We start from the raw sequence: 139,987 nt of genomic DNA, 5'->3' as shown, positions 1-139,987 counted from the left end.
AGGGAAGATACGTCTACCGGTCCTTAGAGTGGCCGGACTCGACGTATATAGGAGAAGTACAGAGTCAGGAACAATCCGAGGTCAAGGGCACTAAGAGACTAGGACTAGCCGGGGTCTGGTATGACAGGGACCAATGGGAGACCTTTTCTAATTAGGCTCCCACTGTCCCTTTAAGAGCGCGCCCGAGACTCTTCTCGGTCACTGCCCGCCCTCCATTTCTAGCGGTCGGATGAGCCGCGCGCGGCTCGTGCAGCAGCTGAGCCACGCGCGGCTTGAATAGAGGACCCCGGCCAGCACCCGGAAGGGAAGATACGTCTACCGGTCCTTAGAGTGGCTGGACTCGACGTATATAGGAGAAGTACAGAGTCAGGAACGATCCGAGGTCAAGGGCACTAAGAGACTAGGACTAGCCGGGGTCTGGTACACAGTAAACAGCAAGCCGGCAAACAGAACAGATAAGGATAAAGAGTAAACAAAGTCAGAATACAAAGCCAAGGTAAAAACGGAGAAACACAACTGAACACCACAAGCGCTAAAGGGAACTGTAGCAGGGTAAGGAACAAAGGGAAAGAGGTAAGTATAAATAGCCAAACATCTATTATGATTGGTCCCTGTCATATCCACACCCCCAAAAGGTAATTGTATGGGGAGTGTGGCATGACAGGGACCAATGGGAGACCTTTTCTAATTAGGCTCCCACTGTTCCTTTAAGAGCGCGCCCGAGACTCGTGGCGCGCTCTTAGTGTCAGGCGGGACACGTGACCGCTTCTCGCGGTCACTGCCCGCTCTCCATTTCTAGCCGTCAGCTGAGCCGCGCGCGGCTTGAATAGAGGACCCCGGCCGGCACCCGGAAGGGTAAGTACCGCTACAGTACCCCCCCCTGAGGACACGCCCTCAGGGCGGGGAGGGCCAGGCCTGGCAGGAAAACGAGAATGGAAGGAACGCACCAGGCGAGGAGCGTGAACAGCATCAGCGGAAATCCAACTTTGCTCCTCAGGCCCATAGCCCTTCCAATGTACAAGGTATTGAAGTCGACCCCTAAGGAAACGAGAGTCAAGAACGGCGGATACTTCAAATTCCTCATGACCCTCCACAGAGACAGGAGGGGGAGGAGGAGTATGCCGTGTATAGCGGTTGCGTATGTAAGGCTTCAACAGGGAAGTATGAAAGACATTAGGAATACGCAGATTCTTAGGAAGACTCAAGGCATACGAGACAGGATTAACCTTATGCAAAATATGATAAGGGCCAATAAAGCGGGGAGACAATTTCATTGTAGGCACCCGGAGACGAATATTTCGCGTGGAAAGCAAAACCCTGTCCCCCACGACATAAGAAGGAGCCGCCCTGCGATGCTTGTCAGCCTGCAACTTCTGGCGAGCAGCGGAATCCACCAAAGAACACTGAACCTGCTCCCAAGTATTACGTAAACCAGCTAAATGCTCATCCAGAACTGGCATCCCCTGTGAGGAGAAAGCAGCCGGAAGAACAACGGGATGCTGGCCATAAACAACGTAAAAAGGACTTTTGCCGGAAGAATCATGAGTAGCGTTACTACGAGCAAATTCAGCCCAAGGAAGGAGGTCAGACCAATTATTCTGATGGTGGGACACGAAACAACGAAGGTATTGCTCCAGAGATTGATTGGCACGTTCAGCAGCTCCATTAGATTGGGGGTGGTATGCGGAAGAAAATGAGAGTGTAATACCCATTTCTGAACAAAAGGCTTTCCAAAACCTGGAAATAAACTGGCTACCCCTATCAGACACAATAGATATGGGAATGACATGCAACCGAAATACCTCTCTAGCAAAGATAAGTGCCAGTTCCCTAGACGTGGGCAGTTTGCGAAGAGACACAAAGTGGGCCATCTTGGAAAACCGATCAACAATCATTAGGATAACAGTGTTACCATTCGAAGGAGGTAATTCCACAATAAAATCCATGGACAGGTTAGACCAAGGCCTCTCGGGAACAGGTAACGGATGCAACAGCCCACAAGAAACCCTACGAGAAGATTTCATACAGGCACAAGTGGTACAGGCACCTATATAGTCGGTGACATCCTTGCGCAAGGAATCCCACCAGAAATACCGAGAAATAGCCAACACCGTTTTGGAAATACCAGGATGTCCAGCAGTCTTAGAATCATGATATAACGACAGAATATCCCGTCTCTCGGGAACATCCATGAATAGTTTATCAGTAAGCCTCTCGCTAGGAGCCATGCTTTGTTTCGCTTGTATGGCCTGCAAGAGGGACGAGGAAATAGACAAAATAGTACTAGCTATTGTCCTTTCTGGGGGAATGACGGGAGTAACATCAATCTCCTGTTTGTCAGTAGTTTCGAACTGTCTGGACAGAGCGTCCGCTTTAGTGTTGCGATCACCCGGCCTATAGGTGATAATATAATTGAAGTGGGACAAAAACAGTGACCACCTAGCCTGCCTAGAAGACAATCTTTTAGCCTCACTAAGGTAGGATAGGTTCTTGTGATCCATAAATATGAGAATAGGATCCTTGGTTCCTTCTAGCAAATGCCTCCATTCTTTAAGTGCTAAAATCATAGCAAGGAGTTCGCGATTACCCACATCATAATTCTTTTCCGCTTTGGACATTTGTTTGGAAAAGAAGCCACAAGGATGCAATGGCTTTTCAGGCGACTCTCTTTGGGATAAGACAGCACCTACCCCGATATCGGAAGCATCAACCTCAAGAATATAGGGCAGTGAGGGGACAGGATGCTGTAAGATAGGTGCAGAGGCAAACGTAGTTTTCAGAAATTCAAAAGCCTGAAGTGCCTTGGAAGACCAGACACGAGTATTGCCTTCCTTTTTTGTCATACGGGTAATATGTGCTACAATAGACGAAAAACTTTTGATAAAACGTCTATAATAATTAGAGAAACCAAGAAAACGCTGAATGGCTTTCAGACCTTGTGGTAGAGGCCATTCTATGACAGCAGCAAGCTTCTGGGGATCCATACGAAAACCTTTAGCAGAAATCAAATACCCCCAAAACTGGACTTCGGATTGGTCAAATAGACATTTTTCCAGTTTACAATAAAGACCATTAGCAAGAAGGGTCTTCAGAACTGTCGTAACATGTCTGTGATGTGTGTGTAAGTCTGTAGAATATATTAATATGTAATCCAAGTACACAATTACAAATGTGTGAATAAAGTCTCTTAAGACGTCATTAATAAATTCTTGAAATACTGCTGGGGCATTGCAAAGCCCAAATGGCATAACAGTATACTCATAATGGCCTGATCTAGTGTTGAATGTTGTCTTCCATTCGTGTTCTTTCTTGATACGTATTAAATTATATGCACCTCTAAGATCCAGTTTGGTGAATACCGTAGCATGTTTGAGCCTGTCAAACAATTCCGTGATTAATGGTATAGGGTATGCATTTTTGATGGTGATTTTATTTAGACCTCTATAATCGATACACGGTCTTAAATCACCTTCTTTCTTCGATACAAAGAAGAACCCCGCTCCAGACGGAGAAGAGGATCTCCTAATAAATCCCTTGTCTAGTGATTCCTTAATATATTCCTCCATGACACGGTTTTCTTGAACCGATAAAGGGTACACCCTGCCCTTTGGAGGTATAGTGCCAGGCAATAAGTCAATAGCACAATCATAGGGTCTGTGAGGCGGTAATTTGTCAACCTCCCTTTTATCGAAGACAGTCTTTAGAAATAAGTACTGAGAGGGTATAGCCGTAGACAAAGGAGGAGTGGTAGGAACCTTAATGGAATCCAAAGGTGTGACTTTAATAGTACAAGAATCGTGGCAGGCTTCACTCCATGATTTTATTTGCCCTGTTTCCCAGTCAAAAATGGGATTGTGAGCACGTAACCATGGGTACCCTAACACTAAGTGTGAAGAGGGAGAGGTGATGACCTGGAACCGAATGGTTTCATAGTGTAAAACCCCTGTGTACATGTGTAACGGTACAGTCTCATGAGTAACAACTGGAGAACTTAATGGTCTACCATCTATGGCCTCAACGGCCAAGGGTATCTCCTTCTCTCTGATGGGAATGTTGTTTTTCTTCACAAAACCAGTCTATAAAGTCTGAAAAGAGTCTATAGAGTCTATAAAATTTTCAGCTGCCCCGGAGTCATCCAGAGCGTATATGTGTTCAGCTATACAAATCTCTCCCATATGTAAAGAAACAGGGAGAAGCAAATGGTTAGGAGGCAATTTAGGATACTTAGATATCACACCCAAGGCCAGTCCCCTATAAGGTCTTAGGTGCGAGAGTTTCCGGAAGCAAAGGACATTCCTTTACCATATGGTCTCTCCTACCACAGTATAGGCAGAGTCCGTCCCTTCTCCTATGTAATTTCTCAGTATCAGAGAGTTTGGCAACCCCTAATTGCATAGGTTCCTCATCAGATACTTTAACACTCTCCGGTATATTAACTCTGGGGTTAATAGGTGTAACAAAACATCTATTCCTGTTCTTAGTATAGAGCCTGTCACGAATCCTATTATCTATATCAATTAGGTAGTCAAAAAGGTCCTCTAATGCAATAGGAAGCTCCTTAGCTGCTACCTCATCCAATATAGTGTCTGATAAACCTTCCATGAAGGCAGTCGTTAACCCATTGTTGGTCCAATCTACCTGTGAAGCAAGGGTACGAAACTGAATAGCATAGTCAGCCACAGACCTAGAACCCTGTTTAATTCTCATTAATGCTCTTGCAGCATTTTTTTACCTTTTCGTTGTGTCAAAAGTTCTAAGAAAACTGTTGAAATCATCACTAAGAGACAGCGTAAACTAGGACTAGCCGGGGTCTGGTACACAGTAAACAGCAAGCCGGCCAACCACACATATCACAATATCTCTATGGGACACTTTCATGGATGCAATAGGCCACAAACACACAGTACATGCCGAATCACCAATCACAGTCCTTAAAGCAATTGTAACAGAAATTCCCCTCAAAGATTGGACTGAGGCAGGGATAACAACAATATCACAATTACTAGACACCAAAGGTATAATCCCATTCCCAGTCTTGCAATCGCAATGGCAAGTCTCAAACCGAGCAATTTTCTCCTACTTACAAATAAAAAGTGCTCTACAGGCACACGCGTCTCCACCACAAAAATCTAAAGACCCAGCTAGAACCGCCTCATACTTAATTTTAGATAGATGCTGGGCATCACTGTAACGAGATTATACCCCAACACGCAGGATCCAGCTAAAAGAAGACAACAGAAGACAACACAGAGGAAAGATACGTCTACCGGTCCTTAGAGTGCCCGGACTCGACGTATATAGGAGAAGTACAGAGTCAGGAACAATCCGAGGTCAAGGGCACTAAGAGACTAGGACTAGCCGGGGTCTGGTATGACAGGGACCAATGGGAGACCTTTTCTAATTAGGCTCCCAATGTCCCTTTAAGAGCGCGCCCGAGACCCGCGGCTTCTCGCGGTCACTGCCCGCCCTCCATTTCTAGCGGTCGGATGAGCCACGCGCGGCTCGTGCAGCAGCTGAGCCACGCGCGGCTTGAATAGAGGACCCCGGCCAGCACCCGGAAGGGTAAGTACCGCTACAATCACCCAACAAACCCAAATCACTCACATCATGCTATAAGGCATGGCAAGAACTCTCAGCATCTAAGACACACACATATAAAACTCAGTGGGAGACAGACTGCGAAGTGACACTAACAGACGACAACTGGTTACGGGCTCTCAACGGCCTGTCCAAATGGACGAAATGTTACATGCACATCGAAGCCCACAAAAAGCTCCTATACCGCTGGTACATGACCCCACAGAGACTCCACCGCATATATCCCAATACGCCCCAAACTTGCTGGAGGTGTAACACATCTACGGGTACGCTGGAACACCTGTGGTGGTCATGCAACAACATCCAACCCCTTTGGCCAGCGGTAACCGAAACACTGGAGCAATTGGGAATACCCACATTCCCACTAACAAAAACCACATGCCTCTTGTTGCTACTCCCAGATTGCCTAACCTTCGGGCAAAATAGCAGCAAATAGCAGCCCTTACTATATTAGCTGCGAGAAACATGATAGCTCTGCTTTGGAAATCTCAGACCTGCCCTTCCCTAGCTCAACTCCAAACCAAACTCACACAGTACAAAATATACGAAAGAATGGCGATTCTATCTCCACAAAAGAAACTCGAATTTGAAATGAGCTGGGGGGACTGGGAGGGAGAGGTGGACGAGATAACAGGTCAGACTTGATTAACTAATGTACTGATGACAAAAGGACAGGCATAAGAAACCACCCCGTTACGAATATACCGAAGACCCAGGTTCAGACACTAGCAAACCCCACAAGTAAAACTGGCACACTCCACCCCCCCTCTTGCCCTACTCCCCCCTTCCCCATTCCATACCAAGTTAAATCCGTATATGGGGAACCACCCAACAACTCGCCCACTTGGTCCCCGAGACTGAGACAAACCAATGTACACCACTAACTCACATACTCAGGGGTAAACTACTCTGAGAATAATAACAAGGTGATGCACTACATTAATAAGTGGCGGCCAATAACGCACTACCACCACGCCAGAAAACCACTTATGGTAAACAAGAGTACATCTCACTTCAGCATTTACCTAGCCGTTCATAGCACGAGACAAAAAGCAATCGCACAACCGTGCTCAAAAGAATATATGCTGTACAGACGTGTAAATATTGCTATACCAAGCGAATACATGTAACAAAATGTCCTTTGTTCTACCAACTGTTAACCATTGTGAACAATACAGACTGATGTGTACCCCCATTAACCTCCCCTTTTTCCTTCTGTATCCCCTTCTTACATTGGAAAACCATAAAATACGAATAAAAAAAAAAATAATAATAATATCAGGAAGTATTACTTTACTAAGCGGGCAGTGGATGCATGGAATAGTCTTCAAGCTGAAGTGGTTGAGGTTAACACAGTGAAGAAGTTTAAGTATGGGTGGGATAGGCATAGGGCTATCCTAACTATAAGATAAGGCCAGGGACTAATGAAAGTATTTAGAAAATTGGGCAGACTAGATGGGCCGAATGGTTCTTATCTGCCGTCACATTCTATGTTTCTATGTTCACCTGGCATAGCAAACCGTAAACCAAAATAGCTAAACATTACCTAACTATTTTGACCTTAGATATGCAACCCCCACGGTGAATTCTTGAAAAGTCAAGGTTTACAGTTGTATTTACTTTATGATTAAGTCTAATTTCAAACTTCATGCCAGAATAATCAAACTGAGAAAAAGAAAGCTGATTTGGATAAATTCCACATCAGCTATTTTGGTCCAAAGTTTGAATCGGGACCATAGAAAACTACATGTGGGCTTTTATAAATATATCGGTATTGACGTGTTTTTATATTTTAGAGTACTGCACAAATATGGTTTACTGTTATGTATTTCCAGTGTTTAGGGGTACGGATTAATTTTCAGCAAGAGGCATTTTTTACTTTACTGAAGTTGTCATATCAGACTCTGCACAAATTATAAACATCTGGATGCTTTTCTGGAAAACTAAAATATTCAAGGGTATAATAGTTGATATGTGTGGCAACAGCTGGTTGATGCAAGGAGAAATCTTTCTGCCATTTAGATTTTTCCCCATTTTGTGGCACAACTGGGATTACTTTATTTTACAGCTTTTTGGTCTTCTTTTGCACCAGCAACAGTGACAGAGATAAGTTGGGTTTTTCCCAACATATATTACTGTGTAATATATGTTCCTGTAGTGTCTGTGCTGCCCTCTTTTTACATGCCATTGGCTGCATAGTTTGCCAGTCACAAATAGAATTAAACAAAACATGGAAGTGATTTTGCCAACAGGTTTAATAAATGGAAATATGCTTTGAAGTCAGAAGAAGGGCTCTTTGAACATAGAAGACACCATTTGATTTCCCCCAGTTGATTGGCTATTTGTATAGCTGGCTAATGACAATGCAACCACCAGGAGGAGGCTGCAGAAGCATATGAATGTATCTGGCAAATGCCCAATTTATTTTCACGTCAGTCAAGGGTTTTGTACATTATTTTGTTTGTGGTTACTTTATTTGTTTTTAAGATGTGTGGCGTATATACATTTATTTTATAAGCTTTGGTGACTGTGCTGGATTTACTAAGGCTTTATTACTTTTAAAGAATAATGGAATAATTCCCAACCTTCCCTAATACATATTTCTTACGAATAAAGTGGTAAGCCAATTAGTACTTTTTTTTTTACATATTACAGGTGACAGACAAGACAGTAGCAGTGACAGTACTGTTAGTGGCCCAGGTCTTGTGGACATTGTTATTTGGTATTTGTATCAGTCTCCACAATACTCAACTATTTGAGCTAATATTTCTGGATGGAGAACCCACTTCTTTGGGTCAAACTACTGAGGAAGTACACTCTTGGAAAGTAAATCATAAAAAGGATCTTCGAAATCTTCTTCATAAAAGTAGAGGTGTCTCTTGAATGGATGTGAGCATGATAGACCTGTCGGAGAATTGGAGAAGCCTGGAAAATAGATCAGATAGATTGTTCTAAACTTTAGGACACCAAGTCACTTTAAACCTATAGAGAACCTTTCTGTACCCTGAAAAGCTGAAAAACACGCCTCGTGAGGGGGTCAGAAGTTTTGAATGTATTTGTTATTTTTCCTCCTGGTGGAATGGACGTGACTTCAAGCATCCATGGTTCTTGTGGACTTTCACAATCACATGAAAGAAAGTTATTCGCATCCTCATCGGGATAACACTGTCATTCGTAATGAACTTTGCTACTTGAGTTACTCTCATTGACTTCAAAGTACTTCAAAACCTCTTGGGCCTATTTTTTGTTTTTACTCATGAGCCCGCTGTTGTTTTTTTAAAAAAAAACCTTAGCACAGGCTATTTTGGATACACTTCATCGCTTTATGTGGAGTGGTGTGATCACTAGCTTTATTAAAATATTGCTTTTTCCCCTCTGCTTCATCTTTCATTTTTATATTATATTGTGTTTTGGATTAACTGTCACATGTGTAATAGGGTGATTGGCCATGGGTCTGGATGTCTGCTGAGAAACACCTGTTATGTCAACTTTATTACTAAAGAAGCAGTTTATTCATTCTCATTTTCTTTACTATCTCGCTATTCGTATTCTTCTTTAGAAATGCAGTTCTCAGTTTAAAAAAAAAAGAGGCTCTTCACTACTGTATCAAGCATATTGTCATAATCTTGAGCAGGTCAGATAGGAGACTTATGCCATGGTTGACTTCAGGTACTTTATTGGTGATTTTAGACATATTATGAAACTTGAGGGAAAACAGAATTTAGGTAATATGCTACAAAACAGGATACTTGCCACAGAACAGGTTACTTGCAAATAATAACGAATATCTGTAATTTCCAGGTAGGCTGGTAACAGTGGAAGGCTGGTATGAAGTATACGTAAGGGTGGAGCAGGTTATTGTTAGGAGCAAGTTTGAAGGTAAGTCTGGAGCAAGTTGGTATAGAGCAGGTTTAAAGGTAAGTCTGAAGCAGGTTCACGGGAGCCAGGATATGAAGTGATTCAGGTAAATCACCAACCTTAATGTAAAGGCCCTGAGGATAGTTGGGTGTAGCCTTTTGTAGCTGAAGTAATTAGTCCTAGGCAGGGGAGGACTGAGGTGACTAGTGGTTAGGGAGGCCACTAGTGGTGGAGAGCTGTAACTTCTTTAAAAGGAACATAAATAAATGAAGATAAAACATAGTTGTCAGGATACGATCCTGACACATATGTCAAAAGTTTAAATGTTGTAGGAAGGGTTAGTACATATAATTGTTTAAAAAAAATAAGTCAGCCTCCTAACATCCATCACTCATAATCCTGAAATAGCAGATGGACTTGCGTCTGGAAGATATGTTTGGGCTAGGCAGAACAAATTGGACTTATCTGAGTTACAGTCACAGGTAAGCACATCATTTGAGAGGCTATGTCCCTCTAGAGAACGTCTTCAAAGGGGGATAACGATTCTATACTCCCTGCTACTTACGTCTACGTAACGCACACAACTAAAATATATGGCTCGATGGGAACAGACCGTTGGCCGCACATTACCTGACCCACAATGGGAAAAAAATACACATTTTGGCGCACTAAAGCATGATCAGCACGGAAGTGCAAGAGCTCAACTATAAACTGATTGTTAGCTGGTATAGGACACCAGCCTGTCTTCACTGTATGACTAGTGATCTTCCTGATACTTGCTGGAGTTGCGAGACCGAGGTAGGGACGGACCTACACATCTGGTGGATATGCACCAAAATTGTGCCTTTCTGGCAACAAATACACGCCAAGATTATTGAAATAGATCAAAAAGTATAAAACCTATATCAATAAAAAGTGACCGTTGTGTATTAATAAGGCTCGATTGACAGATGAAGTCAGCACAATAGAGAAACATATAGGCCAAATATGTCTAAACCAATATATATATATATATATATATATATTGTGACAAACTTACTTCCCTGTGTGTGTTTGTGCAGGATCTTTTGGCAACTACACAGCCCTCTAGGGTAAGGAAGCCAGGCTAAGACAAAGTCTAGTTTCAAAGGCCTCTGGCCTGTTTATTTTCTGTTGGTAAGAAGTAACAGGATACAACAGGATACACCAAGCAGCAAAACCTTCTTTCTCCTCAAAACACTTTCCTCACTCCACCCTGCTTTAACTGCAGTTATATAACTGCTCACAGCCCCTACAGGTGAGGCTAATGACCTCATTAGGCAGTGAGCCAGAACGCCTTAGAAAACCTGGGCTGGACTCATGCACAGCCACTCTGACAGTGGGTGGAGAATCGGCCCACCCTGCTCTTCCAAATACTCCACCCCAGGGACCCAAATAACAACAGAGAAAAAAAAAACTACATTTAACCTTACCTTTCCATAGGGCTGCATGTGCTTAACCACATGTCAGGATAGTGGCTGCGCAAAAGTCTGGGTGCCAGATATACACCCTTGACCACCATCCCCAACACTCTGTCACAATATATATATATATATATATATATATAATGAAAAAATAATTTAAAATGTGTAAATGGGAACAAGTCATCATAAGAAAATCATCATATAAAACAATCTGTAAAAGCTAAAATATCTAAATCTGTGTTGAGACCAGAGGGCACAGAGGATTTCATATTTATATATCCATTCTGTCTCCTTCATGGCCAACATTTATTCCATATCACCACTTCTCCAGTGTAGGGTAATTATATCTATTCCAATGCACATGAAATTATTCAAATTAAAATCTTTACACAAAATGCAATGTCTAGGGACACTATGTTTCAAACTTTTTTATTGATACCATTAAAATGTTCAAGTATCCCCACGTGTAACTTTCTAATTGTCCGTCCCACGTACCGTATACCACATTTGCATTGTAATAAATAAACTACATATTTGCTTTGGCAAGTAATAAAATTCTTTATCTTAAAAACTTCTTCTGTGATAGAACTTTTAAATTCTGTAGTTTTATTAGCTTGGAACTTGCATGAGCTACATCTCCTACACTTAAAAACCCTTTTGGTTTCTCTGCTAATAAAATTAAGAGGTTCGCTAGGATTTTTTCTTTTCTCTGGTAAAACACTAGGGGCTAAAATACTTTTTCAATTTCTGGTTTTCTTGTAAATTACTTTTGGTTTAGGAGGTAAAACCTTCTATAAATATGTGTCCTGCATTAGGATGGGCCACTTCTTTTTGATTGTTTTTTCTATTAGATTAGCTTTGTTGTTAAAGTTTGTTAAAAATGCAAACTTTTAATCATTAGACACAACCCTTTTACTCTTCTTATTTAAAAGCTCTTGCCTTTTAAAACTTTCCACACTCCTTCGTGTGTTAGTTAAAAGTTCTTTAGGATAATGTCTAATGTCAATCAGTAAATGTGTTATTCAAAATCTGCAGTTGTTCTTTAAAACCTCTTTCATCTGTACAATTTTTCAAATCCTCATATGCTGCCCCTTTGGAATATTTCTCAACCAGTTATGATGGTGGCAGCTTGAGTACTCAATAAACAATTTCCATCTGTTGGCTTAAAACATGTTTCACTAGGAATTTTCTCTTGATTGATAAAAAGAGTAAGATCTAAAAAAATTAATATTCGCTTCTTGAATCTCTACCTTAAAATTAAGACTATATACTTCAAAAATTCTTCTAAGAGACTTCTTTGACCCTCCCAAATGATCAAGACGTCATCAACATATCTTTTCCATAGCACCAGGTTCGCACCAAAGGGGTTATTTTGCCAGCTGTTCTTGGCTTACAGCTATGAAAATATTGGCATAGCTTGGTGCGAACCTGGTGCCCATTGCAATTCCACATGTTTGAAGATAGTACGTTCCCTCAAACCAGAAGAAGTTGTGGAACAGGATAAATCTGATGACGTCCAGAATAAAATTCATTTGGTATGGATGCATCTCTTGATCGTTCATTAAAACTTCTTTGACAGCCTGTATACCCTTCTCATGGTCAATTACAGTATACAGAGATGTTACATCTACCTTTGCCCATAAAAACTCTTTCTTCCAATTTAAACCTTCAACTTCTCTGATTATCTGGGCAGAATCTTTTGTATAAGACTGAGTTTGTGTTACATATTTTTGAAGATAAAAAAGTCTATATATTGGGAAATGTTGCTAGTTAGAGAACCTATCCCACCGATGATAGGTCTTCCAGGCGGATTATCCAATCTCTTGTGGATTTTTGGTAAATAGTAAAATACCGGCATTTTGGGTGATTTGACAAGGTAATCAAATCAGCTTGTCTAATCACAATATCTCTATTGTCTTTAAGTTGTTTGAGTGCAAATTTCTCTTTTTTAGTCAAATTTTCTGTTCCCTCATTTTTAGACATTTTTTTAAATTCATTTAGAATCATTTTGCTGAAAACGAGGATGTAGTCTTCTTTTTCCCATGTAGGAAAAAACTTTAATCGATTCTTAAGATTGGAATGAATGAAACCTTTGAAAATAGGGATGAATTAGCAGGGAGGTGGAAAGCTGGGCAGGGTGGGTGAGGAGAATATGTGGGTAGAGGTCCGCCCCCAGATCTGCAAGATGCACCACGCGAATGGGTCAACCAGGCCCTCTGTGACACCTGCTCCGCGGGTCTGCGGGCCATGTATTCGATCCAGGGAGAGCATAGTCGCATGCAATTTTCTGCAGTGCCCCGCAGGTCCACCGTAAGGATCTCCATGCTGTAGATCTCTTCCACTTTCTCTATCCAGTTTGTTATGGTCGGGACGGTTTGTGACTTCCACCTGGCTGGGATCAGGCTTTTGGCGGCGTTTAGGAACGCGTGTGGGACCTCTCGTACACCCCAATCGGCATCTTAGTGAAATGGAGCTACATTGGGAGAGGTTGCAATGGTATGTCCAAATCCAAAATGTCTATCAGCTTTCTATGTATTTGTTGCCAAAAGACAGCTATTTGTGGGCACGACCACCAAATGTGTAGATTCGTACCCTCAGCCGCACCGCATCTCCCGCATAGGGCTGTCGGTTTTATGTCCATGCGGAACAGCTGTGCAGGTGTCCTGTACCAGCACGTCAGGAGTTTATAGTTAAGTTCCTTTATTTTGGAGCTGATTGTCCCCTGGTGTGTTTGGATGTGGATTTTCTCCCATTGTGGGTTCGATATAGTGGACCCCGTGGCTAGTTCCCGGCGGGCTCCCACCATTTTTTAACCTCCTTTTCTGCTAAACGTTCTAACCTTTGAAAGGCAAAATTTGTATTTAGAGTTTGAGTAGTTTCTTTCCTCTGAAATAAAATCTCAACTCTTTTATACCGTGCATCTCTCATGCTTGTTGTCATAAGCCTACAATAGGCCATCGTTTTTTTTTTCTTCTCTCTTCCTTCTCTCTCCTCTACCCTCCCCCTCCCCGCAATTTCCCGTTTCACTCCTTTCTCTCTCTTAGTCTTAAAACTTATGGGACTTCCTGGGACTTGGGAGGGGCCGCTAGTGTGCGAGGAGATCAAATGGAGGCAGAGGGCCATGATGTCTCTGCCTTATTTTCTAACGAGACCATCATAACAAGACCTAGTAATAACGGCAAACAGCATTTTCAAGCATGATAGCCATGTCACACTTCTGTTAGACCAAATGTACATTAATAGTTAAAAATATAATAGATATTATCAGCTCATCCACTGTGCAGAAAACATTTGGACTTTTTTTTTTTATCAAAAAGATAATCATTAATTAAGTAACCAGGTACATAAATAATTTTTATTAAACACCAACTCTGTATTATACTTTCTTGTTAATATACTTATATATTGCACTTACAATTATAAAAATGAATTCAACAAATAATGTGGATGTTATAACAATTGCAATATTGTTTTATAAATAAAATTGATTAAAAAAAACAACAACAAAAACATATACACATAGGACTTTGTCTACATCAATTTTATACAAATAACAGCATACGGGCAGCAGTGGCCCTCAGAATCATTCTCTAAAACAGGAAATTAGGAGAATTGACAATTACAAATTTTAGGCCAAAATAGTTCAACAAAGTGTAAACATACCCCAATGTATCTATTTGTAGGTAAAAGTTTTGTTGTTAATATTCCACAATTCCTGGGAATAGGTTTCTGGTGACCTGTTAGGAATTGTAGCCTTTACCTTGTATGTCTCTCTGCACCCCTCAATCCCCTAGTGTTAATGTTTTTATATTATTGGCTCACACATTTCACCATTAAAGATGAACTGGCACGTTTTCAGAATTTCTTCTTTATATTGTTTATGAAATACTGATCAAGATTTCATTAGAATTTCCATGAAATACTACTTTGCCTTATAGACAAGTCTTTGGTTGACAAAAGTGGAGCTTCCCCTTTCAACTTTGTTTCAATCCCAGCAGTAATCACAAGTGATCACTGTAGGATTGAGGCAGTCTATGGAGGCTTCCGTGGTCTTGCGGAAGTCTCCATACTGATTCGGCTCTGAGCAACGAAAGCACTAGGAGCTGAAAAGGACCTACAGAACGAAAATTGGGTGGCTGCGAGGAACTGTTTGAGGTAAGTAAAACTTCCTTTGCACCGTGAAGCCACCAGACCCACACTGGAACTGTCACTTTAGGGGGTCTTTGCAAAATATGTAAATTCCCCTGAAAGTGACAGATTTACTTTTAAAAAGGTTAAAAATCAATCAAACTCACCTTTATCTCAGTAGCATGAGAGTCTCCTCTCTGCAGCTTTGATCTTCCTTCCGTGTAGACAATACTGATCACCTGTGTCCAATCAAATGCTTATCAGATAAGCATTAGAACATGGTGCAGGCACAGCAGGGTCTGTACTTGAAACCAAACCTATATGAGAAGCATTCCCTTCTTCTCTAAACTATAGTTCAACGTGAGTGAGACAGGAAACAGTCCTGGCTGTTTGCTTGTGATTCGGGAGGTGTTTTATAAACGTGAGAGAAAAGTTTTAACATACACATGCAAAAGAGAAATAAGTTTGAATGTGGATATTCAGTGGATAAATAATAAACATTGTTTAAATATTCACTTGTCCAAAAATGAAGTACAAAGAAAGTTTTATTTATTAAATCTAAAGTTCTTAGCTTTTCTCTGACTTAAAGGGACTCTATAGTCACCATATAAAAGCAAGAAAGACAGGTCCCCCAGCCTTCCTTCTTGCTTTTATATGAACTTTCATTCATTAAAAAAAAAAAAATCGGTGTTTTTATATTAAAAACTTACCTCCGTTCCAGCGCCGAGCTCCCCGCTAGGCCGCGCCCCCTTTTTCGTCAAAATGACGAAATCGCGGGGCCCAATGGGACGGCTTCGCGCTGGACCAATCGCGTTCTTCATAGAGCGGCATTGAATGCCGCCCTATGAAGAACCTGAGCGCTTTACCGCGCATGTGCGCGGAATGCGCGTTCGCGAGCTGAGCTGTCTGACTGACAGCTCAGCTCGCTTTCTAAAATTATCAATAATAATTTAGGGCCCCCACCCGCCCTGTGCGGCGGGTGGGGGCCCTAAAATTATCAATGAGGGGGGGGACCTACTGTCCCCCCCCCGGCCCCCACCCCTGTGCGGCGGGTGGGGGCCCTAAAATTATCAATGAGGGGGGGACCTACTGTCCCCCCCCGGCCCCCACCCCTGTGCGGCGGGTGGGGGCCCTAAAATTATAAATGAGGGGTCCCCCCCCCCGGCCCCCACCCCTGTGCGGCGGGTGGGGGCCCTAAAATTATCAATGAGGGGGGGACCTACTGTCCCCCCCCGGCCCCCACCCCTGAGCGGCGGGTGGGGGCCCTACAATTATCAATAAGGGGGGGGACCTACTGTCCCCCCCCGGCCCCCACCCCTGTGCGGCGGGTGGGGGCCCTAAAATTATCAATGAGGGGGGGGACCTACTGCCCCCCCCCCGGCCCCCACCCCTGAGCGGCGGGTGGGGGCCCTAAAATGATCAGTAAGGGGGGGGACCTACTGTCCCCCCCGGCCCCCACCCCTGTGCGGTGGGTGGGGGCCCTAAAATGATCAATAAGGGGGGGGGACCTACTGTCCCCCCCCCCGGCCCCCACCCCTGTGCGGCGGGTGGGGGCCCTAAAATGATCAATAAGGGGGGGGACCTACTGTCCCCCCCCCCCCCGGCCCCCACCCCTGAGCGGCGGGTGGGGGCCCTAAAATTATCAATAAGGGGGGGGACCTATTGTCCCCCCCCGGCCCCCACCCCTGAGCGGTGGGTGGGGGCCCTAAATACAAAGGGGGGGGGACCCTAGTTAACCCTCCCCCCCCAAAAAAAAATATCTCCCTACCTACCCCCCTCACCCTAAAAATAATGAGGGGGGACCATTAACTAAAAACCTGTAAAAAAATGAGATAAAATCAACTTACCATTCGATGTTTTCTTCTAAAATCTTCTTTCTTCAGCCCCAAAAAAGGCCAAATAAAAATCCATAATAACCGACGCAATTAAAAAAAAAAAAAAAAAAAAACCGAGCGCAAAAAAAAATAATCCATCTTCACCCATGGAGGGCTCCGCGCAGACTGAGCTCCGCAGGGCGGGGGAGGCTTATAAAGCCTTGCCCCGCCCTGTAATTAGGCTAAGAACACTCTGATTGGTGGGTTTAAGCCAATCAGAGTGCTCTTTGTCATTTTACAAGCGTGGGAAAGTTCTTTGGAATTTTCCCACGCTTGTAAAATGACACAGAGCACTGTGATTGGATGGATTTCAAGCCATCCAATCACAGTGCTCTGTGTCATTTTACAAGCGTGGGAAAGTTCTTTGGAATTTTCCCACGCTTGTAAAATGACAAAGAGCACTGTGATTGGATGGATTTCAAGCCATCCAATCACAGTGCTCTGTGTCATTTTACAAGCGTGGGAAAGTTCTTTGGAATTTTCCCACGCTTGTAAAATGACAAAGAGCACTGTGATTGGATGGATTTCAAGCCATCCAATCACAGTGCTCTTTGTCATTTTACAAGCGTGGGAAAGTTCTTTGGAATTTTCCCACGCTTGTAAAATGACACAGAGCAATGTGATTGGATGGCTTGAAATCCATCCAATCACAGTGCTCTGTGTCATTTTACAAGCGTGGGAAAATTCCAAAGAACTTTCCCACGCTTGTAAAATGACAAAGAGCACTCTGATTGGCTTAAACCCACCAATCAGAGTGTTCTTAGCCTAATTGCAGGGCGGGGCAAGGCTTTATAAGCCTTCCCCCGCCCTGCGGAGCTCAGTCTGCGCGGAGCCCTCCATGGGTGAAGATGGATTATTTTTTTTGCGCTCGGGTTTTTTTTTTTTTTTTTATTGCGTCGGTTATTATGGATTTTTATTTGGCCTTTTTTGGGGCTGAAGAAAGAAGATTTTAGAAGAAAGAAAACATCGAATGGTAAGTTGTTTTTATCTTATTTTTTTTTTCTTTACAGGTTTTTAGTTAAAGGGTCCCCCCTCATTATTTTTAGGGTGAGGGGGGTAGGTAGGGAGATAAGTTTTTTTTTTGGGGGGGGGGGGGGGGAGAGGGTTAACTAGGGTCCCCACCCCCTTTGTATTTAGGGCCCCCACCCACCGCTCAGGGGTGGGGGCCGGGGGGGGGACAATAGGTCCCCCCCTATTGATAATTTTAGGGCCCCCACCCACCGCTCAGGGGTGGGGGCCGGGGGGGGGCAGTAGGTCCCCCCCCTTATTGTGAATTTTAGGGCCCCCACCCGCCGCACAGGGGTGGGGGCCGGGGGGGGACAGTAGGTCCCCCCCCTATTGTGAATTTTAGGGCCCCCACCCACCGCTCAGGGGTGGGGGCCGGGGGGGGGGGCAGTAGGCCCCCCCCCTTATTGTGAATTTTAGGGCCCCCACCCGCCGCACAGGGGTGGGGGCCGGCAGTATGTCCCCCCCTTATTTTTTATTTTAAGGCCCCCACCCACCGCACAGGGGTGGGGGCCGGGGGGGGACAATAGGTCCCCCCTTATTGATAATTTTAGTGCCCCCACCCGCCGCACAGGGGTGGGGGCCGGGGGGGCAGTATGTGCCACCCTTATTTTTAGGGCCCCCACTCACCGCTCAGGGGTGGGGGCCGGGGGGGGGGGGGGGGGGAGGAGAGTAGGTCCGTCCCCCCCCCCCCCCCTTCAACCACTATTGTGGCCAGACAGCATCCCTGTGGGTTCGGGCTTCAGCTGTCAGCTGAAGCCACGCCCACAGCAGTGCTGACAGGCTGTCAGCACACAAAGCGCGTTCACAGTGCTTTGTGTGCTGATAGCCCGTCTGATGCATTCACCCAGAATGCATCGGACGAGAGGCCTTTTTAGGGCCTCTGAACTCGGAAGTCCCTCTGGTGGCCGTCTGATTGACTGCAACAAGAGGTGTTCCAAGCTTCCAATGTAAACACTGCATTTTCTCAGAAAATACAGTGCTTACAAGAAAAAGGCTCCAGGTAGCTGTAGCACTCACCTAAACAACCTCATTAAGCTGAAGTTGTTCAGGTGACTATAGTGTCCCTTTAAAGATTCTGTCTCAAGAGTGCCCTTACTTAATAGGCATATTGTTGGTGGCCAAAAAGTGGGGGGATCCTAAAGAAAGTTTTTGTGTTAGTTGAGTACTGTACTATTTGAAGACACTTAGGGAGATTGGTTACAAGTAATTACTACTGTGAGTAGTCACTCCAATGTGTGGAGTCGGTAAAGACAGGAGATGTATCCTGTCTTGCCTAAATTCAAACACTGATGTTAGTAACTGCAACTTATGAGTAAACGTTTGAATATTCTACACTTTAATATAAGTAGGCATTTAAGAATACAATACTGCAGGAGATCTCTAGCGCTAAAATTATGTGTATTTCGTCCTGCCTTATTTCAAACATTGAGGCTAGTAATTGCGACTTATGAGTAAGAATTTGAATATTCTACACTTTACCATATAGTGGCACTTGAGAATCTAATATTGCAGAAGATTTCTAGCACTAAAATCATGTGTACTTTGTCCTGCCTTTTTCAAACATTGAGGTTAGTAACTGCAACTTATGAGTTAATGCTTGAATAAATTGGCTTAAAAGGTGACTTTTTACCGACTCCACACATTGGAGTGACTACTCACAGTAGTAATAACTTGTAACCAATCTCCCTAAGTTTCTTCAAATAGTACAGTACTCTGGACTATCAACTAACACAAAGACTTTCTTTAGGATCCCCCCACTTTTTGGCCACCACCAATAAAGCCTATTAGTTAGGGGGAACCCTTGAATCAGTATCTTTTAGTGAGTGAAAAGCCAAGCGCTTTAGATTTAATAAATATGAATATTGAATATTTAAACAATGTTTATTATTTATCCAGTGAATATCCACATTCAAAATTATTTCTCCTTTGCATGTGTATATTATAACTTTTCGCTTGCTTTATTTGTACACAGGGGTTAAGCCCTAGACACCACTGGAGTGTCCTTCTGGTGATCATATTCAGGGTAGGAGGTCCTGCACAAGCAGACCACCCTGGACTGAATATCTTCTCTTGAAATGGGCACTTTTGTAAAATAATACTGCTGGGACATGAAGCTAAAGTGCTTTAGATGTCTGTATCGAGTGTTACACGAATCTCAATGTTTTGTTTTTGAAGCTTGATTGATTTTCGAGGTCTTCTTTACCGGCTCTTTCTTTTGAACTGTTTTCTGCTTTGCTAAAGACTGTTGTCCTGCTCTGCAAAGACAGAAATTAAAAACATTATTTTACTACTTGGATAAAGATATTTATATATAATGTAATATAAAGGGCTTTACACAATTACTGTTACTGAACTTATCAGCATTTATTAGACCTGGTGCCCAATACGGACTGTCACATTGCTTTCATTGTAAGTGCTAAATATTTTTATATGAGTATATAGTATAACTCTTACCTATCAAATGAAAGTCCTACAGCTTGCAGCAGACCTGTACTGGGATTTAACTCCACAAGTAGCGGTAGAATTTGTTTTAAAAACTGCAGATGGCCATTAAAAATGTCTCCCATAAAAGAGGAAGGGAGAAGAAGAGGAATGTTGTCTTTAATAACTGTCTGTTAACCGCCAACTTAGAGGAAAACTATAGCATCAGTTATACAAATCTGTATTCCTAATATTATAGCGCCCTAGTTGTGGTTTAGTGGTAAATCCTACCTTCCTCATATGGAGTATATAACGAAAAGAAAGCTTTCTACTTACTTTATCTCTAGCGCCGAGACTACCTTGGTGCTGCAGGCCATGCATTGCCTTCCACTGGGACATCCAGCTCTTGATGTCCAATCAAATGCTCCTCACAGAGGACAGATGTGCATGCATGGCGAGTTCAGCACACATTCAAGTGCTTCTCATAGGACAGCATTGAATTAAATGCTTTTCTATGAGCTGCAGCATCACGTGACTAAGTTTTACTCAGTCAGTGCAGTGGAAATGCCTCTAGTAGCTGTCTGCAATGTTTCTCCAAAACCACGTTTTACATTGCTGGGTGAAATGACAGGACCACTGCATTGAGACTTTTGTGGTTCTTCTAACAATCAGTAAAACTAAAATAGATCTTAAAAAAAAACAACAAAAAACAAAACATATTTTAAGAAATTTAGACATCCCCTAAAAATTGGGTTGCAATCCTGTAATATGATTTTATTGTTTTTTTTGTGCTGTTTTTTTCTGATGGGGTAAACATATCTGTGCTAGGCTCACCAGGCTTTCTGTCAATCTCAAAATATCTTACTCAGCAATGCAGGTTTACGTGAACTTTAGTATCACTAGAATAATTCTAAAGAAGAACTCACAAGAACAAAGTTCATCCAGAGATTATTCCTAAATCAAGTTAATGGAATGTGTGTCACTCTTAATTTCTCACCCAACAGCATCCCCTTCCTTGCTAATTTCAGCAGTTCCTGTCTCTTTAATCTGTTTAGCAATATACCAGCTATCACTCTCAGTAGAAAGTGATATAAACAGCTAAATTAAAGAAAGGATGTCGTTTGTTCGGCATAGCAGAAAATTACATTTAAATGAAAAAAAATAGCAGATTTCACATCTAAAGCTTTAGAGTATAGAACAAAACATTTAATAAACAAGACGATCATAAAACGGTCCGGTCAACCACATAATCTGTTTATGATAAGGTCTTATATTAGAAGGTGATATAATGTAATGTATCCATTGTGCTAGCAAATTTGCCATTGCCTGAACCCTTCGTACTTATGTTCTTAAAGAAAAAAATAAATAAATAAAAGAAAGAAATACTAGAACTTGGGCATTTTATAAGGTAACATTTAATATTTATTTTAATACATCATTCACAGCAGTGCCTTGCAAAGCTTTAGACTAGATGAATCTGTAATCAGGTTTGAATGAGATCATTTGCATAACTGCAGATTCTGAAAAGGCTGAACTGTCACAGGAACCTTGCTGCTGTGTGAACATGCAAAAGTCCAGTGCTGAGTCTCCCTCGGCGCTGCTCCTCACATAATATCATCTTGCAGGCATGCTTTCAAAATGGCAATCCAATCCAAAGCTCTTAAAAGAGGAGCACTGGGGACCATATCTGCCATTGGTTCTGTCATGCAATGCATGCAATCATTATCTATGGCAAGCCGTGATGGCACTGCACATGTGCGCATGACATCACGGCATGCCTGGGTATAAGAGCAGGGAAGTTATCCAGAGGGCTTAGAGATGTGACTTGAAGCAACCCTTCCAAGCTTTTTAATAATTCTAATTAGATGTTTGAGGGGCTATATATATATATATATATATATATATATATATATATATATATATATATATAGAGAGAGAGAGAGAGAGAGAGAGAGAGAGAGAGAGAGAGAGAGAGAGAGAGAAATGATGAAATAGAGCACTCCAGAGGACTTGTTGATTAAAGTTTTTATCAGTGTTTGAAGAAAATCGACGTTTCGACCTGCAGGTCTTTATCAAGATGATCTTGATAAAGACCTGCGGGTCGAAACGTCGATTTTCTTCCAACACTGATAAAAACTTTAATCAACAAGTCCTCTGGAGTGCTCTATTTCATCATTTCTCTGTGTATCCACGCCCTGCAGCACCGAGGCGTTTTTTTGATGGACAATAATTTTAAGGTAGAGTGCCAGATTCTGGATATAATTATATATATATATATATATATATATATATATATATATATATATATATATATACACACACACACACACATTATTACATAATAAAATGATGGATCTTTTGCAAATTAATTTATTTAACAATGTGTGTGTATATTGCAATAAAAAAATAAATAAAATAAAAAAGACAATGTGATTGATATAATTTGGATATGATTATATTTGGGCTTTAATGCATGATAGTACATTACAAGTGCATTGTGAGCAGAGGTAATAATGTACTTGCACTACACTTTCCCCTAATCGTCCCGACTCTGGAGTACAGAAGTTGATTCAAAAAGCATGTGTCACATGGCAGTACCGTTTGACTTGACTGTGTATTCCACCTTCAAGAACTACAACTCTTAATATGCGCAGCCAGTTCTGTAAGTTGTGTTCACAGTGCTGGAGTGACACATATTGCCTACTCAGCTTGGAATGTAAAATGCTGTGAAGACTTTATAGAAGGTGAAATTACAGTTCTGTCATTCCACTACTTCCTGAGAATGTGTGAAAGCTTATGCGTAAAATAATGAAATAAATTAGTCTTACTTAATCTTTTGTTTTTCCCTTGCGATGTGTGCTGGATCATTTTGCTGTTTCTTTGGAGCTTCGTGAGTGATTGAGGTCTGTAATTAGAATTAAACAGAGAAGATTACTGTAAGCTCCACAGAGACATGCTCTGCCCACTCTTCATATTTTCTTAAAAATGAGATATAATGTAAAAACAGAAGTAGATTCCTACAATGACATTTGTATAATGTTTTATATATGTGAGGTTTATTCACCTAAATTACTGGACAGTACAATCAAATATGGTTTGACGAACGCATGCACGCACAAACATACATACATGCACACACACACACTCTCTCTCTCTCTCTCTCAGAAAACATTTTCTTTTGTTGTCAACACTGGAAAGGAAGAAGATTTATCAGTGAAAATCTTGTTTTCTTTGCTAAAATGGTGATAGCACATGAAGCGATTCTTAACTATTGGGATATCTATACTCAAGCACAAGGACACAGTATGCCACAATGGTTGACTTGCATTGCTTAAAATAAGAAACTTCAAAACAACAGAACTTGGCAAAAGTTTGCACAGACGTGGCAGCCTTCTTGAGAGATCGCATGGAAGCCTCACAGCACAGAGGTAGCCACGACACTGATAGAATGGACTGTCAAATGTATGTGTGCAGGACCGGTCCCCAACCAAAAGCATTCAGCAGGATCATATATCGCCATCAAAATGTGTTTGCCTCGACGCCTTCTCGCATGTTCTTGGTCTTCCAAAGTGCATTCTTGTCCACCTGCTGGTGCTCATCAATAACTGGCTATTTACATGCTATATCACTGTGTTTTACTCAGCTATAATGTAAATGGCTCGGCCAGGGAATAAGCTCTATTTCTGGTCATAGAACAGTTTAGCTGAAAAACAAGAACAACTCTTCCAAGGTAGTAAACAGTTTAATTTGTCTCTTGTATGGTAAGAGGCAATTACATCAGTGGGAAGCTTGTGATTTACAGCTCCTCTCATAGCAGGAGACCCATTTTAGAACGATGAAGGGAGCGGGTGTTTGTGGAACATCGAAGGAAAGTGCTGATGTAGTAAATTAGTAAACAACAAAACAACACATAATTTGCTTTCTTATTGTACACCAATGTTTAGAGGTTTAATCACCACTTAGAGATTACTAGATAACACTAAAGATATCATTTAATCAGTATTTTACCAGCAATTTCTGATCTACAAATATTACACTTCAAAGAAACACTCCAAGCACTATAATGACTGCAGCACACTGTAGTGGTTATGGTACCAGCAGTGCCTTGCTGACCCTCAAACGTTTTATATGTAATGTGATCAAACTTTGCAGGGGTCACTTGAAGTTATCAGGCGTCTATGAAAATTTAAAAGTAGCGCCGCTACAATTCTCTTAAAATCCAGTAAAGGCTAAAAAAATATTAAAAAAACAAACAAACAAAACAATGTATCGAATGCTCTGGGAAGAAAAAAAATGATTCATAAATCATGTTGTGCTCCAATGAAACAGACATTGTACCAGTTATCCTGCTTTTTCAATTTAAAGAGAACTGTAACTTATTATTTATTGAAGAAAAAAAATAGACACTGAAAATCACAGTTTATCTATGTTTCAAGCGATGTTCTATCTAATTTTAAATTTATAGTAAAGACTTAGCAAATTAAATCCCAATCTAGTTAAACTCCAGACACGACACAGGAGCCAAGGCACACATTGCAAATGCAACATGGTTTGATTTCTCCTCTTCTACGCATGCTTTCTCCTTTCAGTTTCAGCATGTTGTTAATGAAACTGTGTGGTGTTATTCACATCTCACAAATACATAGTTGTTAAACATAGGGGATAAGCAGAAATTCTATTAAAAACCCTGAGAAGTGACAGTTCCCATTTAATAGTACATTTGCTCCTTACCATGGAAGTTAAAGGGACACTATAGACACCTGAATAACTTTAGCTTAATGAAGCAGTTTTGGTGTATAGAACATGCCCCTGCAGCCTCACTGCTCAATCCTCTGCCATCTAGGAGTTAAATCCCTTTGTTTATGAACCCTAGTCACACCTCCCTGCATGTGACTTGCACAGCCTTCCATAAACACTTCCTGTAAAGAGAGCCCTATTTAGGCTTTCTTTATTGCAAGTTCTGTTTAATTAAGATTTTCTTATCCAATGCTATGTTAATAGCTTGCTAGACCCTTTAAGAGCCTCCTGTATGTGATTGAAGTTCAATTTAGAGATTGAGATACAATTATTTAAGGTAAATTACATCTGTTTGAAAGTGAAACCAGTTATTTTTTTCATGCAGGCTCTGTCAATCATAGCCAGGGGAGGTGTGGCTAGGGCTGCATAAACAGAAACAAAGTGATTTAACTCCTAAATGACAGTGAATTGAGCAGTGAAATTGCAGGGGAATGATCTATACATTAAAACTGCTTTTCTTTAGCTAAAGTAATTTAAGTGACTAGTGTTCCTTTAATTTATGGCTCAACTGATTGCTGTTGACAAGTGTGGGAATTATAGGATTTGAGAATGAATCTCAGCTATTACCAAGAGAGCTGATGCTATTCTTGATATGATATGGAGGTATAAAGTACGCAAGATGATTTGTAGCTATGTGCTCTTGTCATGTTTTATAAAATATAGATTTTTGAGCTGGCAAATTAAATGCATAATTGTCTAAAATGTAATCAAATTTAGAATTTCAAAACTTGTCCATCCAACAGATATCGGCAAGTAATAGTCTCATCTGTAAAGTACCCCAAAAAAATCCATTCAGGTATTGACTCTCATACAACTCAGAAGAAAGAATGTGTGACTTCGAGGCAAAACCAACAGAACCAGTTTAACGAGAGTTTGCCATCTGGTGTAACAATGTCAAGATCGTCTGCTCATTTTGTGTCCCATTTAAAATACAAAAGAGAGTTAAACACATCTTCCCTTTCTTAGATTCTGGAACAATAGCAGATTGGATATGCCTTATGTCACGTAGTCAAGCCGAACAATAATAATTATACAAGAACAAAATAATGGACTGCAAAAATCACTTAATGTAGAAGACCTATCAATCTTGTGAGCAATTTGTTTCTACTCAACTATCTGGACTAAATTTAAACAAATTTTCCAAATACGTTTCTAAGATTTCACTTTATGGCATATTAAAGGACACCATTCACCATAACAACTTATGCTCATTACAAAGGCCGTGTTTGTAAGGAGGTCCTCTATCGCAGTCTCCTTGCACATAGCTGCTTGTAATTGCAGAGAATTGCAAAATAAATAAACTGATGCATGCTTTAGGCATGATCTTTATCCATAGTATTTAAAAAGTATTTGAACAAGTCATGCACACGGTTCGAATTCCTACCTCCACTCAGCGGCTGTGATTAACAGCCAGAGCCATGGTTGTGAACATGCATGGTTTTTGTACACACCCCGACAGAAAATACTGTGAGCCTAGCAGTTAAATTACAGTCGCCACAGAATGGCTGTAATCAGTTTTATTAGCAGTGCCACTCAATTGAATGAAAATGTTGCCAGGATTGATTGAGGCAATCCTGACATGGATCTACTGTAAATGGATTTGTAGGTTCCTTTCTCAACCTGAATGTTCCCTCCCCCCACATTTGTAGAACACTAATAGGGGTAATCGAGTGGTTAAATTCTAAATCTAAATTGCCAAATCGAGGTCCATTTTTCTAATGGCATATTTAATATAACATTATATTGTAGTGTTCACAGTTTTAATGACATACCTGTGAAAGCTCAGACATATACATTCTTCTTTCATCATTGACTTTATAGTATGCCTAAAAAAGGAAAATGAGAAAATTATACTACAAAAACATTTGTTACAATTTCTTTATATGCTTACTCTTTCAAATTTGACCTAACTAGCTCATAGTCTATGCAGAGGTCACTCTAAGCATAAAAGGTTTTAAGAAAAAAATAAAAATAAATGGTGTGGCATTGCCATTAGGCTCTTGGCAACATTAATACTATCATATAATTTTTATTTGCACTTTGAAGTGTGCTTAAAGCAATAAACATAGTACATTTATAATAATTATGTAATGTGACTGTAGATTACATTAAAACTTACAATATTTGGGTGCGTATTGCTTATCGTATATATATATATATATATATATATATATATATATATATATATATATATATATATATATATATATATATTGATCATCGCTTTCTAAAGCTATTTAGTTTTAAAAAAAAAAGCACGGTATCCTATGATTTTGCAATATTCTGGACACACCATTCAGAGCTCCTGAATATTCCAAACAAAGTGCAGGTGTCTTGTCACATGACTCAGACTCGCTCCAGGGTGGGCTGATGTCTTGTAATATTTACACCCGGTTCCAAATTATTATGCAAATGATATTTTTCTAATATACCTAAATAATTAATGTAAATAACAGTCAGCATAATTCTCATGTTATCAACTATTAAGAACATAAAAAACTTACAATGCACTGTTCCAAATTATTACGCACAGTAAGTTTCAAAACACTTTATAGGTTGTATAGAACAGAAAATTGTCATTTGTTGTGTTTGCAGCATATTTACTGAAATCAAAAGCTATTTCAATCAAACTTATAACCAGTGGCGTACACACATCCCATGGGGCCCGGTGCGAAAACTGATCCATGCCCCCCCCCGCGCTTACTCTGCGCGGGCCAGAACACAGGCTGCGACCCCTGCGACCGCGGTATGTACGCCAGTGCATGCAGATACACATACACTTAAAGGACCACTACAGACACCCAGATCACATCAGCTCAATGAAGTGGTCTGGGTGCCAGGTCCCTCTAGTTTTAACCCTGTAGCTGAAAACAGCAGTTTTATAGAAACTGCTATGTTTCACTGAGGGTTAATCCAGCCTCTAGTGGCTGTCTCATTGACAGCCGCTAGAGGAGCTTCCGTGAAAATCACAGTGAGAAGACGCTGAACGTCCATAGGAAAGCATTGCGCATTCGGAGCTGAGAGGCGGATCGGGGCGGAGGGATCCCCAGCGCCAAGGGAGTCCAGCACTGGAGAAAGGTAAGTGCTGAAGACACACACACATTCTCACGAACAGACGCATACACACTAGCTAACAGACACACACACACACTCTCACGAACAGACGCATACACACTAGCTTACAGACACACACATACTCAGTGACAGACATACATACACACACACACTCACTGACAGACACATAAACACTCACTTACAAAACACACACTCACTAACAGACACCATTAGACTCACTAACAGATGCACACAAACTAACACACTCAGTAACACACTCACTGACACAAAAACTAACACTAACACACACACACTTTTTAAAAAATGTAATCCCCCAACTTTTTGGGAGTACTGAGGGGATTCCCTGGGGTCCAGTGGTGTTGCTGGGCGGCCGGTCACCAGGCTGGCTGGTGGGCGCGCAAGGGAGCACTCTCCCCTGAGTGCTTCCTGTTCAGCTCCCTCGCGCGCCGCGTACTGATGCCGGAGCCGGAATATGACGCCATATTCCGGCTCCGGCATCAGTGCGGTGCGCGAGGGAGCTGAAGAGGGAGCACTCAGGGGAGAGTGCTCCCTCACGCGCCCGGCAGCCCGTCAGCCCGGTGACATCAGGGCCAGCCTAGGGGGGCACTTAACTAGACACTTAACTAGAATTTGCATAATAATTTGGAACAGGGTGTAAGTATCTGTACTCCTGCATGTATAAAATGCACATGCCACTTGAATAAACTAGTTAGGTTAGCTCCTTTGTGTATGATTAGAATAGCTGTTTTTTTTTTGTTTTTTTTTAAGTTTTGTCAGAAGCCTCATCCACAATTGGATGCATTGCATGGAAACGTTCCAGATCAATCTGAGAATCCTAGCAAAGGCTGCTACTGGGCTTCCCAGCCGTGATGGTGTTAGCTGGGATGCAGTTCTACAATAGATTAATCAGTGATTTATTACTTTATTCATGAAAAATTCTTGTAATTAAAAAAATGATACTATATTATCCTTCATAAGTTGTAATTATAAATTTACTGTTTTGTTCTTAATTAAGTGACTTTTGAGATTTAACCCACTCAATTGGTGTCATATCCTACATCCTTGAACCTTATGAAATAAAAGCAAAACAGTGTGTACCATGAAGGGCACTCTTTAATATCACAATCCACTTTAAAATAATGTACAGTAAATAGGTGTATGGGTATATTTACACCAGACGAGTACGAACGTTTATGAAAATGAAAAATGATAGTGCGGAATCTGTTTTAATAGAACGTAATCCTTTGTTTTACAGCTCTGCTTGGTAAAAATATTATTAAGATGATGTTGCAACGGCTAACTTTAATGTGAGTGTTTCACCAAAATAAATAAACACATTTTTATTTCACTTAAAGCTGCACTGTTTTTTATTCACTGTCATTTTTTAATACAAAGGGAAATTTAAGTTTTTCTTAGGGGGGGTGTGATCTTTGGAAGAGCAAGGTTCTGTTGAAGTGTAACCACAATCCATCATTCAAAATAATCTCAGGGATAGATATACTGCAGACATCATGGACCAAGGAGAACAGAATGCATCAAGTGCAAGGAACAAGAGAAAATTAATACAAATAAAGTTAAATGGCAAGTGAGGGGAGTATAATCTGGAGTTTAGAAGAATCTTCATTACCCTTCGTGGGTCCAGTGTGGCTCTAGTTAGATCTTCTGCATGAAATGCAATCTAGAGCTACCAAAGAACCTCAAAGGAAACTCCACCTAGTTTGCTTCTTCCACCATGCAGAAGTACTGTTGTGGTCAGCATGGATTTTCACTTATTTCAGTGTGCACAATGGTTCTCTCAGGGCAGTGATAAGTACCACTGGCCCAAGGTAGGTTGATGTGCAAAAGGATGCTTAAGCCTAATTCAATCAAGTATCAGTCTTCAGAATGGGAGACTGTACATTCCAGGTAGGAGAGAATTGCTGATTAGCAAAACAGCTCTTAGCATACATTTACAAACGCACATATTTACAAAAAGACACCAGAAAAGTGTGTGATGGTTTCCCGGTATATCACCAATAAGACTCTGTTGATTAAATTGCATAGCAACGGCCAGATTTGCCATTGTAAAAGGAAGACATCAAAGTTGGAGGAGCCTAAGGTCCATGTGTCTGCAATGCATGGCAGTAAAGACTTTCCTTTAATATTGGTTTTTATTTTTAGCAATACAACAGGCGGAGAAAAAGCCCAACAACAAACATATTAATGTCTTGATGCCACGTCCCTTCACAGGTGGGAATGTGAATTGCATCACTGGAAAGTATGACTATATCTATAAAACCGAAATGTTATTAGAAAGCAACTAGGTCTCTTTAAGAACATTCCTACCCAAGCACAGATTTGTCAATAAGAGGACCATTAATTTAGAGTACAGTATACCCTTAAATGTTGGCATGTGACTGTTCATTGGGATTAGCAATGACACCCACATTTTAAAAGATCACAAATTGCTTCTGTGACATAGCAGGGATTCAGTTTTCCATTGATGGGATGTTAAAACAATGTGAAAATATTCAGAGAGTAGTTACAAGGTCTAGTGGTTTTAATATATGATTTGTTAACATCACGATTTATAGGTGGACTCCATCAGTGGAAAATCAAGGTAGAGAAGATCCACACTATGGAGTCATTCATAGCAGCAATCTGTGATGGCTCTGCCCAATGTGCATGTTTAAACCTCACGGCTTTTCTTAAACATCCCACATTGTTCTGGGTCCTTTCTATCCTTCTCCTTGCTCTGTTGTGTCCAGTCTGCAGCCCTCTTTCTTATCCTTAGCATGGTAGGCATTCCTGCTATGTTGTTGCTCTTCAGTGACTACTGTGTGATTTTACTCTACATTATTTTGTTGTATTTCCCATGTTGATCCTCTAATGCAGGGGTAGGAAACCTTCGGCACTCCAGATGTTTTGGACTACATCTCCCATGATGCTTTGCCAGCATTATGGGTGTAAGAGCATTATGGGGGATGTAGTCCACAACATCTGGAGTGCCGAAAAGTTGCCTACCCCTGCGTCTAATCTATCCATAAAAAAGATTTTCGAAGGAAAGATACATATGATAATGGTACCTTTGTTTCTTGTTCAAGTCGAAGTTGAAAGTCTTTGATTTGGTTCTCCAGTAGAGCTTTTTCTTCATCTAAATGTTTAAGGTGTTTGTTTAAGGCCGCCTGAAAGTATGTTAGATAGAAACATATGAGAAGCTTGTTCTGATGAATAATACACCCATAGCATAAAATGGTGCTATAGAATCAATTATTCAAATATTAGGAATCCATTTAAAACAAGTTAGTTTAACATTAAGAAAAAAAAAAATCAAGAATAAGCATTAAAATCTATCTGTAACCACCAGGAAACCTTCTTCCAGCCAATAGGCTTTCTATGGACAGATGTTGTAGGATGTGCCCCCATGGACCCATTAAACTCTGGATAAAAGCTCATTAGAAGCCATAGTCAACTAGAAGGAGATAAGAACAAAAATAACTTTCGCAGAGGGGAAAAAAACAAAACAAACAAGATAGAACACATGCACACACAAAAAAAGCATTCGGATGTTGTAGTTTTTAGGAGATAATGCAGATACAAGTCACATGATTAGTTATAAGATAACTAGAAAAACAGATCTAATATAATAATTATAAACCATACACTGCATAATAACTAAAAACATAATACAAAACATCAGTTCCACAATGGGGTCCCTTTAACTTGTTCAAAATAAAATGTGTATATATTTTATCGCTACCATCAACTTGCAGCAGATGTAAAAATGGTCATTATTTTAGTATAAGTTAGAAAAAAAACAAAAAAACAAAAAACAAAAAAAACAGGAGGGAGCAGAAAATAATCAGGCTCTTAAATCAGACAGAGTTATTATGAGAAGACCTTTACTGCAGTGAAGCCATCCTCTGTATCACTAAAAAAAAAACATTGCTTGGTACTTCTCACTAAAAACATTTTATTAAATACAAATATTATTGGAGGAGAATCTTATTAATTCATTATTATTGGAGGAGAATCTTATTAATTCATTTTAGTTTATGCTGAAATAGTAGGAAAACAAAACATATGTAAAAAATACAACTGTTTATGTCTGTTCAAAGTAGGAATGAATACATTTAGAAACAAATTAAAGATATAAAGACAAAATATGTAAAATATTCCATCACATCTATCTAGTTTTGCAGTATAGTGAAAATAAAGTTATGGTCGCCTCCTGGTGGTAAATAGAGGAAAGTGTTTGTGTTTCTTCAAGTTACAGAGCAATTTAGCAAGGACTCTCATATATTTCATCTTTTACTTTATATCACATATCTAAAGAGAGATACAAGGCATGGGTATGAGAATAGAAATCGAAAGTCCATTGAATATCTTTTTTTTTTTTTTATCTCCAATATAAAAGTTATTTGAATCCTTTGAGTGCACTTGTAACGGAGCTCCCTGTACCCCTGGCTGGGTACCCCCCAGGGCCGGACTGGGAATTAAAAGCAGCCCTGGAAAAAAATTATTTACCAGCCCCATAATGCGTCGCGCCAGCATAGTGTGCAGATACAGAGTTAGAAAAGATAACTTAAAATTAAAATTATTACTCCAACGTGAAAAAAAGCACATATAGGCTTAAAAAAAAGAGTGCAGATTTATTTTAAGCAGACGTGCCTTTGCATATAACCAATGTTTCAGTCCAACTACCATGACATATTAAGGAAAGCTTGGTAATGGGACTGAAATGGTGAATGTATGTAGGGCACAACTGTAAAAAATTACGTTATCTTGTTTATTTTGAGGTCCTGTGGGTGCACTCTTCACTTTAAATATGTTATTGTGCTGGATTATGCACCTAGCAACAAGACTGGGCCAATATCTGCTTATTACATATTGTACATATCAATGACATTTCTTAGTGTATTATGCATATATAAATGTACATTAATATATGTGTAAATATAATAGGCATAATTATATATATATATATATATATATATATATATAGATAATATAAATCAGTGGCGGATCCAGAGCCTGATCTCAGGAGGGGCACCTATAGATTATTTAAAGAAATAATCCATGCACAATAACCACTACTGCTCTGTGTAGTGGGTATGGTGCCAGGAGTGCCGGGACCCGCTCCCAGAGTAAGTAGTCAAACCGTTTAAGTACATTTTGACAACTTACCTGGGGTCTGCTGGGATATGGGGCTGTAGTAGGGTATAGGAGCAGTGGTGCAATGTGTGAGGGGTGCAATGTGTGTGTGAAAGGTTCAGTGTGTAGTGTGCGTGGGGCAATGTGTGTATGGGTGGCTGTGTGTGTAGGGGAGTCTGTGTGTGTGTATGGGGGGGCAGTGTGTGAATGTGTATGGTGTGTGTGGGCAGTGTTTGTATGGGGCTAGAGTTCACTCTCACCACTTGGACCACCAGGAATCCCTGGTGGTCGCAGTGGTGAGAGTGAACTCTAGCCCGTAGCTCCAGGGCTAGAGTTTCCCTGTGGCACTCTCCCTCCCCCTCTGTCTCTCTCTATTCGCCCCTCTCTCCCCCCTTGTGTCTCACTCTCCCCCCTCTGTCTCTCTCTCTATTCACCCCCCTCTGTCTCTCTCTCTTCACCCCCCCTCTGTCTCTCTCTCTTCACCCCCCCTCTGTCTCTCTCTCTCTCTCTTCACCCCCCCTCTGTCTCTCTCTCTCTTCACCCCCTGTCTCTCTCTCTCTCCACCCCCTGTCTCTCTCTCTCTTCACCCCCCATGTCTCTCTCTCTCCACCCCCTGTCTCTCTCTCTCTTCACCCCCCCTCTGTCTCTCTCTCTCCACCCCCCCTCTGTCTCTCTCTCTACCCCCCTTCACCCCCTCTGTCTCTCTCTTCACCCCCCCCTCTGTCTCTCTCTTCACCCCCCCCTCTGTCTCTCTCTTCATCCCCCCCGTCTCTCTCTTCATCCCCCCTCTGTCTCTCTCTTCATCCCCCCTCTGTCTCTCTCTTCATCCCCCCCTCTGTCTCTCTCTTCACCCCCCTCTGTCTCTCTCTTCACCCCCCTCTCTCTCTCTCTTCACCCCCCTCTGTCTCTCTCTTCATCCCCCCCACCTCTGTCTCTCTTCATCCCCCCACCTCTGTCTCTCTTCATCCCCCCCACCTCTGTCTCTCTCTTCATCCCCCCTCCACCTCTGTCTCTCTCTTCATCCCCCCCACCTCTGTCTCTCTCTTCATCCCCCCACCTCTGTCTCTCTCTTCATCCCCCCCACCTCTGTCTCTCTCTTCATCCCCCCCCACCTCTGTCTCTCTCTTCATCCCCTACCTCTGTCTCTCTCTTCATCCCCTACCTCTGTCTCTCTCTCTCTCTCTTCATCCCCCCACCCACCTGAGAGGAGTCAGGGGCCGGCCGCATTGCACGCTGCAGCCTCGCCGGTCCGGCAGCACTGTTAATGCTGAGGGCTGAAGGGGGAGGGAGGAGCATGTCTTTCTACCATGCTCCCTCGCGGTTCCCACAATCCCCAGCATGGATGCTGCTGGGTATTGTGGGAACCGCGAGGGAGCATGGTAGAGAGACATACTCCTCCCTCAGCCCTCAGCGTTAGGTGTGCCGCCGGACCGGCGAGGCTGCAGCCCCCTCAAAGTGTGTGCCACCGGACCGGCCACCCGGTGGCACATATATTGCCAGAGCAGCCCCCAGGTGCCGCGGCCCACCGGGAAATTTCCCGGTGGGCCAGTCCGGCCCTGGTACCCCCGCCAAGGACCGCTTCCTAGCTGGGAAAGGGGAAAAACCGCAGCACTTCTGCCCACAGTCGCTGTGGCTTGACTGGGGTCCTGGAACCGCTCCCTCCTGGAGCTGCATGGGGAACTCGCTCTATCCACCCCCAGGCACTGGATGACACGCAGTCGTGGGAGCTCTACAAGGACTTACAAGGACTTTCCCCATTGAATCCTCCACACTGAAACAGTAATTAGTCATTTTCCCTCCCTGTAACCAGATGACACATAGTTCTGGGAGTACAAGCTGGAATACCTTTAAACTGGCCAGATGGCCTGCTTTTATACATTTCTGAACTCAGACATGCACGCCCATGACACTCCCACAGAAAACAGGATAATCCCTCCCCTATGCCTGGGAGATTATGGAGTCAAAAAACACATATTTCACAAGCACCCCAAAAGTAGCTTAAAAATACATTTAAAAAAAACCTAAAAGTTACTTCCCCTGATAGCCCCGATCTGGATGACAACATATCCAAAAATCACCTAGATCGGTTTAGGGTTTCAGGAATTTATTGGAAGTCCTAATTTGACCGACCGCACACAAGGCTCCTGCCCAAAACAGTTCCATAAGATCAGGGCTAGCAGTCGGTCTAGTTCGGTAGTTTAAAACCGAACAAAGTCAATATGATCACCCTGAAGCTTGTTTCCCTTGTTCGTGGGAACATTTCCACCGAACAGTGTCTTCCTAAGTGTTGTAGAACCGAACGCAGGTGATGCTTTAAGTTCCATGAACTCAACGACCAAACACCGCTGCCTGCGTTCGTGCAAACAAGATCGCTGCCACCTCGTGGTGGTCCATAGGAAATGTGGCCACCCAGACGAACACTGCAGTACAAATTTCTACAAAGTAGCAATTAGACTTAACAAGCTCCTGGGTGGTCTCCGGTTTGTGCGGCTGTTTGGTTCCCGAACCATATAGTCTAAATACACGAACTGAGACTTTTACATTGCATATTACAGGGTCCATCATATGTGGGCAGGAGGCTGGCAAGCAGGCTCCTCCAGGAGCTCGTGGAAAACTCATGTGAGAAGGGGAGTTTGTCATAGCACTCTATTGAAGTAATTTATATAAGTGCCGGAGTTTGCAACGAGGCAAGGACAAGGTCAGGAGCTGTGAGTGCAGGGCGCAAAGTATTTTATTTATATATATTTATTTTCTATCCATTACACCCACCTCTGTATGTACGTATTAATATGAATGCATGCTGGCTAGTGGTACCATAGGAAAAGGATGTAATTGGACAACGCTTCATAATATGTGAATCCCAGAATGCCTTAGGGATGCCTTTTTTATTAGAGTGATTTATAGCACTCTTTATTGTTTTTTGATGCTGCAGACAAAAATATAGTATAGTCTTGGCTAGCACAGGCTGTTCAGAAAAGAGAAATAATTATCCGTGTCTGCAGTGGTGGCGTGAATCCAGTAATCCTTGTAGGTCAATGACAAAAAGATCCCAGAGGGACTGGGCAAATTACTTCACTTACATTTTTATGTAAAAGAAATGTACCACTAGTTGCTAGATTCAGTGCTGGTAAGTATAAGCAGTTATTTTCATGTCAGTGTGCATAAGTAGCACATTTTTAGACAAAAGAATATGTAGGTGATTCTGGTCTACCACATAGCACACAAAATGTCTCAAATGAGTTTCAGAATAATAGAGTTAAAGGCCAAAGTACAATATTTGTTTAATTTATTTGTAAGTTATTGAAATTATGAGAAACATGCATACAGGTCATGGTGCCTGGAGTCTGTACGTGCAGTGTTTCGCGATGAAATTATTGCACATCCAGAGTTTAATGTTCTCCCCCCCCCCTGCTGCCAGAGGTGTAACTCCACCTTCAGCAGCATCACTGGGGTGTCTTCTACTAGCCCAGAATCTAGAGTTCATGGCTGGCTAATATAAACTCTTTTGTGCAATCATTGGCAATGGCCGCAGGTTTGGTGTTCTTTGGCGCTGCGGAACCCAAAAGCACGTCACTGGATTACAAGGGAGTACTGGAGCCTGTCGGGAACCCAGGTACAGTAAGTGGGCAAACTGTTGATGAATGGTTCTTCCCATTACCAGGGAACCAGCCCAGGGTGCTAATCACATCATTACCATTAAACAGGGCTGTAATGGTTATTATGATTTGAGTAATCCTTTACTGTTAGATAGTTCCTGCCGCTCATTAGATTTAGTTTTTTTAAAATTGATATACACAAAAAAAAAACACTCTTTAAAAACTTACCTGTAATCTAGTGCTGGCACAGTTTCTCACAGCAGCTGCTCCATCTCATGTGAGGTCATTATGATTGATGATCTCGGTCCAAACCAATGTTTCTTAAAGATAAACATTAGGGACATAGGCAGTGGCGTACCTACCACGGTTGCAGGGGTCGCCACTGCAATCAGGCCCCTCACACCAGGGGGCCCGGCTGTACTCATGACCATAGTTCCCGGGTGTCTGACAGGAGAGGAGCGCTATGAGACACATGGAGGAGTTGGGGGGAGGGAATGAGACACATGGGAGGAGGGGCCCACGGGCAAGTTTCGCACCGGGGCCCAGTGGTTTCTAGTTACACCTCTGGACATAGGGCACATGTATGACAATCGTTGCGCTCTGTCAATCGGATGCCCCTCGTATGAGAACCATTAGCTTTAGTTACATTTTGTCATAAATTTGGCAATTTAGGTTTTCAGTTTATCACAAATCCCTGTTTAATGAATAAACCTTTTGTACTATTATTTTGTTTTAAATCGTTTTTATTTTATATGCAAAATGGTAGCAATTATGGAGCAAATTAAAAAAATCATTGCATGGATGCCTGCGCAGAGGCGTAGTAAGTCAGGGTAAGTCACATACGGTATTTGGTCCCCTGCGCAGAGGCTTAAAAGGTTGAATATGCAGGCATCATTGAGTCTGTGACAGTTAACAAGTGTTAGCATAGGTTATTGTGCTGAAATGAGTTCGTCTGGTTACAACATTTTACTAACATAGAACGGCAACGCTAATAACAACCTATATGTTTACAGCAGCGTATATGGGAGCGTTGAACGCAGGTTAAACTGTATTCTGCACTACCATATATCAGTATAGCATAAGTATCATGCTGTGAGACATTCAGCCCAGGCTCTACTCCCTCATTCAGTATTGGTAGTCAGCGCAGGTCATGGACTGCCTGACCTGCACTCGGCCATGCGGCATATTAATGTGGTATTATGTCAATAAGTAAAGCCTATAATAGCAATAAGGAACTAAGATTTAACTGGTCACTGTGTAGTCAAGTGCTAAGCTGTCAGTAATTCCTTGCAAAATTTATAATAACGTAGAGAGCATTTGATCATCTTCACTGAGGCATACACATGACATCATGCAGATAGAATAGGCGCATAATGCGAGGCGATCGTGTGTGTGTGTTCTGCAGGCTGACAGGCTAGTTGTCGGGAGAAAGTAAAGCACGATTCTACGCGCCTGGGTGTGCTTATGTACCTATTTTTTTTCGTGTACTCCGGGTAGGCCTGATGCGCTTAATGCGTTCCAGATATGTATTATATGTGTGGCGTCCAGTGGCCTGGGCGTGCCCATTAAAATAATAGAACCGCTGTCTGTGGCTATGTGCTATAGTACCTGGTGACAATGCGTGAGAAAAGTGCCAGCCCTGATTGTGTATTTTGGTAGGCGTCCACTGACTTATATAGGTCGCTGCTCGCGGGGAGAGGGCTTTAACTGTTTAAATCAGCCTGTGTGTAGCGCGTTGTGTAATAACAGTTAACTAGGGCCTCTGAGGGCAACGTAAAGCAAATAAAAATTTTTTTTAAAAAAAAACAACTTTTTTGTGCATATTAAATCAACAGTAGTGAATTCTCAGCGTGTATAAACTCAGTCCACAAGCATTGGGGGGGCCACGGATACGAGCCTTCCGAGCGGGGGAACCGGCCGCTGATGCATCCGCGGCTGATCCCAGGGGCACCGGTCCTCCGCAGCATCCCCCCAGGCTGCGCCAAGCCTCCATCCGGGAGATCCACAGCACAGCGGGCACTCGGGGACCCACCAGTCCACAGGACCCCCCACCTAAAGTCCGTGTGCCTGCCAGTCATCCCCTGCACCCCCACCGCGCCACTGGGGCCCCAGATGGTCGGGGTGAAGGTCGCCCTGTGTCTCACCCTTCTCCGGCCACTCGGGGCAAGCGCCAGCCTCCTCCCAGCCACCGGTCCGCCGGGGGCTGCCGCGCTCCACCCTACGAGGGCTCACAGCGTCGGGGACAGCTACCTCCAGGCCCTCCTCAAAACCTGAGGGTGACGGCACTTCAGTCCCCGCATGGCACAGTCCAAGGATCGCGGCATCTGGCCAGCGGGTCCCAGGAACATCGCAGCAACATCCCGCCTGGCCCCCCCGCCCACGTGCATCGCCTCCAGGGCCCGCTTCACCCGCAGCTGTAGAATCCACGGGACAGCTTCTGAGGGTAAGACAAGGCTGTTGTGGGCCGTTAAGTCCAGGGTGTGTGTTGATCCTGTAGCACAGGCAATAATCGTCCCTTGACTTCGGGTCTAGATAGCAGGCGGCCGCGGTTAGGCAGTCATTGCCTGTACAGGAGGCCAGCGTGTACCCCGGGCGGTTGGGTCCGTCCTAGGGCTTGCATCCTCCATGAGGCCGGGATTACCCCCACCGGCCGGGGGGGGGGGCGGAGCGGGGCGGCTGCTCTCACCCGTGTAAATCTCCACCAGCGTCCACATAGCTGGTGTGCTTTTTCTTCCGGTCAGGCAATCAGGCATGTGTTCTCGGTCTGCAGCTGCCCTCAAGCAGGCTTATGCAGGTGTGTAGGCCGGGTTCATCAGTTTCGGTGCTCCCCGTGAATTTTTGGCCGTAATCTGGTATCATATGGGTGCTCGGGTAGTGCCCCATTGTATTGCAGCATGTAATCCGGTCCTGGGGCAGGTTTTTAGCAAGTTTTATGCCGTTTTTTAGGGCTTAAGCTCGGAGCCTCCGTGTTCTGCTGCCATGCTGCTTGGCGGCCCGGCCCCGCCCCCCTGTACTATTATTTTGAATAACCACACTCAGAAGTGGGGTATACAATTAATTATTACAAGATATGTACTAGTGTTGGGGCTGGCTAATACACAGACCCCAAACTGTTGTGGAAATACAATTCTCATGATATTTAGCCAGCAATGTAGTTATTTAGCTGAGGGCTTACCTTTTTGCTACCCATGTACGAATCTATTATTAATGAGCTTAGCCTAAAAAAAAAAAAAAAAAATCACACTTTTACCATTTCTGTGTTCCCAATCACAAAAGACAGATTTAGATTGGACAGGCTGCCAAGAACAGATTTGTTCCTTAAGTGCTGTCAGATCCTTTAATAGCTCATAGCTCACAGAAGACCAGATCATTCCTTCTGTTGACTTCCTTCTTTCAAATATATCCACTAGAGCTAAAACAATTATTAAAATCATTTGAACAATCAATGAATCAAATTCTTTCTTATACAGATTAAGAAACACGTATAAGTCAATATTGCCGTATATACACTGCTCAAAAAAATACACAAAAACACACACAAAAATAACATCCTAAATCTGAATGAATTAAATATTCTTCTGAAATGCTTTGTTTTTTACATAGTTGAATGTGTTGACAACAAAATCACACAAAAATTAAAAAATGGAAATCACATTTTTCAACCCATGGAGGTCTGGATTTGGAGTCACACTCAAAATGAAAGTGGAAAAACACACTACAGGCTGATCCAACTTTGATGTAATGTATTTAAAACAAGTCAAAATGAGGCTCAGTAGTGTGTGTGGCCTCCACGTGCCTGTATGACCTCCCAACAACGCCTGTGCATGCTCCTGATGAGGTGGTGGATGGTCTCCTGAGGGATCTCCTCCCGGACCTGGACTAAAGCATCTGCCACAGTCTGTGGTGCAACATGACGTTGGTGGATGGAGCGAGACATGATGTCCCAGATGTGCTCAATTGGATTCAGGTCTGGGGAACGGGCGGACCAGTCCATAGCATCAATGCCTTCATCTTGCAGGAACTGCTGACACACTCCAGCCACATGAGGTATAGCATTGACTTGCATTAGGAGGAACCCAGGGCCAACCACACCAGCATATGGTCTCACAAGGGGTCTGAGGATCTCATCTCGGTACCTAATGGCAGTCAGGCTACCTCTGACGAGCACATGGAGGGCTGTGAGGCCCCCCAAAGAAATGTCACCCCACACCATTACTGACCCACTGCCAAACCAGTCATGCTGGAGGATGTTGCAGGCAGCAGAACATTCTCCACAAGCTCTCTAGGCTCTGTCACATGTGCTCAGTGTGAACCTGCTTTCATCTGTGAAGAGCACAGGGCTGTAAGCACAACCCCCACCTGTGGACGTCGGACCCTCATACCACCCTCATGGAGTCTGTTTCTGATCATTTGAGCAGACACATGCACATTTGTGGCCTGCTGGAGGTCATTTTGCAGGGCTCTGGCAGTGCTCCACCTGTTCCTCCTTGCACAAAGGCAGAGGTATCGGTCCTGCTGCTGGGCTGTTGCCCTCCTACGGCTTCCTCCACATCTCCTGATATACTGGCCTGTCTCCTGGTAGCGCCTTCATGCTCTGGACACTACGTTGACAGACACAGCAAACCTTCTTTCCACAGCTCGCATTGATGTGCCATCCTGGATGAGCTGCACTACCTGAGCCACTTGTGTGGGTTGTAGACTCCGTCTCATGCTACCACTAGAGTGAAAGCACCGCCAGCATTCAAAAGTGACCAAAAGATCAGCCAGGAAGCATAGGAACTGAGAAGAGGTCTGTGGTCACCACCTGCAGAACCACTCCTTTATTGGGGAATCTTGCTAATTACATATAATTTCCACCTGTTGTCTATCCCATTTGCACAACAGCATGTGAAATTGATTGTCACTCAGTGTTGCTTCCTAAGTGGACAGTTTGATTTCACAGAAGTGTGATTGACTTGGAGTTACATTGTGTTGTTTAAGTGCTCCCTTTATTTTTTTGAGCAGTGTATATATAATGTGCAGCGTCACTGCCATGCATAATGACATTAGATGGTTAATCAATTCTGCTGAATCAATATTAGAATATAAATGTTCAAAAATGCCACCATAATATCAACGCAATAAGCCCACCTGTTTTTAAAACAATAAAGCAACACTAACAGAATCTTCATGAAAACATAAAATGCGTTGGAATTTTACTGAAATATAAATGTTCAAAAATGCCACCATAATATCAACCATTATTGCAATAAGTCCACCGATGTCTCAAAAACAATAAAGCAACATGAACAGAATATTCATGAAAATATGAAATGCGTTGCAATTTACTGAATTAATCAAACTACAGTGAGCCCAGGGCAAGCAGGGACGATCACCTTGGGCCATGACGTTAAGCAGCATCTCGAGTGGATCACAGGCATCAGGGAGGAAAAGAGGGCCGCAACACTTCTTCCACTATATAGGAAAATGTGGCCAAGCAACAGTAAACTGGTTGACTTAACCCCAATGTCCCCTAATCACAATGGTTAGACCACACTTGAATATGGTGTGCAATTTTTGGCATTGGTTCTAAAGAAGTAAATTATGGCAAAAGTGCAGAGGGGGACTACAAAATGTATAAGGGGAATAGAAGATTTTAGTTATAAAAAAAACTAACAAATTTAAAGGAACACTATAGGGCCAGGAACGCAAACATGTATTCCTAACCCTATAGTGTTAAAACACCATCTAGCCCCCCTGCCACCACTCCCTCCTAAATATAGTAAAATCTTCCTTTTAATTCCAGTCTGCTCCTTCGGCTCTGCCCCTAATCTGCCTCCTTGCCTGACATAATTAGAACTGTTCATCTCAGCAAATCACAACATTTTCCCATAGGAAAGCATTGGATTGGCTGAGAATGTCAATGAGGCAGATCGGGGGCAGAGCCAGAACAAGCCAAACAAAGCCCTGGCCAATCAGCATCTCCTTATAGAGATGCATTTAAATGCCTTCTTTGGATTAACAGCAGAAACAGATGTAAGAAAGGCTGAGCTTGATGGACACAAGTCTTTTTTCAGCATATGTAACTATGTAAACCTAAACACCCCAAAAGTAACATAAACAGTATTTCTATGATTGCAGGAATATTTTTTCTTTGTTACAGCAATGTTGGTAATTTAAACTCACCAATTTACCAGCAACCAATGAATGTCTATGTTTTCAGGCACCGCTGCGTGTGTGATATTCTAAGACACTCAGTTGCAGTTTCCATAGACATAGATACAAAAGGGAATGAGATGCAGCTGTACAAAATCTAGAATAGGAACAGAAAAAGAAACATAGTGTGATACAGCAAAGTGAGAGATAATGCGCTCATACAATATTGCACTCACGAGATCAAAGTGAATAAATCGCCAGAACAGATGCCTGCCCAGATTGACTTGGGCGGCTATACGTCTCCACTCTTTTTTGCTTTTATTTTATTTAATCCGGCTACAAGTTTATAGCCTTTTTATTACAATAAATTTGCATATTGATTATACCTACCTCTATTGAAGTCTCATTCCAATTTTGGTCCGCTTGGAGTTCCAGTGGAGAGTGGAGACGTATAGCCGCCCAAGTCAATCTGGGCAGGCATCTGTTCTGGCGATTTATTCACTTTGATCTCGTGAGTGCAATATTGTATGAGCGCATTATCTCTCACTTTGCTGTATCACACTAGGTTTCTTTTTCTGTTCCTATTCTAGATTTTGTACAGCCGCATCTCATTCCCTTTTGTATCTATGTATATGTTGTAAAAGGTCGGGAACTGGGCCACGACCTTGAGAGGCTGTTTTCACTACATGAGATAAGTATAAGTATATTTAGATACTATTGTTACTAATTTGGAGGTATCATATACATATATACTGTTTGTATTTTTGTGCAGTTTCCATAGAGTTTGAGAACATGTAAGGGATTGCAGTCGTTCTTACCTATTGCCCTATTGCACTGTTTTTGTTTCGTTTCTTTTTTTACTGTTCTTTTTTTCCTCAGTTTACAATTCTACAATGCAAAAACTACAGAGAAGTGGGCTTCAAAAGAATGTCTAAAAAAAACCCATAGAAAATCCTCCAGTCGGTCCTTGCTCTGATTTATTTTCTATATCTATAACCTCTCATTCCATATATATTTTCTGTTTTCTTTCTTCCCTCTTTCCTTCAATTTTCTATTATGTTTTTGCAAGTATTTATCCAATTGCTGTCCAAACATCTGTATGGACTCTGATGAAACCACCTCTTCAGAGAATTCGACATCCTTATAGTTCTTACTGTAAAAAAACCTTTCCTTTGCCTTAGACTAAATCTCATATTTTCCTGTCACAGGAGTCGCTGGCCCCTGAAGGGTAAATATAATCTTTATACATGCTACACTTCCAGTCTCAATACGTGACCTCTAGTCCTATGTATTGTCCTATTTATGAATAGATTTCCAAACAATGGTTTGTAATGCCCCCGAATACAATGCATCTAATACATAATATATTTTGGCTTAATTTCTCCTTACAAGGAGTAGATATAGGTGATAAACATGAAATGAAGCTACTAATAAAATGAACAGATCTAGATTGAGAATCAAAGGAGAGCGAATATGTTGGTGAGGGAATTATTTATGGTAAAGATAATATGCATGTCTGTTCACTAAACCCCCAGGGATAACTACAAGCTAAAGTGACAAAACAGAGCTACATATAGCTTGAATGTGATTGTAAGAATTAAACAAATAGCTCAATGCCAATTTTTGCCAGGACAGTCCCATGTTTTGGGCTCCTGTCCCAGCAAAAACGGGTTCCGGGACCTGTGCCGGATTATGTTCATCAAGAGAGTTGTTCCCCTGCATAGCTGTTGGACTGAAATTATTACATTTCACTTCCTCCTGGCTCTCAAACAGCAGCAGGGAATCAAGAGAGAGAGGAGGCAGGAACATTATGCCAGTGGCTGGCACCAGGGACCTGCAGATAGGAGAGAGGAGGCAGGGCTGGAGAGGAAGTGGGCTGCTTTGTTTTGAAGCTGAAGACAATAAAAACTGTAAGTATGCCCGTGGAATAGAGGGCTTGGAATTCAGCCCAACATACTAAACTATGAAAAGAAGCCAGGAGCAGTAAACCACATAAATTGTGAGTGTGGAGTAGTGTGTGTAAAAATGCAGAAAGATAAGTCCTGCGCTCACTCCCATCACTGGGCGGCTGCAAATGACTACAGTACACATCAGCCCCAATATATAGTAAAAACCAAAGAAAAACAAGTTACCTGCGCTCTCTCCTTAATCCCTATGTATTTTTAAACAAATGGAGTTTTTTTTAGTTACCTCCAATGGCCATGAGAGGATGAGCCCACCTGCCCGCACCAAGGCAGACCCCCCTAGGGGTGATGTGTACGGTAGTCATTTGCAGCCGCCCAGTGATGGGAGTGAGCTCAGGACTTATCTTTCTGCATTTGTATCCATTTTTTTGTATTACTCAGCCTTGTTACAATGCAGCCGCCCATCCCATGTGTTCCCTATTAAGGGTTAATAATGTATAGGGGTTTATATAAAAAATACCCCTTTCTGTCTCAGTAGAGATTTTTGCCAGAGGCTCAAGGAAGCAAGGTGAATGGTTAGAGTTAGGACCCACCTAGGGGGGTCTGCCTTGACGTTGGCAGGTGGGCTCATCCTCTCATGGCCATTGGAGGTAACTAAAAAACCTCCATTTGTTTAGATATACATAGGGATTAAGGAGAGAGCGCAGGTAACTTGTTTTTCTTTGGAGTAGTGTGTGTGTGAATATATGACTGTGTATTTGTTTAACAGTATGTGGATGTGTATGTGTGTATATTCATTAGACTGTGCCTTTGTGTAAAAGTGTGCAGATTTGTAGCAGTGTTTGTGTATATTTCTAACAATGTATGTGTGTAATAATGTGTATGAGTATGTATATGTGTAACAGTGTGTGGGTGTGTATCAATGAGTGTGTGTATATGTGTAACAGCGCGTGAGTAATTCAGAGTGTGTGTGTCAGTGTATGCCAGTTGGCACTTTACTTTTAAACAGGAAGAGCAGTTTGCAAAAGCAATATATAATAATAATAATCATTTCAGATGTTTCTGTCACATGTGAGGACCTCCAGCGTCGCTCATTTCCCCATAGGAAAGCATTTACATTTTTTTTCAATGCTTTCCTATGGGGAGCGCTAATGCGCATGCGCGGCATCGCCGTGCATGCGCATTAGGTCTCCTCGGCCGGTGGGCGGGATCAGTCTCGCCCACCGGCCGACGCAATGCAGAAGAGGAGCGGCGCGGAGGAGGAGACAGCGACGAGGGACATCGTCGCTGCCTCAGGTAAGTTACTGAAGGGGTTTTCACCCCTTCAGTAACCGGGGATTGGTGGGTGGGAGGGAGAGGGACCCTCCTGTGCCAGGAAAACTGGTTGTTTTCCTGGCACTGGAGATTCCCTTTAAGTTGGAATCCAATATTGTTAAAAGGGTAAGGCAGTAGCTGAGTGACAGGCAAGCATGGTCTTGTCACCAGTGGGGTACCTCGTGGATCTGTACTAGGACTGATTCTCTTATGTATGTATTTTTGCTGATGATACTAAGATATGTAACAGGGTTGATGTTCCAGGAAGGATAAGCCAAATGGAAAATTATTTAGGTAAACTAGAAAAATGGCCAGAGTTGTGGCAGCTGACATTTAATGTGGATAAGTGCAAGATAATGCATCTTGGACGTAAAAACCCAAGGGCAGAGTACAGAATATTTGAGAGTCTTAACCTCAACATCTGAGGAAAGGGATTTAGGGGTAATTATTTCTGATGACTTAAAGGTAAGCAGACAATGTGATAGAGCAGCAGGAAATGCTAGCAGAATGCTTGGTTGTATAGGGAAAGGTATTAGCAGTAGAAAGAGGGAAGTGCTCATGCCATTGTACAGAACACTGGGGAGACCACACTTGGAGTATTGCACGCAGTACTGGAGACCGTATCTCCAGAAGGATATTGATACTTTAGAGAGAGTTCAGAGAAGGGCTACTAAACTGGTTCATGGATTGACGGCTAAAAGTTACAAGGAAAGGTTAAAGGAACTTAGGAACTTAACATGTATAGCTTGGAGAAAAGACAAGACAGGGGATATGATAGAAACATTTACATACATAGTAAAGGAGGAGACTATATTTAAAAGAAGAAAAACTACCACAACAAGAGGACATAGTCTTAAATTAGAGGGGCAAAGGTTTAAAAATATCAGGAAGAATTACTTTACTGAGAGGGTAGTGGTTGCACGGAATAGCCTTCCAGCTGAAGTGGTAGAGGTTAACACAGTAAAGGAGTTTAAGCATGCATGGGATAAGCATACGGCTATCCTAGCTATAAGATAAGGCCAGGGACTAATGAAAGTATTTAGAAAATTGGGCAGACTAGATGGGCCGAATGGTTCTTATCTGCCGCCACATTCAATGTTTACTCTATTATACAAGCTGAGGCAAAAACTAAGATACTTACAGTTGGCATCTGATCATAGGAACGAATGGAGGAAAGTCTATCTAAAAGAAGAACAAAAAATAGTTAATTTATCAATAACCTTCTAAATGTAAAAATTACTAATAGTATCGCCATGCTCAGTCACAACTAACAACCAGGATCTCCTGCACCCTCTTTTCTTACAGGGGCAACACTGATATGCGTAAAACTTGCACCCCATAATGTCTCACCTGCAGGGCTGCCCCGGATTTGCTCAGATTTCTGTTGAATAAGAAGAATCTGCCTTTCTATCTGTTTATTTAGCTCAGTTTGTGTTTCATACCTTGTTTTCCATTCATTACCTGTAAAAAAAAAAAAAAGAGAATGTGTTCACTCATCAGCAATGTCAAATGGCTTACAACATGTCATAAGAATTAACAATACATACATGTTTACGTGTGTATGTTTAAAAGGCATATTTTTTTTATTATTTTTTTTTTACATATACAATATATTTACACAGACAATCCTTGAAAACTTCATGCACCACCCTCAACATTTTATTTGAGCCATTTAGCCTGTTCTTGTATCATGATAATGGTGATTATTCAAATATCTTTATATTTTTTACTGTGATTAATAAATGGAATCTTTTTGGCACCTGCATTGAGTCCTGCTGATCAATATCAAAGCAGTGACTTGTCTTTGAAGAAAGGAATATTTGGTTTATACCCCCCAGAATTCAAAGGGGAGGCACCCTAAAGCAAAGTATTCATCACATATCTTAATTTCAGCTGCACCACCACCACTACCAGCTATATATTGTATTTTAGTTTTGTTAGAGAGGGATATTGTCTGGGACATGTCTTTGGGAAGCTGTATCCATATTTAAAACAGTTATGTGTGTTTTCAGGTTTGGTAAGGTTGTGGGATATTGTTATATGTTTGTAAAAGAGAGCAAGAATCGGTCATAGATTTAAGAAAAAAAAACATGTGGGGGTGCACTAAAATCAGAATAGAGTTTATTACAGAACAGCTTCAAGTTTCTTATACAAAATATTTGCTACTTTTGTCACTTAAAGGGACCCTTCAAACACCTAAAGCACTTTAGTTTGTGTTAAATTGTGTGAAAACTGTGTCTTCTTTCTTCAATAGAAATTGGCACTTTTGTAAGTTACCTTGTTACATCTACATGGCTGTCAATCAGACAACTGGTCCTTTTGCTTCCTGGTTTGTTGAGTTCAGTGTAGTTAAACTCAAGAGGCAGACAATTGCCCAGAGCATCTGTCTTGCAAAGACTTCTCATTGAGTGGCATTGGAAAGTCTGTGATTGGACAGCCACAGAAAGTCTGGGCGGGGTAAGAAAGGGAGGGCTTGCAAAGGCAACATACAAGATAACTTCAATGAAAATATACATAATACAATTTGTGCATGTTTTCATTGGGAGCATATTTACTAAACAGTGATTTTTATCTTTTTGTATTTGGGCAGTGGAGTGCCCCTTTAATGTAAAGTAATAATGACAATGTTTGTTCTTCTTACCTTCTTCTTCCACACTGTCCAGTCTCTTTTCCAGTCCTTTGGCGGTGTTTTTTAATTCAAATATTGACACTTGTAACATTTCTCTAAGCAATACCAAGGAAAACAAAAACAAAAAGCAATTCACATAATTGACTTTACGCAAATAAAAAGTTTTTGCATTTATGAAAACGTAAGCTTATTCAATTTCCACAGTTTTTAGATTAGCGGGGTCAGCTCACCAAACACCAAATTTTAATGAATGGAAAACTGAAATGTGAAAGTTCTATCACTTTAGCGGGACTTGAGAATTTTACCAATCAGATATTTTTAATACATTTTTGGAATTCTGGTTTCAATTTTCTACAATCTATTTTTTGTGAATAAACCAATATTGATAATGAGACACAAAAACCTTTACTGTGTCTTCGGATTTGCATTACATGTGACCATCTGCATCATTTCAGTACAATTTTAAGATTGGGAACAAAAACATAAAACCTCTTTTTCTTTTCATATTTACTGACATTTTAAGCCCACACTCAGGGTATTCCTAAATGACCTATAAAATCAAATAATTGTGATAACACAGCTTATACACATAACATTTTGTTAATTTTCAGTTTCTTTTATTTCAAAATGATTAGTGAGAGACTCAGGGGATGTTAAATGCATTTCCATCAGAAATAGATTTTCCAGTAATCGGAAGAGTGCTCTATTCAGTTTAAGAAGCTTTAATCAGATACTTTTAGCCAGTCATGATGAAAACATGTGTCTCTCAGATCAACATCTCTTACTCTGCATTATGTGTTGCATACGAAAACCGTCAACTTAAAATGAGGGAGGATCTCATTACCAAGGAATGCAGTATTACAGAAACTAGCACACACATGCTATCCCAGCAATGCACAAAGAATAGGAGCAGTCAAAAACATGTGTCATGGTAAATTAAGTATTTAGGTCCCTGACCCTCCTTCTTTACTTTAAAAATGAGATTTTACTCACCCCTTTACCAGCGCCGCACCAGTTATGCCATTGCTGGCCACACCTCCATGGCTAAGATTCTCAAATTTGACGATTTCAGACAAACTAATGCTTCTCCATAGGGAGGCTATTGTGCATGCATAACGCTGTGTTGTACCAAAGATGCATTGAATCAATGTGACTCTATGGGGAGCATTCAGAGTTTCCATGCAGAGTGTGGAGATGCTGAACGCCAGTGCTGCACAATCTGCAGCACTGATCCAGGAAGCACCTCTAGTAACGTTCTGCGTTACTGCCATTAGAGGTGTTTCTAGGGAGTAATAGCAGTGTTTACTTTAAAAAAGCTTGCAGATACCAGAATAACTACATTAAGCTGTAGTTGTTCTTGTGACTATAGTGTCCCTTTAAGGCTATAGTAAAAACACAGAGAGAACTCAAATTAGAGAGTTCTGAGCTGCAAAAGTCACTTGTGCTGGATGTGCAACTAGTGCCCAGCACACAATTGATGTCCATGCATTGCGTGAGGACCTCCAGGGTCAGTTAGGAAAAAAATAAGTTGCCTAGTTACCCGGAAGTCCCTCTAGTGGCTGTATGCCAGTGCACTCAGACCACTTCAGTGCCCTTTAACTCTGCACGTGCATTGTGTTGCTAAAATGACACAACCCAGCAACATAACCATTGCAACACCCAGCACCATAACCACTGCAACACCCAGCACCATAACCACTGCAACACCCAGCAACATAACCACTGCAACACCCAGCAACATAACCACTGCAACACCCAGCAACATAACCACTGCAACACCCAGCAACATAACCACTGCAACACCCAGCACCAGAACCATTGCAACACCTAGCACCATAACCACTGCAACACCCAGCACCATAACCACTGCAACACCCAGCACCATAACCACTGCAACACCTAGCACCATAACCACTGCACCACTCAGCACCATAACCACTGCACCACTCAGCACCATAACCACTGCAGCACCATAACCACTGCAGCCCGCTGTATTGTTAATTCCTGTGTCAATAGTAAGGTGGATAAGGACGGACAGACAGACAGCTCACTTCATCTTCCTCTCCAGTTGCACATCTTCGGCGACCCGCTGACTGTCAGCCATGGCCGGATTCCTCTCCACCAGCTCCTGTCCGCCGCAGGCTCTCTGCGATCATTGTCAACAAATGGTGACACTGCGTCGCCATGGAGACAGTAACCCAAGCACGTGACTCGCGAAGAGCGTAGAGTCCTAAACAGAAGAGCGCCAGCGCGTCTTCAAGAAAATCGCCCGAATGAAGGAGAGCTGTTCTATCAGGTATGGTAATCGGATAGAACAGCGGCTGGAACTGGCACGAAGCGAGTCTCCAGTTCAATGGCCGCAGCGACACGGACGTCTTACTACTCAGCATTTAGAACTCTGTGCGGAATGATAAAGTGTGACTGTGTTAGCGCTGCTTGGCGGAGGAAGGGGACCCTGGTGACGTCACGCGTTGCTTGGCGGAGGAAGGGGACCCTGGTGACGTCACGCGCTGTTTGGCGGTCGGTCTGAAATGGACGCCGACCTGAATGCGGATAATCTGCGGGTTTACAGCGGGATGGCGGCCGCCCTGGGTAATACACCGCGAGGCTGCATGATGGACCGTTCATTGCCCAGTACCCAGCCTTTAACCCCTTGCTGACATGTTATCATATAACATTTAATGATTAACCCATTACTGACATGTAATCATAGCTACAATGATTAACCCCTTACTGACATGTTATCATAGCTACAATGATTAACCCCTTACTGACATGTTATCATAGCGGCAATGATTAACCCCTTACTGACATGTTATCATAGCTACAATGATTAACCCCTTACTGACATGTTATCATAGCTACAATGATTAACCCCTTACTGACATGTCATCATAGCTACAATGATTAACCCCTTACTGACATGTTATCATAGCTACAATGATTAACCCCTTACTGACATGTTATCATAGCGGCAATGATTAACCCCTTACTGACATGTTATCATAGCGGCAATGATTAACCCCTTACTGACATGTTATCATAGCTACAATGATTAACCCCTTACTGACATGTTATCATAGCTACAATGATTAACCCCTTACTGACATGTTATCATAGCTACAATGATTAACCCCTTACTGACATGTGATCATAGCTACAATGATTAACCCCTTACTGACATGTTATCATAGCTACAATGATTAACCCCTTACTGACATGTTATCATAGCTACACTGATTAACCCCTTACTGACGTGTAATCATAGCGGCAATGATTAACCCCTTACTGACGTGTAATCATAGCGGCAATGATTAACCCCTTACTGACATGTTATCATAGCTACACTGATTAACCCCTTACTGACATGTTATCATAGCTACAATGATTAACCCCTTACTGGCATGAAATCATAGCTGCAATGATTAACCCCTTACTGGCATGAAATCATAGCTGCAATGATTAACCCCTTACTGACGTGTAATCATAGCGGCAATGATTAACCCCTTACTGACGTGTAATCATAGCGGCAATGATTAACCCCTTACTGACGTGTAATCATAGCGGCAATGATTAACCCCTTACTGACGTGTAATCATAGCGGCAATGATTAACCCCTTACTGACGTGTAATCATAGCGGCAATGATTAACCCCTTACTGACGTGTAATCATAGCGGCAATGATTAACCCCTTACTGACGTGTAATCATAGCGGCAATGATTAACCCCTTACTGACGTGTAATCATAGCGGCAATGATTAACCCCTTACTGACGTGTAATCATAGCGGCAATGATTAACCCCTTACTGACGTGTAATCATAGCGGCAATGATTAACCCCTTACTGACGTGTAATCATAGCGGCAATGATTAACCCCTTACTGACGTGTAATCATAGCGGCAATGATTAACCCCTTACTGACGTGTAATCATAGCGGCAATGATTAACCCCTTACTGACGTGTAATCATAGCGGCAATGATTAACCCCTTACTGACGTGTAATCATAGCGGCAATGATTAACCCCTTACTGACGTGTAATCATAGCGGCAATGATTAACCCCTTACTGACGTGTAATCATAGCGGCAATGATTAACCCCTTACTGACGTGTAATCATAGCGGCAATGATTAACCCCTTACTGACGTGTAATCATAGCGGCAATGATTAACCCCTTACTGACGTGTAATCATAGCGGCAATGATTAACCCCTTATTGACATTTAATACCATGATAAACCCCTTACTGACATGTAATATAACATGTAATGACAAACCCCTTACTGACATACAATACCATGAGAAACCCCTTACTGACATACATGTAATCCTATATACAATGTGCCACAATGTTACAAAGAGGATAAAGAAGCGGGTTAATGACAAACATAATAATAATGGCAAAAACCAAAAGGTGAAGGGGTCCATGCTCAAAGGAGCTTACATTCTGGATGCCTTTATTATGATTTGGTTAATTATGTAGAAATAATTTAGGTTGATGTACTTAAAGTGCAACTGTCACTTCTCTTTTATAGGTAATATGCTTTTTGTACTGTTTTATTCAATGGTGTAAATTCCAGAGAAGTGACCGTTCCCCTTTAATTTGTAACCTAGGCATTGGTTATTTTAGGGAGTGATGGTGGATTATGTTCAGGATGGCCTGGGATTGGTTGGAGACGTGTCACTGATTCACTCGAAGTGGGTGTATGAACTCTATGCACATTCATGTCAAGATGGTAGGCTGCCATATACTACTGAGGCACTTGCATATGGACTGATCTGGCCTGTATTCATCCCAAGTGTAAGTTGAACATTTTTATTTAAACGTCATCCTCTGATGTTCTGCATTCAATTGGAGGAGCGAGGCTCTCGTTGACACTTCTCGCCCCTAATGCTTCTTTATGAGAAGCATTGGATTGGATGAGAAGAGGAGTCACCGTGACATCATGGGAGGCGAGTCAGGTTGCTGCAACTGTGGTGTTCTTATGCTTTACACATCTTGTGTGTTACATTACAAAATTGTGTAATATGATGCGTTTGCGCCAGAGATTTCATTTAAGCTTCGAGATTAGTAAAGCATTTTAAGGAACACTCTAAAGTTAAAAGTAAATATTTTTTACATTAGGTGTGTATACTTTTTTTTTTTTACTTTAAATAAAAAAAAAGTAAAGTTGCAGAAAACAACTTAACTAACCTAAAATCCAGACTCCTTAATGCAGATCAAATTAATGCTTGAATAGAAGCATTAGGCCCTCCCCACAGGAATGCATTGGTTCAATTCTTTCCTATGGGGCTTTTACTGACACTGGATGTCCTCATGCAGAGCATCAAAGTTGGTTAGCTGACAAGAAGTGACAGTATGATTGACAGCCACTAGAGGCAGTCTTAGTCATGCAATGTAATTATTGCAGTTTCACATTGCAGGGCTAAGTGGGACTGGAACACTGCACCCAGACCACTTCAATCACATGAAGTGGTGGGTGACTGTAGTGTCCCTTTAAGTCCTGCATTACTTGCCAGACCTAAAAGTTGTTTAGGATCACAAAGCTCCTCTTGTGTGATTGCTGGGAATAGATAGGACCTTTGCTGATGTTTAGTGGAATGCTAACTCTAGCATGGGCTATTTATTTAACAGTTTCTGAGGGGAAAAAAAAGAAATAAGGCCCACATTAATATTATGTTTGATGTTTGTGAATTTTCAAGCAGTAGTCTTTCACAGCTCCCACGCACAATTACTCCCTGGAATTTGAAAAGGTTGAAGCCTTCGGTGTCCAGCGTTTTGGCTTCTCTGGGCTACATTGAGCACAGAGGAATTGTCTTGGGCCGGACATAAAAGCTATAATATAATTAGTTTATATAATAAAACTTCAAAAGCCCTTTTCCTTAACTTGTTTATTAGATAACTTCCTTATTTTTTATCCTTATGTGGGATTGCCATATTTAAGGATTGCAACTTAGGGTGCTACTTAGGGTGCTATCTATTAAACACATACACCTGTATATACATATGCACACATAACCACACACAAAACCTATACACACAGTCACAGATTTACACATATGATCACTGACTTGCGCGCACACACAATCACAGACATACACACACACTCTCACTGACCAAACACATACACAAAAATCACATATACACATTTAGTACTAAAGAGGTCCACCCAGCCTCCCTACCGTGCTATGGGAGAGCTGGAATGGATCCCCTCTCCCTGGTGGCTAGCAGTTGTTGCTGGGCTGGGACCTCTGTGCTCTTCCTGCACAGGTTCCTTGCGCTCCCTGCAGTAATGCCAATGCTGGGATGATGTCATATCCCGGCGGCTGGCTCTCTGCAGGGCACATCATGAGGAGGACAGAATGTAAAGTGCTGCTCCCTGCCTCCCTCGTTACCCGACAGCTCGGACGACAACCAGGCTGTGCTTCTAGCGGTCCCGTGCCGCATTCAGGCCGCAGGTTGTAAACCCCTGGTTTAAGCAGTGGTCCTTAACTAGTTTTGATGGTAACAGAATTTGGTCCTGGGGTATCTCTGCGGCGTTAAATGAATCATGGAGCAGGTCCCACTAAGCATAAAAAGATCTTGCAGACATGCTACATAGGTATTCATCATTCCAGTTCTGGTTTAGTGACTTCATGAATTGAGAGTTACCGGTTATCATGGGCATAACTCCAAAACTTTAATTTTTGATTCTGGCATCTTGTGCTTAACAAATATTGAGTCTGGACTCCACTTGCAACCAGGCTTTCCTAGCAACTACCTCCACACGTAGGCTGAGGCATGAATACATTTACTAAGCATTGGGTATAAGGAGTCACAGCGCATCGGTTATGGGTTACATTAATTCCATCCTGCCTGTTGGCTATGGGACAGAGGACTTGTGTGCAATTGGCATGAGGCAGAGATAGACCCATTGTATGTCTGATACAGATTCTACCATACTGTGCCAAAGCTACGTTTGGCATTTCATGTCCTATTACCCATGTTGTTGAGCCAGTCCAGGTAGGATACCTGTGTCTTTCTAGCCACATGCTATGAATATAAAACTGAGCTCTTCAGAGCAGCAGCAGACCATATTACAATCACAGGCAGGCAGCTTGTGCCTATTCCATTGTGTGGGCTTGGAACTTCAGCAATGTTAATCTAGCCCTGCACCATCCTACAACCAATGAAAACAAATGGATGGACATAATTCACTGCCAATTCTCTGTTTATTAACTGCCACAGATGTTGTGAGCGACTAGCAGGGATATTTTCTTAACCAGTTGCCTACTGGCAGCTTAAATAATGTGTAGCCAATAGTAAATATTACAGATTTTTGCTGTTTGGTAAGCAAGAACATCCTAATGTGTAACATAAAGTGTTAGTTTGATGCATTTTCAGCTTTTTCTATTATTATTATTATTATTTTCCTGAATAGTTTAGTTTTATTTTAACAATTCTAGGAACCCAATAAGAATTGCAATATCTTTTCGTCCCCCCTTACAGAGAAGCTAACCAGTGAAGCAACTGTTTTGGCTGAACATCACAAGAAAATGAAAGAGTACAATGTCTCCTTAAAACAATTAAACTCAAACTTTAATCAGGTACAGTATTATTGAAATATCTAATTATAATTTTTTTTTAACGGTTTCTGGAACATCATTAACGTTTTATACAGATCCTAAATCCTCTTTCCTAACAGGTGTTTTCATCCTCTTACACTGCCCACCCTCCCCCAATTTATGCACTGCCCTCTCCCTTCCACCACTCTAATACACAGCCCCACTCCCTCCCCCAATTTAATACACTGCTCCCCAATTTAATACACTGGCACTCTCCCTAATCCAGATTAATACAGTGTACAGTGTCCCCTCCCTTCCTCAAATTAATACAGTGCCCACTCCCTCCCCTAATTTAATACACTAGCTCCCTCAAATGAATACACTGCTCCCCAATTTAATACACTAGCTCCCTCCCTAATCCAGATTAATACAGTGTACACTGTCCCCTCCCTCCCTCAAATTAATGCAGTGCCCACTCCCTCCCCCAATTTAATGAATGTACTACAGAGGAAGGTCTTCCCAAATGAATGTACTACAGAGGAAGGTCCCCCAAGCCCCTTTTCCCCTACCTTAAGATGAGCCGCCTGTCCTCCAGTTCCAGCCCGGCTTTTCTCTGCAAGCAGGTCAGAAACTCCTCTGGCACTGCGAGCAGGAGGGAAGAGGGGGTGGCTGCCCTGCTCTGCCAACAGATAGTCACTGTACCCTCTAGTGGCTGTGGGAGTTGCAGCCACAGCACAAAGCGGCCCGCAAATATATTCATTATGGGCCGCAAGTTGGCATGCTTGCTCCACAGTATTATACTAGGAGTGTTTCTATATGTCTCCTTACACATTAATTTTATCACCGATAATATGTTAACTTTTACAATCTAATTGCATAGCATCACTCTCTCATGGTTATTTGCAGATCGGGGGGTTGTCTAGAAAAAAATAAGGAACTTAAAGTTTTAGGTCAGAATAGCTGAATTTGTGAAAACAACTAACTTTGCTTATTTTAACCTAATATTTTCCCTATCCTGTTACCTGTGTAGTGTCCATACATTGTAAGGAATAAGTATTTCAGAACTTAAGTTAAACATTTTGGCTTTTTGTTACAGGATAACATAAAATGTGGGTTGTTGGTATTCATGGATAAACTATGGTGCATTTTATGTATAATTTTATGCTGTACTTTCTTTTTTAGGTCCAGTCAAGGCTTGAACGTGTTGCAGCTATTAAACCAGGATTCAGCAAAGTCAATTTATGAGGAGATGTCCTGTGCACAGTTTATTTGTAAATATTTTCCTTTCATCGTATGATTTTTATAAACCTCAAAAACAAATTTGCCATAAGTGGGTTTTTTTTTGTTTGTTTTTTTTAAGAATATCATCTATATTGCAAGGTTTGTTTGTAATTAAACTATTCCCTTAAAATTGAATTAAAAAAAAAAAAAAAGTTAAAATATCCAAGCTCTGGGTGAATTTGAGAATATTTCCAACTTTGTTATTGCATCTTACATTTCACGATTTATTTTTCAGTATTTACTAAACCACTGTTTTGTATGTATGTGTAAAAATAAATTTAAAAATAAGTAATTTAAGGAACAACCCAATATAGGTTTGACTTTATATCTGGAGTCTGCCAGGCACCACTCCCCACCTCCACTGTCAATGACAGAGCCAAGTCATGCAGGGCTGGCTCATTAGTGGATGTCTCTCAGCCAATGGGCTATGTCCTGCACGACCAGTTTTACCACTTACAATGGAGGGGGTGCCACCACACACTCTAATGTGTTGTAGTGGTTATGGTGCTTTTAGTGTTCCTTTAGTATGAATAGTTGGCATAACATATAAAATACCTAGAGGACAACTTCTCCGTATTAGTTGTACCACATTTTTCTACACAAGATGTAGTTTTAAGCAAAGCTTTTGGAAAAAGCTTATACATAAAATTATGACATGAGTCAGACATCTGGATAAATAAACCACTATTCTCAAAGGGGCTCAAGTCATTTTGGAAGAAAAGGTTTGCTGGCTGTTCCCTTCTCCCCTAACTGCGAGTCATCATAATCAAACTTTATTTTACTAAAATAAGGAAATATATGAACAAAAATAAAGCAATAAGGGCTGTCAAAGGCCAATTGAAAAGAAATTCCATTAGAAACATTTGTTTAAAAAACAGACTGAACATTTTTAAATAATGATGGCAAGTTTAACACAGGTTGTATTTAGAAATATAGTAAATTGCATCAAATACATTGGAAGCTAAACTTTTCACATCTTTAAAAAAGTGCTGAATTGAATTATTCTGCTAATGTAAGATAGTACTGCTAAATCTAAGGCACACAGCAAAGATTTAGTGTTTTGTTTTTCCACAAAGTGCCAGGTTATAACATTTGCAAATTGTGTAGCATGTTTTGTGCCATGCATGTGGATATTGGAACATGAGAGCACTCTTAAAGGTAAAGTCTTACATTAGGTTTTACTTGGCTGTCATGCCTTGCCATGGCTGCCGTTTATTACTGATTATCTCAGCCAATCCAATGCTTGTCCAAAAAGAGGCATTGAGGGGCCTACTGCAAATGTGCAGCAAATGTCTCTGCATCAATTAGCATCTCGTCATAAAGATGCATTACATGAGTGCATGGGGAGCATTCAGCCTCTTCATGCGGAGTGTAAGAATGCTGAAGGGCAATAGTGCAGGGCCATAATAATAAGCACCTTTAGTGGCTGACTGATAGTTACTTGGTGTTCTTAGGGACAAATGTAAACACTGCCTTCTTAGAGAAATGGCAGTGCTTATAGAGCAGCTTGTACAGGGTCAGGCTCTTTGTACCAAAAGCACTACATTAAGCTCTAGTGGTGTGGTTTATTACAGTTTCCCTTTAATACATATATACACTGTCCATCTTTCCACGGACAGCAAATATATTCAGTGAACAGGTGGTGTCAGCAGAAGCAATTTGTCAAAATGCTCTTCAGAACACAAATCCATGAACAGTGCAATACAATCATAATTCACTTTCCTGATCCCAGGAGTTAAAGGGGAATGCTAAAGCACCGTAACTGCCGCTCACTACAGCAGTAATGTTATCAGCACACCCATCGGCCATTCTCTGGTTATGGGAAACTGTTTTCAAATTGTTTGGCACAAAGTGTTCCCCGGCCCGACCCCTTGCGATGAAGTTGGCTAATGAAGAAATGCCACTTTCATATTGGCAATATGATTTTGATATTAGCTGACCTGCTAAGCCAATGAATGCCATTGAGATGTGGACATAATTTATATTTCTAATGTGTAAGTGCAAAGCCCATGCTTTGGACATCTGAGAAGATCCTCGGTGCCAGACATTTAAAACGTTTGACACGTAACCAGGGGATAGAGCCAGGAGATGACTGGCACCAGTTATGATGCCCTTTAATCTTTTACAATGCTAATCAGTAAAACCAATAGTTTTTATTGCACACAAGTAGATATTGTTTTAGTAGCACTTACTATACCCAGGGTAATCTAGAGGAGCTAGATTAGAGTTTAAATTTCCCTTCATTGGTTTGATGCACACAGTTTGCTTGTTGATAAATGGGTACTAAAACACGCATATAGGAAATTTCACATATCGGACACAACTGTGTAAACTTTGAAAAAGGAATGCTTTATTGGATTTCAGTTCTCCTGTTCAACCTTTAAAAATAAATAAAAAATATAATACATAAAGCTGTCAGATAAGCTATAGATTTGGGGTCATCAGTAATTGCATACTTCAGAACAGTTAATCACGTCAATCCAAACCACACCGCTTATTAAATATACTCCAATAAGCTACACTTTAAATGAGGGGAATATCTTTTTTTATTATTCACCTTGTACCTACCCTTAACCTTATAATTATAGAATGATTATTCTATAAAATCCATTGTAGATGTAATGACTAGAATGTCAGTGAAACTGAATTAAGGGATCTTTGCCTGGAAAAAGTTTTAAAAAATATTTTAACTTTTCATAAATATGTTCCGATTACTTTTGTTTGTAATAAGTAATACATATTTTCTGGTTTAAAACATACAATATAATTATTTTTCATAAAATATTATATAAGGTTTTTTTTTACAATGTGTGTTACAATTATTATCTGGAGCTAAGTCTCTAAAAAAAATGTTTGCGCCATGTTAAACAACTAATGAGAACAATATGCATAGTACTGCACAGGCTATAGGGAGCCAGTGGCGGCTAACCAATTATAAGATACCAGCACGTGTAGAGATGCAGTGAGGAGGCAGGTACAGTAAACCATCTTTGCTGACCGTACAGCAAGTCGTTTTAGCAAACTGTAGTGTATAAATTTAAGATGTTAATAAAACACCATGGTCATTTTAAAATTAGCAACCGTTATCTACAAACTTAGTTTGTTTTAAGATAGAATGGTGTTCAATGCTCAGTGTGTTATTTTAGGTTTCATTAGATGTTTTGCAATAAATATGGTGAGATTTAAGAAATACTTGTAAAAAGAAAAAAAAAAACTGACCTTTTACTCTATACCAGGTGTGTCCAAAAGGTAGATCCCCAGATGTTTGAAAACGACAGCTTCCATGATGCTTTGCCACTCAAAGCATCATGGGAGTTGTAGTTTTAAAACATCTGGGCATCTTCCTTTCTGGCACCCCTGCTCTATACTTTAGGCAATTCTAAAAGGCACAGGTTCACGGTCAGTCTTTAGGACACACAGCTATAGACGCTCCATTCCTAAATCTGTACTGCTTAAGAAAACATCCTGAGAACTAAATTAAATTATTTTTTGTGTGTTTGTGTGCGCACGCATGTGCAGACTGGAATGACACACCAGCTCTATCTAGAGTTCAAACCAGATACCAATGTAAAGCTCCACACCATCGGCTATAACAGTAAAGGCTTTGACTGTGCTAGAAGCAAAAGCTTGTCAAGAGGGGAACCAAAACTTATCGCCTGAATGTCCACACAGAGTAAGTCAATTCACACATTAAGGCAAGGTTAAATGATTAGAAGGATCAGTGTGGTGGCCCCTCTTTTTTGTCTTCCTTCTCAATTATTTTGTACTCGTTGAGGATTACGTGACTGGTTTCCTTCGCAGTTTTCTTCACAATTGCTTTGATTCCAAGATGATCAATATTAAATGCTGTTACTCCAACATTGATGGCAGAATTCATAGCATTGTCTGTGGCGTGGCCAGCGTCTTTGCCAAACCTGCATTAGAAATCAAATGCATTTCAGAATCATCTAATTTTAAATTAAAAACTTAATGATCAAGTTTGGCCTGGAAATCGTCAAAATCACCAAACCTCAATCAATCATGCCAGTTACAGTAACAAACTATTGGTTCACTTTTTAAAATGGGGTAGATTTATCAATGTACACAAACCAACAGCACATGGAGAGACAAAAATTGTATTAAATTGCCAGGTGCAAACCATATAAACACTCCCTCAAATGTTTCAAATACCTATAGAATGCACACTATAACAATGTCAAAAATCTTAGCTTTATTATGTACAAAAAGTACCAAAGCAAAAACATACAAGAAAAATAAACACAATGACAGAAGCACCAAGGGTACCCTTGATAAAGGCAGCCCGTTGGTGCCGAAATGTTGGGGGGGTTTGGTGACTCGTGTTTCTGTCTTGAGGCTTGTAAGAATCTTTTTGGTATTTTACCATTACATTATTGTATTTGCCCTTGCTTCTGTCATTGTGTTTATTTTTCTTGTATGTTTTCGCTTTGGTACGTTTTGTACATAATAAAGCCAAGTTTTTTGACATTGTTATAGTGTGCATTCTATATTCTATAGATATTTAGATTTATCAATGTAGCTCTGGTGTAAGGATATTTAAATCCTACCAGAGATTATGCACCTTGAAAGTATTGTTTTTACTCATCTGATGAGTACCCTGCCTTACTGGCTATATAGAATACAAAATGAATCCTGCAGATTATTTGACATTATCTTTGTATATATGTGTGCTGGCATCACATTGATAGATCTCCCCCAATATATAGTATTGAAAATCATTTTGAATGATAAAAAAATTTTTAAAATTTTTTTTTTTTTTAAATCAAGTAAAATACAATCATGAATATTAAGCAATTGTATCATTTAAGATTAGAATTTAAGTTACAGTTTCTTAGATGCATTTGCATAATGACAATTGGTGTTTTGAGATAAATGCTGGGCTTCTGGAGGACTTACCTCTCCTTCATGTGAAAAGGTGGAAGACCGCTTGAAAGAATAATGTGCGGGTTTCCTATATACCATGGGACCTTTTATTTTTCCCTGGCTACACCATACTAACCTGTAGCCCACCTAATAAACAGCCCCGTGCCACTTACTTGGTCCTCTAAATCACTGCCATTCAGTTCCTAAAGGTTATCCCCAAACATACCTACCCAATCTTTAGTACTGTGAACACTTCCATTTACCCCCAAACTCTCCCACTCTGTTCATATCTTTTTTTTTTTTTTTTTTTTTTTAAAGGGTAACTTCATAACTGCTCAGTTTTCAATCTAACTTGTTTAAGGACCAAACTTCTGGAATAAAAGGGAATCATGACATGTCACATGTCATGTGACCTTAAGGGGTTAAATAAAACCTTTTTTTTTTCTCTCTTACCTGGAATCCAGCACCAGGCAAAGCACTGCATGGAGGCAGGAGGGAGTGCCCACATAGAGGAGAAAGCTAGATTTTTATGTCTGTTGCCAGCGTGCAGTGCGTTCTGATGACAGACTTACAATATACACGATTGACGTAGAAAGCAAGAAACAGAGGTCTCGGCTGCCAGTGTCACGTGTGCTGGAGGTGCAACTAGCCCCTTGCACACAATTACAAATCTCTGTATGTGTAGTGTTTCAAGCAGAAACCCTCTGCATACATATTCCTACCACCACGACCACTTCAAATCACTAAAGTAAATCACTAGAGTAACCCTTTAAATAGGTTAGTAGTAACACAGTTTAACTCCATTAGCCCACCCACTGTGTAGCAGGTAGAGCAAGCCTAAATTACTTTCTGGTGTGGCAGGTATCCACTGAAATAAGGAACTTCACACAGGAGTACATTTTTATTTTTTAATTCATGGTTTTTGCATATTTTAACATAAGTGAATAAGAAAGCTACGCTGTTACTGATACACCAATTTCCCCAGGTTTGACTAATAAAAAAAAATAATAATATATATATATATATATATATATATATAAAAAAATAACAAGGTTCTATATATTCTGAAGGTTGGAGTTCGCACCCAGGCGTTTACAAGACCGGGAGCAGTGAGTGAGTGGGGGACACGTGGAAAATATATATATATATATATATTTTAAATGAATAATGGAGTATTGGGAATTATTCCTTTAGGCACCCCTCTTCCAAACATTAAAAATAAGTTATAAAATAAGTTTTTACTTACCTGGAATCCAGCACGGCTTTCCATGCACCCTCCTGACTTCACCATGTCCTATCAAACAGCTTCTCATAGGGAAGCCTTTGATTGGATGTTTTAGCCGGCACAGAGCCAGTGTCAGGAGGGATTCTTGAAAAATAAAAAAACGGAGCTGAGGGGATAGGGAGGCGGGAGGGCTGCGTGACAAGACAAGAGTGGAAAGTCTGCAGAGCTTGCAAAGGAATCATCAAATTAAGTCTTTGCCAACATGCAGTGCGCACTGATGACCGGTGTAAAATATGCACAGAATTTACATTTGGCAGTCCAGACAGAGTTTCAGGCTCCCAAAGTTACTTGTGCCAGCGGTGTAACACCCTCCCAACACACAAATTGAAATAACTGAAACATCCAGATTCCTTCCTCCGTAACCACTTTCAAAAGCAGACGTGGTCATGGACATTGGAGTAACCCTTTAACACTATGTTGCTGCAATGCATCAAGAAACCAATATAGAGAAAATCAATAAACTGAATTATACCACATCTATTGGATTTGGAGTCATTTAAAAGTGAATCATTTTAAATTAATTCATACCATCATTCGTATATTAACTGTATTTAACACAACATTAAGTATAGTACAGCTGCATTTACTACACACGTTAAACCCTTCATCCTTTAAGAAACAAATCAATGTTTAAAAACCAGATCCAACAGTATAGAGCGAGCTGAAGACTAAATTTGGTGTTTGGTATTCGTTAGGAATGCACAGAGATTGAGTAATTGATCAATTAAACAGGTACAAACATATACCAAGTATTTACATGTATTATCTTCAATGCAGGTTCCCCCATATCTAGATAAAAAGAAATAATTTGGTTATAATGTAGGGATACTGCAAATTGAAATTGGCTCGACATAGGACCATTTTTAATGGTTTATTGAATTGCGTTCTCATATGGTCAGGACAGATACAGATAAGACCATTAGATCTATTATTTAACATTCCTTTAAATTTCTCATGTATTTCTTACAATTCACGAATAGCAGTGAAGGCTAACCTTTTCATTATATTTCTCATTCTGTAGTGTATTGCACATAAACAATTATCTTAACGAGACAGTTTAAATCAATTCTGTCTACCTAGTGTTTAGAACAGCTTGCTAGTAATCAATACGGAAATGCTTTAGAATAGTTGTAATCGTAAGAAAAGAAGCAAAAAGGGGAAAACATTTTTTAATGTTTCGTACTTTCATCCATTTACTGGAATGCAATTCAATCTCGGACAATTTTTCCTCCCAAAGACTGACCACTGTATCATTGCAGGGACTGTCAAAACACAGCTTACATGTACACTAACTATTGGCACGAATATAAACTTTTTAAAACAAAGTTATGACAATAGCGGCAACTCTAAGACCGTAAATAAAATAAAAACAAATGCTTCTGCAAGCAAGTTCAGTTTTTATAAAAGAGTAATAACAGATATATGTATTAGGCAGGTTTCTATTGTCTTATATATACTTCCAGGAAGAGTGCATTTTTGGAAGGCTGCATGGTAACACTTTCTTTAAGCTCAAACAATACTTGAATGTTATTCTAATTTGCTGGTTAGTGGTTTTTTTTTTTTATGGTCAATCATAACACAACTCAAATGTTAAATAACATGGCTTGTGTTTATAATGGCCATTTAGCTAGTCCGCCTGACTAGCAGGGTCTGGATTCCAGTTCCAGGCCTTAAAAGAACAAAAAATCATCTCAGGTCTGCATAGTTTAATTTAACACTAACACCTCTTTAATAAAAATGTATTAAAACTGCTAAACAGAGCTACACTAGTGTCTTCGAGATCCAAGAACTCAAATGCAGAATCGTTGCAGTGAGCAAACCATTTTCTAAGATAAAGGTGTATGTACAAGATATCTGCAGGGCATTTAAAGGTGAGTAAGCAATAGAGCCAGCTGACAGACAAAATAGTTAATTGTTTACTTAACTAAATATTGTGATTATGATTTGGTGTTGTTTCATTTACTTTTATTGTACTATACTTCCAGGGTTTGAAAGTCGAAAAGAATAGTATATTTGAGCGCTTATTTAGTGTTAATCTATTTTTGCACATATATTTTTTTATCTCTAAGCTGCTACCACACTGGACTATTTTGAGAGAACTTAAAGGACCACTCTAGGCACCCAGACCACTTCAGCTTAATGAGGTGGTCTGGGTGCCAGGTCCTTCTAGGGTTAACCCATTTTTTCATAAACATAGCAGTTTCAGAGAAACTGCTATGTTTATGAATGGGTTAAGCCTTCCCCCTATGTCCTCTAGTGGCTGTCTCATTGACAGCCGCTAGAGGCGCTTGCGTGCTTCTCACTGTGATAGCACGCCAGCGTCCATAGGAAAGCATTATGAATGCTTTCCTATGTGACCGGCTGAATGCGCGCGCAGCTCTTGCCGCGCGTGCGCATTCAGCCGACGGGGAGGAGAAGAGGCGGATCGGAGGAGGAGAGCAGGAGGAGATCTCTCCGCCCAGCGCTGGAAAAAGGTAAGATTTAACCCCTTTCCCCTTTCCAGAGCCGGGCAGGAGGGGGTCCCTGAGGGTGGGGGCACCCTCAGGGCACTCTAGTGCCAGGAAAACGAGTATGCTTTCCTGGCACTAGAGTGGTCCTTTAAAGTGAATGGTATATAAAGACGATTGTTCTGTTTGCACTAGGTGTTGAAGTTATCTTTTCTCACTATTTAAGCACTCCACTGTATTTAGTAAAAATATTCCAGTGTTTGAAAACGTACAATTAAACAGGCGCGTTATTGCATTAAGAACTTACACTTTGCATTTTCTTTGCACCCAAGGAGATGCATGTACAACACAAAATGGTAACAGAAAACATGATATTTACATTAAAAAGTAGCAATTTAAACACTGCAATGCTTTAAATTAATTCTAACAACTCCCCACTATCTTGTTTCTATTGCTCCCTTAAGATTTAACCCCCAACACAAATATCAGGCAGCAAAATAGATATGTTGCACAGAAATTATGAAATGGAAGATTTCTAACCACTGTCTGACCCAATTGAGGGAACTGTCACGTTTCTTCACATAAAGCGGCACTGTCACAGTCTGGGGACTTTGCCGAATTCGCAAAGACCACTGAAGATGAGATCTCCACAGGGGGTCTGGTGTTGGGGGGCAGGCTAAGATGAGATTTACTTACCCGAACCTGCCGCTTGCAGGCACCGTCATCTTCCTCGGTGTGCTCCTCTTCAGCTGCTGGTGCTTCAGTGCCAGTAGCCAACATCACTGCAACGATCCCTGGAATCCTCCATAGACAGATCCCTGCAGCAGTCACGGAGTCTAAGAAAGTCAGGCGGTGGTGAAATACAGGGACACAGTAGTTGTCTCTGTGTATATCTCTTGCCTGGGTTGGTCAAATTAGTATTTATAAAATACTATTTTTTCGTGGGGGGGTTGGAGGGGTGGGGGGGTAAATGAGTGACAGTGCCTCTTTAAAGGATGACAGTCACCTCAAAAAAAATATTTTTTTGTAACATGTTGTATTGTATAGCAATACAAAAATGAAACATGAATATTATCAGTAGAGCCAGAGTATCAAAAGGATGCTAGAAAAGCAAGCCCCAACAACGGTATGTCTCAAACACTGGAGAGAACTAGAAGTTTAGGAAGTTTTTTTTGAAGAGAGATAGCAGGAAAGAGAAAAAAACAAAAAACAAACTGAGCCCTACCTCAAAACTATGCTCTAATGTAATAATCCTTTATATAAATAAACTTCTATGTAAATAGATTGGGCGTGACAGGTCTTTTGTAATCATTTAATAGGAAAACATTTTAGAGGAGGGGCTTTGTTGTAAAACAAAAAAACTACACACACACACACACACACACACACTATAAACAGCTTAATGAACATGTTTCAAGAGAAAAAGTAAAACGTACTTGTACTTTACAGTATGAACAGTCTCTGTTGCAACACTTTTTGCAACATTCTTGCCAGCATACTCCAGACCTTGCCACACTGTTGCGAATCCTAAAAAACAGAGTATATTAGGCTGGAAAGGAAAAGGACACAAGGTAGTAATGGTCATATGGTTCATTCATTACCTTGTAATCCACTGGCTGCGACAACCATAGCTCCATCCAGCGGGGACTTTCCATCCTTGTCTTTCTTCAGAGACTCTGGGAGAAGCTTGCTGCCATGTTTTTTCACATGTGGAGCCAGCTCTTTTCCAACACAGCTGGCAATGGCACAAACACCATCCACTAAATTAAAGACAGAACGGGAGACCATTGAACTTTATGAATCGACTGTATGCATTGCCTCCTCCCCTCCTTTCTTATTCAATACAGAGTGGAGCGGCCATCAGCAAATCAAGTGTCCTTCTGTGCGTGTCACATACAGGCTAGCCAAACAGCGCACGTTTTGTAGCGATGATTCGCAAAGTACCACTAATGGTTAAAGAAACCTCACTTATTCCTTGGGGGAACTCGTCTCTAAGTATTCAAAATTCAGTCTTGCTCTTCCTATTTATTTGTTGTAGTATACCATATACGGCACTGTCCAATATATGACTGTTATCTACAGGGCCATGGGCCTCTTTACAGAACAATATTTGGGGATTTGGAAATGCCTCGGACAATGTAGGACGCAGAGATGATTCTTGTGTGCTGAATGTTATTTGGACACCATAGATCATTATTTCAAAACAACAAATATTTTTAGTGCCAGGGTTCATGAATGCTAGACTGGTAAGCACTGGATGTGCCATATGGGTGATGGGTTTTTTTTATTTTGCCAATGTGTTGCTGTGATGAGATGTGTGTCATGAGTGATGCATGCTGTATGTAAGAATTGTGGAGTTTATTTTATGTATAGTTTATGATGCACAAATGGAAATCCATTTCTCTCTTGAGGCATTGTGATATCTCCAGATCCACAAACTAACAAACTTCAGATTAAATGCCATCTTACCTAGGAACTGGCTGACTTTAACTGCTCCACCTGTGGCTTGTTTGGCCACATTAAGTCCTTTGGCGACAGTTGGATTAACCTCTAGTGGCTGTTCGTCAGGCTGGATGTGGGATCTTAGTTTCGTTGCACCTTTGTGAATGGCCTTTTCTGTTAATTCTGCACCTTTCACAAAACCCCAATTGAGCCAGGAGGCACCTTGGTGGCAAACCACATTTAAAATTAATCAAAACCAAAGCAAAATAAAGCAATATTTAAAAAAAAAAAATAACATACATGTATTACAGAATTAAATTATAAAATACGTCCGCATTTCATAGATAAATATAATCTATACATTTAAAAAGTTAAACAAGATTTTGTAATTCATAACCTTTGTTATGATGTGGTTTGCATACTGTAAAAGAAAAAATTCTAAGTTCACTTACAAAACCCATCTAAAGTTACATTAACATTTTAGTAGGATGTTCATGTTTGGAGCTGTGACCTAGCCACAAGGACCACTATTAACTTGTAATTCAAATTCTCACCTGAGAGGATTCCTTGGGCAACTCTTGCACTCCATTCTGGAGCCTCCTTCTCTTTCGGTGCAGGAACAACGACACGTACGACTTGGCTCAAATCAATGACTTCATCTGATGCTTCTGAAGGCTTAAAAGAGGACACCATATCAAAGCCCTGTTATACTATTGCTTTGTTACTGTGAAGGCAGCCACAGGTTTTCAAAATATAATGACAAAAGAAAATGTGTGTATCAGCCACCCAACTACTAATATTCTGTTGGATTTGCCCCCAGAAAACTGACCTACAAATGATTAATTTGGACTTCCTCCTTCGCTGCCATAATCAGCACAACTGGTATTTGTAGCGTGATCAAGGCAGGGGTGCCCGTTATCCACTCTCTAGCTCTTGCAGACCACGCAAGTTGTGGTGGAGTATAAAAGCATGGTCTGTGGTTCAAAATATTGCATTCGCAAAACCGAACAGGACTGCCATTAAACAGATAGGAACTGTGGTATGGCTTCTACTAGATTATTCAGCTGTACCACGAGGAGTGAGAAAGTGGCTCAGAGCTGAACTACATATCCCATAATCTCTGCTAGACAGGGGTTTGTGGAATAAGTGTAGAGTACATATAGAAGAATAGGTGTATCCTGGTATGGAATGGAGCAGTCTACTTCAGGAACATTAAAAGTGAATTTCCTTTTCCTTTAAAAAGTATTTAACTATTTAACAGATTCACAATTCATTCAGAAAATAGAGGTCATGTCAAGGCCTGAGAGTGCTTTTAAAGGAAGATTTATTTTGCTGGATGAAATGTTTAAATTGGACATATTCTCCTTCTTTGTGTCTTGTCATGTGGCTGTTGCACAATAAGCATAAGCAGTCAACAAGTAACAGACAAGCGTCTCATGGCTGTGCCAGGCTGACCTTCATCCAGTGATAGGCTGTTTATTGTTTACCAAGTGTCTACATTTAATTACGATATCCGTCTTGGATGACATCCAAAGCTTGAGAGTCAGAGTGTCTTCAGAAGCTAAACAGAGGGTAATGTTTCTGCTTGTGTTTACTGTAGGTAAGAGTACATATGCACAAAAGAGTATGACTCATTTTTAGTACCACTTTCATCTGAGCATTTTCTGGTTACTGAACTGGATTTTAAACTCAGCTGTTTTTATTATTATTATTATTACTAATTGGAATATAAATAAAAATGATTAAAAAAAAAAAAAATACATAAATAAATCCACGAATATTTCAAATAAATCCACAAATATTTCAAATAAATCCAGAATATTTATTAACATCAGACAGCCTTGTCTACACATTTTTTGCTCCCAAAGGCTAACAGGAACAAGGATTTTATCAAGCTATGCACAATAGTTGCCTATAGCATCCTATAGATCCTGAAAGATCTTCCACAGACTGCAGTATTGTACCTATAAACAGGGCACATGTGGGAAGGTTCACAAGAGACAGGTCTACATTTATAATTACAATATCTGTCTTGAATGCCTTACACAACTTAAGAGACAGTAATGCTTCAACTTATGTAGTATATAAAACATAGTATAGGTGTAAAGATACATACGTTTGGAAGAATTTCAGAGTATGACTTTTTAATTTTTTAGTTCCACTTATTTGCATCTGAGCATTTTCTAGTTACTTAACTGGATATTAAACCCAGCTGTTTTTGACTGGATAAAAACATGAATTTAAAAAATCCACCAAGCAGCCAAATCCCCTCTCTAGTTCTTGGAGTCTAGGAGACGGCACACATCGAGGTAGGGGCAAATGCACAGTCTGTTAGTTGAAACATTGCATTCACAAAACTGAGCAAGACATGCATTAAACCAATAGGGACCGTAGCATGGCTTCTACCAGCTTATTCAACTCTTCCACTCAAGTAATCTGTAGAGTGAAAATGTGGCTCAGAGCTTAACTACATATCCCATTATACTCTGCTGGAGTGGGGTTTGTGGAATAAATGTAGACTCCAAACAAAAGAATGATTGGCTCCTAGTCTGGGAGGGAGCAGTCTTCATTGGGATATTTAGATGAGGTGAAATTCATTTTTATTTTAATAAAAAACCTGTTAATTCATGATGAAAAAACTAAATAAATAAAAGTTAAAAAAAATAAAATAAATAATAATAATATGCGCTTAACTGTGGCTGGTAGAAAAAAAAATAAATCAAATACTTCATATATTAAGAAAAATAAAAAAATATCGTATAATTTCTAAACAGTCTATATCTTTTACCTGTATCCTTAAATCTGACATCTGCTTCATTAGGTCCTCAAAAAGCTCCTGGTCAGCTACAGGTAGCTCAGCCGACAATACGACTCCCACATAGGATCCTGTGACCTGAGACATCAGATCAGGAAACATGTACACTCCGCTGTTTGATCGTAGCACAGGTGATTGGTTGCACATAAGTGGATACAGCCAATCACAGACCTGTGGGAGACAATAGGTTTGCATTCTAAGCACAAGTTAAATAATGGAGTGGAATTAAAAACCTCCATTTATATAATAATGCACAGGGATTTGGAATAGTGCGCAAGTAACTTATTCATCTAGTTTTTATTGTATGTATTGGGCTGATTTTTACTATGGTCATCGCTTCCGCCTAGGAGTAATAGGAGTTTGAGCGCAGGACTTATTTTTGTGTACACGTTAAATAATAATATAATAATAACAAACCCAAAGCAAAAAGTATTTAACCACTATCAATGCAAAATGAACAGCGTGCCCTAAAATCTGTGCCCTCTTTACACCAAACAATAAGAAAACAAAATAAAAATACAAAATAAAAATATGTGTATTTTGTTTCCCTTTTAGATAGAGATATATTCATTATATTGTTTTTAAGGTGGTGTTACCTCCTTTAAACATGAGAATAATTCTCTTACCCCCATACCCCACTTATTGGTTGTTTTAATAATAATACATTCTTTAACCAGGAATGGTGCAATCAGATTACTCTGGTTTCCAAGTACATCCTGACACATCTGTATTTTGTGTTGTCCTAGGAAATATATATCACTAGTTTAAAGGACCACTATAGGCACCCAGACCACTTCAGCTCAATGAAGTGGTCTGGGTGCCAGGTCCAGCTAGGGTTAATCCATTTTTTTTTATAAACATAGCAGTTTCAGAGAAACGGCTATGTTTACACTGAGGGTTAATCCAGCCTCTAGTGGCCGTCTACCTGACAGCCACTAGAGGCACTTCCGCGATTCTCAGTGTGAAAAATCAAAGTGAGAAGACGCTGGACGTCCATAGGAAAGCATTGAGTAATGCTTTCCTATGGGCGGTTTGAATGCGCACACGGCAAATTCAGCATGGGCTTCATTTGAAGGTGAGAAAGGGATCATAAAAGGAGTCTAACCCCATGTTTAGAGACCTTTATTTTCTAGTCGATTTGAGCTGCAAATAGTCATGGGTGCCCTATTAATGCAAACTAAAATGCCAGATACACAGATCATCTGTAAAATAAATCCATCACTGATACTGGTTGAGCTAAATTGTGATCCTTATTTGGCAAAATGTCACATTAGTGCAATGTTTACAAGCAGTAATGTAACAAACATGTTACATAACATGATCTTTGCTCCCATTAAGCAATTCCATTTTCTACCCATTGAACTAACCTTTAAGTATTTCTCTGCCAGGGGACCGAAAGACAGACAGAACAGTCCTTATCGAATCTTCCAACTTTCACAGATGAAAAATCTTGATTTTCTAGAACTTGCATTTTACATTTTTTTTTTCTCTCTTTAACTAATCAGCAGTTTATTTACAACATACAAATATTTTATCCTACCTACTTTGGAATATACTAGGGGAATTTACATCACAATAAATATATCATATCCAAGGTAACCTACTATTGATCCATATACATGTTCAATTATGGTAGACTTTATCTCTATCGGATTCCGCACGCATGCTTTTTTTCTTTCGTGTCATTTTAATGCAGTGTTCCTAGTTTCAAATGCTTTATTGCCCTGTGAGATCACACAGTGTAATATGGGGAAACACATTTGTAGTGACTAGACACTGAATTGTAGGATCAATAGGCAGTAACATATATAATCAGGGCAGTATGTCATTTGATACATATCACAGCTGTTTAAAGGTAATGGATGTCAACCACACGTTACACGTGAGCATTAGACTGGGTCTTAGCATGCGAGTGTTGCAATATAAAGTAGTTGGAGGTGTTAATAGTGTATCTTTGGTGCTCCAGCGGTTTTGGAGACAAAGATAAAATAAAAGTTTGAAATTAAATCTAAACTTTTTCTAAATATAAATAATACATTTTTTATTTATAAAACAGCTAAACCTTGAACCATGTTTTATGGGTGAAACATTTTCCTGATTATTATATCATACATATTACATTATGCTGAAAGTTCTGGAGGCATTAAAACAAACCATAACGTTGAGTGATTTGCCCCAATGAATCCATTCATACTCATACTGTAAAGCTTACCTGAAGGAAAGCAGGTGGACGGCCCTGGGCTGCTTCACTACTGGTGTCCATAAATTTTATAATGCGGAGATAGCCTGGATATGAAGGAGCACTGACCAAGCCATCAGGGTTCACAAAAAATATCTGCACCCCTCGTGGAATGAGGATCATTTCCTCTGCGTCCACCCCAAGGCTTTGTACTGGTGGGGGCTGAGGAGCAAGGGAGTAAAAGTCATCTCCCACTGTAGAAAGCTCTCCAGCCTCTGTCCCATAGGAGACGGTGTAATGGCCATCCGTAGCCTGGGGAGTATAAGCTGGGGGAGCGGCTGCTCCTCCGGTAAAGGGATTCGTTGCAGGAACCAGTTCACTGCTAGGTACAACGCAAGCACCATTACTTGCAGGACATTGCTCCCCAGGAAAAACATTCAGATTTGGAGCAGATGGTCTGGAAGGCCTTTCTTTTGGTGGCAAGGATGGATACACATTGGATGGTTGGGCTGGTGGATTCACTGGAGCGAAGGGATTCACCGGAACAAATGGATTCACTGGAGCAGAAGGAATGCCTTGTTGCAGGATACTCAGTCGAGTATTTACATTCTGCAGGGTCTCATGCATTTTGACTTGCATTTGTCTGGCAGAGTCCCAGGCAGCACCTACGCATTCAGGCCCCTGTAAGGAAACACTTAATCCTCTCAGCAAGTGTTCCTGTCCTTGCATGTAATAGTTGCGAGCTTGCTCTTTGTAACCCGCTTCATCTGTGTTCAAACCTTTGTTAATGAAAAGAAATGCTTTTCTGTATTCTTCCTCGATGCTTCGAATCAAAACGTTCTCTTCCACATGTGGCGGTCCTTGTTTTTCCATTACTAAGAAGAATGGAAACATAGTAGAATTAAAAAAAGGGTACATTGATACACAAAGACATACAATATGTACATACCGCATTAGAAACAGACACATCACAAAGCATTGAGAAACCAGTTAGGCTGTATGCTTGGTCAATGTTTGCCATAATCATTCTTCAGCTGGGCAGTGGGCGGTGAAGAACACTTGCTATAGGTTTCCTTGTGACATGGTATATACCAATGACAGCAAACCTATGGCTCGTGTCCCCAACCTCGCTCAGAAGTAATCACCTATCCGTGTTTGAGACCCCATTAAATGTTATAAGCTAAGGCACTTGATGTGCCAGGTTATCTGGAGAATAGTAAAGGATAAGCATAAATAGGAGAAAGGGGATTGAAAAGAATTGAAGGAAAAGGTAAGTGAAATGAGGAAAGAGAAGAAAGGATCATTGATGGACTTTCTGTGGAAGATTGGGCACTCTGCCATCACTGGAGAAAACTCAGACATTCAAAGATAGCCTTATCAGCAAAGTGGGACATACAGTAGAGGTTGTAAAATTTTAAATCGGAGCTTCAATTTAGTGACTATTCACCTATGTAACTGTGCAATGAGCTTCTTACTACCTATTCCCCACAGGCAATGCAAACATCCAGATGTTTTAGAAGCATCAGGCAAGGATGGATCTTTCCAAACTGTTTGTCAGAATATAAATATTTTCACCTTTATGAATAGCACTCTTTTTCAAATTGTATAATCATGCCTGAAAATTAAATAATGTCACATGAATCCACATGAGGAGGACCTAAAGTCAGGAATAGGAAGCTCTTTCATTTAAATAATTGAATTATCTAGTTTTATAGATTGGCCATCGGCTATACCATCAGTGTGACTCACAGAGAGAAAGAACTGTGGAAACTGTGTCCAACGTCAAAATATATATTATCTTTATTAGATTATTTAAAAGAGATTAAAAAGAAGCTCTTCCAAGCTCCAAATAATTTTTACTTGGAAGCCCTTAGAGTGTGTCAGCAGATAAAAGCAATCAGATTACACAGTCAGCCCATTTTAAAACCTTCTACTATATGATAGGTTAATGTGAGTTCGGAGCATTGTTAAAACCAAGTAGAATTAATTTTCAAAGAAATATAATTACAGAAAGACATGGAACAGCTCTTTCGAAACATGGGACACAGATCAAGGGACCACAGCTAGTAGCACAGCAGTTACAATGGTCCTCTCTAAAAGAGAGCCTCCTGGTAATATCACGGTTAGCACTTCATTGTAAGGTGGATGCCTAGGTTCAAAGGATTCTAATATTAGCCAGGCTTTTAAATATACATCAGCCATAGCAACTCCAGACTTCAAATTAATAAGAAGTATTAAAAACAAAAACACACAAGTGTAGAGGTGCAATGGTCCATTTATGCACTTGTATGGTTTCCCTTTATTAAACCGGTACCAAGGTTAAAGAGCTTCGTTAAAATAAATATTTTTCTTCATTTCTTGGATTTTGGGTAGATGAGCAGAGTGCGGTTTTAATGCTTTATTTTTTTATATCTACTTAAAAAAAATATATAATACAAGGATTTCTAATGCTGTGTATTGTATATACAATCACACTCAAAATTTCAAATTCTACATTATTACACAGACTTAAAGGACTCTCACCAATGGAAGCTCCTCCTACTGCAAGATCTCAGGGAATGGACAGGGTAGGATTTCCAGCGGATCTTGCTGGAGAACGGTGGTAGCTTCACAGAGTTCTGCAAGGACACGCTCATTGGCTCAGATTGTCTGCTTAGTATGCTCAGCCAATGAGCACAGCCCTGTATCAAATCTGCTTTGCTCACAGGGAATCCACCATTTGCGTCAAATATCTCCTAAACAGTTTGATACTAAACAGGGGGAGGGGAAATGCCAACAGTTATATAGCACCGTAACACTTTTACAATGGGCAGTAGTGCTTCACAAAAAGTACAAGTGACTCTTGATTTTAAATGTATGCTTACTAATGCAAGGAGCCTAAATAACAAAATGGGGGAACTAGAGGCATTAGCATACACTAAACAATATGATATAATAGGCATAACAGAAACATGGTGGGATGAGACACATGACTGGGCAGTTAACTTAAATGGGTACACGTTATTTAGGAAGGATAGGAAAAACAAGAAGGGTGGTGGGGTATGTTTGTATGTCAACCATGATTTAAAGCCAAATCTAAAGCAAATGGAATGCGATGAGGAAAATGTGGAGGCTTTATGGGTAAATATCTGCTTGGGGGAAAAGAAGGGAAAACAACTATTGGTTGGGATATGTTATAAACCACCTAATGTTAATATTGACGAAGAACAACAGCTGTTTGAGCAAATTGAGAAAGCTGCAAATCTGGGTAACACTTTAATTATTGGAGATTCTAATTACCCGGACATAAATTGGGACAGAGGGACTAGTAGCCCAGCAAAGGGAATTAGGTTTCTAAACTTGTTAAATGACACCTTCATGTCACAACTTGTACAAGCACCAACTAGAATGGACGCTTGTCTGGACCTGGTTTTAACAAACAACGTTGATCTTTTGACCAACATTCAAGTAGGTGAGCACTTGGGAAATAGTGATCACAATATAGTGTCCTTTGAAATAAACTCAAAAAAACAAAAGCACATGGGGTATACTAAAACATAATTTTAAAAAGGCCAATTTCAATAAGTTAAGGGCAGCTTTACAATATATTGACTGGCATAAACTCTTTAGTGAAAAGAACACTGAGAATAAATGGATCATCTTCCAACAAATATTAGAAAGGTAAATTTCTCAGTATGTACCATTGGGAAATAAATATAAAAAAAAAACAAGTCAAAACCAATGTAGCTTAGTAGAGAAGTAAAACAAGATATTAAAAATAAGAAAAGGGCATTTAAAGCGGACAAATCAGATGCATCTTATAAAAGATATAAGGAAGCAAATAATACGTGCAAAAAGGCAATTAGATTTGCTAAACTTCAAAATGAAAAAATGATAGCTAAAGAGAGCAAAACCAACCCCAAAGCATTTTTTAAATACATAAATTCTAAAAAAAAAAAAAAAAAATGAAAGTGTAGGTACACTAAAAACTGAAACGGGTGTGTTAGTTAATGAAGACCAGGAAAAGGCAGGAATTTTAAATAACTATTTCTCCTCCGTATATATTAAGGAAGAAACCATGGCAATAGATGTGCAAATGATTGCTACTAAAAACTTGCAGAATAATTGTAATTGGTTACCTCAAGACAAGGTGCTGCAGCAACTAAAGAAAGTTAATATAAACAAAGCTCCAGGGCCTGACAGTATCCATCCACGAGTACTTAAGGAACTAAGTGCAGAAATAAGTGAACCTCTGTTTTTAATCTTTTAAGATTCTTTTCTTTCAGGAAGTGTTCGAGGATTGGAGGAAGGCAGATGTGGTTCCTATATTCAAAAAGGGTTCAAAATCCTTGCCTGGAAATTATAGACCTGTGAGCTTAACTTCTGTGGCTGGGAAAATATTTGAAAGGTTATTAGGGATAATATTCAAGAATTCCTTGAGAAGAACATGGTTATCAGCAAAAATCAGCACGGTTTTATGAAGCACAGGTCATGTCAAACTAACTTGATTGCGTTCTACGAAGAAGTAAGTAGAAGTATAGATCAGGGTGTTGCAGTGGATGTGATCTAGTTGGATTTTGCCAAGGCATTTGATACAGTTCCACACAATAGATTAGTGTTTTAAACTCAAGGAAATCGGTCTAGATGAAAATGCTTGTTCTTGGGTAGAACATTGGCTTAAAACAGAGTACAAAGAGTTGTCATTAATGGTACATTTTCAAGCTGGACAGAGGTGGCAAGTGGTGTCCCTCAGGGGTCTGTTCTGGGACCCCTTCTATTTAACATGTTTATAAATGATCTTGAAGACAGCATTGAAAGTCATGTTTCAGTGTTTGCAGATGACACAAAACTCTGTAAAACAATACAATGTGAGCAAGATATTACTTTGCTGCAGAGGGATTTAGATAGACTGGGGGACTGGGCACTCAAATGGCAGATGACATTTAATGTTGAAAAATGCAAAGTTATGCACTTCGGCGTAAAGAATACACAAGCAACGTTTACCCTTAATGGAAGCAAATTAGGGATAACAACACACGAAAAGGACTTGGGAATTGTTATAGACAACAAACTATGCAACAATGTGCAATGTCAATCAGCAGAGGCCAAGGCCAGTAAGGTATTGTCATGCATGAAAAAGGGCATTCATTCTTGGGACGAGAATATCATTTTGCCTCTTTATAAATCACTGGTAAGACCATATATTAAATATGCTGTGCAATTTTGGGCACCTGTTCTAAAGAAGGATATTATGGCACTAGAAAAAGTGCAGAGGCGGGCTACAAAATTAATAAAAGGAATGGAACATATCAGCTATGAAGAAAGGTTAACAAATTTAAACCTATTTAGTTTAGAAAAACGTCGCCTGAGAGGGGATATGATAACATTAGACAAATATATTCGGGCCAATACAAACCATTGTGTGGAAATCTATTCACAAACCAGACTTTACATAAGACACGAGGTCATGCGTTTAGACTGGAAGAAAGAAGATTTCGTCTAAGGTAAAGGAAAGGTTTTTTTACTGTAAGAACAATAAGGATGTGGAATTCTCTGCCTGAAGAAGTGGTTTTATCAGAGTCCGTACAGATGTTCAAACAGCTACTAGATGCATACTTGCAAAAACAAAATATTCAAGGATATAATCTTTCAATGTAGGGTAATAACTGCTTGATCAAAGGATAAATCTGACTGCTATTTTGGGGTCAAGAAGGATTTTTTTCCTAGTTTGTTGCAAAATTGGAAGTGCTTCAGACTGGGTTATTTGCCTTTTTTTTTTTTTTTTCGTGCACAGAATAACAGTACGCTTGTTCGGCCACAATAGCTGTTGCAAGCTGAGTATCGATCACATATATTATAAGTTGGTACAGCATATCAGTAGGCGGCATATTAGTTTACAAAAAAAAAAAAAAGGATGAATTAACGGTGTGAGTAACATTTAACCTGTTCCACCATAATAGGAGTTGCAAGTAGCAGAATTTGTGTAGACAAGTTAAGTTTGGCGTGGCATGTGAATAGGCGGCACATTTTTTATTTAATATTGAAATAAAGTATAAGAAAATTAAGTAATAACGTCTTGACAGTGGAGAGGCAAAGCCTTGTGTAAGATGCAGGCTTTTCTGACTGTCTATAGTATGTACGACAGTGTTGCGTACTATTGATAAGGTCGCTGTTGTTTTGTGGAGGCAGGTGTATACCCGCTTTCACGTGGTTCGGCTTAGGTCTCGTGTTGATGGTGCACTACACTTTCCTGTACTTGTAGTCATGTTCTGTAGCTTAATGGTGTGTGTGTCAGTGCGTGCGTTTTAGTGATTTGGTCTGGTCTGTGTGTTCGGGAGTCGGTGTGTGTGGTAGGACTAAGGAGGCCTGTGTGGCTGTGTAGGTTGCCTTATCGTTTCAGCCCCTCTGTCGGTACTTGCGGCTTCCCGCAGTACGTTGCAAGCTAAACTTAAGATATATAGTCTAGTAAATAATACCAACAGTAATTAAAATCTAAACAAGATAGTACAGTGAAAAATCACAAGTGAAAACTAGGAACTTAGCGGTAGTATGATCGGGCAGTCTTTTTAGCTTATTCTTCCCTGTCCCCCCCCTGGTCTCAGGTGTCCGTTGTGGGCCGGCCGGCCCTCTGCGCTCTAAATGCGGTGAAGGACGAAGTAGGGGCCCCGGCTGGCTTGAACGATTGCACTTTGGCCATGTCCCAGGTGTGAGGAGGCTGCTGGTTCGGGGCTTGGATGGTGTTCACCGGGTTTGTCGGCAATCCCAGCGCGGTCATCACTGAGTCCATTTCCGCTGCGTCTGTCAGACGGGTTGTCGCGCCCCCATGGGTTATGATCAGGCTCCTGGGGAATGCCCAGCGATATGGGATGGAGTGTTGGCGGAGCGTGGCTGTAAGTGGCTTGAGCCGGCTTCTCCATAGCACTGTGGGCCTAGACAGGTCCTGATAGAAGGATAGGGTGGCATTTTCAAATGGGTGGTCGGCTTTGCTTCTTACTGCTGACATGAGGGTCCGTTGTGCTGTCCGAGTTCTCAGCTGCAGTATGACATCCCGTGGGGTATCCACTGGAGCTTTGGTGGCTCTTGGGATGCGGTACGCTCCGTCTATCTCTGCCTGGCGTGCTTGTTGTGGTGTGAGCAGAGAGGTAAGTAGTCTCCCGATGTAGTGTGTTAGGTCGCTCGAGACCACTGTCTCCGGGATGCCCCGGATTTTTACGTTACTGCTTCTGTGTCGGTCTTCGAGTGCGTCTAGGCGAGCGGTGACCTGAGACTGGCTGCGCTGGAGCTCCGTATTTTGGGCTTCCAGTTGTACACATCGGGCCGCCAGGTCTTTTGTGTCCCCTTCTGTTGATTTAACACGCCCTTCCACTGCTTGTATTTCTCCACGCAGTGTGGCTACATCTGCGGCAAACAGCATGCGGAGGTTGCGGAGCAGGGCTTTGATATCTCCCTTTGTGGAGGGCAGCTCACTGTCCTCGTCGGAGGATGGGAGGTGTAGTCCCCCTGCGCTAGGGAACTCATCCAGCTCGTCCATTACTTGGTCCTCGGAGGAGGCAGAGGCCGCGTCGCCATGTTTTTTTTTTGGCGCGGTGTAGTTTGAGGCCTGTGTGGGCCGGAGGAGAAGGTCACCGATGTCGCGTGCCCCTGTCGGTTTTGAAGTGCCTTGGTGTTTGGACCTTTTCCCCATCTCGTTAGGACCTGGTGTGGGCTAAAGTCGGCGTGTTATAGGTAAGTATATTGCTTATTTCAGGCTCTTTTCAGCGGAGCTCTGCTGAAACACGTCTGCTAAGGTTGGCTGCTCATTTGCCTTCTTTTTGATCAACAGCAAAAAACAAATGTGAGGAAGGCTAAACTTGATGGACGCAAGTCTCTTTTCAGCTATGTAACTATGCTTTTGGTACCTAGAGTGAACCTTTAATAATTTTCTGAAACAATGACTCACTATTAAATAAACGTTTTATAAAATAACGGACACTCCAAGCACCTCAAACTTTTTACATATATTATGGTGCAAATAAGTACACCTGCCCAGTCTCCTTGAGTAGAAGCTTATTTCAAATGTATAATACGTATTTATTAATTAATGTATTGTGCTATATGAAATTACTGGGTAACTAGTGAGAAAAATCGCTGTATAGCAAAAACACATTCTGATAATCTCCGTGAGTCAGTGAATATTGAGCAATGTATGTTTCTTTTTGGCATTTACTACTTTAATTAGTGGGATCTGTTAAAGTGTCAACAATACAGGTTGTAAAAGATGATACATGGTGATCACAATCTCAGTGATTCCCGAAGGTTATAGGGATAACAGAAGAAAAGAACAATGTCATTGAAAGTTGGGTATTAATTTGGGTAGTAGGAAAGAACAAAGGACATATATTTTATATATCTATCTATAGTGTAAGTCAGTACTAAGCAAGCATGCCTTCTGACCAAGGAGGAACATCTTGCACCAGGAGAGAGGATTCCAAAGCCTCTCTGTTACTATATTAAAAAACCTCTTTACCAACAAAGAAGGAGGTAATCGACCAATATTTTCCAGAGCCAGCACCAATTATCGGTCACCTTTTGGGTCAATTGCCGACAACCAGTGCAGATATTATGTGGATGGTAGAAGAGCTGGTGTATAGGAGTGTGTGTGTGTGTGGGGGGGTGGGGGGGGCGCATCTTGATCAGCTGGACAGCATTTCCTGCAGAAGCTGTAAAGCATAGGTATTCACAGCAAATGCAGGAACTTGAGGGGAGTATTTGTTTTATTTTGGAATGCATTATCAACATAGTACATAGCACCTCCAGCCTGTAGTGTCCCTTCAAGTTTAGCTATTCAAATAGGTCTTTAATTTTGAAATGACATTTAAGGCTTTAAGACGATATAACATTATAGAGATTGATTCCTAGTTTGAAAATGTTGTGTACAGCTAATCCAAACATGATTATCTTTTTCCTGGCTTTAGATTTTGAGAGTTAACATCTACAGGAGGCGTTTATAAAAAAAAAAAAAAAAAAAAAAAAGAGAAATGTACCCAGGCTACAGTTGGGTATGGGAACATATAACCGATGTTGCATAATTTATCCAACTGAACATCAAATTACACAGAGATAACCTAAAACAAGGAATTAGACGTAAGCTTTGAAACTAACTCTTGCAGAATTAAGGGTACGATTATCCAACAAGATCTGGGGGCAAAAGTTAGATCCCCTAGCCAAAAAAAAAAAAAAAGTTTCAGTAAAGCAGTATGTAAAGGGTAATGTATAATGGGCATGTTTCTGTCAAAGAGATAGAAATGGGGCAATCTGCAAGAAAATACATTGATTTATCAAGTGATTGTCCAACTATTAAAACCTTCAATCAGGAGCTGTTCTACATGTATAACATCTGCTACATTTTGTTATTTGAAAAAAACATTTTTATTTTATAAATATTTGCATGTAATACAGAGTTTATAATTGCATATCTGGATTTGAACATTAAAAATATTTTGAGCTTATTTTGCATCTGTATGTGTATCCATCTAAGTAGGAGCAACCTACAATTATGCATTTGTAAACTGTGATTATAATAAAAATTCAATCCAAACAATGAGCAAGGTGTTTAGATCTCTCAGAGAGTATAGAACCAAATCAGCTGCAGACACAAACACATGTGAAGAACAAAAAAAAAAAAAAAAACCAAGTAAAGTTATGCACTAAATGTAATAATAAATCGCGCCTTCAAGTGCTGCCTTTGTTCATGTCTGAAGATGGCCGTCGCCACGTGTTTGTCTATACAAACGGCAACCACCCAGCCGACCGCTTAGAACGTTCGTGAGATTGCGGTTTATGGAGGTATGAACAGTGTTAATGAGCGGCACACTCCATATCTGGGTGGTCTACCGTTCGGTAGTTTGCTTGGTTGTCGAACAAAACCGTGGGAAGCACTATAGGGAATTAATTTATCCGAACGGCCAGGTAAAACAGGGAAAAGCTTAGAGTTCAAAGTAAGGGGAGTATGTTTTGCACAGGTATTGTAATTCCCAAACATAGGGGACAATGAGGAGGGGGAAATAGGGGTACGGACAGCCCGGAGCCGGTATACGAATATGGTAGCAGGGTCCATTCTGCTACAATATATATATATATATATATATATACACAAATTGCCATTTTGCCTGTTTGACATACAATATTCCTTGTTTATTTCTCTCCTCTTAAACCTTGGTCCCCTCTGTTCCCTTAATTGGTAGTTAGCTACATAAAACCTTAACATTTTTAATAAAGTGAGAAAAGCCGTGAGAGTGAAGGGAAAAAATATATATAAATCAAATATATATTTGAAGGCTTGGCCTGTAGTTGTGGGAGGGGCTTGTATTCCCTTTAAAAGGGCTGCCAATCCACTCCCACCTTACCGTTACTGGTCTGGCGAGTCACCCTACCCACCACTCCCTCTATTTATAAACACCCTCTAAGGTAGGCCCACTGCTTTGTCGGTTCCGGCACACCACAACCGACTGGTTCCAACTCATTGATGTTATGGTTATTATACGCTAGATTTCTGTATACGGCTATATTGCCCCGACCACAAATATATATTATATACCGTATATGAAAAAGGGAAAGAAGAGAAATGGGTAAGAGAAAGGAAGAGGGGGAAAAAATGAATACCAATAGGAAAAGAACAAAAAAAAAAAAAAAAAAAAAAGAGGTGGAAGAAGGAGTACGTTTTAACTGCTTTTGGAAATTTGCAGGATACAAAGCAAACAACCTGTACATGGTGTACAGCCTGGTTGCTGTTTTTCTCTCATCTCAAATTTAACGCTATAAAATGGCAGTTAGAAAAACCTCAAGAAAATAAGAACACGAAAAAGAAAATGGGGAACAAAAATTAACCATTGGAGAAACGTTTATCTTTTATTTCACCCCAACCCCAGAAAACAGGGGATCAAAGTAACTCTTTGGATGAAACAATTAAGAGTGGGGAACGAGAGAGCAGAACAAGTTGAGACAGCAACTGAGCTTCAAAGGGTGATGGTAGATCTGCTTAACTGTGCTCTGGAAATACAATTTATAAAGATCAAAAACGACTTTCAACGCTCTCCAGAAGAGTTTAAAAAGGATTTATTTAACATCAATGGCAAAGAAAATGAATTCTGAAAAAAATTAAACAAGGTTCGATACAGAACCAGAGTGATAATAAATTAAAAAGAAAAATTGCTCAAATGGAACAAAAGCATGCAGACTTAGAAGACAGGTCACGTCGCAACAACTTAAAAGTAAGGAATATTCCAAAAGCAGTTACCACAGAAAAACTTGAAGAATTTTGAATTTTTTTTTCCAGCTTAAATATAAAAAAACGAGACACATGGTCCTTTAATGGAACGATGGCATAGGATACCCAAACCTAAGCATCTGTCTACAAATATCCCCAGAGACGTCATGATCTATTGTTCATCCTTCCGAATGAAACTAGCCATAACAAACTCATTTAGAGAAGGAAAAATTCATGCTCCTTATGAATAAATCATAGTTTACTCAGATTTATCGATATAAACAAGAACCAAAAGAAGATCCTAAGCAAAATATACAGAAATTCTAAAACAATGTAAAAACCAGAAAGGAATTGTATTTAAGAACACTATGAAGCAAAAGGGAATCAATACACAAATATTAAGATAATATAATATGAAAATACATAAAACAGGCATTAAAAAAAAAAAAAAAATATTAAAACACGTCATATATTGAACGGCTGAAGAAGAAAAAAAAAATATTGACACGGCTTCCTTACATGTAGATGAGTAAATAAAAACTATTAAAAATTATTAAGAATTTACTTTAGAATATAAATAACTATATGGTCTGTCTTGCCTATCTAAATATTTACACCATCTTACATAAATCTCTATGTATATTGATAATAATTCCCAACTCCTTCTATAGGTTCAACCTTATCTTGTTATGTGGAGGAACAAAGTGGATTTCCATTAATAAGTACTGGACTACAATTGCGATCGCCCTCAGTATCCTCACTACATCCCCATGTCAACATGGCGACATTAGGCTCAATGGAAGTGACATGCACATCCAGTGGTGCTACGTCACTTCCAGGTTGTATACTAGGCACCCACCCATAGAGAAGGAGGATTCAGCTTCGGAAGTGACGCTGTATGTTTCAGTACGTCACTTTCGCTACGGACTAAATGGAAGAACAGGAATCAGCTGAGAAGGAGAACACACCCTCATACTACCAAAGCTGATTGGCTACAAACCACGGAGAGCCACCAATGAAGAGATAGATTGCCATGTTTAAAATGGACAAACCCAGGAAGCTGACCATACTGATTGATAAAACCCTTTGAAAAGGGTGAAACGCGTCTCGGAACAAGGAACCCACGGTTGACACATTTTTTTTCATCTTTTATTTTTATCTTGTTTTAAAAGTGTTTGATTTTACTTTAATAATTTTGATTCAGCTTCAAGTTCGATTTGGGTCCTCTTAAATCTGCTTCAAGGAAGGGTGGTGTCCTCTATATAGACACCTAAGCTATTTTACTCAGAGCCAGGTCTATAGGCTCTGTAAAATGTGAGCAAGCATTTGGGCTTTTTTCCACTTTTTTCTTCTGTTATTGGTGGGTGAGTGGGATTCCCACTAGAGTGTTGTAGCGGATTTCAATTGATAATCACAAATATTTGAAGCACCTTTATCACACAGATTATTGTATATATTTTATAAATCATTTAAAAAAAAAAAAAAGAAAAAAAAGAAAAGGAGCCTTAATTACAGATTACCTTTAATGAGCAGAAAAAGGAAGTCTTCCGGAAGATCGCTTAAGAGGGAACATCTATCTTAAAGCAAGAGAAAAATCCTTATGATGTTAAGAGCTACAGACCTATTTATCTTTTAAATGAAGATCTAAAATTGTACGCTAAATCTGTTATAACTAAATTAATACATATAGACCAGGTGGGATTTTTCCCAGGACTATCATCAACAAGCCATATACGAACATTATCAAATATCTTTGAGATCGACAAGCGTAGAAGGGTCCCGATGCTGGCCCTGTCATTGGATGCTGAAAAAGCATTTGACAGGGTCAGCTGGGATTTCCTTTCAAATAACTTAAAAGCTTTTGGCTTTATGGGTAGGTTCCACCAAGCCATAATGGCTCTATATTCGAACCCTACAGAAAAAAAAGGCCAAGATATTGCCTCCAACTCATTTAAATTGAATAATGATACTAGACAAGGCTGTCCGCTTTCTCCTCTTCTTTATGTCATGACCATTGAGGTATTGGCATCTGAGAGAAGTAATAACAAAATAAAAGTTTTTAAAGATCAAGTGGAAATTAAAATAAAGTTGTGTGCTGATGATGTACACATTGTGTTGGAAGATCCAGTAAATTCAATCAATGAACTAATGGAGGTGATACAAAGATAGTCAATTTTCGAATTACAAACTAAACACTTCTAAAACAACTGCGCTCTTTTTTTTTTTTTTTTTTTTTTTAAACACCTCAGGTGAAAGCAGGGAGCATGTATAAGTTTGATTTTCTCTGGGCAAGGGAGCATTTTTCTTATTTAGAGTTAAAAATGTCAACAAACCAGCAAAAATGGATGGAGATTAACTTGCTCCCCCTGATAAGGGAAATGAATATTAAGTTAAATACCTGAGCAGAAAGAGAAATATCATCGTGGGGCAAGATTAATACTATTTCTGTATAATACGTAACATTGTTCAAATGTTGTTCATACATTCTTCGCTGGGACCTGCGCGTCCATTATATTATGTTTGCTTGTTAAGTCTAAAATTACATGCTATTGTACATCGATCAGGGCAAGCCCTGAAATGTTTCTGTATGAATAAAGCCATTTTGAAACATCAAGATTAATACGATAAAATCATATGTCTTACCTAAAGTAGCATATATCTTGAGCTTAATCCCAAGCAATATTCATTTGTCTTCTGTCACTAAATTTATATGGTCAAAAAAAAAAAAAAAAAGACCTAGAATTAGCGCCAAACTATTGTCAAAGAAATTAGAAGATGGAGGATTAGGGATTTCAACCCTGACAAGGCTGGTAGAGGCTACTCTTTTAACCCATGATATACAAATCTTTCAGGAGCCATCTCAAGAGGAAAGCTGGCACAAACTTGAAGCCAAGAGAATTGGCCCTTTTAAATATATTTCTTACATTTTCTGGTTATCTAATCAAGAAATTAGAAAATTTAACTTTTGGGGGGAAAGTTTTGCTTTAAATCATATACTGAAAAATTGTTTTGTAATAAAATAGAAGTTAGACACGGGAGAGAACTTTTTCCATCTTTTAAAATTTAATTACTAAATTATATATTACCTGATATTAATCTGCTCTAATGGTCGGAAAAAGGTATTAAAACCGTTGAAGATGTAATTATATCAGGAAAGTTTAGAACTTTCAGTGACCTTAAAATTACTTCAAGTTTTATGAAAAAAGATTTTTTTTGATTACATGAAAGTAAGATCATATATGATGAAAAAAGACTAAAACTACCTTACTAAGAAACTTTAAATTATTTTGAGCAAATTATCAATTCAAAGGACACTAAAAAAAAATAATTTCTAAAACTAATCTTTTGCTATATAAAATGGAAAATAAATACTTTCCAACAGCAATATCGAAATGGAGTAAAGACCTTGGTTTGCAAATCTCCCATAAAGAGTAGTGGAGCTCAATTCAGGTCGTAAATAAAAATCTTTATTGTTTGAATCTGAATGAGCTACACTTTAAGATCTTAAACAGATGGCATTTAATTCCAAAAAAGATTAATAAAATATTTCCTAATTAGTTTTCTGAATGTTGGCGATGTGGGGTAAAGGAGGCAGATTTTTTTTACATATATGGTGGGAGTGTTCGATTATTGAAGAACTATAGCAGGATGACGGAAGAAAGATAAACAAAATATTAAATAGTACCATATCCCTAAGACCAGATCTGATGCTTCTATATATTAATATACCCAATCTATGACAATATAAGTTTACGCTGCCACATTCCATCAGACATCATCTCACATGATGTGCACCCTGCTGCGTTGTAGTGCTTACCAAGATTATGATATATCCCACAATCTTGTTGTAGTACAATAGTGATTGATGAAAGCACCTGCCAGGTGATGTCCTATAGTTCAAGAAAATGGCGCTGTGGAGGGAGAACTCCTTAACTGCTCCCCCCAGGCCTCCTCCAATTGGACATGCAACCATTTGCGGTCTGAAATGCAAAGACCCCAATAAGGTGGCAGTTCCATATCAGAGTAATCATGTCTGTAGATTAGCAAAAAAACAAACAAAAAATATATTTTTTCCATGCACAATGCCATGGGCAGTGTATCTGAATGGACTAACACTGCATCAGCTTCAACAATAGTCTATGTGACAGTGATAGAGAGACATTTTGGTATCTAGACAAATTTACTAGAATAATCCAGTAATCTATAGAGCCATTATGGACAAGATGTAGTAAATTGATTTGACATTATATTGTGGATATAAGAAGACTTTACACATTAACACACATCTATTGATATGATCGCTTTTCAAACGACTGTAAAGTTATGTTTATAAGTACTAACAAATTATAGGAGTACATGAGGCAAGTTCCCAAAAAAGCGGCAAATTCAAATTAGCTCACAGTTTAGTTTTAATGGTTATTACCCAGAGATTGCTGCTTTCGGTATACATTTCACAATAACGGCATTATTTTGCTGCGCTGTCATAGAGACACCATACCAAAGGCAATGCTATCAGCCGTTTCATTTACACAGTTTGTAGGGTGAAAGGTTGCTACATGAAACCCTGCAGTTATACACAACACAGCATATTTTCCAATTGCAATGTTTTCAATCTTCAACTTTCACTTCTATGTAATACGTTCACTGTATAGTATTTCTGGACGGCAATCCAAATTAACAATGCCTTAAAGAGACATCTCAGTTTAAAGATAATCTCCACTCCTTCATCCAATTTTATTGCGTTATATAGATGACGGAAAACAATCCACACAAATATAAATAAATTAAAGAAACACTATAGGGTCAGAAATACAAATGTGTATTCCTAACCCTACAGTAATAAAATCCAATTTTAGGCTCCCGCCCTCCCTTTACCCCCTTAAAGGGACACTCCAGGCACCCAGACCACTTTGGCTCATTGGAGTGGTCTGGGTGCCAACTCCCACTACCCTTAACCCTGCAAGTGTAATTATTGCAGTTTTTTTTAAACTGCAATAATTACCTTGCAGGGTTAAGTCCTCCCCTAGTGGCTGTCTATTAGACAGCCACTAGAGGACACTTCCTGCTTCATAGCACAGGTTTTCTGTGCTAGAGCGTCGCTGGACGTCCTCACGCTGTGTGAGGACCTCCAGCGTCGCTCTATTCCCCATAGGGAAGCATTGAAATTCATTTTCAATGCTTTCCTATGGGGTGCGCTAATGCGCATGCGTGGCATTGCCGCGCATGCGCATTAGGTCTCCTCGGCTGGCCGACGTATGCAGAAGGAGGAGCGGCGGGGGAGGAGGAAGCAGCGACGTGGGACCTGTCGCTGCCCCTGGTAAGTCACTGAAGGGGTTTTCACCCCTTCAGCAACTGGGGATTGGGGGGTGGGAGGGAGAGGGACCCTCCAGTGCCAGGAAAACGGATCGTTTTCCTGGCACTGGAGTTTCCCTTTAAAATAATGAAAACGTAGATTTAGTCCAGCGCAGTGCAGCTCTGCCAGTGCTCGGTTCGCCTGCTCGTGGTCCCCTTGGCTGAGATCTTTAAAACTGATGATCCCAGCCAAGATCTATCCAATTCTTTCCCATAGGAAAGCATTGGAAGGCTAATGCGCACGCACATCAAAACAGGCTCTGCACTAATTAACATCTCCCCATAGAGATCCATTGACTGAATGCATCTGTATGGGTAAAGTTCAGCATCTCCATGCAGAGCGTGAAGAGGCTGAACGTCAGTGCTGCACAACACAGGAAGCACCTCTAGTGGCCGTCTGAGTGGCTGCCACTGGAGGTGTCCATAGGTAATAATGTAAACACTGCCGTTTCTGTGAAAAGGCAGTGTTTACAGCAAAAAGCCTGCAGGGACATGCTATGCTCACCAGAACAACTACGTTAAGCTGTAGTGTTCTGGTGACTATAGTGTCCCTTTAATTAATTAAACCATAATTCATGGTTTCATGTACCTATGTTTAAGCAAATCCTTTGGATTTTCCATTTCTGCTGTGAGCATTTACCAGCCCAGGGGATTATACAAATTAGAATCCAACTATCAGATATTGTAGTAGAGTTTGCAGTAGAACCAGCTGTACAGTAACAGTAGAACAACTGCAAATTAAGCTATCTGCTCAAGGTAATAAAAATTGTTGTACATCTACTATCTTACATCTTATCTTCATTCCGATACCTCAGCCCCACTTTTAATTTTCTTTCAATTACCCATCTCCAGTCATTCATGCACAACACTCGTACTAGTGATCATAAAAATGTATAAAGCAGGTTATCATAGCAGCTTAGTGTAATAATGCTGCAGCAAGACATTATTTTAGAAACAAAAAAAAGAAAAAAAATAACACATGCATACATTATATACTACTATATTACAGTGCATTATAATAAGTCTTGCACTACAACCTTCCTTTATTAATGGGTTGAGCCCGGTACTCATCAACACATAAAATAGAAATACTTTGAAAAGCCAACACTCCGGGTCTTGTAAACAAAGTTATTCTTTATTCCAGTATCAATCCAACATTTCAACGTTAACGTTTCCGTTCAGGTCTGAACTTTCCTCAGGACATGTGGAGAGTTCAGATCCTGAACTGAAACTTCGACTATGTTGGATTAATACTGGAATAAAGAAGAATTGTCTTTACAAGACCCGGAGTGTTGGCTTTTCAAAACAAAAAACACACACACACACACACAAATAATTTAAGAGATAATCAAGAGTACATTGGCATAAATTACACAAGTCTGGCAATGGAGTGTTCCTTTACATCCTAGAATCAATAATACCATAAACATATCAGTTTCCAAAACAGCCCCTCCTGCCCTAATTTGCACTTGACAGTAAGGTTGTTATTATATCACTAGACTCCAGGACAGGATAAATAAAAGACAAGCGCCCACCTAAATACAATTAAATCTGACAATAATAAAAGTCTAAACATTAATAAAAATACGCATCACTTGATTTCATTACAATTTAGAAATATTCAGTTCAATAAGGTAAAGATTAATTTTATGTAGTGATCGTTTGTTAGACCTGGAATTGTGGAGAACTGACAAAGAAGTTGCCAATTTTAGCCCAGAATACCAAAGATGGGGAAAAAAAACAGCTTTGTAATTCATTTCTAATAATTATTATTGGTATTGGACTATTATGTACCAAAATGTGCAATTGTTTATTTATCTACATACATCCCATATACAATTTGTTTTGGGAAATGTACAGTAAGCTTCCCCTTACAGAATTAAACTATCCTCTGTATACAAGCCTATCATATCCATACATTTATAATCTTTACAAAACATAGAGGTGTAATAAACTCTACAAGTGACAGGAGCAGAACAGGAAAAGTAATGGCAGAATTATAGAATAAGCCCCAACCCCATGCCTTTTCCTATGCCAGTCAGATGTCCCCATGATTTAGCTCTGTTAAATAATCCCACACATAAATCCCCTGATTCTTTCCTGATTATTTAACGCAGGCTGCCCCAGATAGAAGATCAGAAGGCTATACTCACTGTCTGAGCTTGGAATCCTATGCACTGTAATATGGAAGATCCAGGCAGGAAGAGTTACAATGTAACACTAGTACAATCACCTGCATCTGCTGATCTCTTATAGGTCCAACCCACACTCCCAGCATGCTCTTTGGCAGGATTAAAGGGGTCACGACGTGCTGTTTAAATGGATGCTGCGTGTTACACTAAACTCTAAATGTAGGACTCCCAGCATGCTCAGCCAGTGTGTCACCAGCTCTGACATCATGGAAGTCGAGTTTTACTGCGGCTGAATTTACAGAGCTGTGAATGTCTGCTGTTTAGTCCTGGATTTTGCTGACAGACAGGTCTATATTACACCATATAGAATAACTTTATATAATAAATATCAACGGAACCCCATCCTGGAAGGGGCAGTTAGTTATACACTAAGAAAGAGGGTCTCCCAGGATATAGTGTGCCAGTGCTCCCAGAAATGTCACAGCTGGCAGAGTTGCTTTACAGTGACACTGCTGCTGGGCTGTCACATGACATAGTGTCACATGGCTGTGCTGTAATGCAACTGAGACTATTAACCCCAATCATTACCTGGGCTGGAATAAGGCTGTCATTGTCTTGTCTTCCTTCATCGGTATTTTCCCTCTTATTCATCAGAGCACAAACACATATTACGGTATTCACTTTTTTTTTTTATTTTTTTTTTTAAAGGATGATTTCTTTTTTACATTTTATAAATAAAACCTCCCATTTTTGCCTATTATAATTTGTAGACTGCTAGTGCAACTGAAGAAAATGTTATTTGACAATAGAGTGATCAATGTATACAGATTTTGGGAATACTTAATATTCCTATATTTTAACATACTTTTCAGTTACATGTCATATACCGACAGAAGTACACTCCCGCTTCCAGCTAAATATGTGTATTTACATTTTTTTCAATAGATCACATTTATTGAGAATTTTCAGTAGTACATAAGTACAAACAATATTAGTGATATAATAACCACTGCAATGATAAAACAATTCAACATATATGCACACGGTATATTCAAAATCAAGCGTACAGTCTGCGAGGGAATGTAAGGTTAGGCTGAAACAGGATTTGGTGTGGTGAGGCAAAGAAGGAGAGGAGAGAAAGGTAGGGATCAAGTGGTACCCACAGGAAGGGGTGAGACAGAAGGCTGAAGGCGAGCTCGGTACTGGTTCCAAGTTTTCCATACATTCTGAAATTTGTGCAAGGAGTCTCTGTGCTTACATTTACCTATCTGGGGACAAAGCATGTCTAAGTTATTCAATACAATGTGAATTTTGGAATTGCACATGTTAACATGGACAACATTTGAAAAATAGCCTGGGAGTGCTTTATGTGTGTGGAGTGTTTCTTTAAGGCAAACTGGTAATTCAAGAAAGAACGTAAAGTCTGCCTGTTACTACATTCCCATCCACTCACTCGAATGAGAATAAAGACCAAGATAGACTTTACCTCCTTGCTGCCATTAGGACGGTGTCATTACATCCTGAATGGCATAGGCTTTAACTACGTTAGAAACATAGAAACATAGAATGTGACAGCAGATAAGAACCATTCGGCCCATCTAGTCTGCCCCATTTTCTAAATACTTTCATTAGTCTCTGGCCTTCTCTTATATTTAGGATAGCCTTATGTCTATCCCACGCATGCTTAAACTCCTTTACTGTTTTAACCTCTACCACTTCAGCTGGAAGGCTATTCCATGCATCCACTACCCTCTCAGTAAAGTAATACTTCCTGATATTATTTTTAAACCTTTGTCCCTTACGTTGGTGTGTAATGACACATTCTAACGTCGATGCTTGTGAACCCCCCACCGCCATCCGAATCACCCTGAATTATATTATATTATTTCCCTGGATCTGATCAGGGGAACTGTTTGCCAATCCAAGCACTTCCCTAGCAGCCAATTGGTTACGATCTGAGTCACATGATCACGGATACTGTCACCGCGAACACTGGTACAATGTCACAGCCAATGATTTGTATCGTGGGCTGTGACATTGTATTCTGCCTCTCTCTTCTCTTACTTTGATCCGAGGCAAGAGAGGCATAAAGATCATTGTTGTCAGTGTTCCAGAATGTTAGTGTATTTAAAAAATAATTAAAAAAAAAAAAAAAATTTAATTTAACCCTTTTGCTGCTGCTGTGATAAAAATGGTCAGCACACGGGGGGAGCGGAGCCTGACTGCCAAGCAGAGCAGTCGCACACTACATGAGCTCCTGCTACAACTCGACGATAAAGCAATAAAAAAGCCTAAATACAGGGCTCAGCTATCAATGTATGGAAGCACTGGCATCCAGGGGACTCCGGGCAAGCGAATTCAAATGCACTACAAGCATCGCTACCGACAATAACCCGAGAGCCCTGCTGCGGCCTACTGGCACCTGGGGCGGGGGAGAGGCGGCCGACCTCCCGACGCTCCGGCTCGACCGGCGAACCCGCAGCACTCTGACCCCCCCCCCCCGGACCGGTGGGGGATATCCCGGTCCACTCAAGGTAGAGGGATGAGCACCCCAGGGGAACCGGAGGATGAGGGCACTGCCCGACAGGGAACCCATGGCGCGACCAAGATGGCCGCCACGTGGAACACCAAGCCCGACGAACAGAACACTCCCTGGGAAGATCTCTTTGAGGCCAGGTTTAATGCCATCTGCCATAACTTCTGGCTCCGCATTGCCCAACGAGCAGCAGCTACAACCTACCTGAACACTGGGCGGAAGCCTCCCCCTAAGAAGCACCCCCGCGAACAGCACAAACGGAGTAGGAGACGACATGAGAACGGGCCACACCAAGGCACCGCATGTGGAGCTGCCACTGCTGTCCGCCCTCAGGGCCTACCTGGGAAGATGGGCAACCGGAGACTATCTCCAAAGCACCAACCACAACGCCCGAAGCCCGACCGCCGCTGGCGGCGGCAGAACATCCGGGCTTCCAGAGGCACCCGACAAAGGGGAGACACGGCCCCAAGAGGTAACCAGGTCTGTGGAACGCTGGTGCAGGCCTCTCCAGCGCCCGGGGACCGGAGAGAGGCTTCTCCGCAGGGGTACTATAATGCACGCAGGGGGTGGCCCACACCACGAGGTTCCTACGCACTCCGAAGCATCAGGCCTACGAAGGACCGCATAGCCGACCAGCAGGGGACCTGGCCCACGACGCATCCGAACCGCGGACCACTAGAGGGCACCGACAAAGGCGTTGGTTAAAAGAGACACTGACACAAGCTCACTGAGCCATCATGGCTCCAGTGGTGAACAGCCGTTGCAGCAGAGCTGTCTGGCAGGACGAAACCTATACAGACTTAAGCGTATATTAACCTATTTCTTCACTGCTCCAGCAAGTTGTTTATGTCACTGTTTATATGTTATTGGTTTATCGCTGCCATATCTAACTTAAAGTTATAATGCAGCCTGTTTCTTTGCATGGTAGACACGCATAGGCAAACTAATTCGATACCTACATAAAGCAACCTACCAAACTGCCCAGCACAACCAGGCAATGCATGTCCTACTATACCATCTGCTTTTCACTAGATGTGCTCAGTGGCTTTCATAGTACGAGAACGCACTTCTAACCGCAACACCGAGCCTTAAACGTAATCCTCATGCATGTCAATCTACAGGTTCTCAGCGCTGTACACAGCCTGCCTGTTCAATCCCTACTACTTTGCCTTACACAGCTATTCGGATAAAGCGACTTACTTCAACATACAATAAAGCAGCCCCGCATGGGAGAAAACGTAATATTACTGTATTCGCTCTAACTACTCTAGCATGTTATGTTCCGTAAGCAATGATTACTAGCATGTTCTTTTCATAATAATGACTTCTCTCTGAATCATATACTAACTAGCTACTACTACTTTGTAAGACATGTTGGTACATTAAGACTACATCGATGTAGCTGATCTAGCACTGTTAAGCAACAATTACTTTTATTATTATTTTATTTTTATTTTATTAACTAAGCTTGTATCAATCTGTTTACATGACGTTTTAAAAAACAAAAAATATGGCAGTCTTTCTTAGAGGTGTATTGCTCACCATCTTGTTATCATCAACTCATGTTACCCCACAATGCCTCCTCTTTCTATTCTGTACCCCATAACGCATATGCCATAATAAAAGAAAGATTTACAAAAAAAAAAAATGGTCAGCACACTAGCATGTAATTCCATTTTTTTTCCTGACTCTTTACCCTTTACAGTTGCTTACCCCATTTTAGTTTAAACATAAATAAATAAAATACTAAACCTTTTAGTGCTGATCAAGTGTTTTATTCTGCAATCGGTCATTCATTTTTCTTTTTGAGTTTTGGATGTAGGCTTCTGTGGGTAGAAGTGGGAATTGGGGGTGGATTGAGGGAGTGTATGTTAGGCAGGTAGGGAAAAATTACCATGGGGGCGGGGCCTCAGCATCAGTTGGACAGGCTCCTACAAGCTCCCAGCCTAACGCCTAAAACACAGCCGATTACTGGACTACCAGTACGGCAAATTGACTTAAAAGATCACTATAGTCACCCAGACCACTTCAGATCAATGAAGTGGTCTGGGTGCCAGGTCCCCCAGGTTTTAACCCTACAGCTGTAAACATAGCAGTTTCAGAGAAATTGCTATGTTTCACTAAGGGTTAATCTAGTAACTTCTGTAACGCTCAATGCGAAAATCACATTGAGCACGGAGAACGTTTATAGGAAAGCATTGAGGAATGCTTTCCTATGGGCGGTTTAAACGCACGCACGTCTCTGGCCGTGCACGCTCATTCGGCTCCCCTCGGGAGCTGACATTGGAGGGGGAGGAGAGGTCTGGAAGGCCGACCTCCTGGAGGTGCAAATGGAGATAGGAGTCCCAAGACAAAAAAATAGAGGCAGTTTAAGTTAAACAGAGTGCCCGGGAGAGCAAGTTGCAGAACATCCAAACTCATGTAGACAGCCTGTCCCAGCAGTGCAAATACCAGATCTGTCCCATCACGTGAAACAAGGCACAGAAGACGGAATATAGAGGTGTCTCAAAGAATGTTGGAGGAGATGCCCTGCTTCCCTTTACTCAGAGGCTTCTAGCTTCCATAGGTATTAAAGGGGGCACAGACTGAGCTACAATAACAACAACCGCTTTTAGAGTATGCAAAGCTGCTGCTGCACCACATGGAGTTCCAAGAGGCACCATAGCGTTAACAACAGACATTACGGTTCAAACCGCTATTATGAACCGCTCCTGAGATCTCGGAAATATACAATTTGAGGGCTGCACAGTTGCGATCTATGGAGATCTACCATTTACCGTATTAACGGAACTAAGACAACTGGGTCCAATAGCAAAGCAATTACGGACCGCCGCAATCAAGTATTGCTTGGGAGCGGATGGTTCACTAATAGTGACTCAAGGAGATACATCACTTACCCTATCCTCCACAGGGGACTCGAACGCCTTCATGCAGAGGCTGAAACTGTCCGAGGCAGAACAAGATAAGGCTCACACTCCAGGCGCTCCCTGACTTGACGCACTAGCGTCGACCACTGAATATAGCCCCAACAATTGGGCTCTTATACAGTTTTACTGTTTCAATGTGAATTGTTTAAATGTGCAGAGTTTATATAATTGCAGAATAGCGCAAGATACTGCCTTTGCATACCTGACTCTTTAGATGAGGATGTAGAAATGACATATGCCATAAAGGAATAATTCTAAAGTTAGTTTCTTTCACTCAAAGTGTATTCTCATTTTCTTTTTTTTTTTCTTTTTCTGATGTACATTCTACTACCTATAAAAGCAATTGTATACTTAGAGGCTGGGATATCCATCCAATGGTGCGATGTTCCACACTTGTCGCTACCCACATATACTTTCATGTATGTCTTTTGATATTTATAAAGCGCCAACAGATTCCGCAGCGCTGTACAATTAGTGGAGAACATACAATAGACACAGACAAATACAAAAGATATTTGTTATTATACCTTTATAATGCGACACAGATGCTTTTGGAAATAGGAAATCCAATAAAATACAAATTTAAAAAACAAACATATACATGGGGGGCATCATTATACTTGTGCAACATTACAGCATACAAATAGGTGTGTTTAATGCAGTAAAATCTACCAGTATTATGACATTCACTGATAAAATGCCACACAGAACTTGAAAATAACAATATTTCTTAATTTCTCAAACTTCTTTTTAGATTTTATTCATATTAAATTGTATTCCAAATATAAATATTGCCCAGTTTCCCTTGATCACAATGATATAGTAATAAGTGTAGGTGCACTTAATATGAAATAAATAAATTATGGTTGAAGAGACATACAGCTCAAATTCTCTGTATTCTTTTGGTTCAGAACTTGGACAACTGCCTCCGTCCTTAAAGGGTTAAAGGGGAGTTTAAGAAACAAACAAACAAAAAAAAACTGCTGTTCCGATGACCACAGAGTACAAGAAGAGGATACCCCACACTGTTGATTTAGATTTATGGAGCCTTAGGGTTAAGGAATGTTTAAATTAAGGAAGCAAAAAAAAAAGAGAAAAAAAAAAAAAAGACAGGTGTACCCTAAATAGCAAATCTCTGATAATCCTAAAATCATCTTCACATGAAAAACGTCAACTTTAAGACCCCATACACCTAACCATAGGTGTGCGCGAATGGTGCCAGGTGTGCCCACGCAAATCCTGACAGAGTGCCAATATGTCTTCTCTCTTCTCTGGCCCCTGTTTAGGTCTCTGTGAACACTTTTGCAAGAAATTAGGTTAATGACAATCTCTGTATATACTTAGCTATCACTAGAGAACAAGGTGTATTTTGTACCTTATTTCTTATTAGTATTTTTTTTTATTGAAAGTTTAGATTGATAATTTTCTCTGGGTGAACACCCGAATGCAATGTTTTATGTACTCCTATGCGCATAACCAATCCTAACTATTTTATGCTTTGGTCAAATAACAGAGACCTGCAGAATAAACCTCCCCTCATACAAAATAATATGAACAGCCTACACACAAACATAGACACAATCCCCACAAACGCAACACCACTAACAATCCACATACACGCGCACACAATCCCACATGCAGCCTCTCACATGCAATACCCCAAACAGCCCCCACACACTACCAAACACACAATGTGACATATCCATCCACACACAAAGCAATTACAGTAAATATAACACAAGCAGAATACGGCAGCATACACACCTCAATTTACAAAAATAGGATCGGCACGCTACGGGACATCACAATCCTATATCGGCACAGTGCTGCTAAAAGGTTGCCTACCCCTGACCTAGATCATGTTGTTTTATTTATTTATATCTATTCATATTTTTTCCTTTTATATGTATTCCATGTTAGTTCTGTATTTTTACCTTGACTACACATCTATATCGATTTTAGTATTTATACTGTTTTCATTAAACTATACTACATCCATACCTTGACTGTTTTGGGTTGGATGTTTCAATTTGATTTGATTTAATGTGATTTTAGTTCAGTACTTTATGTTATTTTTTATGCAACACCGATGTCTTGAATGAATGTTTCTACGGAATGCCTAATTAGAAGGCACTCAACGGAAGGTACTCGGTTGGAGTACGGGGAGTTCCGTTACATTGGTGGCAAGCGGTGGGATGGTTTCCCTAGTGCGAGGAGTATTGGTACAGTCACATACGGTTTGACACTTTACTGAAGGGGCTGTTGGCTTTCTATGGACCCAACCCAACGGAGCAACGTATACAGAAACTGAGGAGAGTTGTGGCCGAGGAGATGCGGAAGGAAACAGAATGGCGGACAGAGGTGGCAAAGTATTCTGTACCTGCGCCCCAACAACAGTGTATCCTTCAGGGAGAGGAGACAACCTGTCTCTCTCCCCAGCAGCGGTGTGTTCTGCAAGGAGAGGAGCCAGTAACCCCCTCTCCCCAGCGGCTGAAAGTGCGCAAGTGAGAGGAACTTGGTACCCTCTCTCCCCAGCGGCAGTCTAAGGTTCAGGGAGAGGAGCTTGTTACCCCCTCTCCCCAGCGGCAGCCTAGCCCACCAAGGGGAGATGATAAGCCCTACACCGGAGCAGATGGGACCGTGGTCTTTGCGCCCAAGCTACAGGGAGTATGGACAGTCGGTCCTACTCCCCAGCGGCAGAGTATTCTATTGGGAGTGGAGACCATCGGTTCACCTCCCCAGTGGCAGCCTAGCCCACAAAGGGGAGATGCTAAGCCCCACACCAATGCAGATGGGACCGTGGTCTCTGCACATGCATCACAGGGGGTAGGGACGGTCGGTCCTGTCCCCCAGCAGCAGGGTTGTTCATCCAAAGGGGAGACAGCCTGGCTTCCCCTCCAGCAGCAGCCCCAAGTCCGGAGTGAGGAGCCTACTACGCCGTTCCCTCTCCTGTGGTAGTGCTGACAACAGGGCAGAGTACCGCTGGTCTCTGCCCACTCAGCAACCCACCGATCCAGAGTGCTAGTACCCCCCAGAGCTGAGGTGGAGCTCCTGGACATGGACAAGCGACCCACTACCCCAGGTGTAGTAACAAATCTTTGTGGGTGGGTTATACTGCGGATTCTTTTTTGTGGGTGGGTTGCAGGACTAACCAGGGCACTGACCGGCAAGAGGTCAGATACCCTGTTAGTCTGGTTGGTAAAGGGGAGAAATGTGGCGGAACAGCCACGTGTTCTTGGATGGGGCTGCTTGCCCGCCTCCTACCTTCTGACTATGGCCCTGGGATATATGGCATTTGAAAACACTATTTGTGCCCTGTGACAAAACTGGAGATTGTGCACAAATATGACTATCAGGGCCGCCATCAGGGGGTGACAACCATAACGGTTGTCACGGGCCCAGCGGCCCTGGGGTGACCGGCCGCCCGGGCCCCACGTGTATCGGCAGAACTGCCGCCGGTGCATTTGCACGGGGGGCCGCACGCTGATGGTGCCTATTGGGTGGCCCACTCACTTAGGGCCACCCGATGGGCCTGTATCTTCATCGGCCCGGTCAGCGCTGCGGCCGTGCAATAGCGCGACCGGCCCCTTTAAAAAAATCTCAGCCGCAAAGTACTGCTGGGAGGAAGTGGCCGTCACTTCCTCCCAGCTCCCTGCCCTCCGCGCCCCGCAGGAGGGAAGAAAGCCAGGCCGCGGCAGCCACGCCGATTCCCACCTCCAAAAAAAGGTAAGAAAAATTAGCTGTATTTGTGTATGTCAGAATGTATGTCTGTATGTATGTCAGTATGTATGTCAGTATGTCTCTGTGTATGTATGTCAGTATGTCTGTGTGTATGTCAGTATGTCTGTGTGTATGTCAGTATGTCTGTGTGTATGTCAGTATGTCTGTGTGTATGTCAGTAGGTCTGTATGTATGTCTGTATGTCTGTATGTATGTCTGTATGTCTGTGTGTATGTCTGTATGTATGTCAGTATGTCTGTATGTATGTCAGAATGTCTTTATGTATGTATGTCAGTATGTGTGTGTCAGTATGTATGTGTGTATGTATGTATGTGTGTGTCTGTATGTGTGTCTGTGTGTATGGATGTCAGTATATATGAAGGTATGTATGTATGTCTGTCAGTATGTCTGTATATATACGTGTATGCCAGTATGAATGTATGTGTGTATGGATGTCAGTGTCTGTATGAATGTATGTGTGTCTGTATGTATGTATGTATGTATGAATGAATGTATGTCTGTGTGTATGTATGCCGGTGTATGTCTGTGTGTACGTATGTCGGTGTATGTATGTGTAAGTCCTCATGCATGTGTGTCTGTATGTATGTTAGTATGTGTCTGTCACTATGTATGCCTGTGTGTCTGTATATGTGTGTATGTCTCAGTATGTGTGTGTCAGTACGTATGCCTATATGCGTGTATGTCTGTTTCAGTATGTGTGTCTGTTAGTATGTATGTGTCCTTGTCTGTGTGTGTATTCATGTGGGCGGGATTTGGAGGTGGACTCTGTGGGCTGGACTGGAGGCGGGCCCCAGGGGGCCCAGACCCTGAGCTGAGTTAGGGGCCCCCAAAATTTCTGGTGGCGGCCCTGATGACTATTGTCCATATTTTTTATGATTCCCTTCGTTTGTTGCACTGTTCCCCATGTGTTTCATCTGTTGGTTTGGCTGGATAGACTACCAGACAAACTGTGGAGTTACTGGGCGGCCACCATTTCATGTATCAGAGGCACATGGTGAGAACAATGGACGAAGCACATGGTGAGAACAACGGATGGCGGCCATTTTAACTCACAGACACTGTTTTGACTTTTTACACGGTGCCATCTCGCCAGTATTTGGTGCACAAAGACATCGTTCAGTAGTTTTAAACTACAGAACAGGGGACACATTTAACAGTAATTATTATTTTTCATATAGCCTGTATATGTTCTGCAGAATCTGCATTAAAAATTGAATGAATTTTGGATATGTGGTTCACCCAGATCCCCCGGTTCCGAGGATATATGTTTTTATGGGGTTATTGCATGTTTTGGGGTCCCTGTGATATGTTTTATAATACTGTATTTTCCTGCCTGTGATAATTGAGTTAGTCTATTGTGTTGAGATAATTGTATCACAGGCAGAGGGAAGGATTTCTGATGTAATGAATGGGAGTGTTAGCTGTGTTGTAATGTGTTGATTGGTTGTTCTTCAAAACCCTGTGGGCAGTACTATGTTTGTAGAATGTGAATAAAAGAGGCTGTATGTGCCAGTACAGACAGTTCTTTTTGACCCTCAACACATAGTCTTGTCTCGTGATTGGAGGGGACAGCTATACTCACACTGGGGATTGCTATGCTCTGCATACTCCCTTGAGCTTTAATCACTTAGCTCTTTTAAGAGCTTGTTCCTGATACGCTCTCCTAGAGGAGAGGTCTTCCCCACACGGTCCAGGAGGACAGAAGCTGATCCAGGGTGGACAGAAGACAGCGAGATCCAGTTAAGCTACGGCGGTTGTGGAGTCTGCGGTGGTTGTGGTGTCCAGTGCGTTGCTTGTGGTCCTCAGCACAGGCTAGGAAGTGTCCATCAACATAAGGTACTCGGTCGGAGTACGGGGAGTTCCATTACAGTATTCAAGCCAGAAACTGTAACTCTGCATGCTGTTAGACAAACAGTCTGCTGACATCATCAGAAGTGGTAGCCTGATCCAATCACAATGCTTCCGCATAGGATTGGCTGAGTGACAAAGAGGCAGATCAGGGGCAGAGCCAGCATGATTCAAACACAGCCCTGTCCAATCAGCATCTCCTCATAGAGATGAATTGAATCAATGAATCTCTATGAGGAAAGTTCAGTGTCTGCATGTAGAGGGAAGAGACACTAAATGTTTGGATGCAATTTAGGCAGCCATGACCCAGGAAGGATCTCTAACAGCCATCCGAGTAGTGGCCAGTGAAGTTATCACTAGGCTGTAATGTAAACACTGCATTTTCTCTGAAAAGACAGTGTTTACAGCAAAAAGCCTGAAGGGAATGATTCTACTCACCAGAACAAATTCAATAAGCTGTAGTTGTTCTGGTGACTATAGTGTCTCTTTAAGGGATTTCATTCCTGCAGTGCCTGGAACTAGGACTACTGCATTTCTACATATATGCTTGTTATTCTGGAGATCCTATTCCAAGACATCATTCCAATATGGTCAGGTATTGTATATTACTGAAAGAGACTTTATACCTATTCTGCACTGTGCTATATAGGTTATAGTATATCAGCCTAAAATTATCCAGATCCTGCTATTTAGTATTTTAGAGATCTGATACATTTTTGTTACTAGACTGTCATTTTCACTGCTACAGACTTTCACTATACAGACTGACATTTATCACTCGTTTATACATTTATTTCTGGATATCAACTATTAGAGAAAATTAATGCCAAACTTACCGTAATTTTCTTTTCCTGGCTATTTCTCATGGCAGCATCACTTATGGGTAGCTCCTCCCTTAGCAGTCACAGGACAGGAATTAATTAGATTAATTAATTAGACTGATAGGTATAAAGAGTCCCTCCTCCCCTTACACCACAGTCCAATTATAAAGCTGAAAATAAAAAATGGGCGGGAACCCTGATGCTGCCATGAGAAATAGCCAGGAAAAGAAAATTACGGTAAGTTTGGCATTAATTTTCTCTATTCCTGGCTAATCATGGCAGCATCACTTATGGGTAATACCCAAGCCCACAAAATTAGGGTGGGAATAAAATTATGATAAAAACACACAGAACAAATTATTATGCTATGACTGAATTTAATATCAACGGGACAAAGAAACCGTAGACAAGACACTCTTCCCAAATGAGGTGGAAGGAGCATCCACATCAAGTTTGTAGTGTTTCATGAACGTCATCGGGGAAGACCAGGTGGCCGCCTTGCAAATGTCATCGTATGGAACCTCTGCCCAATTAGCCCATGAAGTTGACAATGCTCTGGTTGAATGAGCCTTTATCTTCAGTGGAGGAGAGCGATCTTTATTGAGATAAGCCTTTCTGATTACAAGAGCAATCCAACGCTTAAAAGTAGATAGAGAAGCTGCCTCACCTCTCCTGGCCCCTGAAGGCAAAACGAAAAGCTGGTGAGTTTTCCTGTAAGGAGCAGAACGTTCAAGGTACATAGACAGGCAGTTCATGACATCCAAACGTTGCCACTTGATCTCCTCTGGTGAAGAAGGATTGGGGTAGAAGGATGGCAGGACCACCTCTTGAGATAGATGGAAACGAGAGACCACTTTAGGCAGAAATGCTGGATTAGGTTTCAGGCACACCCTATTGTGGTAGAATTGGAGACAAGAAGGCAGGGTGGAGAAGGCCTTGATCTCTGAAATTCTCCTAGCGGAAGTTTTGTAAGTTAGGAGGACAGCATCCAAATTCTCAAGAGGAACGAATAGATCCTCAGTCAGGTAGTCGAGAACAAGCGGAAGGTCCCAAGGAGGGGTAGTGGATCTCGAAGGTGGTCTCAACTTGAAAGCTGCCTTGAAGAACCTGGAGATCAATGGATCTGATGACCAAGAGGTGTTGCACAAAGCTGACAGGGCCGAAGACTGAACTTTAAGAGTGCTGATGCTAAGACCCTTATCCAGACCTTCTTGCAGGAACTCCAAGATTTCAGTGTTGCGAGGGCGTATGAAGTCAACTCGCTTGGCCGAAGCCCATTCCTGAAACACATCCCAGATTCTATGGTAGCATGAAGACGTAGAAGCCTTCCTTGAGTGTAAGAGAGTATTGACCACTGCTTCTGAAAGGCCTAATTGTTGAAGTCTTTCTTTTTCAAGACCCACACCCCCAATTTGAGGCGTTCCGGATGAGGATGGGATATTGGACCCTGCGTTAGCAGATCCTTCAATATAGGCAGGGGCCGAGGCTGTTCCTGGCTCAGCGTTGACAGTAGGGGAAACCACGGCCTTCGAGGCCAAATCGGGATTACGGCAATAACGGTTTTCCCTTCTGCCCAAACTTTTCTCAGGAACCTGGGTATCATGGGTAGGGGAGGGAACGCATACCCCAGATCGAACGACCAAGGAAGAGATAGAGCATCCTGGCCCAGTGCCTGACTCTCTGGGTGGAGGGAGTAGTAATTCTCCACCTGGCGATTCCTGAACGAGGCCATCAGGTCGATCTGGGGCATGCCCCACCGACGGGTGATCCAAGCAAAAACTGACTGGTGAAGTTTCCATTCTCCCGGGAGAATTTCTGATCTGCTGAGAAAATCCGCCGCTACGTTCTCCGAGCCTGGGAGATAGATAGCCTTCAGTCCCTGGAGATAGGTCATGGCCATCACCATTAGAGGAGCTAGCTCTTTTAAGAGCCGCTTGCTCCTTGTGCCTCCCTGGTTGTTTATATAAGAGGCCACCGCTCGGTTGTCCGTCTTGATCAACACCCAGGAATTCCTGATCTTTGGAAGGAACACCTGAATGGCCTTGGAAACAGCTTGCAGTTCTCTTAGGTTCGAGTGGAGCCGACTTTCTTCTCGAGTCCACCACCCCTGAGTCCATGAGGAATCGAGGTGGGCACCCCAACCAGAAGAACTGGCATCCGTCGTAATGACGGTCCACGGAGGTTCTTCCAAGGGAAAACTCTTTGCTAGGTTCTTCCCGTTCCTCCACCAGTCCAACTCTCTTCTTACTGGCAGGGGCAGAGAAATTTCCTGATCCCAATCCGTTTTTTCTCTGTCGAACTGGAGAAGAAAACAACTCTGTACAGGGCGAAACTTCCATTGGGCCCACTTCACCAAACCTATCGTAGACGTCAAAGAACCCAGGAGACTCATGACTTCCCTTGCCGAGGCCTTTTTGAGAACCTGGAGTTTCTTGACTTTGTCTTGTAACTTCATGACCCTCTCTGGAGACAAAAACACATGAGCAGAAATGGTATTTATCACCGCTCCGAGGAACACGATGGTCTGAGATGGAATCAGGGAGCTTTTTTCTATGTTGAGAAGCCACCCGTGATCTTGCAGGATGTTCATTGCCATTAATGTATGATGCTCCACTATTCCTTGCGAAGGCCCTACGATGAGTATGTCGTCCAGGTAATGGAATATCTCGATACCTCTCATCCTTATGACGGCAATCAGAGAGACAAGGACCTTCGAGAAAGTCCTTGGCGCTAAGCTGAGACCAAACGGAAGCCCTCGGAACTGGAAATGTCTTCCTAAAGCCCAGAACCGAAGGAACTGCATGTGATTGCTGTTTACAGGGATTTGGTAGTAGGCGTCTTTTAAGTCTATGGAGGTCATCCAATCTCCTGGTTTTACGCACTTTAGGATAGTCTGTAAGGATTCCATTTTGAATGTCCTTACGTCTAGAAAGGCGTTCACTCCTTTTAGGTTCAGGATGAGACGCCACTTTCCCTGGGGCTTTGGGGCCAAAAACACAGTGGAATACATCCCCTGGAATCTTTCGTGAGAAGGGACTTCCTCCAACACCTTCTGTCCCAACAGCGTGGAAATGCAAGTCCTCATGGCCCTTCGTTTGACACCTTCTGACACTTTTGATTTTCTGAAATGGGCAGCACGTGGACGAGAGGAAAATTCTATCCTGTAGCCTTCTTTTATGATTGAGGTGACCCACTCGTCTGTGACATTTGCGGCCCACACCGGGTAAAAGAACTGCAGTCTTCCACCCACCGTACCCGGATGGGCCCGAGGACCTTCAGAAGGTCTTCCCGGAGGTCCTGGCACCTCTACCTCTGGAAGCCTTATTGGAAGAGGAGTGAGAGAAGGACTTCCACGAAGAGTTCCTGGAATACTCCCTTCCAGGCTTGTAGCTTCTACTGTCCCGAAAGGACCGATCCTTAAATCGCCTGGTTTTCCAGGAGGAGGAAAAACCCTTTCTGCTGACTTGTGGAAGAAACGCTTTTTTCCCATCAGCCGCTTTCTGAATGGCATCCTCCAGGATCTTACCAAACAGGAGGTCCCCTTGGAACGGTAGACCACACAAGGACGCTTTGGAGGCATAGTCCGCCCCCCAGGAATGAAGCCATAAAGCCCTTCTGGAGGCCACCGATAGGGCCATACTTTTGGCAATCATGCGAGTGATGTCCAGGGAGGCTTCAGAGCAAAATTCAGTAGCAAGGCACAAATCCTTGAGACTTCCCAGGAGATGTTCTCTACGGACACCTTGATCAATATCTTCCTCCAAATTAGCGAGCCAAACTCGTAAGGCCCTGGAGAGAGTGGTCAGCGCCACTGCCGGATGAAGGGCGGAGCCTAGCGCCAGATAGGCTTTAATTAGGTCACCATCCATACGCTTTTCCATAGGTTCTCTTAAGTATGCCATGGAGTCTATAGGAAGCGTGGTCTTTTTAGCCATATGGATCACTGCGGCATCAACCTTGGGAACCGAATTCCAAAGGCAGCAGTCCATGGTAGAATAAGGATAAGTCCTTGCGAACTTGTTTTTCAAGGTGGACTTCCTCTCCGGCTTATTCCACCCCTGAAGGATCATGTCCTTTATAGAGGAATGCACTGGGAACGTTGGTCTATTAGGTTTCAAATCCTCAAAGAACCTGTCAGCCTCTCTCAATTCAGACTTCTCTTCCGTGAGGCTAAGAGTGTCTCTGAGGAGGGTAATAAGCCGATCCACAGATTTAGAGTCCAGAGACCTGGAGGCATAGTCAGCCTCCTCCTCCCCCTCATCAGAGACCTCCCACAGGTCCGGATCCTCCTCAGAGCTGGAAGACTGAGGTTCCGCTCTGCGTCTCTTAGGAGGGCCGCCACATCCCGTGGTAGACTTAAAGCCCTCAGCAATTGCACGGGAAATCCAAAGCTTAAGGTCGTCCTGCGGTGAAGTCTTACTGGGGACATTAGCCGCTTCCGACAAGCATTCCCTGCAGAGGTTCCTTCCAGGTGGAGCAGGTGATGAACAATTGATGCATCTGTTGGTCTTTTCTCTGGATTTTCTCGCTGGAGAATCCAACTGTTTGCTGGGGCTGAAACAAAGCCATATATAACATATATTACAGGCTCAGCATGGCACTCTTTTAACAACCCCCCCCTGAACAAAATAAATGGCTCACCTATGTTTTCTAGAGAGGGATCTAGCAGAGGCAGAGGGAGAATCCATACTATAAAAGGAACAAAGGCAAAATCAGAAACACATTCCTAATAAGTCCAAAAGTGCAACTGGAAAGCAAACCCAAAGCCCCCAGCAAAAACCATGGAAACAGGCAATCCTACCTCATAACGGCAGAAAACACACTCCAGGCAGCCAGGAGACAGCAAGAAGGAGAACTGGCGAAATTCAGACCGAAAATCAGAAGTTCCGAACAGCTGACAGGCAAGTGTCAGTATTCCCCTGTTTAAATACCTCTGCGCCCGGTCCGCGCATGCGCAGAGCGCTGGAACGCACGCCATGCGTTCCAAGCCTCGCGGCCGGCGCGAGGCACTTCCGGGTTCGGCAATTCCGCGGCTGGAACGCACACCTCGGCAAAACAGCAACGCTGGCCGAGGAAGAGCTGAACACAGCCCCTACAAGGACAGCAACTCCCAGAAAGCCCTCAGGGGCAACCCAGGGCGTGCAGGCAAGAAAACACAACTCAATAGAACACAACAGCACCCTTCATTAGGCTGACAGCAGTATGGATCCCCAAAGCACTGCCAGCAAGGTAAGGGGGGGGATTTCAACCCCAATTACTAGGGGCACTTCCAGACCAAGGGGAAATTTTTAAGGATAACCAACCCCAGGAAGCTTAGAACAGTGTCTCCCTCAAACACTAGATATACATCCCACGCAGCAGTTCAGTACTTACTCTGAACCTGACCCAGTTAGTCCTGCGCATGCAGGCTGTTTACTGGGTCCTTCAAATGAAGAGAGGCTGAACTTCATTTGGAACAAACCCACGACAAACGCAGGAAGGTGGCCATAAAATAAAAACCAAAAAGTCCTGTAGAACTTGCTAAGGACAGGAAAAAAGACTGTGGTGTAAGGGGAGGAGGGACTCTTTATACCTATCAGTCTAATTAATTAATCTAATTAATTCCTGTCCTGTGACTGCTAAGGGAGGAGCTACCCATAAGTGATGCTGCCATGATTAGCCAGGAATGTACCAATATTATTTGCTTGTGGATTTTAGTTTATACCTTGATTTTAATTTCTCATTTTTATAGTTTTCCTTTATTTTTTATTGCGTTCACTAGTTATTTTCCCTATCTGGGCAGCACCTTTCCTGCAATTGCCTTTAACAGTATACATTTATCTTGTTTTTTTGAGCTGTTGTCTCATCATTTATTTCCTTGTACGTTCAGGATCTAGTATCCTTACCATACACAATTTATTTTCAGCCTTGATGGGGGCGATTTTGATTTACCAGTAGAGATTTATGTGAGTTCCAGCTTATCCAATTTCCAGATTCTATCTGCCAGAGTACTCCAAGTTCATTCCCAATTTTTCCCACTCTATTTGGACAAACTAACCCCTGTCCTAATCACCGCCAAAAATAACATGTTCTGCAAAGAAATAAGTAAAAAATACATACTGTACATCACATGATACACAGCAATTACATCAGCACCGTAAGACATGTGATTTGTGGTGTATCATGTCCAAAGTACACCTTGAATCAGCATGATGTTATTAACACACCTTATCAGGTGCAGTGTGAGTCAGACTTCAATTCTGTATAGTGACTTCAAATTATGTAAGAGGTTTTGCATTTCCTTAATTTAAAAAAAGGGCCTATTTTGTATATTGTGGTGATGTGTACTCATATAGTTCCTTTATATAGTTCTGTGATAGTACTTACAGTATGGTAAATAATACAAGGTGTATTTACTAATCTCCAGCAGCTGATTTATAGCTGCCTGTGGCTCAGCTCTCTCTAGTGAGGAGAAAGAGACTTTCTCGGGAAGCCACACACCTATATTGGCCTAAATGAGCGCTTCCTCGTTGGCTGTGTGTCTTAATTAGGAGGCTTCAATTATTTTAATAAATTATTTCGGTTATAAGCCACTCTCGGAACATTATCAGGCATTTGTCATATTTTCTTTGGTTAGCATATTTAAATTAGGAGTTAAAAAAACCCACTGGTGTGATTAAGTTATGGAATTATGGTTGCAGCATAGGATGTCAGGGTAATATTGTGATTGGGTGATAAATACTATGAATGGATTCTCGAAACTTACTTTAGGAGATAATATGGCTGGTGGTATGTGTGTGTAAAGAATTTTTTAATTAAAATAATTGTTGATCTCGTTTGCAGTTTAGCACAGAATAGCTGTATAATAACTAAAAACTGCCCAATAATATTGATGCATTTAAATAATTAATACGCAAATAAAAAAAAATAAGAGACTGTTTCCAGGAAGCTCAGTTCATTCTACAAAAACTCAGGGTTAATTACTGAAGTGAGAATTGTCAGCCATTCAAGGTGAATTTTGTATTTAAAGGAAACCTATAGCATTAGGAATGCAAATATGTATTTCTAACGCTGTAGTGTCTGAGTCACTGTTTAGGTGACTGGGCCAGTGCTGCAAGGGTTAAAAGAGGTTTCTCCCCTGCTGCCTCAGTGACCTTGCTCAAGCTCCTTCCAGAGATTGATTATCAAAATGCCATGCTGTGCCAATCAGATTGTCTGATTTAGTCTGCTATTTTACAGAAGGGCCGCCATCAGGTGGGTACAGATAGTACAGCTGTATGGTTCCGAGGGGGCCTGGCGTGCCCTGGCCCTATACCCATAATGTGCATACATATAGCGAGTACACACACACACACACACAAACAGTGGTGTATCCTGGTTTTGTGCTGCCCAAGGCATGACAAAACCCAGGCACCCCCTCCTCCCCCCCGCCCTGCCTTTTAAATACACATACACACTCACTGACAGACACACATACACTCAGTGTCAGACACACACTTTCACTGACAGACACACATACACTAGCTAACAGACATACACACACAATCACTAACAGACATACATACACACTCACTTACAGACATGCATACTAACACACTCACTAACAGAGACAGACACGCATAGACTCTCACTAACAGACATGCATTCACACTCACTAACGGACACACACAAACTCACTAACAGACACATACTAACAGACACACACACACTAACAGACACAGACACACACACTAACAGACTCACACACTAACAGAATTATTTTTTTTTGAAAATTCAATCCCCCCAGCATCCCTACCTTTGGGAATGCTGGGGTGGTTTATCACTTTCCCTGGGGTCGAGTGGGGCTGCTGGGCGGGCGGCCGGCCGGTTGCTGCAGTCGGCATGCAGTGATGCCAGGGCCGGAGTGACATCATATTCCAGCTCCGGCATCACTGCGCGGCACGCGAGGGAGCTGAACAGGAGGATCAGTGCTCCCTCGCCGCACGCCCGGAAAGCTCCGTCGCTGCCAGCCTGGGGGGCCCTTGAGTTGTGTAAAATTTCTGATTGCAGCCCTGAGTGGCTGTCATATTGACAGACATTTTTGGCAGGCTAACTCTGCAAAGAATACATTGTCGTTCCGGCAGAGGATGAACTGGGTGCCTAGAGTGCTCCTTTATAGCCAAAGTTGCCAAACTGGAAAAATTCCCCATGACCCATGTCAACTGCTCACACCTGCCAGAGGTATGGACATAGAAACATAGAATGTAATGGCAGATAAGAACAATTCGGCCATCTAGTCTGCCCAATTTTCTAATCACTTTTAATAAGTCCCTGGCATTATCTTAAGTCTAGGATAGCCTTATACCTATCCCACGCATGCTCACTGTGTTAACCTCTACCACCTTTGCTGGAAGGCTATTCCATGCATCCACTACTCTCTCTGTAAAGTAATACTGTCAGGAATAGCTGATGCCCAACACACAGAACTTAAGTAGATACATAGAAAAATTCCCAAGACGTATTACAAGGCCTTAGAATGGCTGGATTTAACGTATAAAGGAAAAGACCACAAGACAAGATAAAGACAAGACGTAGAAATAACAGAAACGATGAACAAGCTACTAGTCAAGGAATGGAGATATCAGAATAGTCAGGAGCCAAGCCAAAGGTCAAGGAATACAGAAATCGGATAGTCAGAAGGGAAGCCAAGGCCTTAGGCGCCCTGTGCGAAAAATCTTCACAGCGACGTCCCCTCCCCCGTCATCCATGTATAGTGTGTGTATAGGAATGTAGTGATTGTATAGGGGATTTATTAAATTAATAATGATTTAAAAACAAATATTAATTCCTTCTTTCCTGTTGTTACCTAGTTGGGAGGAGGCATGATGATCTGAATCTGGTCTGCCCCTCCAGTGGGTACAGACCATGTGTAACTGTCTCGCAAGTTCAGGGGCTTGCAGTGGTAATCTGCGTCAATCCTGTGGTAATCTGTAGCAGCGCTCTGATTGGCCCGAGCTAGGAAGACAGTTACTTATGGTCTGCAGCCAACAGAAGTGCAGGCCAGAAGTGCCAGACTGCCTCCCCTACATTACAGAGGAGCAGACTAAGTATGTCACATAATACTGTGAGTGGTTTTGCTTTGGAGCTCTGGATTATACTTATTTACCTTGATCTCTTTGGAATACAAATTTATCACTGAGCTCTACAGAAACAAAAAGCCCTCACAGTAGTGTGGTGTATGCCAGTTTATCACAGAGCTCCACAACAATAAAACTCACGGTAATGTGGAACGCTGTGACAAGCTCAAACACTCCACAACAATACAACTCTAAGTAATGTGCCTATTAGTGTATCACCAAGCTCCCTAACTATAAAACACAGACTAACGTGCATTTTATATACCAGAGCTCCACTGTAATACATATCACTATAATATGATGTAATGTTTGTGTTGTCTGTGTATGTGATAGGTGTGATAACTGGGTTGTGATATGTATGCTATGTGTTGGCTATGTGTGATATTTGTAGAGGGTGGATTAACTGTGTGTGATATGCGTGTGTTGGTTAAGGTGATATTTTTGCTGGGTTTATTGGCTGTGTGTGATGGGTATTTAAATCAGCTAAAAATACGCATTTAGGCCTATGTGTGAGTCCCACAGTCAGATGCACACAGTTATACATATACACTGTCAAATACAGCCACATTCACACAGTTGCAGACAGTCACACACATACACAGTTACAAGCAGATAAATACAACTACACACAATTACAGGTAGACAGTCACACAGAGGTACAGATTGAGAGTCACGTACATTCTTACACACACACACTTACATGCAGTCACACACACACAGGCAGATATCCACACACACACACAGGCAGGCAGGCAGACATATATACACACACACACACACAGGCAGACATCCACACACAAACAGAGACAGACAGCCACACACACACAAAGGCAGGCAGGCAGACATCCACACACAGGCAGACAGCCACACACACACACACACACAGCCAGTCACACACACTGACACACACACAGGCAGACATTGCCACACACACACACACACACACACACACAGGCAGACAGTCAACACACACAGGCAGACAGACACACACAGGAAGACACACACACACACACACACACACACACAGGCAGACAGTCACACACACAGGCAGACAGTCACACACACAGGCAGACAGTCACACACACAGGCAGGCAGACAGTCACGCACACAGGCAGACAGTCACACACACAGGCAGACACACACACACACAGGCAGACACACACACACAGGCAGACAGTCACGCATACACACACACACACACACACACACATGGGCAGACAGTCACACACACGGGCAGACAGTCACACAGACAGGCAGACACACACACAGGCAGTCACACACAGGCAGACACACACACAGGCAGACAGTCACACACACATTCAGACACACACACAGTCAGACACACAGACACACACAAGCAGACAGTCACACATAGTTACCTCTGTTCCTTATGGAGGCAGACAGGCAGTGCAGCTCCTGGAGACTGGTTGTTGGGGAAGCAGGAACTCCTTACTGTTTCCCATGCTGCAGTTACCAGGCACATTTAGCTCTGCCCTGCCATCATTTTAGCTCCGCCTCTGCCGCACAGTAAGCTCCGCCCTGTATAAGTAAGCTCCGCCCCAGCCGCATAGGTGGGCGATTAAAAAAATAAATTATAATCCAGGCCAGCCATGTGTGCAGCCGCACAGCTCGCACACCCCTAAGGCCGGCCCTAAGGCCGGGGGGGGGGGGGGGAGCAGGGTTAGATATATTAAATGTTTTTGTTTTTTTTAATTAAAAAGAAGCCAAACATTAAATACCCCCCCTCCTTTCTTACCTTTTGACTGGGAGGGGGACTGTCCTGCAGTCCCTGGTGGTCCTAATGGTGAGTGAACTCTAACCTGCGGGGCTGTGGTAACAGCGGCAACGCTACGACCTCGCGAGAGGAACCCGGGCGGAGCTGCAGGTTTTTCTTATTGAAGTCTGGAAAAAAAACTAAAAAGTCCAAAAAATATTGGGAACGACTGATCTAAACAACAAAATTGTTATTTGAGGCATTCACACAGTGTTTGCTGGGTGCTCCCAGACACACCTTAAAATAGCTATAGTGCTTGCTTAAAGGGACACTGTAGGCACTGTATCTGCTACATCTCATTAAACTAGTTATAGTGTCTGGAATCCCCTGGTGCTAAAAATGAATTCAGCATTAAACAGTTTTTAATATTTTTTGTTGCGGTCACCGGCCCGCCGAGCCTCACGGCCGTGCCCGACCGGCACGACCGCGCCGACAACACGAGCTTACCTGCTCGTCGGCGAGCCGGGAACCGCTCACTCCGTTCTTCCGGGCATCACGCCCGAATCCAACATGGCGCCGACCACGTGGTCGCGTCTATGGATAGCCCCGCCCCCGAGAGTTATACCAACGTGTGCGTGATGTCACGACGTCAACGCACACGCACGTTTTGGGGTCAGAGGTCGCCCTCTGACCAATCATAGCATAGAGAGGGGTATTTAAACCCCTAATTCACCCCAGTACTTTGCCCTGTCGTGGTTTCCGTTTCCTGGTTTCCTGAGAGTGCTATTTTCGTGTTTCTGATTTCCTGGTATCCTGATCTTGGCTTTTCCCTGGTTATTCCGATTTTCTGGTTTCCTTGACTTGGCTTGTTTAAATTGAGTATTTTCTGGCTTCCTTGACCTCGGCTTTCCCTTTGACCATTCTCTGTCTCTAGCGTATTAGTCCGGACATTCTAAGGTCCGGTTTACGCTCTGTCCTTTCATTTCTCTTTCCTTTCTTATGTATATGGTTACATAGTTTCTGCGTGCTGGACCACACTAGTAGTCGTGACATTACGACAGGGCCATGGATCCTGCAGAACTATGCAAACATATGATTGCCTGTGAGAGTAGGGTGGAGGATATGGACCACAGGTTAGACCAATTTGCCCAGGCATTTCAGACCTTGCTCCAAAGGACTGCCTATTTAGAGGTCCCTCCTGTACCACCTGTGGTTCCGCCACCTGTAGTGGTTCCCGTACCACATAAACCACCGTCCATAACCCTTTCACCTCCCCCTCGTTATGGAGGTGATTCTAAAGAATTCAGAGGTTTTTTAAACCAAATTGAATACCACTTTGAGGCTTCTCCAGGTTCATTCCCTACAGATAGATCAAAAATAGGCTATCTGATGAACCATTTAACTGGAAAAGCCTTAACTTGGGCTAACCCCTTATGGAAAAGTGGAGACGCAGTAGCCCGTGATTACAGTGCCTTTCTCACAGCTTTTAAGGCAACGTTTGAACCTAAAGGCAGGGAGAAGAACGCTGCCAAAGCCCTTATGAGAATTAAACAAGGCAGTCGCTCTGTAGCTGATTACGCCATAGAGTTCAGAACACTGGCGTCCGAAGTTGATTGGACCAATAGTGGTCTGGTGGCTGCTTTCTCTGAAGGTCTAGCTGAGAGTATACAAGATGAGACCGCAGCTAGAGACCTTCTGGTTAATCTTAATGAGTTTATTGCCTACATGATAGACATTGATAACCGGCTCAGAGAAAGAGAGAAAAACAAACAACGTAATAGACGTCCTAATTTGTCCATAGCTCCTCGTTTCTCTAACCCAGTGGTGAGTAGCCAAGCTCCTCCTCCAGTGCCTGAACCCATGCAATTGGGTAGCGCTAAACTCACTGAGGCAGAGAGACAACACAGACGTAACGAGGGGCTATGTATGTATTGTGGCAAGAAGGGGCATCAAAGATTGTCATGCCCGGTTCGGTCGGAAAACTTGCACACCTAAGGCACGTACGGGGACCGACCTTAGGTGTGATGTATATGTCCCCTAAATTGACTAACAACCGTTTCCTTGTCAAAGTTACCTTGTCCTTTAAGAAGACCACTGTTCAGTGAGAGGCTATGATTGACTCTGGGGCAGCGGGGAATTTCCTAGACAAAGAGTTCTCTGCAAAATATCTCCTGCCCTTAAGACAGAAAGAGAAACCTATAGCAGTCGAGGCCATTGATGGAAGGCCTCTTACCCAGCCTTTCATCACACACGAAACTCTGCCAATCACTCCACTCTGAGGAGATGACCTTTCAAATCATATCTTCACCTACATGTCCGATAATACTCGGTTTCCCTTGGCTCCTGAAACACAATCCACGTTTAGATTGGGTTGAAGGAGAGATTGTGAGTTGGGGTGAGAGATGCAAAGGTGTTTGCTTTAAGCAGATACCACAACCAATTGGTACCATTAATGTTCCTATTGCACCTCCTTTGACCACACAGATACCACCGCAGTATATGGATTTAAAAGAGGTATTTAACAAGGCCCAGTCAGAGGGGTTACCTCCACATAGATCTTATGACTGTACCATAAATTTATTACCAGGGACTATGCCTCCCAAGGGAGGAGTATATGCTTTGTCCCCCCAGGAAAATCTTTGTTTGGAAGAATATATAAAGGATGCTCTCAGAAAGGGTCATATCCGTAGATCCTCCTCACCTGCCGGGGCTGGGTTCTTCTTTGTCTCTAAAAAAGAGGGAGATCTACAGCCCTGTATCGATTATAGGGGTTTGAATAGGATTACTATAAAAAATGCCTACCCTATTCCCCTTATATCAGAGCTGTTTGACAGATTGAAGGGAGCTCGAGTCTTCACTAAGCTCGATCTCCGAAGTGCGTACAATCTAGTCAGGATTAAGGACGGTCACGAATGGATGACCGCATTTAACACAAGAATGGGACATTACGAATACCTGGTTATGCCGTTTGGATTATGTAACGCTCCAGCGGTATTCCAGGACTTTATTAACGATGTCCTAAGAGAGTACCTTCACATGTTCGTTCTAGTGTACCTGGACGACATTCTCATCTATTCCCCAGACCTAGAGACACATCACAAACATGTGAGAGTTGTACTTAAAACCCTGTTACAGAACGGTCTTTACTGTAAACTGGAGAAATGCCAGTTTGACCAAACAGAGATACAATTCCTGGGATACGTTATATCTCCGTCTGGTTTCCAGATGGATCCCCGCAAGCTGGAGGCAGTCTAACAGTGGCCGTTGCCCAAGGGCCTTAAAGCTACTCAACGCTTTATAGGTTTTGCAAATTACTACCGCAAATTCATAAAGGGGTTTTCTTCCGTAATTTCTCCTATAACCAATTTAACCAAAAAAGGAGCAAATTGTATATCTTGGCCCAAAGAAGCAAGAGAGGCATTTGAACAATTAAAATCTTTATTTTCCTCAGCACCTGTCCTGACCCATCCTGATCCAACCAAACCGTTTATCCTAGAAGTGAATGCGTCAGAGACAGGAGTTGGAGCCATTCTGTCTCAGAGAGAAAGTCCTGATACGCCTTTACATCCCTGTGGATTTTACTCTCGCAAACTCACACCTGCAGAGAAGAATTATGACATAGGGAATAGGGAACTTTTGGCCATTGTACTTGCCCTTAAGGAATGGAGGCATCTCTTGGAAGGTTCCAAAGAGCCACTTTTGATCTTTACTGATCATAAGAATTTGGCTTATATTGGGGACGCTAAGAGACTGTCCTCTCGTCAGGCTAGATGGTCATTGTTCCTCTCCCGATTCAATTTCGTAATTACTTATAGGCCTGGAACTAAAAACACCAAGGCAGATGCACTTTCTAGGCAGTTTGAGACAGAAGAGGTTCCTGAACAAGAGATATATCCTATTATACCTCCAGAATGCCTCATTGCCACCACAGTTTCCGAAGTGTCTTCTCCACTCTTTTGTGCCATAATAGCAGATCAAACTCAGGCACCCGTGGGAAAACCTCCGGACAAACTGTATGTGTCACCTCCGTTCAGAAAAAAGGTACTAGATTTATTCCATGACAACCTCACAGCGGGTCATCCTGGAGTCCATAAAACCCTCTCTGCTATCTCCAGGAGGTTTTGGTGGCCTGCTCTTAGGAACGATATCAAAGATTATGTTGGGGCATGTCAAATATGCGCCGTTTCTAAAGTTCCTCCTAGATCACCCCCTGGCCTGCTACAACCACTGCCCATACCTAATACTCCATGGACCCATTTGGCCATGGATTTCATTGTGGATCTACCCTGTTCAAACTGGTTTTATACAGTCCTTATGTTTATCGATAGATTCTCGAAGATGGCACATTTTATCCCACTTAAAAAATTACCATCTGCTCAAGATCTAGTTCAAATATTCTTGAGAGAGATCTTTCGGTTGCACGGTGTACCCAAAAGCATAGTATCTGACAGAGGTACCCAGTTTATTTCTAGGTTTTGGCGTTCCTTTTGTAAACAATTGGGCATCGAACTCTCCTTTTCGTCAGCGTATCACCCTCAAACAAATGGAGCAGCAGAGAGGGCGCATCAGTCTTTAGAAGCCTATTTACGCTGCTTTATCAATGCCAATCAGTCTAACTGGTATGAGCTCTTACCCATGGCTGAGTTCGCCAGGAACAACGTGACTCATGAATCTTCTAATCATAGTCCATTCTTTGTAAATCAGGGTTATCACCCCACTGTCTTCCCTTCTGAATTCTCAGACACGGACATCCCTGCTTTGAACACCCGTTTGGAAACAATTCATGATACTTGGGATTCCGTCCATTCAGCTCTGCAAAAGGCTTCGTTACGTGCAAAGGTCCAAGCTGACAAGAAACGGGGTGCTAATCCTGTCTGTCTTCCAGGGAACAAGGTGTGGCTCTCCACAAGACATATCAAACTTAAGGTTCCGTCCATGAAATTTGCCCCTCGATACATAGGTCCTTTTCGAGTCATCCGACGTATCAATCCAGTTACCTATTCCTTGGCACTTCCGGCTCATATGAGGATTGTGAATACTTTTCATGCATCTCTACTCAAGCCCCTTATGTGCAATCGATACACCAGGTTATCCACACCTCCTCCACCCTTGGTAGTGGGTGACCAAGAGGAATACGAAGTTCATTCTATCATGGACTCCAAAATGTCCAGAGGTGTCTTGTCCTATCTTGTTGACTGGAAGGGCTATGGTCCCGAGGAACGTTGTTGGGTTCCTTCTGACCGGGTTTATGCGCCCCGTCTTGTCCGACCGCGCTGACAACACGAGCTTACCTGCTCGTCGGCGAGCCGGGAACCGCTCACTCCGTTCTTCCGGGCATCACGCCCGAATCCAACATGGCGCCGACCACGTGGTCGCGTCTATGGATAGCCCCGCCCCCGAGAGTTATACCAACGTGTGCGTGACGTCACGACGTCAGCGCACACGCACGTTTTGGGGTCAAAGGTCGCCCTTTTGGGGTCAAAGGTTGACCAATCATAGCATAGAGAGGGGTATTTAAACCCCTAATTCACCCCAGTACTTTGCCCTGTCGTGGTTTCCGTTTCCTGGTTTCCTGAGAGTGCTATTTTCGTGTTTCTGATTTCCTGGTATCCTGATCTTGGCTTTTCCCTGGTTATTCCGATTTTCTGGTTTCCTTGACTTGGCTTGTTTAAACGGTATTGAGTATTTTCTGGCTTCCTTGACCTCGGCTTTCCCTTTGACCATTCTCTGTCTCTAGCGTATTAGTCCGGCCATTCTAAGGTCCGGTTTATGCTCTGTCCTTTCATTTCTCTTTCCTTTCTTATGTATATGGTTACATAGCTTCTGCGTGCTGGACCACACTAGTAGTCGTGACAATTTTTATGTTTTAATGCTAAACAAGAGACCCTAGCAGCCCCTCCCCTCAGTGTTGCTTTGGCTAATGAGGAAGTATTAGCCTGTACAGCAATGGGCAGCTGTGATTGGCTGAGAGTGTCAGCTGACTGCTTTTAGCCTATCAGAGCTCCAACTGATGGTTTAAAGGGTATGACTACAATGAAGTTTGTAATCTCTGCCTTAGCCACACCTCCAGAAGGGGCCAGACTGTGGCTAAGTGGTTTAACACTGAATGGAGGGGATGTGCATTGGGACTCCAAGCACTAGAACCAAGTCAAAGAGATGAAATGGTTATAGTGACTACAGTGTCCCTACAAAGGGATCTTTCGACTATCCCCTCGCCTTTCAGTGCCTCAAAGGAATTCATGGTCTGCTTCCCGGGTGGTTACAGATCACTTTAAATGCTCCTTCGCAGTACCAGACCAGAGGGAGCATTAACAGTGATACTGGGAGTGCAAACCACAAGCAGATCTCCTGCCATTTCAGATATACAAAGGACACTTACATTTAGGGGCTATTCTGGGACATTTTATGTGACTTACTAGTAACAATTTATGGAACTAAAATATAATTTAGAATAAGATATGATTTACAGAGACTGATTTCTAAATATATTTATTGTAGTTTAAAGGCACATTACTGAGAGTATTGTTTTTTTGGAGCTCAGTTATACACTCAGACACGCCAACAATATGGAGCTTGAAGAAATGAGGGACAGTAGGATTTGGGGCCAAAATAGGGATGGTTTCTACTAAATTGGAACACTTGGGAGCTATGCACAGGGTCCTCCCACATGACCACGAAGGAGCCAAACACTAATCCCACTGGGCCACCAGGGAATAAATAATATAGGCCCTATCCGAAAGTAAGCATGGCAAGGGATGGGGGTAAAACAGTATATTTCTAACATTTATTGTAATTAAACAAACACAGCCTCCTCACTGACCACACATAATTTACAGGTACCCGCACATCACTCACAGCTACCTACGGCACTCGGAGTTACCCACAGACATCCCTACATGTTACCCCCCATATAGCAACACACACCTAAACAACACACAGTTTCCCCAGACACACAGACAGACTTTTAATAAATATTCACCTTATATAACATTAAAAAACAACATTAGGAAAGAATTCCTGGTGCGCATCCCAATGAAGTTAGCAGAGCTCACCTTTTGCCTATGATATGCTCTGTTATAGGATCTCTCTGCTTGACTTAGACTCCTTGTGACTAGTGTTTACAGACAGTCCCTCCACCCATATACTGCATCACCTGGGGGTAACTGGACAGTAAATCCCTTAGGGCAGTGGTCCCCAACCCCCTAACCGTCCAGGATTTAGGGATTACCCAGTTGTGTTTAAGGTGTTTTAAAAAAGAAATGGAAAGGAATGGAAATATTTCAGGGTACGTGTTGTAGGCTAGAAAAGTGTCTTCATGTCCTTTCAGGGGTTGAATTTGGAAAATGTCTGCTGGATCCATCAGGATTGTGCTCGCAAGAGGGACACATTAGACCCCTAAAGTATTTCAGATTGCTAGACCGCTTTATGAGTGAAGAGAGCGCCTTTTTTCTTCTTTTTTTCATTTTACAAAAAGTGAAGATTTCAATATAAATTTGACACTTTTATAAATTGACCTTGTTGCACCCCATGGCTGTCAATCAGTCATGTTATTTCCTGGTTATTTAACTTCTGGACACCAAACTCCCCAAATTAAAAATGCATAATTAAGTACATCCATGTTTTAGATTGGGGTTATATCTAATATATATATATAAAACCAAGAGGACTGCACTCACCTGAACATGTCTACTTGTAAGGGTGCTGCTGGACCCAATTCATAAGATCAAGTGCACTCACTAATTTACTAAACGGTGTATGTGTGTGTATATATATATATATTTATTAGTATTTGGATAGGTAAACGGTTACTCCAACATCCAAACAAAACAGTGTTTGATTTTGGTTTTAGTAACCCATTCTATACTGCTCTGAAATAAATAAAATAAAAAAGCTAAAACAAAACTCTTTTTCCCTCAGCTGATCCTCCTTGCCTGATGTCACTGTCCTTTGCTGGAGGGAGAGCAAGGTCAAGGAGGACCAGCTAAGGGGAGGACATGGTTGGCAGGAAAAGGAAGTGTGTTGCCATTGTCTGTCTAGCACCCTGGCGTTAAATACCAATTGTGCACAGAATTGACGTTAGCCAGCCAATAACTTTTGAGATGACTAATGATGCTGCTGGAGATGGAGTTGCAACTCCAGCAACAAAGGGGTTAATCGCTATATGTTCAGTGTTTTCAAAGCGAAAAGCTGCACATACAGACTTCAGGCAAATCAATGAAGTGGTTATGGTGGTTATGGTGCGAGGAGTAACCTTTTACGTATTTAGCAAAAGGTATAATGTATCAGATTACTGTCCCTTCAACATTGCCATTTTCGAGAAGCTCTGTGCGGAGGGGAGATCAAAGATCTCTCTCACCAGCCTGCACACTCATGCACAGCGCAGGCCCTGTGCACATGGTCTACACCGGTCAAGGGGTGTAAACCAGATGTTTCTTCCACTGGACCATCACGGAAAATAATTCCTCCCCAGCATCCTCTCCTGCCAAGGATCAAGGTAAGGAAGAGTGATGGGGGGAGTATGTAAGTTTTTTTTTTGCCCTGTGTCCTCCTTCCTCACTCAGCAGTCCCTGCCCATCCCTCTTTTACACCCTGCAGTCCGTGCTCCCCTCTCACCCAGAAACTCCATGTCCCCCTCTCACCCTGCAGTCTCTGCCCCCCCTCTCACCCTGCAGCCCCTGCCCCCCTCTTACCGTGCAGCCCCTACCCCACTATTATCCTGCAGCAACATGTCCCCTCTCATACTCTGCAGCCCCTGTCTCACCCTCTCACCCAGCAATACCTGTCTTCCCCTCTCATATCCTGCATCCCTTGTCTCCCCCTCCCAACCAGCAGCCCCTGTCCCCTCACCCAGCACCACTGTCTTCTCATCTCAGCCTGCAGCCCCATGTCGCCTCTTATACCCTGCATCCCCTGTCTCCCCCTCTCATACCCTGCTCCTCTTTTCTCCCCTCTAACCCAGAAGCTTCTGTCCCCCCTCCCAGCACTCCCACCAGGACCCCCTCTTCACCTCTCAGCCCCTGCCCCTCTCTCACATTGCAAACCCATATCCCAATACACTGCAGCCCCTGTCTCCCCTTCTCACCCAGCAGTCCCATGTCCAATGCCCTTCCTCTCACCTAGCAGCCCCTCTCGTATCCTGTCTCCACCTCTCACCCAGCAGCCCGTGCTCCCCCACCCACAGCCACTATCCCCACCTCTCACCCAGCAGACACTGTCCCCACCTCTCACCTATCAGCCCTTACCCCACCACTCACCCAGCAGCCCCTGTCCCCCTCTCACCCAGCAGCCGCTTCCCCCTCTCACACAGCAGCCCCATGTCCCCTTCCCACACCCAGCAGCCCCATGTCCCCTTCCCACACCCTGCAGCCTCATATCCCCTTCTCACACCCTGTAGCCCCATGTCCCCTTCCCACACCCAGCAGCCCCATGTCCCCTTCCCACACCCTGAAGCCTCATATCCCCTTCTCACACCCTGTAGCCCCATTTCCCCTCTCACACCATGCAGCCCCATGTCCCTTCTCAACACCGTGCAGCCCCATGTCCATTCTCACACCCTGCAGCAGCACCATATCCATTCTCACACTCTAGATCTCTTATTGCACCCTCACATAACATCCCCTATTGTCTCCCCCTCACACACACATAATCTATTACATCTATAACTCCCCTAAGGGGTATTAACCAAATGTGCTCACTTTGGAGAGGCATGAATGTCATTGGTGATGACACAACATGCACCCTCTTGGGCCACACCCCTCCAAGGGCTGCTCTGCCTTTAAATGCCCGGGCTGAATTTTTGTCCCAGTCCAGCCCCGAGAGGCCCTTCTACTGCAAGGACTGAGTAAAACTTGGACAGGTGACCTTGTAGCTCACAGAAAAGCATGGACATCAGTCCCCAATGCTGCTCTATGAGGAACCTTGGATTGGACCCGTGATGTCTCATTGATGACATTACAGGCAGTGGCGTCGCTAGGGAGGGGCCAGAGGGGGCCATGGCCCCCCCTACACAGGGCCGGCGCATCCATAAGGCGGCACAGGCGGCCGCCTGAGGGCGCACCGGCTCTGGGGGTGCAAAATTCCAGTGACCGGCAGGAGGGAAGTGCTCCCTCCTGCCTCGTCACCTCCTGGATCCCCGAAGCGGCGCGGCGTGCGGCTGAACTGAATTAGGAGGCAGTGAGGGAGCTCTGATCTCTCTGACCGGCTCCCTCGCGCGCCTTTTGCTGATGCCGCGGGAGCCGGAATATGACGTCATATTCCGGCTCCGCGGCATCAGAAAACAGCCTGCGAGAGAGCCGGTCAGAGAGATCAGAGCTCCCTCGCCGCCTCCTAATTCAGTTCAGCCGCACGCCTCCCAGCAGCCCCACTGGACCACCAATGAGAGACCCACGCCAGCTCTCCAGGTAGGGAGGCTGGGTGGGACATTTAAATTTAATTTAGATTATTAATTACTGTGTGTGTATGTGTGTGTGCATGTGAGTGTGAGTTTGTGTGTGAGTGTGTATGTGTATGTCCGTGTGTATGTGTGTCTGTGAGTTTGTGTGTGTCTGTCAGTGTGTGTGTGCATGTGAGTATGTGTGTCTGTCAGTGTGTGTGTAAGTGTGTCTATGAGTTTGTGTGTGAGTGAGTGTGTCTGTCGGTGTGTGTGTGAGTGTGTATGTCAGTGTGTGTGTGTGCGCATGTGAGTATGTGTGTCTGTCAGTGTGTGTGTGTTCGAGTATGTGTCTGTGAGTTTGTGTGTGTGTGTGTGTGTGAGTATGTATTTTTCTGTATGCCTGTCTGTATGTATGTATGTATCTGTAGGACGGTATGCCTCTGTATGTATGTATGTGTCCGTATGCCTGTATGTCTTGTACGTATGTTTCTGTATGTCTCTGTATGCATGTATGTAACTGGATGTATGTTTGTCTCTGAATGTCTGTATATATGTCTCTGTATGCATGTATGTAACTGTATGCCTGTATGTACGTATGTGTGTGTCTGTGTGTCTCTGTATGCCTGTATGTCTTTGTATGCATGTTTCTGTATGTATGTATGTGTCTGTATGACGGTATGCCTCTGTATGTATGTATGTGTCTGTATGACGGTATGCCTCTGTATGTATGTATGTGTCTGTATGACGTTATGTCTCGGTATGCATGCATGTATCTGTATGTGTGTATGTCTTTGTATGCCTGTATGTATGTATGTATGTATGTGTCTGCATGCCTGTATGTCTTTGTATGTATGTTTCTGTATGCCTGTCTGTATGTATGTGTCTGTATGACGGTATGCCTCTGTATGCATGTATGTCTTTATATGCCTGCATGTCTCTGTATGCATGTATATCTCTGCTTGTATGTCTCTGACTGTATGTGACTGTATGTCTCTGTATGATTATTGCTGTCTTTGTATGACAGTGTACCTGTATGACTTTGACTGTGTGACTGAAAAATGATGCCTGTGTGCCTGTGGCTTGGGAGGAAAGACACACAGGTGAAGATGCATTTTTTTTTTTTAATGAGGGTTGGGGGCGCCAAAATGCATCTTCGCCTGTGTAACTAAAAATCCTAGCACCGGCCCTGCCCCTACATCATGCTGTGCCCCCCCTTGGGCCCCCCCCAAATGCCAGCAACCTACTGGCTATGTGTTTAAATTATATTCCCTCGGGCTGTAACAGTCTGTGACAGGCAGCCAGAGGGAATGCAGGACAGAGCAGCTGGAGCGCTGGGTCAGGTGTTGTCTGGGGCCGGAGGGAGCACTGACAGGCTCCCCGGCAAGGCCCCGCCCCCAAATGAAGCCACGCCTCCCGCACACAAGCCCCGCCCCCGCCGTTAAGCAGCAGCCCATGGCTGACCTCCAGCAACAGCCTCCAGTGACAGGTAGGCTTAATGTGTGTGTGTGTGTGTGTGTGTGTCTGCTAGTGAGGAAGTTTGTGTGTCTGTATGTATGGTGTGTTTGTGTGTGTATGGACTCGGCAGTCTGTGTGTATATGTGTGTGTATGGACTCAGCAGTCTGTCTGTGTGTGTGTGTGTGTGTGTGTGTATGGACTCAGCAGTCTGTGTGTTTGTGTGTGTGTGTGTATGGACTCAGCAGTATGTGTGTGTGTATGGACTCAGCAGTCTGTGTGTGTGTGTATGGATTCAGCAGTCTGTGTTTGTGTGTATGTGTGTGTGTATGGACTCAGCACTCTGTGTGTGTGTGTGTGTGTGTATATATGGACTCAGCAGTCTGTGTGTGTGTATGGACTCAGCCCACTGTGTGTGTGTATGGACTCAGCAGTCTGTGTGTTTGTGTGTGTATGGACTCGGCAGTCTGTGTGTATATGTGTGTGTATGGACTCAGCAGTCTGTCTGTGTGTGTGTGTGTGTGTATGGACTCAGCAGTCTGTGTGTTTGTGTGTGTGTGTGTGTATGGACTCAGCAGTCTGTGTGTGTGTGTGTGTATATGGACTCAGCAGTCTGTGTGTGTGTGTGTGTGGGTGGACTCAGCAGTCTGTGTGTGTGTGTGTGTGTGTGTATGACCTCAGCAGTCTGTGTGTGTGTGTGTGTATGGGCTCAGCAGTCTGTCTGTGTGTGTGGACTCAGCAGTAAATGTGTGTGTGGACTCAGTAGTAAATGTGTGTGTATGGACTCAGAAGTCTGTGTGTGTGTATGGACTCAGCAGTCTGTGTGTCTGTGTGTGTATGGACTCAGCAGTCTGTGTGTCTGTGTGTGTGTATGGACTTAGCAGTCTGTGTATGTGTGTGTGTATGGACTTAGCAGTCTGTGTATCTGTGTGTGTGTATGGACTCAGCAGTGTGTGTGTGTGTGTATGGACTCATCAGTCTGTGTGTGTGTCTGTGTGTATGGACTCAGCAGTCTGTATGTGTGTATGGACTCAGCAATCTGTATGTGTGTATGGACTCAGCAGTCTGTGTATGTGTGTGTGTATGGACTTAGCAGTCTGTGTATCTGTGTGTGTATGGACTCAGCAGTGTGTGTGTGTGTGTGTGTGTGTATGGACTCATCAGTCTGTGTGTGTGTCTGTGTGTATGGACTCAGCAGTCTGTATATGTGTATGGACTCAGCAGTCTGTATGTGTGTATGGACTCAGCAGTCTGTATGTGTGTATGGACTCAGCAATCTGTATGTGTGTATGGACTCGGCAGTCTGTGTGTGTGTGTGTATGGACTCAGCAGTCTGTGTGTGTCTGTATCTAGGACTCAGCAATCTGTGTGTGTATGGACTCAGCACTCTGTGTGTGTGTGTGTGGACTCAGCAGTCTGTGTGTCTGTGTGTATATGGACTCAGCAGTCTGTGTGTGTATGGACTCAGCAGTCTGTATGTCTGTGTTTGTGTGTATGGACTCAGCTGTGTGTGTGTGTTGGATTCAGCAGTCTGTGTGTAAGTGTAAAAATCAGCCTGTGTGCATTCAGCAACGTCTGTGTGCATTCAGCAACGTCTGTGTGTGTGTATTCAGAAGTTTCTCGGTGTTCGTATTTGTGTACTGTGTGTATGTACTCAGCAGTCTATCAATAATTACAATTTTTATTCCTGTGAGTTGTTGTGTAGGAAGGGCCCCAGTGCACTGCTTTGCCCGGGGGCCCCTAACACTGTTAAGATGGTACTGCTTGTGTGTGTCAGTGAGCTTCTATTTATTGAGCATGTGTGTGTCCCTGAACTTCTTTGTAGTGAGCCTTGTGTTTATACAAGTGAGTTTGTCTGTAGTAAGCCTGTGTGCGAGTCAGAGAGTTTTTTGTCTGTCAGTGAGCCTATTTGCGCATGTCAGTGAGCTTGTGTGCTCACTGTACTATATATATATATAAATATATATTTGTATATATATATATATATATATATTGACCTGTAGGAATGGCATCCATTTTTTTTCCAGGGCTGCTTTCCAGTATGGCTTTGCCATCGAGTGCGCTTTACCGCTGAATCATCTGTGTGAGCTGCCGCATACTTTAGCCCTGTTACACGCATCTGGGAGCTGCTGTTGACAGGTACTTGTAGTCTAGAGATTGGGACATGGGGTATATGCTCAGCTATCTGTATAATACTATAGTGCTGTTCTCTGTATAATACAGGTCTGTGTCTGTATAATATCCTGGGACAATCAGTGTTCCCTGTATAGTGCTGCTCTCTGTCTTGGGATATTATACACAAACAGATCTGTATTTACAGAGAGCAGCACTATACAGGGAGCACTGACTCTCCCAGGATATTATACACACAGCCATGTATTATACAGAGAGCAACACTATACAGGGAGCACTGACTGTCCCAGGATATTATACACACAGCCATGTATTATACAGAGAGCAACACTATACAGGGTGCACTTCCTGTTCCAGGATATTATACACACAGCCATGTATTATACAGAGAGCAACACTATACAGGGTGCACTGACTGTCCCAGGATATTATACACACAGCCATGTATTATACAGAGAGCAGCACTGTACAGGGAGCGCTGAATGTCCCAATTTCTCAAATGTTGGCAACTATGGCACTATATCAAGAGAAATATTTGTTTTTTTAATAATCCCTGGTGGAAAATAATGAATCCTCCACCAGGGATTATTAAAAAAATAAAAAACACATTGTGTCGGGGGCGGGGCTTAACATGCGGCAGGGTCGGGGTCAAACTGCGGCGAGGGTGGGGTTAAATGTGCCCCCCTACTTTTGTCCCTGGCCCACCATGTGCCCCCCCTAAAAATGAATCCTAGAGACGCCACTGATTACAGGACATGGAGAGGTCAGCAGGGCCGAGGGAGTCTCAGTGCTGCTAAAAGGTGAGTAAAATATTTTTTTGTATAATTTTATTGCAAATTAGTAACTAAGCACTAGGGCACTATAACATTAGGAATGCAGTTATTCCAACACAATAGTGTGTTCATGTTGGGCTCATTAAAATGTCAATAATATTGTAAATGACCTCTAAATTTGTACTTGCAATAAGCAACAATTCCAGCAGATGGCAGTGTTGCTTTATTAAAATCACAGCTAACACAATGTTCCTGAAAATCAAGAAAATAATTTTCCAGCCTGAATTCGAGCTATTTTATCTATATTAGCTAAGCCGTGGCAGTCAAAGATTTAATTTCCTTTTTTCTCTATGACTTGGTGCACATGCTAATGAAATACTTTTATGAGTGATAACGGAAAATGTTCTGTTTATTTATTTATTTAGTATGTGTCACATTTCCATAAATCTACTCTTTGTATTTTATTTATTGTGTTATAATAAAGCCTTGTCTTCCTAGCACAAGCTATATGAATTATGATTGATATCAGTGTCATATAGCTGTGCTTGATCAATTCTGTTGCCTTGCCTCGATGCTCAGCTACAGTAAAGCAGACAGCCCAGTCTTACCCTCCAGGTGTTGATTATTATTATTATTATTTTATTATTTATATAGCGCCATCACATTCCGTAGCGCTGTACATTGGGTGGACTAACAGATATGTAATTTTAACCAGACAATTGGACGCACAGGAACATTGATGGCCTACAACTCCCAGAATTCTTTGAATTCAATAGATGCATACCTCTCAAGTGATTTAATCATTTTGGATACATTTTTAAATAATGTAATATTATGAAAATATTTTAATTTTGTAATATATTGATAGGTTTTGACAAATTTTTTAATTTTATATTTTTTTATTTTATATATTTGATAGTTTAATAGTTTACATTTTTTATTAAGTCCTATTAAATCATTTGGAAAGCTTTTTATCAAGGCCTATGTTGGATGTCCCTCTTCTACTGCTTCCCAATTCATTCCCCACTCCTCTGCATCATTCAGTTAATACCAATGCCAACCCACACTTACTATTTCCTCTAACTAATGAACTAGAAAGGATCCTGATGTAAGAATTTTGTTTGAGTCCCCCCCCACCCCCCCACCCCCCATCGCAGGGGTAGCCAAAAGGTAGATCCCCATCTGTTGGACAACTATTAGGGGGATCTATGAGCCACAGGACTAATCATTCCTTATAATTGGAGCTGCAATATTAAAGGGTTACTCCAGATTTTGCAGGGGTGGGTATTGTGTAATAGGCTGTAGTAAGTATTGGGAGAAATATGGGCTGCATTGGGTGTAGCGGGGTAGGGGCTGTATAGCGGGTAATAGGCGCCTAGTGGGTGGAGTAATAGGCGCTTTAGTTGGTAAATTGGGATGCGAGAGAGGGGATGTATAAATATGATTTATAACATAATAATAAAAAAAATAATAGAAAAAAATATTATTCCCCCCGCTTGTCTGTACCCCGGATCTCCACCTTCTCTGTGACACACGCTGCCAGTGCCCACCCCCTCTGTGCTCCCTCCATCCATCCCTCCTGTAAGCACTGGATGTATTGTAAGGTCCTAAGTCTGCCTCCACCCAGCCACAATATCACATCATAACACCCCACGCCCACATGGAGTACCACACTATACATCCAGGTACCGAATCCGATAGAACACTGGTGATTGAGATCTATGATCTCTCCACCGGCCATGAAGATCAGCAGGGAGCACATGGTGGGACAAGGCATAATCCACAATTGCCCCCTGTAGCAATGCCTAAGCCAGGCAGCATGACCACTTCAGTGATTTGAAGTGATGATGGTGCCTGTAATATGTATGTGCAGGGTTTTACTGTGAAATGCTGCACGTACAGAAAATAACCAAGTCTCAATCTACCTCCAGCAGCATCATTGGGACGTAGTTACTGTCCATTCATTGTGAATTTCGATGCTCCGATTCTAATTTATTGACTGAGAGTGGTCAGCTGATGCTCTCATCCAAGCAAAGAGCATCAGGATCAGCATCTGGCTTTTTCTGCTCTGCAGAAGCCAGGATGTTGTAAATCTGCCTTACAAGAAGAGCTGGAGCCTGGTGGGACCTTGAGAAGCGGGCCAAATGTTACAAAATGGTTTGCCCCATTACCAGGGAATAGGGCCACAGTACTCCAACCATCTTAACCACTAGAACAGGCTGTAGTGGTCATGATGGCTGAAGTAACCCTTTAATGTGTGTTTTCAAAGCTTGCAGAAAAAAAAAAAACGACAGTCTGTTTTTGTTTTTGTTTGCTTTACTCTGGCATGGGACATTATTATTCGGTCCAATTGCCCCTCCCCCGCAGGGACTGATTTCCAGTAAGCTGCAATATTCTCTTTTCCTCGCTATGTTGATGAAATTATTTTCTGTTTTTCTCTGTCTTGCTAGCGTGAAAAAGTCAATCACGGTTGTCAAATAGTGCTCTTTCAAACTAATCATATATTTGTAAATCTCTTTATTTGTTGGTTGTAGGATAAGATAACAAGTCGGCTCGCAGGCCGTCATGAAAAACAATTGACATACAAATGTGGTATCGGACAGTTTGAATCATAAATCATCATTCCAAGTAGCAGAGCTCCATTATTTTGTTGCGATTTGTTTCATTTTCCCTCTTTTTTTTTTTTTTTTTTTGGAATAATACAACTAAGGAAAATATAACAGGAGGGTTAGGCTCGCAGGCCTTTGGTAATGACAAACGTCGTTTCAAGACATGTAAGGGGAGTAGAACGGGGAGGTTAGGCTCGCAGGCCTTCAGTAGTAACAAACATAATTTCAGGACATGTTTACGCCTTATGGCCCTCTGTAAGCATATTAGCAGTGTTGTGGGTCAACTTTTATTTTGCTGTATATTTTCTAGGAATTTGTAAATGAATCAACTCACTTTACCTTGCATTTCAATCTATTTCTTTCCCTGCAAACCAGAGGTGTTGTTAAGGGAGGGTTTGGGGGCAGTAGTCTCAGAAGTGGGTTTCTAAAGCACCACATGTTACTTTGATTGTGTAATATTTCTTAATCCCAGATCTCTACGCAGCAGAAGGGATTCAGGGCTTAGCTGTAATAAAAGCTTGTAGCCAAAGGCCAGTTGTGGAATTCGGAGGCTCTCTCCAACTGGCTTTGGTTTATCTTTCCTCATTCCTGCTGCAATAAAAAAAATATATATATATCAACAAAAATAACGTGCGCCGGGTTACCAGCACTATGGTGTGCAGACCAAAATTGTGAAGGTTGAGTTGTGAAGTGAGTTGTGAAGGTTGAGGAGATGTTTATACTGTTGACCTCCTGCTCAATGGGCAATGGCTGAAAGTATTGGGTAGAGCGTGGGAGTAACTTCCCTCTTAATACTTTCCTTTTATCCGAGTGTGCACCTTTTGTGTGTATATCTGTTACTGTGAGTATGCAGCTGTATGTATATAAAGGAATATTTATGTGTATCAGATACTGTGTGCCTGTGGGAATATAGATCTGTATCTATGTACCTGCCGCGTGGTCTGACTGCTCCACGTGACCGCACGGCACACAGAGAGACCTACCTCCCTGTGGCATTACTTATCTCTGCCCCTTTTCTTACACTGCCCATCCTCTCAATCTGTCTTCTGTTTATTTAATCTACCCCTCTATTTGCTTTTCCTTACTCTCATTGCTTTTTTTTATGACTCTGATTGTTTACCCATCCCCCAATTACATGCTGGTTGTCATCATTTCCATAGTGTCCCTCCATTCTATTGTTCAAATTTCATCACCATTTGGTTGGAGCTCAAAAACCAGCAACACTCCTAGTTAAAAACGCCAATATAATCATGTACATTCCTGTAAACTTGAGCTGTAAAATAATACTTTTGAGTTTCCAAATATAGCTTGTGCTCAATTCTATTGGAATCCTTAAAAGAGCACCATAACATTAGGAATACAAATCTGTATTTATAACATTATAGCAGGAGTAGGCAACTTTTGGCACTCCAGATGTTGTGGACTTCATCTCCCATAATACTCTTACAGCCATAATGCTGGCAAAACATCACGGGAGACGTAGTCCACAACATATAGAGTCCAATCAATATTCTATGCCTGATATCAGGGCTGCCAGAACAGTTCTGGAGGGTGTAAAACTCAGCTCCTCCAGTGTGGGTCTGGGGTCTGGACAGGAAATGGAAGGATGACTTCCCATTTGTCCACTAATATCCTCTCACACACGAAATGCCTTGCAAGAGAAACAAAGAGCAGCACTGAATGATGCACACTGTGTAACTGTGGCATTACTTACCTCCGCCGAGTCACTCAGACCCCCTCCTGCCGCACGGTCTGACTGCTCCTTGTGACCGCACGGCACACTGAGAGAGACCTACCTCCCTGTGGCATTACTTACCTCTGCCGAGCTGTGCAGACCCCCTCCTGCTGCGCAGTCTGACCGCTCCACGATCTGACTAAACCTTGCAGCAGGACGTCTATATATAGATGTGGACATGACGTCACGCTCACTCTTAAAGTAACCACATCATTGTGATCCTAATCTGTTTTGGATTGCAGTGATGACGTGGCCCTATCAGAACATAGGTAAGCCTATTGAAAGCTTGTTTTAGCCCCCATTTATTGCCCTATCGTGGTTTCTGTTAGATCCTCATTTAGTGCTCCAAAAGATTCCGTTGTGATTTCCTGTGTTTGACCTTGGCTTCGTAAATGACTCGTGATTTCTGGTATCCTGACCCCGGCTTCATAAATGACTTGTGATTTCTGGTATCCTGACCCCGGCTTCGTATTTGACTCGTGATTTCTGTTACCCTGACCCCGGCTTCGTATTTGACTCGTGATTTCTGTTATCCTGACCCCAGCTTTGTATTTGACTCGTTATTTTGTGTGTCCTGACCCCGGCTTCGTATTTGACTCGTGATTTCTGGTATCCTGACCCCAGCTTCGTATTTGACTCATGATTTCTGGTATTCTGACCCCGGCTTCGTATTTGACGCGTGATTTCTGGTATCCTGACCCTTGCTTCGTATTTGACTCATGATTTCTGTTATCCTGACCCGGCTTTGTATGAGTATTCCTGTTATACCTCTCCTTGATTTATTATTGACCCTGTTGTATAGTTACGTTAAGTCCTGCCATTCTAAGGCTCGGTAATATGTCCTTCGTATCCACCTTTTGTGGTTTCCTGCTTTCTGTGTGTTGGGTTACGACTTCTGTGACAGTAACAACTCCTGCAACTCTGCAACCTATTAATCATAGGAGGCTGACTGGACTACAGACGGTATGGGCACTCCACATGCCCTAAACACGCCTTTTCCCTTGTCCTAAATTTAAAGAGACACTATAGGCACCCAGACCACTACATCTTATTGAAAAAATTACATTGCAGTTTTAGTGAAAGAAAGGTTGTTTTTTTAACCCTATGATAATCCTTTAATAGAACACTATTAGTTGTTTACTATTACATAGTGTTTTCTTAGCCCTTCCCAAAACATAAACAGACTGTTTTTTTCTTAGTCGCACATTTAAGTACACAAAGTCTAGATCTGAAAAAAAAACCTTTACCTTAATCCTAGGTTTATCCTCTTAAACGCTAAACACCCTAATACCCCAGTACTAAAGTTAATCCAACTCAATAATTCTAGACAACCTTTGCCCTACTCCTAACATTTTAACGTGGCAAGCATTAACACAGCTGTACACTCAGTATACACACAGATAAAAACACAATACATTACAACATTACAAGTATATATATGTATATGTATATATATATATATATGCAATGTCCAGTTATTTAAGTCAGCCATGGGGGGGGGGGGGAGGGTGTCCATGAATCACGGGTATGTAAATGGTATGCATGTTCTTGCACATAGAATTAAGCCCTACACTCAGACTCCCACTACCCTTAAACAGCAGCAATGGCTATTATTCATCAGCCCAATTACATAGAAAAAAAAACTCATAAAAAAATGAAAAGGTACTTGCTCACTTTCCCAAATCCCTACGCACATTTAAATAACAAGAGGTTTTTAGTAATGCTCCAATGGCCCTTACAGTGTAACGCTTTCCTGCTGTGTCAAGGCAAACCACTTAGGTGAGTCCGACACTAACAATTCACCGTGCTTCTTCCAGCAAAAAGGCACAAACGCTAATGACCCAGAAAGGGGGATTTCTATGAATCTCTACACACTTACTGAGCCTTTCCTAAGTCAGTAAAAATTTAAAATATATTTTATTTATTTCTTTGGCTTCAAACGCTCATTTAAGGCTGTGCATATTATATGAATAGGTCCAAAAATCATGAAAAAAAATACATCAACTGGAATTACAAGATCATTTGAAAACAAACAACAACATGAAACAACAAAACAACATCAAATGATACACATAGTCAACCAAAATACCTTATATCACAAACGAGAAGAATTACACAAATGGGTCCCTGGAGATTTTAATTTTCCATTTCAGCTCTCTCCTAACAATTATGTATGCCTAATAATAGATTTTAGCTTTGAGTCATCATACCCCTACGTAACAGGTACAAATTAGACTTTAATGATGATGCTGAGGTTTATTAAGATGAGATGCACTCGAAAAAAAAATCAGAAGTTGTGCCTACGACATAAGACAATTAAATAAAATGAGCACATTAACATTGCCATTTGAGTTGCCTTTTGAAAGCATAATTGCAATAAATAAAATAGAGTGAAAAATGAGCATGAAAAATGGTTTTAGTGAAACAATCTGTATGCCAATTAGTAATTTTGTTCATCATTCTCCTGTGTTTTATACATTTCAATGTTTATATTATTGTACTACAGATTATATGGGAACTCATTTAGGATGATTAATGCACCTGACTACTCCAAGATTCATTTTATTTTCTATTGGAATTTTACGCCATAAGAATGATTACGGTAGTTTATTAAATCGAACCCTAGTATATCTATAATGTAGATATACTGTATAGAAATCTAAACATAAATTGTCATAGAGTATACATTTTATTTACCATTTCAGGGTGAGAAACTAAAAGCTGACAGCGAGGAGGACACACTGAACGTAGGTGATGCACACACTTGAAATTAGTGCTGCCAAAGGATGTTAAGGGGACACTATAGTCACCAAAACAATGTTAGCTTAATGAAGCAGTTTTGGTGTAGAGATCATACCACTGCAGTCTCACTGTTCATTTCTCTGCCATTTAGGAGTTAAATCACTTTTGTTTCTGCTTATGCAGCCCTAGCTACACCTCCACTGACTGTGACTGACACAGCCGGCATTAAATAGTTTCATTTTCAATCAGATATAACTTACTTTAAATGTTTTTATCTACTGCTCTGTAAATTGAACTTTATTTCCACTACTGTAGGGTCCAGCAAGCTATTAACAGAGCAAGAGATAAGACATTCTAAACTAAACAGAATGTGCAATAAAGGAAGTGTAAACATTAGATTACTCTTTACAGGAAGTGTTTAGGAGGGCTGCGTAAGTCACATACAGAGAGGAGTGACTAGGGCCTACATGGCAGATAATTGACCATTAAGACTGCAGGGGCATGATCTTTACACAAAAACTGCTTCATTATGCTTAAGTGGTTTTAGTGACTATAGTGTCCCTTTAAATTTAATATGTAAGCGTTGTGGATATTTTCATACTTCTGATTTTTGTATTAGAGTTAATTTGCTCTCCAACAAGTTTTACTATAGCCTGCTCCATAGCAGATCAAATAGAATGCAATGAACTTACAGTAATGTGCCTTCAAACAGTGAAGCATGACAGCCAAACAGCTGACAATAGCCGAGCCAGACTAACTGTTCATGATGCCAAAGAGTAAAGCGAGCGAATCATGATCTCAAATGAAGCAAAGCATTTTAGTCATGAGTTCAGGCTTGGAAGAGCTGGATAGTAATGTTTCCTGAATAAGCAAATACATCTATGCCATTACACATTGCCAACAAGGGCTATCAGAGAGCATGAAAACTCTCTACACAAATATAAAGTATGTTAACACACAAAATAATAATAATTTTAAAACTAACAAATTATCCAGCCATGAGATTTCATTCTTAAGTGTATCCTGGGGTATAGATCTTATTATCAAAATCAGCATTGGAGTTTCATTGACAGTAGAAGAATAGTGATGTACCGAAGTGTCCGCCGGCGAACAGTTCCTGGCGAACTTAGCGTGTTCGCGTTCGCCGCCGCGGGCGAACACATGGGCGGTTCGATCCGCCCCCTATTCGTCATCATTGGGCAAACTTTGACCCTGTGCCTCTCGGTCAGCAGACACATTCCAGCCAATCAGCAGCACTCCCTCCCTTCCACGCCCTCCAACCTTCCTCCCAGCATCCATTTTCGATTCATTCTGAAGCTGCATGCTTAGTGAGAGGAGGGAAAGTTTAGCTGCTGCTGATTAGATAGGGAAATTGATAGCTAGGCTAGGGTATTCAGTGTCCACTACAATCCTGAAGGACTCATCTGATCTCTGCTGTAAGGACAGCACCCCAAAAAGCCCTTTTTAGGGCTAGAACATCAGGCTGCTTTTTTTTTTTTTCTGTGTAATGTAATTGCAGGTGCCTGCCTGCCAGCTTCTGTGTGAGGTTCACAGTGGATACTGTGTCCTCTTGCCCAGTGCCACCACTCATATCTGTTTTTACAATAGCTTAAGCTTTAGATTTAAAATAAAGAATTTTTTTTCACTGTAATAGAAGAGCAGTTGCCTGCCTGCCATCTTCTGTGTCAGGCTGGATGCCTTGCCCATTTGCACAGTCAGTGCCACCACTCATATCTGCTGTGACAATAACTTAAGCTTTAGATTAAAAAGAAATAAATTTTTTTCACTGTAATAGAAGAGCAGTTGCCTGCCTGCCAGCTTCTGTGTCAGGCTGGATGCCTTGCCCATTTGCACAGTCAGTGCCACCACTCATATCTGTTTTTACAATAGCTTAAGCTTTAGATTTAAAATAAATAAAAAAAAATCACTGTAATAGAAGAGCAGTTGCCTGCCTGCCAGCTTCTGTGTGAGGTTCACATTGGATACTGTGCCCACTTGCCCAGTGCCACCACTCATATCTGTTTTTACAATAGGTTAAGCTTTAGATTTAAAAGAAATATTTTTTTTTCACTGTAATAGAAGAGCAGTTGCCTGCCTGCCAGCTTCTGTGTCAGGTTGGATGCCTTGCCCATTTGCACAGTCAGTGCCACCACTCATATCTGTTTTTACAATAGGTTAAGCTTTAGATTTAAAAGAAATAATTTTTTTCACTGTAATAGAAGAGCAGTTAGTTGTCTGCAAGCGTCTGGGTGTCAGGCCTACTTCAGCGTGTGCTCTGCAGACCTGTGCCAGCGTGCTTTGACAGTTGCCAATCATATCTGGTGTCTCTTTAGCGTGCTTTTACAAAGAAAAAAGGTTTCCAGTGTAAGCTAATAGCAGCCAGTCAGTGTCCTTCAAGCGGCTCTGTCAGGCCTTCTTTCAGCGTGTGCCCTGCACAACCCTGCCAGCGTACTTTGACAGTTGCCACTCATATCTGGTGTCTCTATAGCGTGCTTTTAAAACCAAAATTTTTTTTTTCACTGTTATAGATTGAATAGCAGTTACTTGTCTTCAAGCGGGTGTGTCAGGCCTACAGTGTGTGCTCTGCAGAACTGTTCAAGTGCACATTGCCAATCATATCTGGTGTCTCTATAGCGTGCTTTTACAAAGAAAAAAGGTTTCCAGTGTAAGCTAATAGCAGCCAGTCAGTGTCCTTCAAGCGGCTCTGTCAGTCCTTCCTTCAGCGTGTGCTCTCCAGAACTGTTCCAGTGCACATTGCCAATCATATCTGGTGTCTCTATAGCGTGCTTTTAAAACCAAAATTTGTTTTTCACTGTTATAGATTGAATAGCAGTTACTTGTCTTCAAGCGGGTGTGTCAGGCCTACAGTGTGTGCTCTGCAGAACTGTTCAAGTGCACCTTGCCAATCATATCTGGTGTCTCTATAGCGTGCTTTTACAAAGAAAAAAGGTTTCCAGTGTAAGCTAATAGCAGCCAGTCAGTGTCCTTCAAGCGGC

General features: G+C 42.0%; 2 protein-coding genes and 1 long non-coding RNA gene across 5 annotated transcripts; 1 reads left to right on the top strand and 2 right to left on the bottom strand.

The window, feature by feature from the left end:
• Positions 1 to 19,171: 19,171 nt before the first annotated feature.
• CCDC169 (coiled-coil domain containing 169) lies at positions 19,172 to 51,098 on the bottom strand. Its single transcript, XM_063444868.1, has 8 exons — positions 50,964 to 51,098; positions 48,925 to 49,007; positions 47,634 to 47,744; positions 47,425 to 47,465; positions 31,267 to 31,365; positions 26,899 to 26,952; positions 23,158 to 23,234; positions 19,172 to 20,163 (listed from the first exon to the last, which is right to left on the bottom strand). Exons 1-8 carry the CDS (start codon positions 51,014 to 51,016, stop codon positions 20,064 to 20,066), a joined length of 618 nt encoding a protein of 205 aa, XP_063300938.1. The 5' UTR covers positions 51,017 to 51,098; the 3' UTR covers positions 19,172 to 20,063.
• Positions 51,099 to 51,380: 282 nt separating this feature from the next.
• Positions 51,381 to 57,806, top strand: LOC134597984 (uncharacterized). Its single transcript, XR_010090340.1, has 3 exons — positions 51,381 to 51,504; positions 56,399 to 56,496; positions 57,637 to 57,806. It is a non-coding gene; the product is annotated as an uncharacterized LOC134597984 (long non-coding RNA).
• Positions 57,807 to 60,063: 2,257 nt separating this feature from the next.
• Positions 60,064 to 92,822, bottom strand: SPART (spartin). 3 transcript variants are annotated; one of them, XM_063429112.1, is made up of 9 exons: positions 92,594 to 92,822; positions 73,818 to 74,659; positions 71,579 to 71,776; positions 69,345 to 69,465; positions 68,818 to 69,012; positions 67,950 to 68,108; positions 67,785 to 67,875; positions 64,659 to 64,690; positions 61,521 to 61,649 (listed from the first exon to the last, which is right to left on the bottom strand). In XM_063429112.1, exons 2-9 carry the CDS (start codon positions 74,655 to 74,657, stop codon positions 61,609 to 61,611), a joined length of 1,677 nt encoding a protein of 558 aa, XP_063285182.1. In that variant the 5' UTR covers positions 74,658 to 74,659; positions 92,594 to 92,822; the 3' UTR covers positions 61,521 to 61,608. The 3 variants fall into 3 exon arrangements, with proteins under 3 accessions (XP_063285168.1, XP_063285175.1, XP_063285182.1); XM_063429098.1 differs by lacking the exon at positions 64,659 to 64,690 and having other exon boundaries at positions 60,064 to 61,649; positions 92,594 to 92,818; XM_063429105.1 differs by lacking the exon at positions 64,659 to 64,690 and having other exon boundaries at positions 60,064 to 61,649; positions 92,514 to 92,603.
• Between the last annotated feature and the right edge of the window lie 47,165 nt (positions 92,823 to 139,987).

This window comes from Pelobates fuscus, chromosome 1 (assembly GCF_036172605.1).
Source record: "Pelobates fuscus isolate aPelFus1 chromosome 1, aPelFus1.pri, whole genome shotgun sequence".
NCBI classification, from domain to species: domain Eukaryota; kingdom Metazoa; phylum Chordata; class Amphibia; order Anura; family Pelobatidae; genus Pelobates; species Pelobates fuscus.
The sequence above is the reverse complement of the archived record's forward strand: the minus strand, read 5'-3'. Positions and strand labels throughout refer to the sequence as shown.

Coding starts and splice junctions, on each gene's coding strand:
- SPART (XM_063429098.1), bottom strand. CDS start 74,657: ATGGAAAAACAAGGACCGCCACATGTGGAAGAGAACGTTTTGATTCGA. Junction 68,109..68,817: donor TAAAGTCAGCCAGTTCCTAG/GTAAGATGGCAT, acceptor TCTTTAATTTAG/TGGATGGTGTTTGTGCCATT. Junction 61,650..67,784: donor GTTCATACTGTAAAGTACAA/GTACGTTTTACT, acceptor TTTCTAATGCAG/GTTTGGCAAAGACGCTGGCC.
- CCDC169 (XM_063444868.1), bottom strand. CDS start 51,016: ATGGCTGACAGTCAGCGGGTCGCCGAAGATGTGCAACTGGAGAGGAAG. Junction 47,745..48,924: donor GGACAGTGTGGAAGAAGAAG/GTAAGAAGAACA, acceptor TTTTTTTTACAG/GTAATGAATGGAAAACAAGG. Junction 31,366..47,424: donor CCTATGATCAGATGCCAACT/GTAAGTATCTTA, acceptor ACATACTTTCAG/GCGGCCTTAAACAAACACCT.